This window comes from Solenopsis invicta, chromosome 5 (assembly GCF_016802725.1).
Source record: "Solenopsis invicta isolate M01_SB chromosome 5, UNIL_Sinv_3.0, whole genome shotgun sequence".
In the NCBI taxonomy this organism is placed as follows: Eukaryota; Metazoa; Arthropoda; class Insecta; order Hymenoptera; family Formicidae; genus Solenopsis; species Solenopsis invicta.
The window spans coordinates 27,000,057-27,144,235 of record NC_052668.1 but is presented as its reverse complement, the minus strand read 5'-3'; the positions used below and the strand labels follow the sequence as shown (position 1 = coordinate 27,144,235).

Below are 144,179 nucleotides of genomic sequence, written 5' to 3'. Positions count from 1 at the left end.
GGTCATTAGTATTCGTTGCCTTTATAAAAGCTGAATTTCAGTTTTGCAGGTAGCAGAAGTTTTTACAGATGTGTACTATCTACGTGAGAATTATGCTACTAAGTGTTAAACTTCAGTCTAACTTCAAGGCCTTGAATGTGAATTTCATACAATGTTATTGAATTTAATGTGTGTATAAATTCAGCAAATAAAGTTATGTTATATGTGAGCTGTAGTTAATTGTGGAATATGATCTTCTGCCATGTGCTCTCTAGCGACTTTACAATCTTATTGTAAAGTTTGTAGACGTTGTATAATGTCTATTGGAAGTCAGAAAGTTATTTCAAAAAGTTTTAAGTTATATTTAAAAAATTGTTTAAACAAAAAAGTTATTAAAAATATTTTTTTTAAATAACAGATATTTTATAAAATGTGAAATGTTCATAAAACCTTATTTTGCACTTATTTGTATGTAAAGTCTATGAGATAGCATTAATTTATGTTTGTTTTTTTTTTTTATAAATGAAAGTGCCTTTTACTAGTTGTTCCACGATCCCCTTGCTGCTTTACAAACGCATTCCTTTTTTTTCTCTTCAGTAAATTGTAAACTACGTTTGTTTTATGTATCCAATAAACTTCTACCTATGCGGTGATTGATAGAACTTTATGGCTAATAAACTGGCGTTCGTTAGAATTGCGTTAATATTTTCGCAATTATTGTTAAAAAACAAAATAGTATTCCACAACTCCCTCCTTTCGCTACAGATGTAATTATATTTGATTAGATGCACGTAAATTATAAAGCCTGGTTCATGCAGGCTGTAACTGTAAGAAATTGACAAATAGTCGATTTATAAGAGAATAATTGATTATAATTGGCTAATTTCTTACAGTTGCGGTCTGCATAAACTAGTTTTTAATATGACATAATATAAATATGACATTTATACTTCTAACCTTGGACTCCTTTTTATACAGATGCTTGCAACATCCATAAAGAAAGCCGGAAGAATGTGACCAAAAAATATGCAAATTTTATATAGTATTGTATGTCGTACTAAAATTATAAAAGGCAAGTATATAGAATTATTTAAGGGGTACATCTTATTGGCGCTGAGAATTATGGTACTATATTCACTCCACGTAGGGCCGTCGATTGGTGACACAAAATTATAAATTAACGTGTCTCTGCCTCTCCTAAAACAATAAATCTATTTAAATATATTTAAAGTATATATTATATTTTTCTATATTAAAATTGCTTATATTAATATTCATAGCATTGCGCATAATTAAAGAGTGAAAAAAAAGGTGGTATTGTGGTATAAATAGCCAATCTAAAGGGGATGTTAAACTCGAGTTTTGTCTATTGAACAACGATTTGCACACATTTGATTTACAATTGTACACATCTACGGCATACAAAATAACAGCACATCATTACATACTACTACATCAATATTGCATGTATGTACACCCAGCGTTTTTGATTCTGTCCCTGGAGAAACTTTGTAAACTGAGAAGTCACCACTTTCTACATACTCGCAGTTTATGATTAATGTAACGACTAGAGCTTATTGGTCGTCACATATATAGATAAATCAAATATACAGAATGTTTTGTCTGAAATACTTTTTCCTGAAATGCGTAGTTTTCGAAATATTTCGCCGTGCCGGAACTTTTTGAACACCCTGTGCGCGCGCGCGCACACACACACATATATATATATATATATATATATATATGGGAGACCGGGGCAATTTGAGAAACGTGGCAATTCGAAAAATTAAAACAACTTTTTATGGCTACATATTAAAAATTTACTTTAAATATTGTAAATGCGTTTTAATATAATGATGCTGCTAACAAAGTTTTGTTGGTAACGGCGTCATATTGAAGTCGTAGTAGTGAAAAATGTGTTTTGCGATAATCAAAGTAATTTCTGAGAGTCAGCATTTCTTCGAAATTCAAGTAAGATAAATAAGACTTTTTTTGAAAACTTTGAATGTGTCGTGTCTAGTTGAATGTATTTGAAACATTTCGTATTTACTTTTGCTGTGTAATGTCTATTTTTTATCGATCATACGCAATAATGCGCACAGTTGATGTCTGGGCATTCGAAACACCAAACGTTGAAGCGTTGTTCGGACGACTTTTTTCTTTTATATTTACGTTCTATGTACCAAATATACAATTTAATACTTAATAGATGTAATTACACGAAATACGAATAGTTCTTGACATGTTTCAAAAACGCTAAAGCAATAAAATTCTTTATTGTGTGTTTGTTTTCTTTTTTGTTCGTAACATTTTCTCATAATACTATATATTTTTTTCTGAATAAAGCAAAGTCTTAACAATAACTTTTTAACATTTTTTTCATCTTAAAACATAAATTTTGGAATATTTTCGGACTAGCTTCGAATTACCCCGAGCTCAGTGTTATTCAAAATATTTGGCATTGGTCGACATTTTTACATATACTTCAAAGTAAGTACATTTCCGTGTTCTATCTATAATGGTATTGTGAAGGAAAAGGTTCAACTTTTCAAATCGTTCAACTTTTTTTTTTAAATGAATATAAGGCGACTTAGGAGACGCAAAAGAAGAAAATGTCTTTCAAATTTCTCCGGTCTCCCATATGTTTGCGTGTGTGCGTGTGTGCGTGTGTGCGTGTGTGTGTGTGTACAAGGTGTCTGTGTACAAGGTGTCTGTCAATAAATGTCCGAGCAGATATCTCGTAACTGGTTGAAGTTACAAAAACGTTTAATAAGAGAAATTTACATGGTTCTTAATCGGCTACAAAATGTATGTAAAAGAATTTTTTTTACCCGTGACTTTTTTGAATTATAAAGTTCAACGTAGGTTTTTTAAATGGTTATCTATAATTTTGCATATTTACATAGTAGAGGTAATTTGCAATCAAAATTATATTCAGAAAAAAATTGCTACTGTGCATCGTTTACGAGATAATCGGTTACGAAATAATCAGCATATAATTTTGGTAATAATAAATAATATAATTTTGATTGCAAATTATCTGTACTATGTAAATATGCGAAAAAGATAGATACCCATTTAAAAAACCTACGTTGACCTTTATAACTTGTAAAGGTCGCGACTAAAAAAAATTTTTTTACATGCATTTTGTAGCCGACTAAGAACCATGTAAATTTTACTTAATAAACTTTCTCGTACCTTCAACCAATTACGAGATATCTACTCGGACATTTATGGATAGACATCTTGTATAAACTTCTCATATTAAATAATATGTCTAAATCTAATCCTGAAAACTCCACATTGTTTCTTACAATTAGTGTAATGTATACATGTTTGGAAAATTCAATTTTGTAAGTACAGACTGCAAAGCTTTTATATCAAACAAATATTGTCACGATTTAATGCTATATTTCTTTAGAAAGTGATTGAAAATATCTGAGTTAATAAACATTTTTTTATCTTTTTTGTGTAAAGTCCATATTGTGGACATACATTAATGCATATACTTTAATTCTGAAATAGAATTTCTAAATCTATGAAAGTAATACGTATTAAAAGTTGTCACAAAATTATTGCGTTTAATCGGTAAAGCAAACAGATTTTAGAATCCTCTTAATATCACCGTTATTATGGAATCATTTATCTAGTAATCTACCATATAATAGCACTAATATGATAATTTACAGTAACCGACATTTGTTTCAAGAAATTTTTACTTTTCAGCAATACTTTTTCAAAACATATTTTAGCATTTACTTACATATATTTCTTTATTCGTTTTAAGTCAGGGCGTATCTTTTCGGAAAAAAGCTACAAGAATACGAAACAATTACTAATATACCATTAAAAAAAAAATGAAATAGTCACTTAAATATTTTTTAATCTAACATTATTTTTGATGTACACAAACACATTTGAGTTATGCAATGTTAAACAATAGCATAGAATTTTTCTTAAACGTGTCAACAGGTTTAATATGCTTCTTTTCAAAGTTTCCATTTAAGAAATTATTTAATAAATTTATTATTGTGTTACTACTACGTAATTAGTCTACACTACAAATATTTGAAATTTTGAATATTGCAGTTTACAGATAGAAGAATCTTATGTACATACATGCATTTGCGTACAATTTGTAATATTTTCCATTTATTTCAAATAAATATAATTTTATAACAAAAATGTGTTTTTCTTAAAAAAAAAATTAATTTTTTATCCACCTATATTTTTCTTCAATTTATTTGCAATGACATTTTCATAAATAATGATAAATATTTCATTAGTTAGTGGTTAAGATTTCAATTTAAAGTATTGATTCTTAACAAAAATATTGTACAAAACATAAATAGCCCTATTACCACCTCCTACTCTATTTAAACATACTTAACCCTTGTGTTGCCACCCAAAAAAACTCACAGTATCTGCCACCCGGGGTACCCGGGTACCCTGCCTATGAAATTCTTGGTAAAAAGGAATTCTTGACCATTGTAACTAAAAATGTCGATCAATATATTTAATTATTCATATTCTATAGGAAGGTATTTCTATCTGAATATAACAATTAAATTGTGTACATTGACCTTGCGAGTCCTAAAGCCGGTATAAAACGTGCGTAGCTGCGTCGTCTATCTGGGTACCCGGGTACCCGGGTGGCTCATACGTGTTTTTTTTTCCAAATGCAAACTTTTTTCAGTTAAAAAATTTTTTCAAATATATGGAATGAAAATTTTAATAAAGAATCGGTCAAATCATGGGGATCCAAGAGTATTTTGGCCAATCTTTTTTGCGAAAAAAATTATTCAACAAAATGTACGCCGATGGGTACCCGGGTACCCGGGTGGCAACACAAGGGTTAAACACATTTAAATACTCACATACTTTAGCATTTCTTTTGCATTTTTAAAATCTATTCGCTGTAAACCATATTAGAACAAAATAGTTTTTATTATTTATAATGAATAATTGTTATTACAAAAAAAAGTAATTGGTATGTCTTTTATTGTTGTGTATATGTAAATGAAAGAATATTGGAAGTTTTCAAATTAATAACAATTAATATAATAGCATTTTACTATCGATTCTACTTTCATTTCCTATTTCGATTACTCTACGTATTATTGTTATACATATGTTAGAATCATTGAAAGTTAAAAACATTGAGATAAATAATAATAACGTGAATAATAACTTACAAAAAATTAGATCAGAAAATACTAAAAAATTGTGAATGATACTATTAGCGTCTGTAACTGTTGATTATGATAATTAATATGACAAAAATAAAAATTTGCATGTAAATTAATTGCATCGATTGATGCATGAATTACAAGGGCATTGATTAGTACGTGATCATACCTGCGTTGGTTAAAAACATCCCATGCACTAGCAATTAGTGCATTTACGGTGAAATCGATTGGCACTATGTTTGCTTTGACATCGGGATTGCAATGATGAAATCTTGTGATACCAAGAAGCGAAGATATGAGAGTGCCTACTGGACCATACATATTGTCCATCCAGCCAACAAGTGGCTCATTGGCACAAGATAGAACTGAAAGAAATTTTAATTATTCTTTTTCATAAATTCATATATACATATATGAAGTGTTTTGCAACAGGTAGGAAAAAAATAAAAAGTAATAAAGTAAAACGTAAAAATAAGAATATCGAAATTGCGATTAAAACTGTTTTTAATTAATTGTTTAAATAATTAAGTGTTTTAAGCTTTTTTAAAAATAGTTGAATATTTAACTTTTGTATACATGTACTGTATATAATTCTCATAGATTTTGAACTTCCGCCTAAATATATTTTTGATACAACCTTACTTTGCAGAGATGAAATAAATGGTACATTAAAATAGGACATTTCATATTATATGTACATGTACTTACACATATGTATAAACACACACACACGTACACACTAATGCACACATACATGCAATTGATTATTATTATTACATTTAAAAATTTTAGAATTCTATAATAAAGAATAATGCAAAGCAGCTAAAGTTTACTATAGTATATAAATGTAATTTAATAAAATCTCAAAAAATCTGACAGTTATTAGAATTATTTATTTTATTACCTATCGCAGGTCGAAATATTCCAACTAGTAAATCTCCGTTTTCGACTCGGAAAAGCCCTTCCGCAATTGCTTTCGTGAATGTATATGTATTTGGCCATTGTGAAATAATTCTACCCAAACAATAATTTATACATTTATATATCTATTTATTAATTTTATTATATTGCAAATTACATACTTGGATATTTTCTTCTGGATCATCTCTTCGGGTAAACTGTTTGTGAGCGTAATAAGATTTTTGTGGTTAATAGGATATGAGTATAATCGTTCTTCGATATGATCCACATGACAATTTGCGTATACAGTTGATACGTGAATAAGTGCCTGCAAGATAAATGTTTAATTTACATTTTTTCTTAAAACAAAAGAAATAGAATGTTTGCCAATCAATTATTAATGTAACACATTTATGGACTAAAAAAATTACCTTTAAGTTTGTCATATGTTTTGCCAGTTTTAAAATGGTAGCGGTAACGTTAATGTTTATTAACGTAGAAACTTTGATTTCTTCGTCAAAACGTACATTCGCTGCCATATGAAAAATTATGGATACCTGTAATAATTTTATATGTACATTACACTGTAACATTTTCAGTTGAAAGATTAGAAAAGATGAAAGTAGTTTATATACTTTCAGAAAAAAAATAGTTGCAATTAGCATAATTTTACCGTAATTTATGTAGTTATTTTTGATGCTAATTATATTTTTATAATTATTTTAACCATATGCAAATTATAACAGCTGATTATTACTACAAAGGTACTACACTAAACAAATATTTAAAAAATAGTTGTATTTATTGTGGGATATTGTTTTTATCATTTATGTTCTATGTCTTTAGTCTTTTTTTGTTCCTAGGGATATAGATAGATTGCTATAGATGACTGAAGGATGTGTGACAGGAGGAAGAACTAAGAATTACGTTTTTATTTTTTCACCACTTGACAATGCAGAATGTTACTTGGTTGCCCCGCTCGCCTTCTGAAGATATTCACGTTTATAACTGATAATATAATCTGTATAAAATTACTCTCAAAATATATCTCTTTTAATGAATACACGTGATTTGTATTCGTGATTAGCCACATTTATTACAATGATTGCATTTATTATGGTTATTTTATTTTCATCACATGTATACATTATATTATATCGATTATTTTATAATATTATTTTTAATATTGATATAATATTGATATAATGTTGATAATATTAATATTTGATAGTGTCATGATTCTATTCAAAATTTTTTCACAATTGATAAAACTATAAACATGAAATTATTATTATTAAGTTTATAATGAAAATAAGTAATAACTGTAAATAAAACTTTTAACCCTCCTTAAATATTTTACGAGATACAATTATAGTCACAAATACTACATTTTTCTCACAATGATAATAATTAGATTTATATGAAATATGTATTTTTGTTTAGATATACAATAATTTTTGTTACTTTAGAATGTAATAGTATAGACGAAAGAATACTGAAAATTTGAATTAATTACCTTATTTTGTAGTATTTTCTTGTTCCTTTCTGACAATCCCAAGTCTTTAACATTTATATCACCTGGAATCGGCACGATTTTTTGACGGAAATTGGGTACTTCCTTTCTTACTCGATCAAAAATCTATACAGTTTTGTACTTATAAATATGTATTGCAATATATATAATATTTTATTATGTTAACTGGATATTGTTTTCTAAATACTCACAGTTTTTTCAAACATTTCGTCTAGTCGACTTTCGGGGCATTTATCTTTTTTCGAACGTATTAACACATATATCGTAGAAATGTCGGAGCAACTTCGTAATAGTTTCTCAATCAAGATTTTTCCAAAAAATCCGGTACCTCCTACAAAATAAATATTATAAATTAAATAATATATTATATTACATGTACATACATATACTATACATATATGTACAGGTAATTAGACCCTGCGACTTGTCTTTCGCAAGTGTGAACATTTTTGTTGACTGAAGGAGTTAAAGGGAAAATACGAGTATATCAGGATTGGAAATGTAATTTTAAAAAAATAACGCGTTACCATTACTTTTTTGTAAAAAAATAACTCGTTACCGTTACTCGTTACTGATTTTACAAAGTAACACGTTACCGTTACCTCAAAAATAACGTTCCGTTACTTTTTTATAATGCTAAAGTATTAAGTTATTAGATCTTAAAATTATGTTATTTAATAATTAATATTATAAATAATAATAAATATGAAAACATTAAATTCTTTAAACTATAATTGTATAAAACATAGCTTTTCTTATATTCATTAAACTTGTCTAATGATTTTTCTAATTTTTTATATTAATACCTTATTTACTTTTTGTTATTTTTATACAAAACAGTTTTTATAGAAATTTAGATTAAACATTGTACTTTTAGATTTTAAATCTTGTCACATTTTAAATCTCAAAATAAAATCAAAATTTTTTCAACAATATATATATATATATATTTTTTTCTTTTATGTATAACGAAAGAAATTTTAAGTTATTGTACAATAGTAAGTACAAAATTTTGAAAGAATTCTGTACGATTTATGTAAAAAAATGTTATCAATTAATTGAGTTTTTGTCAAAAAACTGTAACATATTAAAAATAAAAAAAATTACCTATGTTTTTTTTATTCAAATCGTGTGGAGTCCTTCAATATGGAATAATAAAAAAACACCTATTTATTGCGTGATAAAAGAACATTCCATGTACACTTAAGAACATGATTCTTTTACTGAATCTTATTACAAATGCGATTCATAATCATAATAATAAAAAACTAAAGTAACGATAAAAGTATCGATTGAATTCGTTACCGTTATTGTAAATATGTAACGATGTCACCGTTACCGTTACCGACATAAAAGTGTAACGCCCTTTACGGTAGAAAAGTAACGAAAACGGTAACGGCGTTGTAAGTAACGAGTTACTTCCTAACTCTGAATTTTATATATATGATTTATACATATGATCACTTTAATATTAATTTATTGCAATTAATTATAAACCCTGCAAAAAGTTTATAATATATACATAATTCTTTTAATGAGAACATAAAGTGAATAAAAAAATATATTTAATTATCACTCAACCTATAACGCTGCAGACTAATGAGAAAATAATCATTTTCCTCGTAAAAAATTTTTCATATATAATCAAATGTAATTTATATAAAAAAGTTATATATTATATATAAATATGTACAGTTAGTTATTTAATTATATATAATTTTATATATAATAAAGCAAATATTAATAATAAAATAAATAATTAAAAGAAAATAGTGAATAGTAAATAATACTAACAATAATAGTAGACAAATACTGAAAACAGCTATAATTAAATGTGACGCATGTAAAACCATTTTGCAATTATTTTTTATCTAATTGTTAAGTATTTTATTGTCTAGACAATATATAATTTTGTATGTAAAAGCACTAAAAAAAAATAAAGCACTCCTTGCAATGATGACAGCGAAAGCGGTCTAGTGGTTTTTTATTATTCATTGCAATGTTATCACTTATGCGGCGAAACTGTGCTTATTTTTTTCAAATTTTGAAAAAGGGGGACTAATTTCACGGAGGTATTTCTCTTTTTATGCAAAGTATGCTTTGCTATTTGGGTAGTTCAAAATAATTAAAAAAGCATTTTTTGTAATTTAGTTTTACTTAAAAACTAATATTTTATTTTATTAATTATAATCTAATTATTTAATTAATTTTATACTAATATTTCATTTTATTAATTTTATTATATCTTATATAGCAATACCTGTAATAAAGATTGATTGTCCAGCATAAAAATTTTGTATCGGCGTTCTTTGGCTTACACTTTCCATGTTTTGTTCACTAATCACAATGAAAAGTTAACACAGAGAATGGTCTTTTTGTCTTCACTTCTTCATGGTTGGAATCGAACTGAACGTTGAATCCTCGACCGCTACCTGAAGCCAGTGTCAGCCGCGGTAGGCGGTGCGGTGAAGCGGGTAGAATGTCTGTGAATATGAATGTGCTATACATACATGTCGGTTAAAAGCTTGATACACTAGCATAGCTGGAATGGTGTTTGTATCTTTGCTGTAACGAGATTCTTAACATTTAAAGACAGCTAGGGATGTTATTGCGCAGCTTTTCTAGTTTTACGTTAATATATCTATTTTTGATTGTTTTGAATTAATATCCAATGTAATTGCATATGCAAATGCATTTATTTATATTTTATTTATGCTTCATAAAACTAATGATTTAAATTTAAATAAACTTCCTTGTTAAATAAGGTAGTCAGAGACTGTAATCTTTCTTATACTCAATAGTTAAGAAATAAATTTTTTATAAAATTTTTTTCTAAAAATTTATAAAATTATAAAATTCTTGTTAAGTTTATAAATTATAAATTTATATATGTTCTATATATTTACATTTTGTAAAACTGTTTACGTTTTGTATAATTTAATTAAATTCTACTTTTTTTCAGATATACACATATACTAAAATAATTTTAAATCTACTTTTCTTATATTTTCTAAATTTCTTAAATCTTTTTTAATATAAAATTTATGAAAAAAAGTCATCCTTCACAATTGCATGTAAAAATCCTATGCATGGCACTAAATTTGAGGCCATACATGAAATTTAATATTTTGTTATAAAACATTAACCAATACAGCACACATTTATAAAAGATTTACAAAATATTTATATACGTCAGGCAAACTAAAGAATAGCGAGTTGTTTTTTTTCAGACTATTTTTTCTCCAACTCGACCGCCGACTTTGGGTATATAAATATAGAGGAGGAATGATGACACCGAAAATATGCTTAGGTAGGTTAGAGCAGTGCTCGGAATTAGTGGCACATTTCGGAGTGAAGGGCTCGAGGGGAGACAGTAGGCGTCGCCTCGGAAATCGGCTCGAAATGTGCCACTAATTCCGAGCACTGGGTTAGAGAGAAAGCTATATAAGCGATATTAGTCCTCGGCGCATATCGTTGCTTGTACATTTATTCGATACTCAAATAGAAATCCGATTTTTTACAGTTGCCGCACAAAAGACAATGCATATTTTTCCTGTTTGTAAAGCATTTATATTATCATTTGGTATTTTAATACTTCGCTATCTTTACATAGTGTAGTTTGAATGCTTCAAAACTGAGGCAAGTAATAATAGGGTGACCAACTCCACAATTGAAAAGAAAAGGAATTTTTCGTCAAAAGGGCACAAAAGGGAGAAAAATGGAAAAACATCAATTTTATTAGGTGATAACCGAAGAAAGACATAAAAACATTTTTTACACGTTTTTTTTTTAATTATATCTAACAATTTGACTGAAAATAATATTTACTCACATATTTAATGTACTTTTCCGTTGGCCTTCAAACAAAAAAATTAACTAAAAAAAATAAAACATTATTTCTAAAATATCTTTTAAAATAAAAAAAGTCTTTTCAATATTCGTTTTCTTTGTTGTTTTTATATTTAGCTTTTGTTTTGCAAAAGTCTAACAATTTTTTATTATTTACAACGTTGTTATAAAAGTCGTGATATGTTGCACATCCTTAAAATTGTATTGCACCATCAACGCAGCTTTTACAGTATCAAGAAATTTTAATATTTTTTTTGTTTTAATTAGTCACTCAAAGTAATTCTACCCAATTTTTTGAAATTGAATTCGGGTAGATTTACTTGATCCTTTGCTTTTAACGCCATAATCTTAAATTCATATCATGAATGATAAATTTTCTTTCACAAGCTTTTTGTGCATTACATGTTCCATAATAAATGCAAATTTATCTGAATTTGTTCCAGCTTTTTCTATACTTGTTTTCCACCTGTATAGGTAGTTGCTGCAAAAATTTAATTTTGCAAAATTGCAAATTTGTGTTGTAGTCTAGTTAAAGTTATACACGTTTTCTTTTTTCCGCTTTTCCAATACTCCACAGCATTTCTCTTATAATTATAGTCGACCTAGTCACTTTCATCAACAATCCATTGCAGGTTAAAAATTGCCTTCATCTTCTTCTTTTTCTGCAGGCGTAATGTTTTCTACAATTTTTGTTGAATGTGGCTCTAATGGATCATCAAAATCAAACACATGATCACATAGCCTATTAATATCACCAAACGTTTGTTTTGAACATTTTGTAAAATAGACCGAATTTCAATTTCAAACGATATTACAGGTGTCTGTGTTATACTCGCAATTTAAAATGTAGTCGTTAAACATATTTATTACGTTTGTAACATTAAACGATGTCATTTTGAAAAAACTTTTATCAAACAATTTCTTGACTAACTATTCAACAGTATAGTGATTGTTTGATGTTGCAAATGAAATTAAAAATAATATCCTTTCTAGGATATATTTATACAACTCAAACGGATATATTTATACGACTCGGATATACTTATACGACGCATTAAATATCTATATGTATAATATATTGCATATAGATAGAAATAGATTTGGTGCAAATATCTTAAACGTTAGAAAATAGAGTTCCAGAAAAAATCTTATTTATCATTTGGTATGCAAAATAATCTAGACATCTAGGTGATTTTACGTTATTAAACGTGAGTAAACAGAGTCCCAGGAAAGATCTTATTTATTGTGCATAATAATGTAATAAAATAGCATAATAGTGTAATAAAATAAAATAGTATTGAAGTAATGAACGTTGTTGTAATTGTTATGCTTTATATACGTCAATTATTTATTTTTCGTAAATTTATATAAAAATTTAAATACCACTTTTTATACTTTTCATAATCCTCTTTTCTGATATCTTTTATAAATAAAAAAAAAATCAAATTTATCGAATATTTAAAGTCTGTTTATCAGGTTCATTATTTAAATGGTTTCAAACAGAGATATTTAATTATTATTAATATACATTTCACATAGCTTTCAATTATTTAAGAACGACAATATTATATGTATACTGACGATAATATAAAAGATGTCGTTTCGATGTCGAATATAAGTCGAAAATTACTCATAATTGAAGTAAAAAATTTATCGAAATTAATGAAAATTTCAAAAATTTTTGACCTGCATTTTCGATATTGAAATGACATCGTTTTAAGAAACTATTTCTAACTGGCATGTATTCTATTTTATAACTTTGTTTGTCACCATATGCCGATGTTTTAAAATAATCCCAATCAGAACAGAGACTCATCATGACGTCAAAATGATGTCAAAGTGACTGCAAAATGATCATTAAAAGTCACTTTTCGATCAATCACGATTCACTTTGATGTCATTTTGACATCATTTTATTCATTATATAATCCTATGATTTTGCGTACAAAATATAGTTTAAGATCACTTCTTTGTACGATTTTTATTCACTGCATTATTCAACATTAAAGCAAAAGAGGCCATTTTTGCCTCAGTGTTACCTAACTCAGTGAAAAAAAATCGTACAAAGTTCAACAAAAACGCAAATTAAAGCTAAAAAACCACCCTTTCGAATGCTGTAAACCGCATTTGCATGCAGTTTTTATTTCGAGTCGTAAAACTTTGCAAAATTTGTAAAAAATTTTAAGATTTGACGCATCCTCATTTAAATCCACGTAACTTTGTGAACTATCTGTAAATAGTTTAATGACTTATCAATCTCAAAACTTTGAGATATTCCAAGCTTTAAAATGCTTTTTTTTAAATTTTTTTACGATCATTTTTGACAAAGTTACACTCTCTTAAATTATGCCTATTTTTTGGAGTCAGAATAGGTGATCCCTTAATTTAGCTGTCGAGTGTGTGTGTGTATATACATATACATACACACACGTATATACATATACAGGGTGTCCGTCCATAAATGTCCGAGCAAATATCTCGTAACTGGTTGAAGTTAGAAGAAAGTTTAATAAGGAAAATTTACATGGTTTTTAGTCGGCTACAAAATGCACGTAAAGAAATTTTTTTTACTCGTCACCTTTTTGAGTTATGAAGGTCAATGTAGGTTTTTTAAATGGGTACCTATAATTTTTTTTGCATATTTACATAGTAGAGGTAATTTTCAATCAAAATTATATTAGAAAAAAAATTGCTACGACGCATCGTTTACGAGATAATCGGCATGCAAAGTATTAAAGTAATAATTTGGATCGAGTATTGTTGAACAAATTTGGAATATCAAATAGGTTGAGAAAGTAAACATTGTTTTTTCATGAAATATTTATTAACAAATTAATTAAGAAATGGTTCGAAATTGTTACCATCATGATCGATACAGCATTCAACGCGTTTTATAATGTTTCTTATTGTTAACTGCAGCATTTCTGTTGTAATACTTTCAACAGCTCTAGTGATTTTATGTCGTAAATCTTCTTCATTTTCAGGAATAGTTGCATAAACAATATCCTTAATATACCCCCAACTTCTGTTGTAATACCACATCTCGAGCATATCACACTTTTCCGTAATTGTAAACATTGTTCTCACGCGCTCGTATGAAGTCTGTTATATCGAACAGGATCGCTGACCTTCAACTTTTCAAAATACACGACTGTTTGATTTGTAAATAAAGTATTTGTATAGCACGTAATATGAATTACAGGGTAGTATGAGTCTGTTAGTCAATCTACATACGAGCGCGTGAGAACAATGTTTACAATTACGGAAAAGTGTGATATGCTCGAGATCTGGTATTTAAGTATGCGTAATGAAAATGAAGCACGATTACTTTATCAACAAAAATATCCAGAACGAAGAATACCAAATAATCGTACATTTCGACGAATTGAAGATCAATTGCGTCAAACAGGATCGCTAACAAGACAACGACGTACAATCCAAACAGATGAAGAAAAAGAGACAAGTGTGCTATTAAGTTTTATTGAAAACAGACGTACATCCATAAGAACAGTAGCACGTAATTTAGAATTATCGAAAAGTTACGTACACGCTGTACTAAAAAGATTCAAATTCAAACCGTTTCGTGATAATTTAGTACAAGCTTTACATGAAGGAGATGCAGATCGCCGATTAATGTTCTGCCACTGGCTTCGAGTTAATTATCGCACTGACTTTGATTTTCTTAATAAAATATTATGGTCTGATGAATCTTGTTTTTCCAATTGTGGTATGGAAAATCGACATAACGTGCATACTTGGTCCGATGTGAATCCACATGCGAAAAGAGATAAAGGTTTCCAACGCAGATTTTCGGTGAACGTATGGTGCGGAATCATCGGAACAAAAATTATTGGACCTTTCTTTTTCCATGGTCATCTTAATGGTGACAAATACTTGGAATTCTTGCAAACAACTTTCTCAGATTATTTACGCGATCTTCCATTATCAGTTTTTCGATATATTATTTTTCAACAAGATGGTGCTCCAGCACACAATACACGTGCTGTAATTAACTTTTTAAATAATAGATTTCCTAATTGTTGGATGGGTACTAATGGTCCTGTACGATGGCCACCGAGATCTCCGGACTTGACACCTTGCGATTTTTTCCTTTGGGGGTATATTAAGGATATTGTTTATGCAACTATTCCTGAAAATGAAGAAGATTTACGACATAAAATCACTAGAGCTGTTGAAAGTATTACAACAGAAATGCTGCAGTTAACAATAAGAAACATTATAAAACGCGTTAAATGCTGTATCGATCATGATGGTAACAATTTCGAACCATTTCTTAATTAATTTGTTAATAAATATTTCATGAAAAAACAATGTTTACTTTCTCAACCTATTTGATATTCCAAATTTGTTCAACAATACTCGATCCAAATTATTACTTTAATACTTTGCATGCCGATTATCTCGTAAACGATGCGTCGTAGCAATTTTTTTCTTAATATAATTTTGATTGAAAATTACCTCTACTATGTAAATATGCAAAAAAAATTATAGGTACCCATTTAAAAAAACTTACATTGACCTTCATAACTCAAAAAGGTGACGAGTAAAAAAAATTTCTTTACGTGCATTTTGTAGCCGACTAAAAACCATGTAAATTTTCCTTATTAAACTTTCTTCTAACTTCAACCAGTTACGAGATATTTGCTCGGACATTTATGGACGGACACCCTGTATAAATGTTTATACTTAATTACGTTTTGCTCATTATTATTATTTGCAGACCTCTAAGAAAATTCCTTCAATATTAAATGATAATACAATTATTATAAAATCTGCAGACTGCATAGACATAGAATCTATTGTTGACATATTTAAAATACCTATTCTTGACGTATCTGAAATACCTAATAAGGAATTCATTCTGGTAAGATGATCTATAAAATTAAATAAAACAACACAAAAAATTTTTATATTAAAGACACTTTTTTCACTTTTTTTAGAGCCAATTTATTGAGCACGCAGGTGTGAATATAGACGCTTTCTGTTTCTAACTCTGATTCAATCAAAAAAAAAGAAGCGATTTAAAAGAAACAGAAGAGAGCACATCAATTTTTGGATTCAACAGAGTCTATTAAATGTAGCCGGCACATTCTTTTTTTTTGTAAATTATCAGAAAAATTAAAACCTTTAGTTTATAATTCTCATTTTGATTTACTTTTTACGACCGACTGCTGCCAACCTTCGGTTGGCAAAAAGCGAGGGAGTATGCGTTTCACCGAAGGCGTACCTTTGTTACCTTAGTTCCCAGTAAGCACCGACGAGAGACTATTAAAGACCGCTGATCTTACGGGAGTTGGTGTGACTCGAAAAATTCGCTGCGCGCTAACGCCCTCTCAGTAATATTGCGGCTGCAGTAGGAAACATTGCAATGTAAAGAATTGATACAATGGTAATATATCGGCGAGATTATTTTTTCGGGAGATATTAAAGACGTCTGTGTAGAGCCATGGATTAATTTCATCTTATAAAATTTTATTTATTTAAATAATGTATGTACTTATAATAAAAATTGTAAAAATTAAAAAAATAAAATTGGTATAGTATAAAATAAAATGAATTTAATAAGCAATAATATACATATTAATTATACTAAGTACTAATGTACTATAATAATAATATTAAAATAATATAATTATAGTATATTTTTTATAATTATATATAAAAATAAAAAAGTAATGAAGTATATAAATACAAATTAATTCTAAACTAAATTTTTTATAATTAATTTTTTAATTTCATTATTTTCATTTATTAAATATATTTTAGAAATATTCAATAATTGTTTTTATTATTTAACATACAGATAAAAATTAATTTAATTATACATGTAATTATGTATATATAAACTCGATAGCAAAATTAATGATTACCTATTTTGACTTCCAAAATTAGGCGAAATTCAAGAGAGTGTAATTTTGTCAAAAATAATCGTAAAAAAATGTTCAAAAAAGTATTTTAAAACTGAAAATATCTAGTTTTGAGATGATAAATCATTAAATGATTTAGAGATTGTTTACGAAGTTACGCGGATTCAAATGAAGATGCGTCAAATCTCTAAATTTTTGACAAACTTTGCAAAGCTTCAGGGCATGAAATAAAAATTACATGCAAATGTGGTTTACAGCATTTCTATGAGATTTTTATTTTACGCCATGGAACTTTACAAATTTTGTAAAAAAATTCCATTAAATGTCAAAATTAAAACAAATTTTGCCATGTTACACAATGTGAAATAAAAATCGCACACAAATTCAGTTTACAGCATTCGAAAGCGTGAATCTACTTTTAATTTGAGTATTTGTTGAACTTTGTAAAATTTTTTTTTGAATGACTTATACAACACTGAAGCAGTAATGATTTCTTTTGCTTCAATGCAAAATAATTTGGTGAATAAAAATCTTACAACGCTCAACAAGTACGCAAATTAAAGGTCAAGATTCACGCTTTCGAACACTGTAAATTACGTTTAGGTGCAATTTTTAATTTACGTTAAATAAACTGACAAAGTTTGCAACATGTTTTGCCGCATTTTTATTTGTATCCATATATCTCCGTATATTTTTTAAAAGATCCGTACATGTTTTTAAAATTAATATAAAAGGTATGTAAAAACTTTAAACTGCGTAAAATTCTTTTTGAAAAATTTTATCATTATTTATCATTTTTGTCGATGTTACATTCTCTTTTGGAGAATAACTGTGGCTGATTCTTTAATTTTGCTGTTAAACGCTCACTCAATTTTTGCAGAAGTTGTTCAAAAGAACTTCATAGAAAAAGATTGTAAAACGATCTTTTTGGGCTCATGTTAAAGAGTGAAATTTTTCGATTATCCGAGTTGACTTTTCTCAGACATTCTTTTACATCAGAAAAAAAAGTAGAAAATTCAAAAAAGATTTTAAGGAATAAAAAATTTTGCAAATTAAAACAAAAAATTAAAGCAAATCTAGAAAGTTACAAATTTTTGGCTATTTAAATTAACATACAGTTGAAAATTAAAGTAATTTTTTAAAATAATTTATTAAGTAAAAAATAATAACAATATTTTTAGTGTTTTATTGCATCATGAAAAAAAATTTTTTCCTTATAATCTTTTTTTTAATTTCCTACTTTTTATTTTCAAGTGTAAAAAAATTTCCGAAAAAATCAACTCGGATAATCGAGAGGTTTCGCCCTTTACATTCAGCTCAGAAAGATTGTTTTATAATTTTTTTTCACAAAGTTCTTTAGAACAACTTCTGCAAAAATTGAATGAGCGTTTAACAGCAAAATTAAAAAATCACCTACAGTTATTCTTCAAAAGAAAGTATAACATAATAAAGTATAATAAAATTTCTCAAAAAACATTTTACAGCTTAAAGTTTTTACATACTTTTATATCAGTTTTAAAAACATATACGAATCTTTTACGGAACTATACGGATACAAATAAAGATGCGGCAAAACATGTTGCGAACTTTGTCAGTTTATTTAACGTGAATTAAAAATCGCACATAAATGTAGTTTACATTGTTCGAAAGCGTGAATCTTTACCTTTCATTTGCGTATTTGTTGAGCATTGTATGATTTTTTTATTCACCAAATTATTCAGCATTAAAGCCAAAAAAATCATTGCTGCTTCATTGTTGAACAATTCAGTGAAAAAATTCGTACAACGCTCATCAAGTATGCAAATTAAAAGTGAAGATTCACGCTTTCGAATGCTGTAAACCGCATTTGCGTGCAATTTTTATTTTACGCCGTGAAGCTTTGCAAAGTTTATAAAACATTTAGAGATTTGACGCATCCCCATTTGAATCAGTGTAACTTTGTAAACAATCTGTAATTCGTTTAATGAATTATCAATCTCAAAACAAAAGATTTCAAGCTTTAAGGTGTTTTTCTGAACATTTTTTTACTATTATTGTTGACAAAGCTGACACTCTTGAATTTCGCTTATTTCTGGTCAGAATAGAAGATTCTTTAATTTTGCTGCCGAGTGTATATTGCTAAACGTTTATATTTAAAATATATGACACTTGGTATTTATGTATCTGATAAATATTGATTGATGCATGTACAAATTAAATTATAAATACAAAATTTAAGTTACTATTAGTAAGAAGTAATATAGCCAAAGGAAAATTTTGCTTTCGTTACGTCTATCGCCTCTGTTTTGCGTCCGGTAACAACGCAGCGTGCGTCCGCAATGCTGAGAGGTTTTCCACGAGACAAAAAAAATGTTTTCAGCGAAAATGAAGCTAAATACTCTTTCAAAAATTTTTCCTAATTTGTAGGAAAATTAAAAGTAATTAAAAACAATTTTTTGACATTTGTCGATTCTATCTCCGATTGTTTAAAAATTTATTAAAAAGTTCATTATTAAATAAATACTCAAAAACTGAACTTTTTTGCAAAATTTATATTTTACTTGTAAATTAGAATATTTTTAGCAGGAATAAAAAAAATTTAGCTAGCATTATTAGCAATAGATTTGTGAATTTTTAAACAAAATAATCGCCAAATTTTTAATGTTTATAGAATTTTATTTTATAGAAATAGTATGTAAAATCTTTTTAGAAAGAGTAAATCAAATAATAACACCGTATGTCGCACTGCCAACTCGAGATAAAAACAGCGATGGGATTTTGAGCCAACGATAATAGTTCGAAATCTTTAGCAGCTAGCGCGCAGTCAGTCTGTAGTGGAGTGGGGATGGCTGCATGCTGGCTGCAAAAAACATTGCTGTTTCGAGCCCGAATACTGCAGAAACGTCGTCGGCGCTCTGTTGTCGCATACACACACGAAACCGCGCATGTCACGCACCGGCATAAATGGTGTCTCTCCGCGCTGACGCTCGGCTGCCGACACACGCGAGCTACGCGAGGCGCGCACGTACGTGTTTCGTGGCAGTGCGGCGGAGGTCGGGGTGCCGGCAGAAAGTAGTGAGGGGCGTTTCGATACCGCATCTTCCTCGCTCGACGCTGGATCGAGAGAAAAGACACGGAATCGCGGCGCTCGAGAAGCTGACAGAAATGGTATCCCTTGCGCCTATACGGCTGATATACGGGATACCGCGGTTTGCCGCGCGCTGTTGTAATTTTTAATTGCATAAAGAAATTTACTCGGATACGAGTATTTTTTTGAAAAATAATGTAAATAGAATTACGATTTTTAATAATAAATTAAAATTATGTCATCGTGGCAATATATTTTAACTTCAATTTGTGGGACTATTACTTTACATAGGGACATAATTTTAATTAATTAATGAATAAATGTAAATTTCTTTAATTACTTATTAAAATAATCTGAAGTAGAAAATAATTTTAATTTGATTAATTTATAGATATGTTTACATTATTGGGCAAGCCAGTTTACTTTGTAATTGGCGTAAAACAATACTCTGAGAAAGAACCCGAATGAACGTCTGAATTTTCTTCGTATATAGACGCAAGGGATACCATTTCTGTCAGTTTCTCGAGCGCCTCGATCCCGTGTCTTCTCTCTCGATCCAGCGTCGAGCGAGGAAGATGCGCTATTGAAATGTCCCCCACTATTTTTTGCCCGCACCCCGACTTACGCCGCGCTACCGCGAAACACGTACGTGCGCGGCTTCGCGTGTGTGTGGCAGCCAAGTGGAGAAACATCATTCTGCCGGTGCATGTACATACGTGTCTCGCGGAAGCGCGGAAGAGATCAGGAAGCAGACAGAAACTTGAAGAGTGAGAATCAAAGTTTTGCCTCCGATTATAGAAGTTAAGCAATGTAAAATGTTTGAACAAAATATATATAAGGCATTATAAAAATAGTGATTATCACCTTTTGAATATATATAATATACATACAATACACACATACACACGCACGCACACACACACGCACACGCGCGCGCGTATGTGTGTGTGTGTGTGTGTGTGTGCGTGTATGTATATGTATGTATGTATGTATTGTATGTAACGCCTTATGCAATAATGAAGTTATTCAATACTAAATTAGTAATTCTAATCAAAGAAATAAAGAGTCATGCGCAAGATCTTAATGCAAATTATCCATAATGTCTTCTTTTAAATTACAGTGTAATAAACGTTTCGATCGATTCCTGTATTGAATCATCAAAACATACTAAAAAAGGATCCAGTGCATTTAGTTGATTAAGATTTTTCATATAAATATAATTTTTTTATGTTTGAAATTATGACAAATCAATATCTTATATGGTTGAATTTGTTTTTTGTTTTTCATGAACTATATTATTATGTTAGTACAAATATGCCAACCCATTAAAAAAAATGGCAATTTTAAATATATTTAAAAATATTATGCATATACTGCAGTACCATTACGCAATAAATTATGTTATACGGCGAATCTAATAAAAAGTTCAGTTTATCTAAAAAATCATTAAAGATAGAAAAACATTTGTTATGAAAATTATAAAATAATTAAGAGAACATATTTTAATGATTTTGAGTAATCTTAAATGTCCTTGGTTTTCGTACTATCAGTAAAAAATTTTTGTAATGGAAATTAGTATCTTTAAGTATATAAACCAAAAGAAGTCATCTAATAGTTTGCAACAATTGGTTTATTATGCCAAGAAATGTTAAAAGTCAACCAATTCTTTTATTTTTTTAAAGGTATAATAATAGTTTAACATATTAAATAGAGTGATCTTGAAAAGGATAAAAGCACAATTAAGACTACTTCTACCAATCCATTTATTTTCAACAGTTTATCACTTCGGAAAACATAATATAAAAAATAAAACATTTTTTGCGAAATACATTTCAAGAATTAGAAGAAATAAGCAGAAAAATTTTAAATAATAAATTAATCTTTTGATTTAATAGACAATCATATGAAACTATATTCTATAATATAATAATTAATATTTCATATAATTGTCAATTAAATCAAGAGATAATTCATACATTAATTCCTGTTTTATCTTTTACATTCTTTTCATTGAAGGTTTTGAACATTTCTAATGATAAAACAGTGATTGCATGAGATAAAAATTTTCATTAACTTATCGTCCGAACAGTCAAAACAGTCGATAATATCACTACTCTTCAATTACCGCCGGGCCCCCGGGGCCCCCGAGATGGTCACGAAAATTTGCCTAGGGTTGACGGTCTTTAATAGTCTCTCGTCGGTGCAGTAAGTACAACATGATATAATAGGCTTGTTTTCTGTTCCTGCACTAGACTGCACTGGAACGTTCCTTCTTGCTTTCGCTAACTTTGAAACATCTATTTATTTCATTTTAAGTGTACACTTATTTAGAGAGTTCAGGAACAGAAAACAAACGGAATATCAACTTTCGCACATGAACTTCTTAGTAACCAAGCATGGTTTAAAGCGTATAATTATCATTAATTGTTCTATTAAAATAATAGACAATAAATGATATTATTCGTCTATATGTTCTATCATTGGTTAGCAATAAAGTTAAGTATAGCAAATTGATTAACCAATGATGTGCGTTGAAAGCATCCGCGTGGGGAATTTCAGTGATTTACAAAAATAGGACAGGATCGAAAATAGTCACATGATCCCCCTAGGCAATTCTCCTGAATCCTCAAGTAAGAACCAACTACGTTCGCCTTGCTAAGGCTGCGGTCTACTTGACGCTACAAATGCTTCAAAGCGTTTGATTAACCAATCGGAACAATGAATTTTACAAATTGATCAATCAAAAAATACTTAGAAGCATTTGTAGCGTCAAGTGGACCATAGCCTTAATGAGCACGTCTACATTCCAAAAACTATCGAAAAAATGTCGCCTCTATGGCCTAGTTTACATCGAACACTTGATACGCGTACTAATTAGTAATTTTCTATTAAATTATCTTAATTTTGGCAAAGAATTTAAAGAATAATATATTAAGCTGGTACAATATAAATTGAGATAATTTAATATATCTATCATGTATACACGCATCGTCAAAAGTAAGAGCGTTTTTCATAATTGTCCGTTCTAATTGGACGATTCCGGCAAATGGCGACAAACCTGGGTTAAAACCATGGTGGAAGGGATAGCATACTTCCACCATGGTTAAAACTTACTGCAGTCGAAAACGCTATAAGATAATTTAATATAAAATTTTTAGTTAGTACGCGTATCAAGTGCTTGATGTTAACTAGGCCTATAATGAACACGACTGGACAAGCATGGTGTTTAGTATGTACACATGGGCCGGTATTCATATTCAATTCTTATATTTAAAATCGTCTTATCATCTTAAGATGTCATCAATCAATCAGAGAGCCGTATTAGCACCTTAAGACGTTACTTAAGACATTCTTGAAATAAGAATTGACTATGAATATCAGCCATGTTGAGCTTTCTACAATAAGCTATTAGTTGATGGCGTAAGTTATAGGCCATAAGAATTGATTAATTACAGTCGAACGTGAAGAGAATATTCGACTGTGATTGATCAATTCTCTCGGTTTACGACTTATGACACCGACTAATCACTTATTGTAGAAAGTTCATATAGTTTAGTTTGATCATTATACGTAACTATATATTTTTATTGGTCAATTCTTACCAATAAAACAATTCCTTAAAATAGCGTCAATTCTCCGACTCCTCAAAAACGGGGAATCGCTCAGTCTAGGATATCTTAGGGCTATAATCATTAGTAACTACTATATGGTTTCTAACCTTTATAGTTATAGTTACTATCCCAGATAACCAAGTTAGATTCAGCACATCGGGCACATCTAATGCATTGCATGTATTGTTGTGAATTTGCAGGCAATTTGCTGGCTACAAAATTTAACGTAAAACTGAGTCAGCAACAGGAGAGCAAAAACACAACATCAGTTAATGAAATGTTAAGACCAAACGTTTATTAATAATAACATATCACGTTGACAGCAAACTGTCGGCTCGTCATGAGCTTGCATTCGTCATATATCATAAGCAATATGTCATCAAAATGATGGCACGTATGATATCAAAAATTTAATACAAGAAGTAGAATATTTGGTGAATATTGTTAAAGATTCTAAATTGCAGCTTATTATCGACAATTTGGTGACATGACAATATTCGGTCCCGCCATGTGTAAGGCGAACAGGTGAGTGCTGGCGCTACCGCTAGGCGGCCACGCCGCGGGGGATTTCTCGTGAGTGAAGTGCGGCCACAAGCGTTATATCTAGGCGCCACCACGATCGACTTCTTAATTCATACCATGGTTCGTACTTCAGTGAGCCTTTAGGAGCTACATGTTGTAACATCGAGACAAATAATTCGTTCTCATTCTTTTAAAACATGACGTGTGTATGAGTATAGAACGCTGTTCTACATAAAATTTTATATCTATGGTGTAGAAATCCCAATCAATTTGAATTACTTTTTTTTTTAATCGATTTAATCGCACATTTTCGGCAGGGAAGTATCTTGAGACTATATTAATATTCTGGTGAAAGAATTTTGCAAATATTGCAGCAGATATATACAAATTTCTTGCAAGAATTCAACTGCAGAATCTTTCAGAAGAATTGAGTATGAGAAAGCAGATCATAATGTTCTGTTCGCATAATCTTTCAAGAATCTGCTGCAAGATTTACTGCAGTCTTGCAGAAAATTACTACTAGAATAGTAATCAAATTGCTGACAACAAAGCTTCACGTGTAGATATCATGTATGATGATGACTTGCTGACATTTTGATATCAAACACATCAGTTGAATGTAGTGTACGCATGATAACAATTTGCTGGCAATTTGCTGAATTTAAATGAAGATTTTAATGACGTCAGAACAACAGACAGTTTGTAGAAACTTTGGTTCTAGTTTGATGTAATTGAATGCGGAATAAGTGACAGCAAAATGTCATCTGATTACAGTCATTTGGCTATCAGGGTACACATGGTTTCTAACCTGTGTAAATTACAGTTAAAAACAAAGACTGTAAATGTGCTGATTTTCTTTTTATTAAGTAACAAGCACTAAGTCCTGTTTTTAATTAGTATAGTACAATTATCGTACGTTTTCTATACTTAAAAAATATTAATCAGATATATGTTTCAAATTTAACAAAAGTGAGAAATAGGTAATAGTATATTTCAGTGTCGTTATAAAAACAAATCTATTTTTCGATAATCATTTTCATAAAAAACGAATAATATAAAAGAGTTCCAACAATAATATTTATGTTTAATAACACATATATACGTATACATACGTATACATATATACATATGACATATATGTTTTTATGCTATTTATACACAATATTACAAGATTATTCATCAGCTTTAAAAAGTTTGAAATAAATATTTTTTAATAAAAAAAAAACTCCCGACTGCTGCCAAAAGTTGGTTTAATAACAAGAATTAAAAAGTTTAAGATTAAAAATTAATTAATAACAAAAAAAATTTTTTAATTTAAAAAACAATTTAAAAAATTATAAAGTTAATTAAAATTAAATAAAAATTAAAAAATTAAAAAGTTAATTACAAAATTAATAAAAAACCAACAAATTAATAAAAATTAACTAAATTAAAAAATTTAGTAAAAAATTGGAAATAAAAAACAAATTAATATAAAAACTGAAAATCAACAAAACTAAAAAAATAATAATAATAGAATTGTTTAAAAAGTTTGAAATAAAAATCAATTAAACAATTAAAATAACAACAAAAAATAAAACTACGGATACTAAAAAATAGTTTTAAAAGTTTGAAATAAAAATTAATTAAAGCAAATACTAATACTTGACATTTCAAATGTTAATTATATTTTTAGCACATTATTGTACTAATTAAAGATTAAAATTAAAATTTACACTTTGTTTAATAAAATACTTTTTTTCAATAATAAATTATACTTAACCAGCAGTCGGGAGACGCCACGCTAAATGTTATAACTATTCAGGATATAATGTAATGTTATATTTATTATTCAGCTTGGCGTCTCCCGACTGCTGGTTAAGTATAATTTATTATTGAAAAAAAAGTATTTTATAAAACAAAGTGTAAATTTTAATTTTAATCTTTAATTAGTACAATAATGTGCTAAAAATATGATTAACATTTGAAATGTCAAGTATTAGTATTTGCTTTAATTAATTTTTATTTCAAACTTTTATATCATTGATATCTTAATAACGAGTTAGTAAATCGATATAAACTTTTTTTCGAAATATTGCTCAATATTTTATTTACTCGTAAACAAAGTTTCAATATATCGGCAATGTTGCTTCTTTATAATTTCGTTGACATAAATGGAAATGTATTGCTACACCAAGAATACATGCAAAATTTCAAGTTGAGTAACTCGTAAACGAGTTCGAGGATCGGATTCAGATTTTAAACATGTGTTCAGATAATAAATAGAAAGGATTTATAAAATTTTTCAAGGCATTGCCAACGTTAGAACGTTAACCACCAGTACATTCTTAATAGATGTTAAGAAATTATTAAAAATGTAACGAGTGTACTTCTATGCGCGTACCCCCCTTCACGCCGATGCCCGACGTAGATCGGGAGCAGGTATATGCAACATTGATCACTGTGAGTGGCGCGTCCGCGGTAGTGCCGCATCAATTTGTAATATACCAAGCAGAAACGAATATGAGCAGATTTCGGTTAAACAGCTCTCTCGTTCGCGCACGGCGCCGCACGAATTCATTATGAGATGCGTTAAATATAAAAGTATGCTAATGTCAATCGAAAGTTATATGTCTAATGGTTTCGACACGTCAATTACGACAGTCTTTTGTGACGAGCCGACTGTCCGGTTTTTTCTTACGGTTTAAATGTCAAACGATCGTCGATAAAAAAAAATGGAAAATTGACAGAAATAAGATGCTTTTTGTCAACACAATAATTATATCTTTGTTTAATTTTTAATTATATCTATTATATTTTGAATGTCTTCAATTTTTAATACGTATTCTTTACAAATTGTGTTATTTCGCCTTTGAATAAAATGTAAAAGATCGAGGCTTATTGCCACAAGAGGCAAGTTGGCATTGCATTCTGGTTTTATATTTATGGCGAAAAAAACAATAGAAAAATTATCAAAAAATGTCTTTTTTAAAAGTATCTACTATATCCAAAGTTATATTTAAATTAAAATGTTACAGTAAAAAAGAAAGAAATCTGGTTTAGGAGGAAACAAGTAAATTTCTAAATGTTTTAAAATTTCATATTATTGTCCTTCCGGTTGAGAAAATAAATCCAAGTTATTGAAATAAAAATGACATATTATTCTGACATCAAACAATTGAGAATAAGGCTAATGAGAGTCAATGCGGGTATAGGTGCGCAAATCGAAATTATTAATGTTCTTATAACTGTTTATTCATCTTAAGCAAAATAACAAAATCAATCGAACAAACGTTTCAACTCGCCTTAGAATCATCTTCAGCGTATCAATATAAAAAAAAGTTCCAGCCGTCATTAGTCACCATTCTCAAATGTTTGTTGTTTTAATTTTTGAGAATTCTGAGTTACATAGGTATTATTATTTTATATTGTTTTGAATATTGGTAATTTATTATAATTAATAAAGATATAGTTCATAAATTATAATTGTTATTTATACGAATGACAGAAAAATTATTTCAAATGCTATTCCGCATTTGTGAAAATCAGTAAAAAACTATAAATCAGTAAAAAACTTTAATTATACGTGTTTCATTTTTTCGACATATCTTCACCTAATCTATCAATTATACAGACAGTTATACAGCGTGATACATAAAAGCACTAAGATCCAGATACACTTACGATGACAAAGATTTTTATTATATCGAACTACCGAACGCAGGGTCCTGTATCTGAAACTTGAAAAAACCCGGAATTGAGTATTCCAATTTTAAACATTCTTCATCTCTGAGATCGATCATATATCCTTTTCGTCTCGTCATTTATATTGAACGTAGAATAAAATAAAGTTTTAACCGAAAAATTTTCCGAAATTTTGACCGTCCCAGAAATGCTCCAGTTCTTTTTTCTTTTTAAACCAGCCGCACATACTTAAGGAGGCGTACTCGAAAGAAGATAAATACGATTTATAAGATTGCAAGTAGAAATGGGTTTTTAAGGTCCTTGTACTTGTATCTTTTCGGGGATCTCTCGGTCGTTTGTTATGTATAGGCATAGTGTAGATTCCCGAGGGAAAAACTGGCACACGAGAAACTTGCTGCCGTGTGTCGGTAACCTGATTCTTTTAAATCCCTAGAAATCATTCAAAAATGGAGGGAGACCATCCCCCCACTTTGTCGGGTTTCTATCAGCTGTGCTAAAGAATGTGAGTTAATCTTTTCGCAAGAAAGAGGCACGGTGAAAGCTAGTTTCGTCGCACTAACAGATATATCGTTCCGGTCATTGCCCTTTTACCTAGAAAAAAATTGTCAGACGATTGGAGTCTGATCAGACCGGATAAGCCCACTGTTCTCCATGGCCGCATTCCATTCAGCAGTAGCAAGACATTAATTCCGATTATTGCCGCGCCAGATTCTCGTAGTCCTACGTTGTTACGTACCGTAGCTCTTTTTACAGTTTATCTGTTGCGTTTATTTTTTAGCACTTCCACATACGTTAATTAATCTAATAATAAAATTATACAGTAGTCACATCAACTAAATACTTTGACAATAAAAATAGACAATTGGACTTTTTAACGGGCAGTTATTATTCCGCATAATAATACAATTTGAAGAACTTTGTAGAATTATTATTGATTGTGAAAACAATACATTCAAAATTACTATCAATTATAAAAACGGAATAAAATTAGCGGATACATTCAAATGCGTTTCGGCTAGACTGAGCCTTCTTCAGTAGTATTCAAAAGATTTCCAATTGTGTAAATGTATAGAATAAAATATGCCTATAACTTAATTACTATAGTAACCTAAGTATATAAAATGTTTTAAAAAACACGGATTGAATACGTCTTTGAGTGATTGAAAGATGTGAATCGCGTTAACTTAATGACAGTTATTGCTACAATTTTTTAATAATTAGAATGATCAATGCTGATAAAAGATGATTTTATTATTAATTTTCTTTGTTTTTTTATATAAGCCATTCTCAGAAAATTTATTCTAGTGATTAAGTTTCGATCGGCTTCTTGAATTAAAGTTGAAAAAAAAGTAGGGTAGAATTGAATCTAATTACTCTGCAAAGTTCCTTTGTTTGATCGTCGGAGTTAACCCGCGATAGGTCTTCATACATAACGCACATACTTGCCATCTGTTCGAAATTGTTGATTAATCTCTTATGACAATTCGCACGAGGAATAAGATGCAGGCAGGTGAAATATTTAGTAATATTAAGAAAATTTGGTGTCACCGCTTCGTTGAGAAAGAACAGCGCGGTATAAACATCAATGTGAGAGAAGTGAACCGAGAAGGAACGTTGAGATCTGTGATATGTTAATTTTTAAACTAGGTCATGGTTTTCTATTTCAGGCGAGCCACGCTCACCTGAAAAATTTCGTTAATCTATTATAGATCTTTCGACGCGAGTAAGCGCGAAGATGCGCGTCACAGCCGATGCCTTCGAATTCCTGCGGAAGTGCGTTACGATGTATGTACGATCGCACGAGCGTGGTGCAACTTGGTTGCGTACCCGTGACGCTAGTTACCTAAAAAATCCTTATACGAAATCAGTTCTCTTAAACACGCGAAATTAAGTACGAAAGTTAGGGGCCAGGCACGAGTGAGCGTGCTACTCTCACACCAATATCACCGAAATTTCTAATTGTAAGTTAATGAAAACGGAAACGAACTTTGACTCGAAAAGCTAATAATAGGCGGACACGCCGCTCGCACAGGGCACACTCATTTTGCGTGAAAGGTACATACGCACTCGACAGAGAACACGCAATCGAGAATAGCGATCGCTAGACAAAGACAACGCGAGACGTGACTATAAAAAGTAACGCAAGAATAAGGAGAATTATAACGCGAGACTTAACTGTGAAGTCGGCTGTGCTTTACGGAACGAAAAGTAATTAATACGCGAATTAAATAAATTGGGATCACTTGCAATACGCGTTTCTGCTATTCTACGCACTCTCCAACAATTTTTTCGTGGCGGTACGTCGTCATTCTTGCAATCTTCTCGCCGGGTGAAACATCCTTGATACAACTTTCACAAAGTTAGCCGCCGATCTCAAAGTTTGTGCGAATCGTCGCTAAAATTGAACGGACAAGCCCACAAAAAACAAAAACAACATGAAATGAATACAACATGAAAAAGATATTAAATACAGAATGTAAGATAAATTACACAATATCGTGTAATAATATACACATGATAAATTATGATAATTATATAGTTTATCTTACATTCTGTAATTAATAATATTATTTAACATGTAAATGTAAAGTCTTTTTAGTCAACATAATTCTATAGCTTATCCTAATTTTCATAATTGAGTAGAGTTTATTTTAGAAACATTTGATTATTTTTTAATTGAGAGAATTGCTTCCTAAAATTAATTACAGTATATAGAGAGATTGCAGCATTCTTACTTTGTTTTAAATAAATTACACTTTTATTGCGCAATGTGAAAGAATAATTAAATTTAAGCGGGCATTTAAACGATTTATCAAAATACTTCACAAAATTGTTTCACATAAAGGTAAAAGAAATGGAAGGTATACGAAATATACATGTAGCATACTAACGTTTCATCGCTTTTGATACATTATACCCTTCGTCTTCCCATTGGTGCCACATGAAACAATTAAACGACCGGTCCTGATGAGAACAGGTACGTGGAAGCCACATTCTTTTCACGTGGATCATCCAAGTGGAATCTACGTAACCAATCGAGTGATGGTCCAATACGTATACATATTCATACAAATTATATTTAAAATTTGAAAAGTAAATCAAGATAGGAAAAATTTTATATAAATTATTAAAAACAAATTTATTAAAATAAAAAATAAAATTTACGCAATTTCCTTTTCTAAATTGCACAATTTAAACAATAATATATATATACTATTAATACCTAATATTAAATTGTTTTTTATAATTGTAAAGTTTTCAAATAATTTGAATAAAAAACAATATCTTTCGATATTTTAATCAAATTCCGATATTTTTCGATTATTACAAGTGTAAAAAAAAATTGATTCACTAATAAATAATACCAAATTACATTCTTTATTCTTTGACTTCAGCTTTCACTATATTATTCTTTCCGACAATGTAGCCATTGTAAATTATTAGGTTTCTTTTGCCACTGCTGAAAATTTAAGTATAACAAATTTGTTTCGTTGTACATCATGTGTATTGAATTAAAATAGTATTCTTATTTTATATACATGTTTGTCTTTAATCATTCATCTTAGATGGTTTAGAGAATTTAGAGAATATCTCCATCATTTTTTTTGCAATATCAAGATTAATTACTTATAGATATTTTTAGATTTATACATTTGGGAATATATTAAGCATATGTAAAACACAAATCATCAATTAACGCTGTATCTGTATTTAGATTGATGCTGTTCTTCCGTTCTTCTATATGTATCGTCTTGGAGTATTTTTTGATGACGAGTATTTTTTAATAATAATGGTCTACAAAATTAGGAGGAAAAGGTATTGTGTTTTGAACTTTGAACGACGTTTCTATAAGATTTTGATGCGCTAAAAATCGACTACGTTTTCGATTTTTTAAATTGCATTTTAAAACGTTAATAAATTTAAAACGTTAATAATTCTTAAAAACGTTTTCCTTTGCAAAGATTTTGTTTAATTCTGTAACTTAAGATAAGACTTTTGAAATTGAGAAGGATTAAAAATTATATAAAAATTATAACCTTCAAAAACGTTTAATATAGTATGTACATCTTGTTGCATACTGCACTTTGAAAATGGTTCAAATAAAAAAAAAAAATTGAGATGTAATTACACGATTTTGTTTGACTGAAGAATGTAGAATAAATATATTTTGTTATATTTTAGACTTTTGATTGTCGAGATGTAACATGCATAGGTCGGTGTCGTAGAAAAACGGTTGGTATAGAAAATATAAAACTAGACGTTAAATCCAGGTAATAGTCTTTTTATTTTATTGTACTAATTTGTTCGTGTCTGCACACCACTATGATCCGAAGTCGACTTTCTCTAAAGTCTTTTCTGCTCCCGGAAGTCATCTCGGTTTTACCGTTACAATGTGTCTACATCACCAAATTTTTCATTAATCTCTTTAAAAAGTAGATAATTAAATTCTTAATTTATACATCGTCTGATTAATTTTTATTTGTACAAAAGTTGAAAAAATGGTAAAAATGTGTCTTCATAAAAATGATGGAAAGTTTTTATTAAAAAAATTTATGGATCAGTTTTTAATGACTCTTGTAAAAACTATTAATGACTCTTGTATTATTAATAAATTGTTATTTACTTTTAACAAGTTTAAAAAACCATAATAACAATTAAAGCAGTTTAGAATCTCATTCAATTTATTTTATCGAAACTATAATAAAAATATGTATCAGAATTAGATTATATTTGCTCTAAGACTGTCGATAAAAGCATTAGTGAAAGACAAGTTTCCTAAATTAATTCAACATAAATATCAATAAATGTTTATGGTAAATATATTTGAATTATTTTTTGCTGACAATGAAATTCTATGGAATTATTAATTTAATAATTTCTGAAAAAGTTTCAGTATCTTCAAAGTTTATGTTTATTTTTTTAGAAGTTTTAATACGTTTCTATTCATAAAATATTATTTAGTATGTTTGTTAGTGCTATGGCATGATTGTTTTGAAATTGTTTCTAATTTTTTGTAAATCAGAATAACAAGTCTAATAGTACCATATTGCTTGGAACCTATCATATGGCCGAAATCGGGCCATAATATTTTCGTGAAATACAGGCAAGCGGTAGAAGCCTAAAACAAATTTAGTTAACTATTTTTAGACGCAGGCCTGCTTTGATAAATTACGAAAAAAAGAATCCCACACACATTACATAAAAAATAAAACGGTTTCAAATTGGCTAAATTTTTTATATAAAGCTGTTTTTATAATGCACCTTAAGAATTACAATGACACCACTGCTTCAAAATGGCTCAATTGTTTAGTCATAAAGCCCTAAAGTGTTCAAAATTGTATTTACAGAAATCGCGTTTTTCTTCGAAACGTCATACGCTCTAAGCTTCTTTCTATCTTTATCGCTCATTATATTTGGAAGGAAGATAGAATGAAGCTTATAGCGCGTGAGCGTCCGAATAAAATACAGCTTTTGTGTAATACGTCGCTCGTTGCAAACTCGGCTCCGCGATACGAAAATCTGAAATTTAATTAATTTTAATGGTGCTCGTCTCCTTGGTGAGATTCAGACACGTTATGATCATTAAAATCTGAAATCCTTCCTTGATTGGCTTCTGGATTTCGGTCTTCGCACAAAGACGCAAGTACCATATATTTAAACTGGGAAATCTGAAATCATATAGCTGAAAACTATGTTGTAAGCTGTGTCTGTAACAAAAAAGGAAGAGAATATTCGAGACAGAAGAGGATAGATCGAGAAGGAGAGAGACCGCTTGAGAAAGAAAGAGACAGAAGAGCTCCCTAATCGTAGTCGCCGCCTTGGCTGCTCGACGTATGCCGATGAGTGGGGAGAGAGACTGCCACCCGGTGCAAGTGGGTCTGTTGTCTGTTCACAGAACATATATGTCTGTTCCTTCCATAGACATATAACTATAACACATAGACTGCGCATTCCCTATTCTGTTCATGTTAAGAAAATGTCTTCAAGTTAAAAAGAGACGACTGATGTTGAAAGAGAGAGACAGAGAGAAAGAGAAAAAACAACAGAGAGAGAGAGAGAGAGAGAGAGAGAGAGAGAGAATTACTGTTCAAAACATGTTGTCTCTTTCTAAAGTGAAGACTACTTTTCAGCCAACCGCGCAGTCTATTTTTGTACGTCTATGTTTCTTTCTGACTGTTGCTGGTGTGTGTGATGGCCAAGTTTGGGGACTCGAGCGTGTGCGGACGTGTTTGTCCGTTACCAAAATATTTTTAAATCCGCCGATTACGTCACAATCGGCAACTATCTGTGCAAGCATATCCTGTATTCCCATTTACTTTTTTTCGTATTCCACATACTTATTTTGTTTAATGGCCAAATCGTCCCTGCCCTACTAGTTCACTGGGGACGGATGCCAAATCAATCGGAAGAAGAAGAAGAAGGTGTATGTGATGATGATTCGCTGGTCGGCCGCGTACCAGTAAGCGTGTAATAGAGTGAAAAAACGCGGTTAGGATGCTGATGCAATCCTCGAGTTCTACACCGAGTTTTACCTTGAGTTTATTTCTTGGCATTCACATTTACGATTTTGTGTTTCATTTACGGTTCCAATATACTTCAGTTTGACTTGTAACGAAGAAGTCAATACAAGACCAATCTCCGTATTAAATTTTTATTGTGATTAGTGAACAAAACATGAAAATTGAAACACAAAGAACGCCAATACAAAATTTTTATGCTGGACAGTCAATCTTCATTACAGGTATTGCTATATAAGATATAATGAAATTAATAAAATGAAATATTAGTATAAAATTAATTAAATAATTAGGTTAAAATTAATAAAATAAAATATTAGTTTGTAAGTAACACTAAATTACAAAAAATGTTTTTTTAATTATTTTAAACTACCCAAATAGCAATGCATTCTTTGCATAAAAAAAGAAATATCTCTGTGAAGTTAGACCTCTTTTTTCAAAATTTGAAAAAAGAGCACAGTTCCATCGTGATAACATTGCAAAGCATAATCAAAAAACCACCAGTCCGCTTCCACTGTCATCATTGCAAGGAGTACTTCCTTCTTTTTTAGTGCTTTTGTATACATAATTACATATTGTCTAGGTAATAAGATACTTAACAACTAGGTAAAAAATATTTGCAAGATGGTTTAACATGCGTCACATTTGATTATAGCTGTTTTCAGTAATTGTCTAATATTATTGTTACTATTATTTACTATTTATTATTTCTTTTTAATTATTCATTTTATTATCAATATTTTATTAATAATATTGCTTATTATATATAAAAATATATTTAATTAAATAACTAACTGTATATATTTATACATAATATATAATTTTTATTATATAAATTACATTTTTGGTTATATATAAAAATTTTTTTATGAGAAAAATGATTATTTTATTAGTCTGCAACAATATAGATTAAGTAATAATTAAATATTTTTTTTTAAATTCGCTTTATGTTCCCATTAAACGTATTATGTGTATATAATTATGTGTATATTATAATTTTGTGCCGGACTTAAAATTTATCGTAATTTATTATTATTAAAATGATTATATGTATAAATCATATATATATACACATATGTACATTTAATTTATATATATGATCACTTTAATATTAATCAATTACAATTATAAATTAAAAATCCGTTAAGAAATTTTTGACAATAAGTGTACATAAATTATATATCAAATATGTCCACATGTATTAAAATTTATATGTATAATTGTACACATTTTATACATAATTATACGTAATTATGCAGTTTTTATACATAATTATACATATATATAACAAAATATTTTCCCGGGAATCATAATACAAAAAGATGATTTATTTTATGAAACATTAACTTACTCTATGATTATCTTTTTTTATAAAATTATTAAATCAACTTTGTCAAAGTTAACAAAAAAATTAAAATTATTAAATAAATATAAAAGAAGACAATTAATATAAAACACGTGGCGTTCGTGTAGAAAGTTGACAAGTGTCAACCCATGATTTCTACGCTTAGGATTATCATAAAGAATCCACTTTTCTTCGCCTGTAATAATTTTGTGCAGAAAATCTTTTGAAAGCAAAGTGGAGTACAGTGTTATTTCGTCGATTTTTGTTGTCTTAAATTCGAACAGTATATTCGGAACCTATTTGACTTTCTTCTGAACCTTTCCCATTGTATGTAAACGGAAATGACCTAGTTTACACCGGGTGTTTGATACGCGTACTAAGTACTATATTCGTACTAAATTAATTTAATTCGATGTAAACGGTGACGTATAGTCTGGTACGATACGAATCAAACAGACGTATCGTATCAAAATAGTACGCACTTTCAGCACACATGTAACGGTGTAAACATTTCCGTATTAAGTAATAGGCGATTTAGGTTTTTCTCAAGTTTTCTCAAGTTTTATTCAGTTAATAGTTAATAATGTCTTCGTCTTGTGAGAATAAATCTGCGATAATTAACATAATGTGTAAAAAAGGACTAAATTGGGGAGAAGAGGAGACGCGTGTTTTTTTAGAATTATGCACGGAAAAACAAATATTATCAATAATGGATGGAAAAAGACATAAACATGTTGAAATTTTCCGGCTACTTGTTCCAGAAATGGAACAAAGAGGTTACAATAAAACTGCAGAGCAGATGAAGCTAAAATTAAAAAATTTAAAACTTGCATACTTTAAATGCAAAAGAGATAATAATGTTAGTGGAGCTGCAACTACACGTTGTTCATTCTATGATGAAATGGAAATATTATATGGCTGCAGACCAAATGCAGCAGCAAGCTCATGTAATTCAGGAATCGATACTGCTATTTCCAACATTAATGATAATAGTAAGTAATAATGGTAATAGTAAATAATATATAGATATTTATTAAAATCTAATTATTATAAATTTAATTAAGAAATGGTACAGAGAGATAGGTCAATAAATAAATTAATAATTGAAAGGATTTAACAATATGTTATATACATAGTTGCCACACATGTATGTTCTTAATTTAAAATCTAAAAAAAGATTTGATTTTAATTTTAAGGATCACAACATTATCAAATTGTTTCAAGGTATGACATCATTAAATAAAACATTTCACTAATATTGCAATTATACTATATATATATATATATATATATATATATATATATATATATATATATATATATATATAAGAACTCGATTTTCAATATTTTGATATTTATATTATATTCAAGGTTATATTTTATAAATTATTCTTATGAGGCTGAAAGTAACTTAGTAAAGACAACTTTTTATTATAATTCTATATTGTGTGATGAAATTATGATATATTGTTCATCCTTTTAATTGTTAGTTTATTGACCTATCTCTTTATATTATTGTTTAGAACGTACAATTATTAATGAAGACAATCATAATTAAAATTAAGTCATAATTAAAAAAATTTTTTAACCTTAGTTAGCAACGTAATTGAAAATGAACATGATAATATTGATAATGATAATGGTGGTGCTGATAATAATGGAAGTTCTGATGGTAATGATAAGGCTCACAGTAGTAATAGTACTGACAATATTTTGCCAGTTGAAGTTAATCTTGAAGAAAATGAAGAACCAGCAAAAAAAAGAAGAAAAACAAAACAAAAATCTGGTGAACATATATTTTTTATTTGAATTTTTAATAATAGATTATATGTGTAACAAATAATATTTATTTTGCTTTTTAGGAAGAGAAAGTTACAAGACTGCTTTACAAAACTGTACAGAGAAATGGTTCACATTGCAAAATACTACCTTGAATTCAATGTTAGAGCATCAAGATAAAAGGCAAAAAGAATTAATTCAACAAGAAATGGATAAGCAAAGAGAATGGGAGCAACATGAAATGGAGAAGGAACGTAACTTTCAACGGGAACAAACTAATTTTATTATGCAAACTTTTTTACAAAGTATACAAATGTTAAAGCCTCAGATGCCTCTATTACCTCAAAATAATTATCCATCTGTAAAATTAATTCCTGTAAGTTCTGAAATAAAATGTTTTTACTAAATAATGTTTTATTAGCAAAAATATAAGACATATTTTTTTCAGATAAATAATGTTGGTTTTTCACCTTTTAAAATAAACCAAAAAGTAAAAGAAAATACAAAGATGCAAACAGAAGCTACTTCAAAAGAAGATTTATTTACATATCCAAAAAGTTTTAGTTTAAACTATGTTTTAAATTATATAACGTATTGCCAAAAAGTCAGTTTTATGTTACTATATACTTCTAATACTTTTATCTCAATGTTTAATGTGTTATGTCTAATGTTTTAGTTTTAAATGTAATCTTTACATTATACTGTAGTTTATTTACAGTTTTGCAATTCCATATTCTGTTATAAAAAAGCAATGTTTTGTAAGGCAGTGAAACAGTTTATTTTTTATATTAATTATAAGTCTAAGATTTTTATTTTCTATTTTGTGATTATATTTTATTTAATATTTCTATGCTCAATATGATTAAAGATATAAGTGTAAGACAAATATTTGCAATGTCTAATGGTTTAGTTTTAAATGTGATCTTTACATTATGCTGTAGTATATTTATAGTTTCGCAATTTTATATTTTGTTATAAAAAGCAATGTTTTGTAAGGCAGTGAAACAGTTTATTATTTATATTAATTATGAGTCTACAATTTTTATTTTTTATTTTGCGATTATATTTTATTTCATATTTCTATGCTCAATGTGATTAAAGATTTAAATGTAAGACAAATATTTGCAATGCGAGACTGATATATATATATATATATATATATATATATATATATATATATATATATATATAAGACTGTTATATATCATATTAATAAAATTAAACTAATAAAGTAATAAATTGAATGTAGAACCACTACCATTCTGTAACTTATCCGTTCTATAATATACTGGAATTATTGGTTGTAGATTACATACGAAAGTAAAGTAAGTTATATACATTCATTTATTGATTATATAATCTTGCTGTATTTATCAATATTATATATATTATACATATAAAAGATATAATATTATTTCAGTTCAATTTTCTAAATCAATAACTTTATTTTAATTACTATTATTACTACAAACTGCAATTATTTTAACGCAAAATACTTTTATGGTCGTATCAAGGCTTTTCTTAATGGAAAATTGTCGGATAAATATTGTTTTAGATGATTCCGAATATTTGTACCATCTATAGAATCTGTACTAGTAATCGTTGCAGTTCTTGGTTGTGGTATTACAAGTTCTAATTGTTCAATTTCTTGTAACCATTGTATGTAAAACCTATCCTTGTTTTTTTCAACAAAATTGTGCAATACACAACAAGCTGCAATAATTTCTGGTGCAAAACTGTAATCGCAATTAATTTTATGTAAAATTCTCCATCTAGCTTTCAGTCTACCAAATGCCATTTCTATCGATACTCGAGCAGAATTTAAATAGACATTGAAAGATTCTTCTTCCGATGATAATGAACCAGAAAATCCTTTTATGAGCCATGGTAACAGTGGGTAAGCAGGATCTCCCACAATTATAAACGGTATTTCCATTCCATTTATGTTACGAGTTTTCTGAACATTTATAAAATAAGTTTAGAAAATAAATTTCAGATCACATGTATATTTATCATGTATATTTATTTCATCAGTACAATTAGGTGTTCACTATGATCGTGTTTCAATATTCATTACCAGTACTAAAAAGTTATAGTTGACATTACGTACACTATAGATTTTTAGTACTAATAGTGAATATTAGAACACAGTCCATATAATGTCTATAAGTTTAAGAACTTGCGCCAATAGAGGAACATTATAGAAATATTAGCAAAATTTTAGGAATATTATATTGTATTTATAAAATATTCCCAAAATTTTTTTATCAAATTATCACAACTGTTTATCAAATAGTTATCAAATTATGTCAACTAAATAGATACGTATGCATATTTTTATATAAAAATAAATATAATTAATAGTTTATGCAATATTTTAAATTTGAAATAAGAAATCTAGATACCTTAGGTATTAGAGTATCAGCATCTTTATATAACATACTTTCTTTTAACACAGCTGCATCGTGACAACTCCCTGGATGTTTTATTACAATATTTCTAAATCTGTAATTTAAATTTATAAATAATATAAAATTTGATTTTTACATATTGTTTGAAATATAAAAAATTATCTTCCGTTATGATCAACAATTGCAAGTACATTATATGAAGGCCAACCTTTTCTATTTATAAAATCTCTGTATCCTTCTTTTGGTGGAATAATTTCTATGTGCGTACCATCGATACTACCAATAATTTGTGGAATAAAACATTTGTTTTCAAAATTTGAAGCTATTAAATTGGCTTTATTTTCATTTGGCATATTTATATAATTTTGAAGCATTACTTTATTGATAGCCTTTATTACTCTGTATAAACATTTTTTTACAGACGATTTATGTATTCCCATTGCATTGCCAATAACTCTATATTCTGCAGTAGATGCTAATTTATATAAGGCCACAGCTACTTGTTTTTCTACAGATATAGGTTCCCTTGGCATTAAAAATTGTGGTTCTGGTTCTAATTCATCTCTGAGCATATCACATAATTCTATAAAACTCTCCTTAGACATACGAAAACTTTCAATCCATTCTTTTTCAGTATAATGACAATTCACAATCCTTTTCCAAAAATCTGAACTTCTCTCAAGTTGCCAAATCCTTCGATATCGTATACCTTCTGCAATTAATTCTATTTGTTTTAGACTATTAATTTGTTTCCACCTTAATAACAACTCTGTTCTTTCTTGAAACATAACCTTTTAAGCGTTGCCTTCAATGCACGTCGTCTACGGGAAAACAATCGTCGTAATTGTTTTTTCCGACAATCTTGTTGAAGTCTATTTATTGCAAATAATGCAATAAATAAGGATGTAACCTCTTGTATATTATTCATTGTTTACAATTGAACCTTTATATAAAATTATTCTCTCTATTGGAACTAAAACAATTGTTAGCAGAAAGATACCATATTATTTGATGCGTATTTTATTGGATTCTTAATGGTTCGTACTATTCACTTGATATTGTTCGGTGTAAACACATGCAGATTTCATACTTGATGCGTATTAATTTGATTCGCGTATTAAAATTGCGTACGGTGTAAACAAGGTCAATGACTTACGTCAAGCTGTACTGCTAGCTTCTTTTCAGTTTGCGCAGAGTTTATATCCAACAATGCTTGTAAATCGTCCATTTGAATCTTTTGAGGGCGTCCAGGGGGTCGATCATGTAACTTTTTCTCCAGGACAAAAAGGTGAAAAGTGAAATCTTTAACCATTAAAGTTAATGGCAAAATTTTTTACTTTTTACTTTTCCGCCCTAGGAAAAAAGTTGCATGATTGATACCCAGCACGCGGTTCATCTTCAAATCTCCTTTTTGGCGAAATTTTTGATACTATGTTCCGCATGAATAAATTTTCAAAATAGAAACATTTTAAGAAAAATATGGAGTCATCATGATGTCAAAATGATGTCAAAGTAACTGCAAAGTGATCATTAAAAATCACTTTTCGATTAATCATGATTCACTTTGATGTCACTTTGACATTATTGTGATTCATTGTTCTGCTCAGAATAGAACGGCGCTCGAAGGGCTTCTGTTACCGCCGACTAATAACATTGCCACATGAGGCAATGTTTAAATGGCGATCGACACTGGGAGGAATACTTTAGCTCGTCCGGATAGAAATTAACGCGAATTTTTCTGAGAAAAGAACGCTTATACGATAACCGCGCGTTTTTTAAATAGACTACCACGGAGTCGCACAATACATCTCGACCGCTTCGAATTCGCGCTTGATATCTTTATACTGAATATGCTGAAAATAATAGTGGGTCACATAAAATACTAGAAGTGATAGTGAGAGTTTAATGTCATTTCTATTTTTACTTATAAAACTACGTAACTCTTTTATTATGGGTTTGTTTAATACTGTGACCCATTATTTCATCTTTCTTGTTTATAAATATTAAACAAGCACAAACGATGTTGGTAATTGTGTAGTTGTGTAGGGGAACCAGCTCCAGTCATATTGATCTTGACATATAGAGGCAAGGATACTAAACAACTTTTACTTATAAATTAATTGGCTAAAAATCTATAAAGGGGAGCAGCTTCTAACGACTTTGATCTTGATATATGATATCAAGGAAAAGGTCTTAGATACATTTTTTTGTAAAATAAATATTTTCTAAAATAATTAAGAAAAACTGTTTTTTCTTTCACCAAGTATATCTGAAAAACTGTACGAGAACACCGATTAATTTATAAGGAAAAGATGTCCAGAACCCTCTCCTTAATAACATATTTCAAAGTCAAGATTGTCAGAGGTTGCTCCCCTTTTATAGACTTTTACCATTAATTGGCACTCTCCTACAGATTTCGAGATATATTTAGAAAAAGAAAAAGCGGTTTTTCTTAATTATTTCAGAAAATATTCATTTTAGAAAAAAATGTGTCAAATAAAAAACTGAAGCTTATAAAAACTCTAGAAATAAGATTCTATACATATTTTACCTAACTCCAATACTTCAATCGTTATAATCAAAAAATTATTTTAAAATGAGTTTCTTTTTTATTAATAATTCATTTTCAGTAATAACTACACACATATTCACACACACACACGCGCGAGAGGGAGGGGGGTGTAAGAGGGTGGGCCGTAGGCCCACTTTGCAGTAACTTTGACGTCATGCTAATTCCTTGTTCTGCTTGGGTACTGCAAGTGCTATGAGAGCACGTCGCGTCGATGCGAAAGCGCAATAATTTGTTGTTTAGCTTGGCAAGTAATTATTATGTTAATGTGAAGAAGGCGGAATTTATTAACACACTTGTCGAGCTAATGCGACAAAAATTATTGCGCAAGAATCAAATTTCGTCTTCTTCACATTCACATTTACTTTCGTAACTACGTGCTCTCACTTGCAGTAAACATCATTTGTCCTTATTTAATATTTATAAACAAGAAAAATGAAACGATGCTTATAAATTATGCTTACAGCGCATAAGCGTCGCAATAGTAAACGAATCCATAAGAGAGTTCTGACATAAACAAATTTTCTAATAACAAATTAGACAAACTAGTATGCATTGGTGCACATTAAAACTGCCGTACGCACAAAGTTGACATAAAAATATGTTAATATAAATATGTAGGGGAAGGTGTGTCAAGAAAGGGTATAAAGGTAAAACGGGATATCGCCTGTATCGCGCGATTCGAATACAGAAATTACAATTGAGCATACGTGTTAGATGCGACTCCTTGGCCATTAAAAGTTACCTACGAGTCAGCGAAATAGATAGCTGCGTTATTGAGATAGACTATAACTTTTACTTTTCTGCGATTATCTTATGACTACTAGAAGACATAACAGCGAAGAAACAGGCAGAAGCAAAAAAAGAAAAGACGAGAGCAAGAAAAGTATAAAATAAAATTATATAAGAGCCAAAGAAACGTATAAGAAAAAAATTAAGCTAAAAACGCATAAATATTCTACCTTGCCCGCGGGAATACCCATCTTACCCTGTCGAGTAAGATGGAAAGAAAAGCCTCTTTTTGTTTTTATTAAATAAAGTTTATAATACTTTAAAATTTATTTAAATGATAAATATATTAAAAGACAAATGTCCAAAGAGTATTATAAAAATAAAGATGACTCGTTAATTATAAAAACCTAGCTATTATTCATTCTCAAAACTTAACTACTTTGTCTTACACCACCTTTCCCTATATAAACAGATTAAATTCTGGAATCTCCTTATTCAATATTTTATTATACAATTTAAAGTATATCTTTTATAATTCAAGATATTTATATTTTATTTTTAAATGAGATTAAATCACTAAATCAATATACATAATGGCTATAATGTGCACAAGTGCGCACTGCTTGTGCAATCTACCGAATTCATTATAAAATGTGATACCAAAAATTTATAAAATGTTCTAATATTCTGTATATGTAACATTACGTACAGATTTTCAGTACTAGCAATATTTAAACACTGGTCTCATTAAAATATTGTACATATTAATTACCATGATTCTATGGATGACTAATAATAGAGATGCAAAAAACTGCATGATATAAAGTAGTCAAATTTTAAAAGCGTTTTTCTTGTAATTATGTTTTTCAAAACGGTATATACAATTTTTCAGACTACATTTGACGAATTAATTTATATAATTTGAAACACATATTCAGGAAACAAGTAGTTTCCGTTTGATTATCAATTTTTTTGATAACACTTTTAATTTGCAAAATGCAATAACATTTTCAATGTCAAAAAATATGTCTAAAAGTGAAATATACTTAGATTTTTCTCAATTTTCGACAAAATCGAAAAACCGCTAGTCAGTCGAAAGATTGTCCTGTGTGCAATATTGTTGTTTATGCAACGTGCTGTGTGCAAACAAAATCTATCCGATTTAATAAAGCATTTTTTCTTATTTATGTTTTTGCACAACATTTCTACAAATATGTGACACAGTATAGAAAAAAATTGTAAAATGCTTTCAGAATTTTATTACGGTGCTTTTAGATTTTATTACAAGTAATTTCACAACCCTGACGGAACATGATGTCATAAAAATATTCTGTTTTTATGCGGGCTAAACAAATAATATTTATAATAAACTCAGAATACTTTTATAACATCTCTATAGCGAAAACATTAGCAATAAATTAAATAAATTAGTAAATTAATTTATAAGCAGAAATCAATGGAAATCCTTTATCTCTGCAATTATTAAGGTTACGGATAATTAAACTAACAAAAATTTCAAATTTCATAATTTCACTGACCACTTTCCCTTTAACTCCTTCAGTCGACAAAAATGTTCATACTTACGAAAGAGAAGTTGCAGAGTCTAATTACCTATACATATATGTAGAGTACATATATAATATATTATTTAATCTTTAATATTTATTTTGTAGGAGGTATCGGATTTTTTAGAAAAATCTTGATTGAAAAACTATTACAAATTTGCTCCGACATTTCTGCGATATATGTGTTAATACGTTCGAAAAGAGATAAATGCCCCAAAAGTCGACTAGACGAAATGTTTGAAAAACCTGTAAGTATTTAAAAAACAATATCCAATTAACATAATAAAATATTATATATATTGCAATATATATTTATGAACACAAACCTGTATAGATTTACGATCGAGTAAGAAATGAAGTAGCCAATTTCCGTGCCGATTCCAGGTGATATAAATGTCAAAGGCTCGGGACTGTCAGAAAATGACAAGAATTATTACGTATATACAAAAGTTAAATATTTAAATATTTTTAAAAAAGCTTAAAACACTTAATTATTTAAACAATTAATTAAAACAGTTTTAATCGCAATTTCAATATTCTTATTTTTTCGTCTTATTTTATTACTCTTTATTTTTTTCCTACCTGTTGCGAAACACCTTATGTATATGAATTTATAAAAAAAAATAAAATTTTTTAAAATTTCTTTCAGTGTTACCTTGTGCCAGTGAGCCACTCGTTGGGTAGATCGACAATATGTATGTTCCAGTAGGCACTCTTGTGTCTTCGCTGCTTGGCATCACAAGATTTCATCATTATAATCCCGATGTCAAAGCAAACATAGTGCCAATTGATTTCACCGTAAATGCATTAATTACTAGTGGGGGAAATAGGACGTCTTTAACCAACGTAGGTATGATCACGTACTAATCAATGCCTTTGTAATTCACGCATCAGTCGATGCAAATTTTTATTTTTGTCATATTAATTATCATAATCGACAGTTACAGACGCTAATGGTATCATTCACAATTCTTTAGTATTTTCTGATCTGATTTTTTGTAAGTTATTATTCACGTTATTATTATTCATCTCAATGTTTTTAACTTTCAATGCTTCTAACATATGTATAACAATAATACGTAGAGTAATCGACTGCTATAGCCAATGAAAGTAGAATCGATAGTAAAATGCTATTATATTAATTGCTATTAATTTGAAAACTTCCAGTATTTTTCCATTTACATTTTACAATAAAAGGCATACCAAATACTTTTTTTTGTAATATCGATTATTCATTATAAGTAATACAAACTATTCCGTTCTAATGTGGCCTACGGCGGATAGAGAGAGATTTTAAAAGTGCGAAAAACACTAAAGTATGTGAATATAGTATGTAAATATGTTTAAATATGTTTAAACAGAGGAGGAGGTGGTAATAGGGCTATTTATGTTTTGTAATATAACTTTGTTAAGAATCAATACTTTAAATCGAAAATCTTAACCACTACCTAATGAAATATTTATAATTATTTATGAAAATGTCACGACACTTCAAATAAATTGAAGAAAAATACAGGTGGATAAAAAATTAATATTTTTTTTTAAGAAAAACACTTTTTTGTTATAAAATTATATTTATTTGAAATAAATGGAAAATATTATAAAAGGTATGCAAATGCATGTACATAAGATTCTTCTATGTGTATACTGCAATATTCAAAATTTCAAATATTGTGTAAACTATTTACGTAGTAGTAGCACAATAATAAATTTATTAAATAATTTCTTAGATGAAAACTTCAGAAAAAGTATATTAAACCTGTTGGCACGTTTAGCCAAAATTCCATGCTATTGTTTAATATTGCATAACTCAATTGTGTTCGTGTACAGCGAAAATAATGTTAGATTAAAAAATATTTAAGTGACTATTTCATTTTTTTTAATAGTATATCAGTAATTTTTTCGTATTCTTGTAACTTTCTTCCAAACAGATACGCCCTGACTTAAAATGAATAAGAAAATATATGTAAGTAAAAATACTAAAATATATTTTGAAAAAGTTAAAAATGCTCAAAAGTAAAAATTCCTTGAAATGTCGGTTACTGTAAATCATCATATTAGTGCCACTATATGATAAATTACTAGATAAACGATTCCATAATAACGATGATATTAAGGGAATCCTGAAATTTGTTTTGCTTTATTAAACGCAATAATTTGGTGACAACTTTTGTACGTATTACTTTTATAGATTTGGAAATTCTATTCCAGAATTATGGTATATGCATTAATTATGTCGTGACAATATTCGCTTGATATAAAAGCTTTGCAGACTGTACTTACGAAATTGTAGATTCCACATACAGGGTGCGAGAAAAGTTCCGGGACGGCGAAATATCTCGAAAACTAAGCATTTTAGGAAAAAGTGTTTCAGACAAAAGTTGTAGGGTTTAAAAAGATCTATTTACTGATCTTATCAGTTTGACCTTGGATGGCGTCGCCAAGGTCAGATCGAAATTACATTAACTTTTTTAAATGGAACACCTAACTTTTTATTGCATATTCTTGTAGCTTATCTCGAGACCTTTCCAAAACATTACAAGAAAGTTTATTTTCGTTGAGTACTTTCCGAGTTGTGAGGCTTGAAAGCTACAGTGTACTGTAGTGTGGGTCCAGCCAGTTAAGGCAAGAGTGGCGTGTGGGTCCGGCCAGTTAAGGCAAGTGTGGCGTGTGTCCGGCCAGTTAAGGCAAGTGTGGCGTGTGTCCGGCCAGTTAAGGCAAGAGTGGCTGGACCCACACTACAGTACACTGTAGCTTTCAAGCCTCACAACTCGGAAAGTACTCAACGAAAATAAACTTTCTTGTAATGTTATATATCAATGTACAAATTTCTCTGATTAAAATAAATATTTTGTGTTGACTCAAAGAAACTTTCCTCTGAGTGTACAACTAAAGCCTGGTTTATGCAGTCCGCAACCGTAAGAAAATGGGCAATCAATTATTCTCTTATAAATCGACTATGATTGATCAATTTCTTACAGTTACAGCCTGCATGAACCAGGCTTTACAATTTACATGGATCTAATCAAATATAATTACATCTGTAGCGAAAGGAGGGAGTTGTGGAATACTATTTTGTTTTTTAACAATAATTGCGAAAATATTAATGCAATTCTAACGAACGCCAGTTTATTAGCCATAAAGTTCTATCAATCACTGCATAAGTAGAAGTTTATTGGATATATAAAACAAACGTAGTTTACAATTTACTGAAGAGAAAAAAAAAGGAGTGCGTTTGTAAAGCAGCAAGGGGATCGTGGAACAACTAGTAAAAGGCACTTTCATTTATAAAAAAAAAAAAAACAAACATAAATTAATGCTATCTCATAGACTTTACATACAAATAAGTGCAAAACAAAGTTTTATGAACATTTCACATTTTATAAAATATCTGTTATTCAAACAATTTATTTTTAATAACTTTTTTAAATAACTTAAACAATTTTTTAAATATAACTTAAAATTTTTTGAAATAACTTTTTGGCTTTCAATAAACATTATACAACAGCTACAAATTTTACAATCTTATTGTAAAGTCGCTAGAGAGCACATGGCAGAAGATTATATTCCACAATTAACTACAACTCACATATAACATGATTTTATTTGCTGAATTTATACACACATTAAATTCAATAACATTATTTGAAATTCACATTCAAGGCCTTGAAGTTAGACTAAAGTTTCACATTTAATACGTAGCGTAATTCTCACGTAGATGGTATACATCTGTAAAAATTTCGGCTACCTGCAAAACAGAAATTCAGCTTTTATAAAGGCAACGAATACTAATGACCTGTAACCATTTTGCAATGTCTAAATAAACTTAATATAATAATTTTTACAGTTGCTCTTAAAATCTAACGTGAATTTTGTGAGACATTATGATATTCCACCATCTCAAATGTATTCCACGACTGCTGTTCTTCTTCTAATATATGAAAAATTATATTAATTTTGCATGTATTTCAGAATGTGGAAATTGTATTTGAAGATTCATAAAGCTATCAAAGCTATCAAACCATTCTGTACTAACGAATGGAGCTATTCCACCGACAATGTTCAAGCTATGTGGGACCATCTCAATAAGAAGGACCAACAATTATTTAACTTCAACATGATAGAATTTGATTGGACAAAATATCTTATTGATCACTATATGGGTATTCGGTTGTTTCTACTCGACGAGAACGACAATACCTTAGAAATAAGTCGAATCAAATACAAGAGGTAACAAATTATTTTTTTATATTTTTAATTCGTTTTCTTAGTTTAAATTTCGGTTATGGATGAAATTCTAATTTCAGATTTCATTGGACCCATAAAATAATGAAAGCTGTATTTATCTTCATTGCCTTATGGATTTTTCACGTTATATTTAAGAAAATATTTGCATAATTTTTACATTTGTATGTAATATAAAATAAATGTACTCTATTTATTCCTTACGACTTTTTGCTATTTTTTTGCTGAGTTTAAAATTAAAAACTAATAGCCTAATTTAAAATAGGAAATATTTCTAAATATTATATTTAATTTAAACATATTGAACAATTAAAAATATTTATGTAGATGCAGTGAAGGTTTTTAGAAAAAGTGTTATTTTAGATCATATTGAATACATATATATTCAATATGACTTAATTACGTTTTCCTCTTTCTCACAGAGTATTAAAAAAGTAGATAATAATGTGATTTAATATTTCATTTATAAGTTTCTTAGCATATAAGAGTACACAAAGAACTATTTTCGTCAACAATCCATTAAATAAACAATTAACTTATCTTAATTTGTGGTTAATTACGAATGCAAATCACGTCCCACACATCACATGGACGTCCCCGGACGTCCAATACATCTCCAGAAAAGTCCTTGTAATGTCCTAGTATCTCGTACGTCCATAGGACGTTCCAAAGACGTCCGAAGGACATCCTGGTTTATCATAGCTGCAGTATGACATTTGTAGGACATATTTGGGATGATTCGTAATATTTAACATATTATGTATATTAAACATGTTTCCAACATACATAATAAATATACATTCGAAAATGGCGTTGTTTTTTATATTAAATAAGACATTTTGAAGATGTTCTAAGGACGTCCTTTAAATGTCTAGCAGATATTGGTGGTACGTTCCGAAAAGGTCCGCTATATACATATATGTCAACGACGTTGAGTATTTTTATTATTATCATCATTATCATTATTATTATAACGCAAGAATTTTATAATTTATAAAATTATAAAAATAATTTTTCGTGTTAAAAAATATTTAACAAAAGATATATTTAACTATATATAAACATAAACTACAAATTTTGATAATATGAGAAGTTTTAATATACAGTATATAGCTTTTTAATAAAATATATTATTCGTTAATATTTAATATTTCATTATATACAGGGTGAGTCATTTTAATCTATAGACCCGAATATCTTCCAAATAACGGTATCTACAAAAAAATGGTTTAGATAAAAGTTGACCAGGACAGAGGGGGTCATTCAATTGTACCATTGGTTTTGACCTTGAGGTCAATTTTGAAGGTTATTTCAAGGTCACGATGGTTTTTTTAAATGGGACACCCTATTTTTGACTGCGGATTTCGAAAAAGCGGAAAATTTTACATCAAACTTGTCTTATGAAAAAATTGTTTTTGCGACCTTGGAAAGGTCAAAAATGAAGGTGAAATGCCTGAAAAACGATCTGGTGTACTTTTTCTGAAATGACGTGGTTTTCTGGGTAACACAAATGTGCATAATGCTTAAACAAAGTCAATGAATTGTAAAAGTGTTAATCACTTTGACTAGCTTGACCTTGAGGTCAATTTTCAAGGTTGTTTGAGGCTCATAACGCATTTTTCGATTACCTAAACCCTATTTTTGACCGCAGAACCTGTTTCTTGACAATGGGCTCTTAAACAATGGCACTTTTTACATGAGCATAGGGATTTTTTAGTTTTTCGACCTGACCTTTTGAAGGTCATATCAAGGTCATATCGAGGTCAAAAGCACTTTCATCTTACTTTTAGCGTTACTCGGAAACAACGATGTGGACGTAGTAAGTTCTGTTTCTTTTAGGGTGCTTGATTATCGTGAGTCCCCTTGCCTCTCACGTCGGGGTGCTTGATTATCGTGAGTCCCCTCGTCTCTCACTGACACTGTAATTTAAATAAATTACCAACGGAGTAATTGTTCAAAATTACCTCCGTTGGCTTCGAGGCATAACTGCAATCTGTTTTGAAAATTATCCACAGTTCTAAGCAGGGTAGCTCTAGGAATGGCTGCACAAGCTCTACGAATGCGGTCCATAAAATCATCTCTTGTGGTTGGTCGTTCAGCAAAAACAACATTTTTCAAGTATCCCCATAAAAAGAAATCAGGCGACGTCAAATCTGGTGAGCAAGGAGGCCATTCAATTGGACCCCTTCGTCCAATCCATCTGTCATTGTAACTGGCAATTAAAAAGGCACGTACAATGAATGCATAATGCGGTGCAGCACCATCTTGTTGAAGCCACATTCTTGCTCTTGTTGCTAAGTCAACATCTTCTAATAAGCCTGGTAAGTGATCTCTTAGCAACGATAAGTAACTGTGTCTATCAACGTTCTCTTCAAAAAAATAAGGTCTAATCAAATAACCATTTACAATGCAGCACGACACCATAATACTCCATCGATTTTGATGATCTATTGGCCTATATCAGTGGGGATTAATATCTGACCAATAATGGCAGTTGTGTCTATTAAGTTGTTCGTCACTATAAAATTTAGCCTCATCTGAGAAAAGCACATACCTAAAAAAATTAGGATCATTGTGTAACATTTGTAAAGCCCACTGGCAAAAAGCAATACGCATCAGATGATGATTAGGCTGTAAAGCCTGCGTAAGAATGATGTGGAAAGGGTGATAATTTAGAGCTCTTAAAATTCTAACAACAGTTTTTTGTGGTATACCTATTTCCCTTTCCATCTGGCGAGTACTAACATGAGGATTAAGGTGAAGTATTGCTAAAATAGTTACAGCTCGCGCATCATTTTCCTCATATTCATGATGTTGACGTTGACGAACAAGATGTCCGTTACGAGCTCTTTGGACTAAACTACGTATTGTCATATCAGTTGAATGTCGCCTTTCAGGAAAACGTTGAGCATAAAGCCTTGATGCTGCATTGTAATTGCTATGACACTCCCCTAAAACTAATATAATATCAACAACCTCATTACTATAATCAGCCATTCTGGAAAGGTAACTTGTGAATGTAATTACCTACATACCCTGTATGTATGTGTGGAATTTTTAAATTTAAGCGACTTTAAATAGTAAATTTTTCAATTATGCAGAAGTGAGTAAGAAAGAAAAGGAATAAAACTCTATTATAACAATAATTATAAATCTTAAATCAAACGTAATTGTTTAGTTTTTTTCAATCGTTGATTATTAGCATTAGGTATCGCAGTGCTGTCAGCTACTTGCAACTTTCGGCCGGATTCTTCGACGCATGCCTATTGCTCCCCTCCCACCGTTCGCGCCTTAGCAACGGCGCCGCCGGACGGCGTAACTAAGGAGTGCGATACATCGTCTCAGGACCGTGCGTTACGCCGTCCGGCGGCGCCGTTGCTAAGGCGCGAGCGGTGGGAGGGGAGCAATAGGCGTGCGTCGAAGAATCCGGCCGAAAGTTGCAAGTAGTAATGTTTAAGCATTATGCACATTTGTGTTACCCAGAAAACCACGTCATTTCAGAAAAAGTACACCAGATCGTTTTTCAGGCATTTCACCTTCATTTTTTACCTTTCCAAGGTCGCAAAAACAATTTTTTCATAAGACAAGTTTGATGTAAAATTTTCCGCTCTTTCGAAATCCGCAGTCAAAAATAGGGTGTCCCATTTAAAAAAACCATCGTGACCTTGAAATAACCTTCAAAATTGACCTCAGGGTCAAAACCAATGGTACAATTGAATGACCCCCTCTGTCCTGGTCAACTTTTATCTAAACCATTTTTTTGTAGATACCGTTATTTGGAAGATATTCGGGTCCATAGATTAAAATAACTTACCCTGTATAATATTTAAATTATGTAATATTTAATACATATGTATAATACTATAACGATTAATTTAATACGCTATTTAATGGTTATTTTATTTGTGAGGAAAATCTTACTCAAAATATAAATAAATAATAACGTATATTATATCAAGTAAAATTTTTTTTGGAAAAAAAATGTTTTGGAACGTAAACTTAAAATATAAAGAAAGTAATTATACATCTAGCAGCAAGGTATATATATTTGATTTACAGAATCATATCTGTTTACATGATTCTGTGAATCAAATACATGTATACATTAAAATTCGATTTAATTATAATTTATGAAATCCTGTAATTTTGGATTGAAGTGAATTTAACAAGTGAGTGCTCGCACCACCGCTAGGCGGCCACGCCGCGAGAGATCTTCTCGTGAGTTGAATGCGGCCACGGGCGTTATATCCAGGCGCCACCGCGGCCGACTCCCCAGCTCATAACTTCAGTAAGACTTTTAGGAGCTGTTTGTTGTAACCTCGAAACGAGTACTCGCTCTCAATCTTTTCAAGTTTGACGTGTGTGTGGAACGCTGTTCCACATAAATTTTTATAATTTTTACATGTAAATAACAATTTGTATTGTTATTTAATCTTGTACAAAAATTAAATATTTAATTCAAATTTAATCTTTTTTTAGTCCTTTTTAACGAAAAGGATACAAGAAATATTTTTTTGTAAATTAAACATTTATAACGTTTTATATTAATGTATTCTGTTTTAATAAATCTATCTGGGTTCCGATTTTATAATATTTTCAATCTGTCTTAACACCATATTTTTGGTGCAGAAATCTCGATCGTTCGGACTACTTTTTTTTTTAAATCGGTTTTAATCGCACATTTTCGGCAGAGTTAATACTACTTTTACTAATAAATATCATTTTTTACTAAATAAAGTCCTAATCGCGCAATATAAAATAATGTCCAAACAACGTCCATAAAAGTCCTTTTTATGTCCTGCTGAGACGTCCTAATGACGTTCATTTGACGTCAGAAGGTGGTACATTGTACGTCCGAAGGACGTTTCCTAGACGTCTGCAAGACACAATTGGTATGTCATCTGGACGTCAAGACATGTCCGACCGCGACGTCCATTGGACGTCTAAAGGACGGCCTTGTGTTGCGTGGGGTGTATTCATTATAAGAGATATATTTGAGAGTAATTTTATACAGATTATATATTAACAGTCTTGAACGTGCACATCTCAGGAAGGCGAGCGGGGTAACCAAGTGACATTCTGCGTTGTCAAGTGGGGAAAAATAAAAAACGTAATTCTTAGTGTTGCCTCCTGTCACACATCCTTCAGTCATCTATAGTAGCAATCTATCAATATCCCTAGGAACAAAAAAGACTAAAGACATACAACATAAATGATAAAAAACAATATCCCACAATCCAAACCCTTGATTTTATCAATCCATCGTATTTATGATCTTCTTTATATGTTTTGATAGAGTCGGAGCCTCTTGGCGGCTTTGTTAAACAATCTGCTGTCATATTCTCGCTGGATATGTGCTTGACTATAATATTTTCCTTTCTAACAGCCTCTTGGATGTAGTAGCATCTTCGATTCATCAATTTTGATTTAGTTTTAAAACTTCCTCCGTTTGCCAATCTAACAGCGTTCAAATTGTCACAATTTAATTCTTTTTTTACTTCTTCTGTATATCCTATCTCATATAGTAATCTGGAGGTCCATATTATTTCCTTTAATCCCTCCAGCATAGCTTCTAGTTCGCTTTCCGTCGATGACAATGCAACGATTGATTGTTTCTTACTTCTCCAATGTATCAAGTTTCCGTTCCTGTATAGTAGTAATCCAGTACAAGATTTTGCATCTTCTATTCTGTCCCACGATGCATCAGATTCACATCTTATCTTCATTGTTGAGTTCTCCCTTTTAAACTCCAAACAGTAATTAATAGTACCTTTCAGGTATCAAAGAATTCTCTTTAATGTTGCCATGTGCATTACTCTTTGTTGTTGAATTGTGATAAACAGCTCAATGCAACTGATATATCTGGTCTTGTATGAACACTCAAGTACATTAGTCTTCCCATCAGCTCCTGATACGCTTCAACATCAGTTTTCTCACTTCCTTCACAATCTTCCATTTTCGTGTTCATGTCTATTGGCGTCTTCACAACATTACACTCTTCCATTCCATAGAATTCAAGTAATTTTTCAATGTATTTCTTTTGATGTACAGATACTTTTCCTTCTTCTTGATCTACTTGATTCCTGGTACAACTTTTGCTTTTTATGGGTCTTTAATGTCTATAAATTTTTTAATCTTGTCAATATAGCTCTTCTCAAAATTATTATCATTTGACACTGCCGACATATCGTCTACATGTATTCCGCAGTAAAAGAATTTATTTCTCTCTTTGGCAAAAAATAAACAAGGGTCTTCCTTAGATTGGCTTATTCCGCATTTAATTAGAGCATTGGTGAGAAATTCATTCCAGTATCTGCCAGCTTGTTTGAGCCCATATATACGAGGTGTGTTCAAAAAGTATCGCGAATTTTGAATTTTCGCGGGTTACGTATATTCGAATTTCGATCTTTTTGTGGCGTTATGTTGGTACTCATGTCTCTCACTTATGCCGACAAGCTCGGCCATTTTGAATGTTCACTTAATTGTTGACAGCTGCTTTGCTTGCACGTGTTTTGGATCGTCTTCGATTTTTACCTATTCAAAAAAATGGATCAAAGAACCTGTATCAAATTTTGTGTGAAAAACGAAATTAAGTGCGCGGATGCATTCCGAATGTTGACTGTGGCATACGGAGAAGCTACCTTGGACCGAAGCAACGTTTATCGGTGGTACAAAATGTTCTCAGAAGGCCGAGAAGATGTGAACGACGAAGAGCGTGCCGGACGCCCGAGCACTTCAACAACAGACGAAAAAATTAATGAAGTGGAGAAAATGGTATTGGCCAATCGTCGAATCACCGTTAGAGAAGTTGCTGAGGACCTAAACATATCGATTGGCTCGTGCCATTCGATTTTTATCAATGATTTGGGCATGAGACGGGTCGCCGCGAAATTCGTACCAAAATTGCTCAATTGCGACCAAAAACAGCATCGCATGAACATTGCTAATGAGATGTTGGACTCTGTCCGCGACGACCCAAATTTGCTCCAGAGGGTCATAACTGGTGACGAATCGTGGGTTTATGGTTATGACGTGGAAACCAAAGCTCAATCATCTCAATGGAAGCTGCCGCACGAACTAAGACCGAAAAAAGCGCGCCAAGTTCGGTCGAATGTGAAAGTTTTGCTGACAGTTTTCTTCGATTGCAGGGGCGTGGTGCATCATGAGTTCTTGCCACAGGGTAGAACGGTCAATAAGGAATATTATTCTTATTCTTATCATTACCTGCAAGTTATGCGCAATTTGCGCGAAGCAATCCGCCAGAAACGCCCGGATTTGTGGAAGAACAAAAATTGGCTTTTGCACCACGATAACGCCCCTGCTCACACATCGTTGCTTGTGCGCGACTTTTTGGCCAAAAACAACACACTAATGATGCCGCAGCCACCGTATTCCCCAGATCTGGCCCCCTGTGACTTTTTCTTGTTCCCTAAACTGAAGAGGCCCATGAAAGGACGACGTTACGCTACGCTTGACGAGATAAAGACGGCATCGAAGGAGGAGCTGAACAAGATAAAAAAAAATGATTTTTTGAAGTGCTTCGAAGATTGGAAAAACCGTTGGCACAAGTGTATAATATCTCATGGGGATTACTTTGAAGGGGACAAAATAGATATTCATGAATAAATAAATAATTTTTGAAAAAACACAAAATTCGCGATACTTTTTGAACACACCTCGTACTTCTTTTTAATCTGCACACTTGTTCCTTATTTACTTGCAGTCCATCTGGTAACTCTATAAGTATTTCCTCTTCTAATCTTCCATGTAGAAATGCTGTCTTCACGTCGTAGATTTTTATCTTCCTTTCTTTTTGTGCACTTATACTAAATAACAGTTTTATGGTCTCAATTCTTAGTACTGGGGCAAACGTTTCACTATAATCTACTCCTGGTCGTTGTCCACATCCTTGTGCAACTAATCGTGCTTTATACTGACATTGTCCTGTATTTAGATCTTCTTTTATATTGAATACCCACTTGCATTTAATAACTCTCTTATTCTTCGGTTGTGGTATAATGTCCCATACTCCATGTTTCTTCATTGATGTCAATTCTTCGTTAATAGCTTGTTTCCAATATTTCCAATCTATTGACTTTTCTGCCTCTTGAACGTTTCTTGGAATATCTTTATCTATAATTATCATTGCAGACTGCTGTTCTTTAATTCTTGTAGATCTTCTAACATTTTCCTGTTCCTTTCTTCTTTCCTCTTCTTCTCGTCTTGAATTTTTTTGCATTTTCATCATAATTTTCGTTGTTCCTTTTGGTCTTCCTTTGGTCTTCATTGCTGTTGGCTGCATTTGGATTTCCACACTTTTATTTTCTCCTATGCGTTCTTCAATTCTCTCGTCTGTAGAATCTTCATTTTCTTCTTCTATTTCGTCTCTATCATCGAGTTTTCCCATATCTGCATCTTCATATTCACTGCTTTCTGATTCTACTCTTCCTTCTCCTCCATATTCTTGAATTTCTTTTTGATTTTCTCCCATATTATTATCATCTTCCAGTTCTACAATAGTCAACTTATTATCTATTATATGTTTTTCGTCTTTCTCTCTTTTCAACAATTCAGATCTATTTCTACTTTCATCGAATTTGACATCACAATCTGTTTTTATTCTCCCTGTTTTTGGAATGTAGACTCTATAAGTATTATTTGCTGCATATCCTACAAATATTCCTTTAATAATCTTTGAATCAAATTTTCTTCTTCTTTGTTCTTTATTCATAATGTATGTCATGCAGCTGAATCTTCTCATATACTTGACATTTGGCTTTCTTTTATTCCACATCTCATATGGAATCTTTCTATGTACGGTCGATTTGCTCCTGTTCTTGATAAGTACCGCCGCACACGTTGCTTCAGCCCAAAAATCCATTGGCATTTTCGAATCCGCATTATTGTTCTGGTCATTTCTATTATGGATTTGTTTACTCTTTCCACCACTCCATTACATTGTGGAGTCCTAGCAGGACTAAATTCATGCTTTATTCCCTTCTCATTCAACCATTCTTCCAACTTTTTTCCTGTAAATTCTCCTCCATTATCCGATCTAATTGCTTTCAATTTTAATCCAGACTAGTTCTCCTTCAGAATGATTAATCTTTTTAATTTTTCAGCTGCTTCTCTTTTTTCTTCTAATAATTCAACAAATATTACTCTTGAATAATCATCTATAATTGTAAAAATATAATGTTTTCCTCCGCGTGATGAAGGATTAATCGGACCAACTAAATCAATATGCCATAAGTCCATAATTTTACTCGTTTTTCTACTTATTAATCTAGGATGTACCTTGCGACACATTTTACCTTCTACGCATGGTTCACATTGCCTCTGCTCTTTGTTCTCGTTTATTCCAATTACAAGATGTTCCCTTTTTATTTCTTCAATGAGCCTTTTGTTTGTGTGTCCAAACCTCTTATGCCAAATATCGATATCTTCCACTGTTGCTGCTGTCTCATTTTCTCTTACCGATGATTTCACATAGTATGCATTCTCTTCTCGTACAGTTCTCATCGTTATTTCATCTTCATTTCTGTAGACAACAGCACCATATTTATCAAATTTTACATTATATCCGTTATTTTTGCTACAGATAAAAGATTCATGTTAATATCTGGTACACACAATACATTTTTGAGTCGTATTCTATTATTTAAATGTTGCGTCATTACTATTTCTCCTCGGCTATTAGAAATTAATTTCTTTCCGTTCTTATCTGCTAACGAAATATCTCTTCTATTATTTACTATATTTTCAAACATAACTTCGCTATTTGCCATATGACTCGAGTCGCACCAGAGTCTAATAACCATATATAATTTTTATAATTATTATGCGTTACCTCATTTTTTTTCTCGTCATACGCTGTACTCACATATGCTTTGTTTCTTACTGATAACACCGCTTTGTCTGCAGTTTTTAATGTTACTTCTGTTTGTCCATAACCTCGTCCTGTTCCTTTTTCTCTTGATGTACCTCTATAACCTCTTCCTCGTGATGTGATCCTCTTCGGTTCCTTGCAATCAGCCGCAATGTGATTGAATCCTTGACAATTAAAACATTTCTGCTTGTTACGGCATTCACTTGAAGTATGGCCCTTTATTCCACAGTTGTAGCACACGATGTTACTTCTCGGTTTCTCTCTCACTTTTCTTACATGTTCATCTCTCGATGTTTTTTCCTCTTTGCGATTGTTTTTTCTTAATTCCTCCTGTTTTAGTGCGTAACGTATATTATTAATCGTTATCTCCTTTTGAGTTTCCAATACTTGCACATTTTGATCGAACTCGGGCCTTAATCCTCTAATGACATACATCCTCAGCTCATAATCTTCTATCATTCTTCCTAGTTGTACGCACTGATTGCGTAATGCTTCGGTTCTATTCACATACGCGTCTATGCTTTCATCTCTTTTCATTCTTAGAGTCGACAATTTAGATAACGACCTCGCCTTTAATTGTTCTGTTTCAGCTGCCATATTATTCTTAATCAAGCTCCACAGCTTATCGGCGCTTTTTTCATGACTGTATTTTAGCAACTGCACTTTACTCATCGTATTAATAATTACCGTACGTGCTGCATAATTATCGTCGTCCCATTCGTTCCATAGTTTGAATTTCGCATCATAGTTATCCACGCCTTCTTTGGGCTTCTCTGGCAGCTTCACATTTATTACCTTCTTCCATAGTTTCTTTGTTCTTAAGATCCCCTCGATCTTTTCACTCCAAAGGAAATAGTTTGTGTCGTCAAGATGTTCCACGTTTGTGAGATTCCAATTCTCTGCCATCTTGAAAAATCTCTTTTCTCACGTTCCTCTTTGTCTCTCGTTTATCTCTCAACACTCGACAGCCTCGAAAAAAATGCTACATTTTTCTAACCACGCTCTGCTACCAATTTGTGGCTAATCACTGATGCAAATCACGTGTTTTCATTATAAGAGATATATTTGAGAGTAATTTTATAAAGATTATATATTAACAGTCTTGAACGTGCACATCTCAGGAAGACAAGCGGGGCAACCAAGTAACATTCTGCGTTGTCAAGTGGGGAAAAAATAAAAACGTAATTCTTAGTGCTGCCTCCTGTCACACATCCTTCAGTCATCTATAGTAGCAATCTATCAATATCCCTAGGAACAAAAAAGACTAAAGACATACAACATAAATGATAAAAACAATATCCCACAAGTTCCATGTCTTCCGTCCACGATTAGTTCCTCCGCTTTTCTGAGCTCGTTAGCAAATTTTCTTAATTCTTCATCTAAGTCTAGTAATGCCTCATCTATCCAAATATTTATTTCGTTAATTAAAGTCGAGTTCCTAAGGTGATTGAAACAATAATTTATACGACTTATCGATTATGATGTAACGTCAATAATTTTTTCGTTACTATCCAGAGATTTAAGTATTATTCTTGTTTGATTCTTCACATATTGTATAATATTTTTCTGATCCTTATATAAACTATCTAATTCTTTGTTATAATAACTTGCATCTGCATCGAATAAAATTCCGAATAACGTTTTACTTGTTTCTTTTACAAAGTCAAATAATCCGCGCTTAACTCTTAACGTCGTTCGAAGTCCTGCGAGATAAAATACATTCTCTAAATCATTCGCGATCGCTTTCAAATAATCTAATCTTTTATTAATACGACTTTTGGAGGAGCAAGTCCAACTCTGTTTAAAGAGACATTTGTTAGACAATTCTATGCATGTATTTTTAAGCATTTGGTAATTTTTTTATAATTCGAATAAATTGTATCCTATTACAATTTTCCACTATTCATGGTATAATTTTACTTTGCCTAGTGTTTCGAGATATATAACATCGTCATTGTTTGATTGAATAATTTTCTACGCTGCTAACAGGATGACCCTGGAGAGTCAGGAGGAGAAAGATCGGAATGTTTCGTATCAGATCCATTTTGATCGCCTGAAATAAAGGGTGTAATATCACTTCTATGATATTGTTTAATTTCTTCTTTCTCTTTAATATGATAAATTATGAAATTGTCGTGTCGAACAACAGGAAACCTTTTCATTGTGGGTCGAACAATTTAGCATTGAAGTTTTTTACAAGCACCAAATCATTGCTTTCGATTGGTGCGTACGTTTTTGTAGGAAGATTATCGTTTTGATATTCGCGTATGCTCCTACGCGCTTCCCTTAATTTATTTTCGTGTTGCGTACAAAGATTTTCAATTTGTTGTTGGAGAGTTAACCTTTCATCTTTTTCGGTGAAAATGTGATTAGGTTCTCTACTAAATTATAATTCGTAGGGCGTATAGCCCATATTTTTATGAATCGTGCAATTATACGTGAGCATCTCTTGGGGTAGTATCATATCCCATTGCTTCGTTAATGTAATGTCTTATACATTCTGTTCGTATTAAGTGTGATCTCTCATTTTTCCCGTTCAATTGTGGGTAGTAAACCGACGTGAGTACGTGTTTAATGTGCAATTTATCGCATAGAGTGTTAAATTTGTTTGAGGTAAATTCTTGAGCGTTGTCGGAGAGAAGTTCTTTTGGTTTACCAAAATATCGGAGCCATGAATACCATAATGCCCTGATAATCGCGGCTGTCAATTTATCTATCAAAGGTTCTACTAGGATGTATTGGGTTAGATAATCTTGGGTGACAAGGATGTATCGGTTTTCTCTGCTCGTCATTTCAAATAGACCCATCAATGGATATTTTCTCATTGGGAGCTTGAGGAATATCCGGTGTGAAATAAATGTAAGGTTTTTGGGTAGCTGGTTTGTTAAATTGACATGTCTTGCATTTGCTAACAAATTCTTTGACGTCTACAGTTATATTGGGCCAATTATATTTTTGTCTAGTTTTTGTAGTGTTTTTTTTTTACTGAATAATGGCCACCTAATATACCTGAATGAGCGTCTGATATTATTTCATCCTTTGTAATTTTTGGCAAATATTTAGAAATATATATATGTATAATTTATCTCTAAGATAGTATTCATCGATAACAGAAATTAATTTATTAATTTCTTTTTGATCATGTATTATATTGATATGATGATCATTTTCATTTTCATTTTTAAATTATGTAATTTAATACTCAATTGTCTATGTGTGCCGTGAGGTGAAATGTAAATTTTGTTCTCTCTAGTAATCTCAGGAGGATTTTCAATGAAAAGTATTGTTTTTTTATTTTGTCTTCCAACTTGATTCTTTGTTATTATTTGTTTCTTAATGTTTGATTTAGAAGATGGTTTAGGAACATTTTTTTTAGACTCTTCAGATGATCGTCCCTCTATTATAACTTTCGTTTTAAATTGCAAATTATACGTCTTGATTAAAGCGTCGATTGTACTTTAAATTTTTGTATTGATCGGTCCGACAAAATGTAAAGTCCAATTATCAGGATCGGGTGGATCTTGTAGGATTGGTTGGATTAAGTCTAGGAGCTTTTCTGTGGAGATGGTTTTCGGATCAATGTTTGATCATTCCGGGATTAGATCTTTGTTAAAAGTAATTTTAATTTCACGTTTCTTTATTATTTCTGAAGGTACTTGTTCGGTTTCTTCATTTGTCATAAAAGAGTCGATTGCGTTTACGGGAATTCGGGATAGAGCATCGGCGTTAGTGTTTGTTTTTTCTTGATTTATAAATTATTTCATAGTCAAATTCTTATAATTTTAATCTCTATCTCATTAGTCTTGATTTGGATCTTTTACATTTATTAAAAAGGTTTATGATTCGTTATAATTGTGAATTTTTTTTCATACAAATATTGTCTAAAATGTTTAGTTGTCTATACGATCGCAAGCAGCTCTTTTTCTGTTGTACTGTATCGTGTTTTGACTTTATTCAAATACGAGTGGCAAAAGCCAACGACTTATCTTTGCCTATTGTTCCCTGTGAGAGAATTGCTCCTATCGCTTCGTTTGACGCGTCGGTGGTCAAGATAAGAGATTTATTCCAATCAGGATAGATAAGTACCGGTTGTGACAGTAATTTAGATTTGAGAGCTTCGAAAGAGTGTTGCTGTTCGTTTGTCCAATGAAAATTAGTAAATTTTTGGAGTAAATATGTTATGAGCTTGGCTATTTTTGAGAATTCTTTAATGAATTTGCAATAATAACCAACCAGTCCAAGAAACTGCTTAATTTCTTGCGGATTTCTCGACACTGGCTAATTCTTAACTTTTTCTATTCTGTTGGGGTTAGGCTGTATTCCTCGTTCTGACGTCTCATAACATGTCCTAAATATTCTAATTCCGGTCTGAGATATTCACATTTGTCCCCTTGCAGTTTCAGTCCGACCTGTCCAAGTCTCTCGAATAATATTTTTAAGTTTTTATTGTGTTCTTCGATAGTTTTACCATAATATACTATAATATATCGTCAATATAAACAAAGCAATTATTTATAATTAGTCTTTTTAAACCTTTGTTCATCCGCTGAAAAGTTGGAAGTGCGTTTTTTAAATCAAAGGGCATGCGAGTATACTCATAGTGCCCGTCCGGAGTGCAGAATGCAATTTTTTGAATACTCTTTTGACTCATGCCGATTTGATGAAAACTCGATGCTAAGTTAAAAGCGGAAAAGTAACGGGCATTGCCTAGTTGATCAAAGATTTCATTAGTATTTGGAAGAGGATAGGCATCTTGGATGGTTTTTTCATTTAATTTTCTGTAGTCGATTACTAGTCTCCATTTGAGTTTGCTTGAAGCATCCTGCTTTTTAGGCACTATCCAAAGAGGAGAGTTATAAGATGAATCTGATTCTCGTATGATTCCTTTTGCAAGCATGTCTTTAATTTGTTTCTTAATCTCCTCTTGATGTATCGGAGGATAACGGTATTGTTTTACGTTTATAGGGTTTTCGTCCGTCGTTTTAATTTCGTGTTGGATTAGATTGGTGAGAGGAAGAGGATCTCCTGGTAGAGTAAAAATATCGTGGAATTCTAATATAATATCCCACACGCAGAAAATTTTTCTCGAATAATGTACAATGCTCATAATAAAATTTACTAGATTTGCATCGCACCGGTAGGATATACGCGTATTCAACCGGAAATTAATATATGACAATAGAAAAGTAATAGTTTGGTTAGATACATCTTGTAACCTAAAGGTAAATAAATTTGCCATACTAACAAGGAAATATGAAGAAAGTAAAAAAGTCCCATACTAATATGTGTATATTCGACGTTGTAGCTTGAATTGCGCGTTGTTTCTTAAGACAGTATAAGAAAAAAAAATAATCTAGAGTGGTACCTACTGTGAGCTGTATAGAAATATTCGTTGTGTATCTGGCAATAATCTATGTTCTTCATAGAAATGCGATAGTAACCGCGGACACGCGGACTGCGCACGATCGTTAATCTCGTGTATGTGAAGTGTGAAGTGAGGAGCGCAATGTATAACGATACCAGCGATAAGTACGAGGTAAGAAAAGTCTCATCCAATATTTGTTGCGTTCGGCATTGCAAATCTTAGATGCGAGCTAGCAGAGAGAGCTTGAATCACGTAATCCTCAACCAATCAAAGAACCGAGATGTGAATTGCCGAACGATTTTCGAGGTTAAAAGCACTTTCGACGCCTCGGATTTGCATTGCCGAACGCTGTATAATTAAAATTATTTTTAAGAAGATTATATGTTACAAGAATTCACATAGCACTAACTTCCAAACGCTCTTGGAATGTCCTTATGACGTAAACGTTCTTTGGAGGTTAGTGCTGTGTAAGAATATCGCGTTGCACTTACACTTGGCGCGAGCGACTACCGTGTATCTTAATATACTACTGTGTCCAAAAAGTAAGGTGACATTGCATTTATTTCGAAAATTCTTTATTTATTCTTGCAAATCAATTTCGTCCCCTTCAAAGTAATCCCCCCCTGATATAATACACTTATTCCAACGGATTTTCCAATCTTCAAAACAGTTGTAATAATCGATTTCAGGAATGGCCTTTAGCTCCTTCTTCGCAGCGGCTTGAATCTCTTCTATCGACTCGAAACGGTGATTCGTGATTTTTTAACCAAAAACTCGACTAATATCGTTCCACAACCACCGTATTCACCTGATTTGGCTCCATGCGACTTCTGGCTATTCAGCAAACTCAAGCAAGTCGATAGAAGAGATTCAAGCCGCTGCGAAGAAGGAGCTAAAGGCCATTCCTGAAATCGATTATTACAACTGTTTCGAAGATTGGAAAATCCGTTGGAATAAGTGTATTATATCAGGGGGGGATTACTTTGAAGGGGACGAAATTGATTTGCAAGAATAAATAAAGAATTTTCGAAATAAATGCAATGTCACCTTACTTTTTGGACACAGTAGTATATTTTTTCTACTATTTATGTATAGTTTTTTGTTATTTTGAAATAAGTAAAATACATATAATTTTTATTTATAGCTACCAGAAGTAGTCAATTTAGATACTGCATCTTGTAGTAATGCACAAGGCTTTATTTTTCCATCGAAGCTTTCATCTTCATACCTTTGCAATGATAGTCAACTCCAACGACACCAACCCACATCATGCATACTATTAGAGGATGCAAGTATCTCCAGTAGTGATAGTAGTGAGTTGACCGAAAAAAATGTACAAGTTAGTAATGAGAACAGTGAATCGGTACGTATATTTACACACACACACACACACGCACGCACGCACGCACGCACGCGCGCACGCACGCACACACACACACATTAATATATATGTACACACAGAAAAATATCCATCGTGCAGCAAAGAAAAACAAAGAACATGATTCATATATTTGTTTTAAGTAATAGTCTTGTTCAACGAAGAATATTTTCTTAATTTCAACATACATTCAAATATATATAACATTAGCTATACATGTTTAGAACAATACCTTGATATACGTAGTAGACTTTATTTTAAATAAATGTGATACTTACGATGACCATATTATATACTTGCGAATTTTTTCGTATATCACAAAAGCTGTTGTTATATTCAAATTAATAAACAATTCTAAAACTATTGCTTAAAACAAATAAACAAACCAAGTAATTTGTTTTTCTTGGCTATACAATGGATATTTTTCTGTATATACAGAATTACTATATAATTACTACACAATTACTATATAATGTTATATTGTAATAATATTAATTTATATTAATTACAGAATTTGAAAAGGTACTTGCAAGAAACCAGCGAAGGTAAAATTATATTATCTGCATACTATAATAACAATAAAACCCTTAATTCTGTACTGCGTTCTCGATTAGTACGACTCATTATCAAAGGAGAGAAAGACAGAATATTATCAAAAATCTCAGTAGCAGACAAATTAACTAATTTTGTGTTAGTATCTTATATTAATACTTCTTATACAATAATATTATATGATATATATATATATACATAACACATCGTTCAATAAGTCCCGAGACTAACCCAGAGATAACGCTAGTAGTACCAAGCTGGCCACGTTTCCCTAGAATGCGAACCTTCACATGAAACGTGTACAAATTTCACGTCGATCGGACCACAAACAGCTGAGTTATTGAGGTTAGAGCAAAGTCACTTTGTAATTTGTAAACGGCTTCCAATGGCCTACCCGAACGTTCCGCATCGTTTGTGTCCGTACGACCACGTTTAAACTCAGCATACCAACGACAAATCGTTGATTTAGATGGAATTTACCCATTAAAAAACAATGCTTTATCAACACGCGAAACTAAATTTTTTTCCATTTTTCAAACAAATTACAAAGTGACTTTGCTCTAACCTCAATAACTCAGCTGTTTGTGGTCCGATCGACGTGAAATTTGTACACGTTTCATGTGAAGGTTCGCATTCTAGGGAAACGTGGCCAGCTTGGTACTACTAGCGTTATCTCTGGGTTAGTCTCGGGACTTATTGAACGATGTGTTATATATATATATATATATATATATATATGTATGTATGTATATATGTGTTAAATATATTTTATTTCTTCAAAACAAAGTTTCCCTGAGCTATTTCACAATTATTTTTTTACTTGCAGTATAACAACTTCTCGGTTTCAAAAATTAGCAGGAGACATTGTTAAAATATTTAAAGGAGAGTCTTGTTACACATATTATACGCCGTTTACATGTAAGAATGGTGTTCGTATACAGGCAAGTGGTAAGCTCTGGGAACATTATAATTATATAAAAGGAGATTTAAGAAAACAAGGAATACTCCTTCAGCGATCAATTTCCAAATCCATACAAGAGACATATGCACAGACTGAAATAGATGGTACTATCCTAATATTAATATGACATTGACCATTTTACACGTGACTGTATATAATTTTTATACTACAGAAGACAAACTGCAATGGTTATTCCACCACACAGAACCGTGGGAGCAAGTGTGTGAATATTGGAATAATACATATAGGGCTAGGAACAAGTTATTAATGCAAGACAAACTAAATGTACTTGAATATTTTAATAAGTTTCCTTGTCTTCAATTAAGCAAAGGACAACATCTGGTAAGAGTTAAAACAGGGTTATGGCCGAGTTGCCCATTTTCGTCCAGTTTTGCGACGGTTATAACCACTTCTTTAATTTTTCCTCATTTTGTAGCATCTAGACTTCTCTCGGAGACATACGCGTGATATGAGGGATGTTAAAGTTACAAATTGCATGCCAATGTCGCCACGCATACTGTTCAGTGTTAGAAATGTATTATTGTCATCATTATTATAAATATTATTAATAATAAAACATTTCTAACAGTGAGCAGCACACGTGGCGACATGCGCCAAATTGACATGCAATTTGTGACTTTAACATCCCTCATATCACGCGTATGTCTCCGAGAGGAGTCTAGATGCTACAAAATGAGGAGAAATGAAAGGAATGGGGATGGTCGTCGCTGAAATGGACAAAAATGAGCAACTCGGCCATAGGCCTACGTTAAAGTATCGATATAGAGCAAAACGTTATCTATAAAACTATTTTTGTTATATAATTCTGTAAAATTATTATTTTGCGATTATATTATTATAATTAACTTCATTTTGAGACTCGTATATTTGTTACTTGACTCTCTTTCTTTCTATCTGTTACATTTGCACGCACGCGCGCACGCACACGCACGCACGCACGCACATACATACGCGCTAATAACCTTATTACAAAATTTCTAGCTCGTAGAAGACTTTAACAGACAGTATCCCGAAAAAGAATCGATATTTCCTAAAAGGTGGAATATTATTAAAAAAGTTATTATTGACCAACTACAGCAATTGAATAAACGCCTCAGTGTTTCAGATACAGCTCTTATATCTATTTTACCAGCAATATCTTCTGGTATAGACATTTTACCATTGCATTAAAATTGTATTATTAAAATGTTCGTGTTTAATTAGTGGATTAGTTATAAATTTTTCTTTTTTTAATAGATAAACAAGATGCGGTAATTTTTTATTTACTTCCGATTCTTATCGAATCTCGTAGAGCAGGAGGTTATAAAAGGAAAAGAAATACGAACTGTGAGCAGGATAGTGAAAACAGCATCAGAAAGTTAACGTTACAAGAATGTAGAGATGCGTTTATGTTACATGTGCAGGTATTTAAATAAAAAAATAAAATATATATAAATATTAAATCTTTTATGAGTATGAATAGTATTTTAGTTCGAATTACTACTTTATATAGACTGTTGCTGATTTGGATCGTGCTTTATATGATTTGAAGAGAAGACTGCAAAGAAACAAAGATACTTTTCAACCGACACCTCTTATAGTTGGATCTTTAGTAAACATCGAATCATCATACGTGATTGTAAACGACCAAAAGTTTAAGGTGGATTCATGTTTGCAAGCTATTGAATTAACTTTCAAGATATTCTTTGCTGTTGATTGCAAGTATCCAACATATGCAGAAACGTTTTGGATATTTTTACAAAAATCTGGTTTCGATATTCACTTACAAGAGAAATGTAACAACTCATTAAACGTTTTGTTAGGTCGCGTTAACGCAGAAATGGAGCGTTTAGTTGCGACATAATTTTTCCGAACATAAATATCATTTCATGTGCAATCGTTAATAAGATGTTTTGGTGCTATATTTGTAGTACATTTTTATGTTTCGATAATAAGTCGTTTCTAAATCATTACAAAGAATTCCATCCTTTATTAAAAATATATAGATGTAACGATAATAATTGCAGCAGATCTTTTGCTATATTTGATTCTTTTAAGAAACATAGATATAACAAACATTTATCAGAGACTAATATTACATATAATAACCAAACTATAAAACAATATGATCAAAACGCGGATTTTATAGATGCAATAGATAAAGTCTTAACAGTGGGAACAAATCAACGTATACAACATTATGAAGATAAAAAATGTGAAAATGTGGAGTATATAACAGATCCCATACAAATTAAGTCTTATTCTGATATTGAAACTGATTTAGAAGACGATTTATTTTTCGACATTCCACAAAACGATGGCCACACTAGTGAAGCGACAAACGTAAAATTTGAGGAACATAAAGAAATTATTAATTTCACAAGTAAATTATACACTTATTTAGACGTACCTCATGTTAGGGTAAATGATATTGTGAGAAGTACAGGAAATCTCATCGACAATTATTTACTTTTACTAGAAAAACATTTATTAAATCGACTTGAAACTTTTAATTTAAGTTTAGATTCAATATCTGCTATTAAAGAAGTATTCGCAGATTTTAGTGATCCTTTCACGGATTGTAAAAGCGAATGGCGTTTTTTTAAATTGTTAAAATGCTATGATACATTTAGACTTCCTGAACAATATTTAATCGGAGAAAGAGAAGAATTCCGAGAAAAGAATGGCGTAAATATTATTCAAAGTATTTCAGTGTATGCACAGTTTATTCCTCTTCGCAAAGTTTTTCAAAAAATATTTGAAATCCCAAATCTTTTTGACGAAACATTAAGATATTACCAATCGCTGAGATCAAATAACAATATTATAGAAAATTTTGTTCAGGGATCTCTTTGGGAAGAGATAAGTTCGCATTTCATAGGAAAGATTGTTTATCCTATTTTTTTATTTTTTGATGATTATGAGAATAATAATGTGTTAGGCTCTCATAAAGGCTTATCTAAGTGGCGCAGTTTATGTAACTATACCATGTTTACCTCCTTACATGCAATCAAAGTTAGAGAATATCTTTCTGTTCCTTTTATTTAACTCACTTGATCGACAAATGTTTGGCAATAGAAGTGTTTTTCAAAAAGCAATTGACGAGTTGCATTACCTACAAACAGAAGGTATAACAATTAAACATAAAGATGGAAACAAGCAAGTATATTTTGTTTTGTCTTTAGTCGTGGGAGACAATTTGGGTGTTCATTCTATTTTTGGTTTCGTGGAAAGTTTCAATGCTACATTTTTTTATCGATTCTGTCTAATTAATAGAAAATGTATTTGTGATTTCTTAGATGAACGTATGTGCATTCTCCGTAATGTAGATAATTATACTTCACTTTTGGCATTAAAGAATGTGAGTAAATCTGATATAGTTAGTCAGTGTGTGTTCAATGATTTAGATTATTTTCACGTTACAAAAAATTTAGGTGTAGATGTTATGCATGACATTTTAGAAGGTGTATGCAGATACGATTGGGCGTTATTTCTAAATTATTTTATTGCTAAGAAATACTTAACTTTAATAGATGTTAATACTAGAATAAGATCATTTCGATACAGTCACAAACATAATATTAATAAACCTGTGGAAATCACAGAACAAAACTTAAAAAATAAAGCAATCATAATGAGTTCTGCCGAAATGTTGTTATTAGTAAGGCATTTTTGTTTAATTATCGGCTCTTTTATTCCACAGGAAGACGAATGTTGGCAGCTTGTTATTCTTTTAAAGCAAATAATCGACATTACAACTAGTTCAAGAGTTTATTGTGAAACGTATCATTTATTAGACACTATTATTAATGAATATTTAACTTTATTAAATAACCAATTCCCAGGCAAGATAAAACCGAAACATCACTTTTTAATTCATTATGCTCGAATAATGAAGCTTGTCGGTGTATTATGGAAAACTAATTGTATGCGATACGAAGGTAAACATAAAGAAGGAAAAAAAACATCCCAAGCTACAAATAGTCGAGCAAATATTTCAAGAACAATAGCTATAAAACACCAACTGCTTTTAAACTACAGGTTGCAATATAATATTTCATCCTGCCATTTGTTAACTCTTGGACCAGTTGCCCAAAAGAATGTACGCGAAATACCTTTTGTTAATAATTGTATTACACCTTTTCAAGTAGAATTTAACATATTAATTGCTAAGTGGATATGTTACAACAATAATATTATTAACAAAAGAGCCATTATCGTTACATTCAACGAAGAAGGAGTAGATTTTTATTTTGTGCACACTATTATTATTAATAAAGAACAAAATGACTTTGTTATTTTAACTAAAAGAATGTTACAGTGCTATCTAGATGAACATGTACAATCCTACAAAATTTATGATAATACTTGTTTTGAGTGGGTTTATTTAACTAAGAAGAATTTATTTAATTCTGTTGTAACACATTGCGTTAGGCTTAGTGAAAGCGAAATTTATATTGTTAAAAAATGGTTTTAAAGAAATACCAAATAAATGAAATTATCATTGAAAAGTGTGTATTTATATTTATATATATATAAGTATTTATATATATATAATTTAATTATCCTCAGTATTTTTATTGCCATTAAGGCAATTATACATATTGCAACATAGTATGGAGAGAAGACATATTTAGTATGGTAATTTTTCTTTTACGTGCATTCTACGTATGGTAAAACGCGCTCTCGAAAAAGTCCCATACTTGATAGAAATATATATTTCTGCGTATAGTTTTATTCTTTGCTCTCTAAATTTCCTATACTTTCTTGAAATCTTTTGCATATTATGACTATATCCTAGCCGTGCAAGATTAGTATGGTATTTACTTTCTTCGTGTATGCTTGTATTTTCGAGAAAAATTTTCTGCGTGCAGATATCGTCAGAATGTTCCGAGATATGCGAAAAGCGAGTGTTTTCTGTCAATAATTCTAAACGCGCATTATCTAATGTCATTTTTAAGATCAAATAGATCAATGTTTCGTGAAAATCTCCAATGCTTTTTATTTCAGAATATAAATACTTCGGTAATATTGGTTTATTAGAATTGTTTATTTTTGTGACTGCTCCAGTATCATCCTTAAATATAACTAATACATCTTTTTTTATATTTACGTTGTTAGGGTGAGGTTTATCGCATCGCTTAAATTCTTTTCCGTTTAAAATTAAATGCTCGTTCGAAAAAACGAAATTATTTTTCGTAAGAAAATTGATCCCTAATATTCCCTGATGTTGTACCGGTGAATGATCATCTAACACATGAAATGTTTGTTTCTTTCCGAACATTTCTATTACAACCCCGTATTTAGTCTTTATTGAATGCGTTGTTACGCCAGATACAGTTATCAGATCTATTCTTGGTAACTTAAGATTTTCAATAAACATTTTATGAATTAGTGATATATCTGAACCCGTATCTACTAAAAATATAGTATTTTTAAAACCTGGTATCTTCAGTTTAATTCTGGGAGCTCTGACGTACGTTCCTCCGGGTCCTCCGTGTATCTCTCGTTGTCGTACTGGTCCGGCTCGTGATCGGTTGCACATAAATGATGCGATGCTAGGTCTGGCGGTGGTTTGCCGATGGGCTGACGTTCTTGAAAATTTTGTTGTCCTCGTTGTTGATAGAAGGCTTTTGTTCTGTACTTCTTTTCCTTGTGTCCGTGTTTCTTACAGTAGTTGCACTCCTTCGGTTGAAACCGCGAGTTTTGTTGAAGCGGTCTCTTAGATTCGTAGCGTTGCTTCCTCAATTTTCTTAAATAAAGCTCTGCTTTGAAGGTTCTTGCTTTGGAGAATGCCTTGTTGAGCAGATTAAATTCGAACGAATAAAGATGATCGCCAATTTCAGGTTTTATATTTCGGCGAAATACTTCCACTCCCTTTTGTTGATACAGCTGTTCTTGCACACAAATAGTTGCAATGCCAGTACCTTGCAAATTTACCGCATGGATGATCTTGTCGTGGATGCGAAGAAGCGGTTTATAAATTCATCGATAGACTCGTTCTGCTGTTGGATGCAGGTGTCTCTCTGGACTTTTAGAGCCAAAATACTGGGCTTTTCCGTAAAGATATCTTAATTTCTCGTAAAATTGCGGGAACTTTGGTGTGGTATCCGTTCTTATTGAATTTTTTGCTCTCCTTGTAAGTTTCTGCGCCACTATTCCACAAAGAAGTGACTCCTGTTGATCCACGGCTAATCGTTTCAGTGTCGTTTGGATATGATTAATAAACGTTTCAACGTTAGAGCCATTGAATTCCAGGATTAGCTGCATTACTTTATTACAGTTTTTTATAGGCGTTCCGAGGTCTTCGATTTCAGAAATTGCTTCATCTATTGGTTGAAAATGGACTTGATTTGCTTGTCCGTTTATTTTTAATTCTGTCATTTGGTTCCTCATATCTTTTATCGCGTCAGACAATTGAATAATTTTACCTGCCAATAAGTTTAAAGTGAGCGCCTGCTCGCGACTGGGACTTTGTGCACGCGACATCGGAGCAGTGACAAAAATTCTCGACTCTGAAATGTTACTATCCGTAACATCTCGGTAGATGTTTCGGAGATAATAATGTCTCTTACCCCTCTATAAATTGTCCACGCCAGTCTGCTTCTGTTGAGTTCGGTAGAGCTGGATAATCTTCGAGCCCTTCTGGAAGGTAATTAGCACAACTAGTATATCGTCTTCGAAGTAAAAGTGCTTTTATACTTCACTGTTTCGCACTAATTATCTCGCACTGCTGCCATCATTTGTAAAATTTGCCAAATTTATTATTTAAAAAAAAAGAATTTATTTCTTTTTTCTTTTACAATAATGTCTTAATTGTAGTTTACAATTAAAGATACAGAGTTTTTATTTCGACGAATAATGAAGAACTGCCACTGCGGTTCCTGATGCCTCTATTTATATAGCAATGCCAATACACATTTCCCTCTTTTGTTGCATTCCTTTGAATGATATCTTTTTTTATCAAAAGCACAACTTTGAAAATGGAAGGTTCGATTATCTAAATGGAAGTTTTCTTAATAACGGAAAATCAGATCATTAGTCATATAATGAAGAATACTTTTAATACCTATTTAATCGGAAAAGAAAAGTGGTATCTAATCATTAGTAATATACATTCCAAAAGGGATACGTGGTCGCTGCCCACAGAAGAAATCGCAGTGAATAAAAAATTACATTTTGCGAGAAAATACTAAATTCTTTAAAATATATTCCTTTTATTTTTGCGAGAAAATACTAAATTCTTTAAAATATATTCCTTTTATTTTTGCCATTTTTGGTCTTCACAAGTCGTCAATTAAAAAAAAAACCAGATAACGAAATTTATTACTTTTTTGCTTTCCGCGGGAACCTGCACAAACCCTCTAATTATAAGTCTCCAAGAGAGCTCTTTATGTGCAACGTTGTTATCTCATTACGTTTTGGTCAATGTCTTCGTTATCTTTCTATTACTCATGTCAAGATAGCGCTGATGAGATGCCGTCAATAAATCGCGAAAGGGCGGGTGATAAGTCGACGTCAAAAACAAAAACTCAGTGGTTCTTGTCGAACGTACGAGTATATCAAGTCCCGGTATCTCGCGGCGCAGGAAAGAATTTATGGCGAGTATCTAACGGTATTTTTTATCTTCCCGGAGAACTCTCGACCGTTTTACTATGTGTATACACGGCATTACAGCGTGCATGTGTAGATCCCTGAGAGAGAAACCGGCAGATGAAACGAGAGTGAAACTTGCACCGTCATTACCAGCCTACCTGAGCTTTTTAAATCCGCATGAGTTATTTGAAAACGGAGTTGGCCAGTCCTCCACTTTGTCGTCCGGGTCTCTGTCAGCTGTGCACAGGAATATCAGCTGATTATCGTGGAAAAAGGGCGCGGCGAAAAGTAACTTTGTCCCAACGACAGATATATCGTTCCGATCATTACGCTTTTATCTGGAAAAAAATTGTCTCGACGATTAGAGTCTGATTAATTAATCTTGTCACGTCTACTAAATTAATCTTGATTAATTACTATCGCTATACTATACTTCATAGGTAGTTTACATAATGCTGTAATTAAGCATTTAATTACGTTATCTTTTGTCTTAATTGTTGCAACACGAACTTCAATATCAATGTAAGAATGCAATTCGATTATCCTACCAATTTTCCATTGCTGAGGCGGAGCATTTTCATTGTCAATTAAAACTATAGCGTTAACAATCAAATTTTGTTGTTTCTTCGTCCATTTGCACTTACTCTACAATATTGTCAAATACTCTACGCTCTATTGTTTCCAAAATTATTGCGCTATTCATTGAGTCAATTGCCATATCTAACAGGAGTATCTGCGACATCGATATCGGGCAAAATTGTAAGTGGTTCGTCTATTAAAAAATGTACAGGCGTCAGAGCTTGTAAATCATTAGGATCAGAATGACATAATGGTCTCAAATTTAAACATGCTTTGATCTGTGCCAATACAGTGCTAAAAACTCTTCGACCTCAAGTCGCGTTTCGCCGACAATTTTCTTTAAACGATATTTACATGACCTTATCCCGTCGACATATGTAGAACAAATTGTTGACGGCAATGATGAGGATAGAACGACAGGTAGATTGGAAGTGGAGCAATCATCAGGCTTAGTAGACAGAAAACGAACGTTCTTCCAATCTACATGTCTTTCTATGCTGTTGATGGATACCACCCATGTGAGAGAGATGAGAGATGTTACGTCTGGTGCTCAAAATTTTTCTTTAATTTTACGCACCATCCGCATGCATTTATTAATATAATTTTTAATGCGGTTAAACTTTCTAAAATACTACAGAAACAAATTTTGACATATAAATATAATATAACATAAACAATCACTTCAAATCAGAATTTATAATAACTACGCATAACCATTCAATTTTTGTAATACTTTTCAGTAAAAATAATAATAAAATGATAGACCTGTGATCGCGTGATAATTGCGTGTACCGGGTGCTATCGCGCCGTACATGCAAAACTGAGATCATTATTTAAAATGTAAATTGTATTAAATCAAAAATAATACGCGGAATGCGACTCACAACGCTCGCGCGCGGTTTCTCCGTGCCTCGCGGCTCCCGCCTGCGTCAACAAGCTCGCGCGGCGCGATCTTAACTATTTTTTCAAACGCAAAGGAAAATAGTTTTGCCCAAAAGCGATTACAAATTTGTAATTTTCAACCTAGTAAAATGTTGTGTGTACATTCAGCTACCATATTGCGCTTATCGCATTTAAATATCTTAAAAACTCTAACGGGTAAAAATTAAAGAAGATCAACGCGTCTCGCAGCGCTCGCTCGCGCAACTGCCTTGCACCTCTCAACCTCCGCGAGTGTCGCTAAACGCCCGCGCGCATCGAGTCTTAAAGTTTATTTAGACACGAAGAAAAATAGTTTTCTCATAGTAGAAATAATAAAATTATAAACTTCAACATGCAATTTTGTAGAGCGCCTACTCCACTATTTTACTGTGCACGCGGAAATAAAAACAAGAAAACTGAGAGCGCTGTAGACGTTCAAAGTATAAAAATCAGTTTCACCCAGAAGCAATATTAAAATTCAAACTTTTTGGAAAAATCGACACTACCATTCTATCAAATCAGGATTAAGATAACTCAAGAAATATAGCCTATATAAATATTTAAAGATCTCGGAATAAACTTTGCCGCGACACCCGTGCTCGTGCGTGCGCTTCTCGCGACTCTCGTATGATAATTCCGTCTATCTTCACGGGACAATTAAAAATAGTAGCACTAATAAACTCATGGGTTTCAACCTAAAAATTTATTGCACTCGCTTTCAGCTTGCGCTCTGTGCTCACCATATTAAAATCCCCCAAAAATTAGAGCCGCTAATGTCTTCTAAAGATTTAGGGCCAATAAAAAAATAGTTTGCATTGAAAATTTCTAATTTTTTGCTATGTAATAATTCGGAAAAATTAGCACTACAGTTCTGCACACTCAAATTAGAAATCCTTTGAAAATTATATTTTATATTGAATTTTAAAGTATCGAAATTAATTCTTGATCTCATACGCGATTCGCCCTTAACTCGCGAGCCGCGCGGCACGCGGAAGGCGCGTGATCGTTAAAGGACCTTAAGGAGATGCTAAAGTCGTCCTTTTTTACCGACCAAACGTTAATTTTTGGACATGCCGTTCTTCTAATTGCATTTACAAATTAAAAAATCCTTTTTCACAATTAAAGTATAGACAGTAATGTATAATGGACGCTATGTAAGGATAATGAAAACGAAAAAAATTGGAAAATTATTCTCAATTTTTTTTGTTTTCCTTGCCTCCGTTCCTTTCTTGAGCGCACCGCACAAATTTGTCTAATAAGTTAATAGATTTAAATCTTCATTTTCAAGGTAAAGTTGAGATTCAAAATGATATAGCTTTCGAAAAACATAATGGCATAAGTTTTGATAAAAATATAGATGAAAACAGAAATAAAAATGAAAATATATATGATGACAGTATAGATAAAAATGACAATACATATGATAATGATAATACAGTTAAAAGTGAACATATAAGTGAAAATGAAAATAGTGATGAAAGTGAAAATGAAAATATTAATATTGTTTTCAAGAATAATAAGCAAAAGGAAAATTATGTGCTATCAGTTTATGTACATGGGCTTTATCAGATGTTATTTACATGTCTAAAAACTCTAAAATAAATAAATTGTTTGCAAAGCTGCGACCTGTATTTAATAATCTACCTAAAAGTTATAAAAGTTTACTGAAAACTCTAATAATATACACATTATTTAATTCGAAAATGAAGGACAATTTTGCTATTAAAAAATCTACAATTATTTGGATGGACTTAAGTTAGAAGAATATTTGCAAGCGAAAGGAAAAATTGTAATAGACATTAATACTGGCAGACTCTCTTTTTTTCGGAGTTCAAATAAATTTTTGGCCTATTTTAGAACATCTCATGGGAACTAAAAATTAACCATTCATTGTTACTATTTATTTTGGAAATTTTGATCCCAATAATATACAAGAGTTTTTAGCAGATTACACTGTTAAATTTGTAGTGTCAACTTTGACTCAAATTGAACTATTTTTAACCGTATCAAAAGTCGCCACTGTTCCTACTAAATATGTAGTTAATTTAACTAAAACCATAGAGTTAAATAATTTAACTAAAAATGTGTGTTGAATTTGACTAAAATTAAGTTTATTTTGACTTGTTGCACTGGGTTGAAATAACCATAGATGTGGTTGTTTTTTTAAACACATGTTTTGTGTATGTTACACTGAGAGAAGAGAATGCAAATTATAGCTGCCTGAATTATAATATTCTATCTTTTATGTATAGTACCATCTACTATGTTTATATCGTTTCAATTAAAAATTTAAAAAGGTTAGTTTAATCATAGTAAATTGTCAAAATACATCTTCCACTTAATTTTACCTTCAAAGGAATTATTACATGTAAATAAAGTAAAAAATCTGATAACTAATAGTTATGTACAAAACGAAAGCACTTATTACTTTGCTATCAGACATTACATGGATGCTTCAACCAGACATTACATGGATGCTTCAACCAGAGAATTGATAAAATGTTGCATTGCTCCTAATGGATATGCTTCTTGTGAAAAATGTGCAGTTTGGGCAGAACGATTAGATCATATGCAGACGTATGTTAAACTAGATGCTCCTTTAAGAACGAATGCAAAAATGATTCCTTTTTTCAATGTTAAATAAATCGGTGAATAAAAATCGTACAATGCTCAGCAAGTACGCAAATTAAAGACAAAGATTCAGGCTTTCGAATGCTGTAAACCGCAATTGTGTGCGATTTTTAATTCACGTCAAATAAACTCGCAAAATACATAATAAATTTTGCCGTATCTTTATTTTCATCCGTATAGCTCCGTAAAAAATCAATATACGTTTTCAAAGTCGATATTAAAAGTGTATATAGAACCATTAAGCTGTAAAATGCGTGTTGAAACATTTGATTTATTATTTTTGTTAATTTATCATGTTACACTCTTTTTTGGAGAGTAACTGTAGGTGATCCTTTAATTTTGCTGTTGAAATTTAATGCTGCTTATTTAATCTTTACTGAAGTCGATATTTGAACTTCGTAAAAAAATAATTGTAAAATAATCTTTCAAGGCTCATTTTAAAGGTAAAATCTTTCGATTATTTAAATTGGTTTTACTTAAAGATTCTTTTACAGTAAAAAATAAAGGAAAAAATTCAAGAAAGATTTTTAAAAATCAAAAATTTGCAAAATAAAAAATTTTGCATACTGCAATCAAAAATATTGTGGATTATTTTTTGAATAATAAATTTTTTTAAAAGGTTTTTTAATTTTTGACATTATGTTAATTTAAATGGCAAACAATTTGCAACTTCCTAAATTTGTTAAAATTTGGAAAATTTTTGATTTTTTAAATTTTTCTGAATTTTTTCCTTCATTTTTTACTGTAAAAGAATCTTCAAGTAACTTCATTTAAAACTAACTTAAATAATCGGAAAGTTTCGCCTTCTAAAATGAGACCTGGAAAATTATTTTACACCTATTTTTTACGATAGCGAGTTCAAATAGCGACTTCAGTAAAGATTAAGTGAGCGTTCAACAACAAAATTAAAGGATCACCTACAGTTACTCTCTAAAAGAAAGTGTAACATGATAAATCAACAAAAATGATAACTCAAATGTTTCAACACGCATTTCACAGCTTAATGTTTCTGCATACACTTTTAATATCGATTTTAAAAACATATATTAATTTTTTACGGAGCTATACGGATAAAAATAAAAATGCGGCAAAATTTATTACGAATTTTGTAAGTTTATTTGACGTGAATTAAAAATTGCATACAAATGCAGTTTACAGCATTCGAAAGCGTGAATCTTTATTTTTAATTTGCGTACTTGTTGAGCGTTGTATGATGTTTATTCACCGATTTATTCAACATTGAAGAAAGGAATCATTTTTGCTTCAATGCTGAATAACTCAGTGAAAAAAAATCTTACAAAGCTCAACAAGTACGCAAATTAAAGGTAAAGATTCACGCTTTCAAATACTATAAACTGCAATACTTTGTGTGCAATTTTTATTTTACATTGTACATCTTGGCAAAATTTTTGTAAGATTTTGATATTTGTTGGATTTTTTTTAGCAAATTTTGTAAAGCTTTACGGCGTAAAATAAAAATTCCACTAAAATTCGGTTTACAGCATTTGAAAGTGTAAATCTTTATTTTTAATTTGCGTTTTTGTTGAGCGTTGTACAATTTTTATTCACTGAATTATTCAACATTGAAGCAATAAAGACCAGTTTTGCTTCAGTGTTGCTTAACTCAGTGAAAAAAAATTGTACAATGCTCAATAAAAACGCAAATTAAAGGTAAAGATTCACGCTTTCGAATGCTGTAAACCGCATTTGCGTGCAATTTTTATTTCACGTCATGGAGCTTTGCAAAAAAGTTTGTAAAATATTTTACGCATCTCCTTTTAAATCCGCGTAACTTCGTAAACAATCTGTAAATCGTTCAATAACTTATCAATATCAAAACTAGAGTTTTCAAGTTTTAAAATGCTTTTTAAAATTTTTTTAGGCTTATTTTTGACAAAGTTACATTCTCTTGAATTACGCCTATTTTTTGGAGTCATAATAGATGATTCCTTAATTTTGCTCCCGAGTGTAGTTACTTTATATATTTCACTTATTTGTTAATATAGGCTGCACTCGGAAACATCACCCGAGTGCCATCGTGCATGTATCATTTTATTATGTTTGTTTAACATTTGGTGAAGAAGCATAAAATGATATATGAGGTTATTCGAGTTTCCAAATGTAGCTTTAATGTGATTAGTTAATTCTGAAGGTAAGAATGAATCATAATCATTCTATTTAACCGCTTACTGTTAGTAAATAAGTGCAGTTGAACATATGTTTAGCATCGGTAGTTCTGTAATAACACAACGTACAGAGAAAGAAATCATCTTCATGATGATATAATTGAATATCAATTTAAAAAAAAAATAAAATAAAAATTTTTAGTAAAATTTTAAAATTGTATTCCTTTTCTGTAGCATTACAGAACCATGTATGTATATATTATATTGTCCTTTCTTTTTGCTTTGTATTTGTTTTACTTCATATATTGCCCATCATTGCGTGCTGTACCTTTTTCTATTTTTTTCATATAAAATTGTATAATATATAAATACTAATTGTTTTTTTTACTAATTTTTCTGATCATTAAAAGAAAATATTAGTTTATGTTTCGATCGATATTACTCTATCAAAATGCCTCTGGATTTAAGTTCTATATAAATTTGAATGTAGAATGCGGTTTTCACATACCTTTTATGTGTACGTACATATAAGTAATTAATAAAGATATCACATACATCTTGCACAATTAATAATATAATACGTGAGATGTTTTCCAACAAATAATACAAATCAACACAGAAGTAATTTTTATCTTTGTTTTTCACTGAATTTCAAGCAATAGCGTCTCTAAATTTGACACCATGTTCCAATATAAATAAAATAATTGAGTAATGTTAGAAATGTAAAAGTCTAGTATTTAAATTATCAATACTTTAAAGTATTACAAGAATAGTAATTAAAAAGTTACTTCTCGTTACTTTTTGAATAACTATAATTATATCTAGTCGATAATAATAACGAGTTATTTTTTAAAGTTAGTAACTTGTAACTGTAACTAGTTATTTTTACAAAGTAACTTTTCCAACCATAATATATGAAATAATTAAACTTTATAATAAAGACTGGGGTTTGAGTAAAAAATAAAACAAATTTATTCGTCGACCCTTTATACTTCGATTCCTTCCTTACACCGAAAATATGTAGCTTTACAAAATTTTATTTCTTACGCTAAGCTTATAGATCTTGCCTTAGATGTAAGTAACATTTTAGCATACTGCATAAAATTTACATTATAATCTTCAATAAAAGCTTTATGAAAGTCATTATTCCATGTTATGTGTTATACTCATTTTTACATACAATACGTCTGTTTTATATAAGCGTTTTACTTAATGCTTACCCATGCGTGTGTGTGTGTGTGTATGTGTGTGTCAGAAGTGAGGAAGCAACTACTGCAATCGTTCAATATCAGTATCGCTAGAGCTTGCAGTGCATTCATATCTGTTGTGATCAAAACAAAAGTAATTACAATCTTGTATCTTGATACTCTAATATTGTATCTTTTATTGCATATTTTTGTAGCTTATTTCGAGACTTTTCCAAAAAAGTTACAGTACACCGTAGTTTTCAAGCCTCATAACTCAAAGTACTAAAAAAATAAACTTTCTTGTAATGTTTTGGAAAAGTCTCAAAATAAGCTACAAAAATAAGTAATAAAAAATAGGCAGTCTCATTTAAAAAATTGAAGGTGTCTTTCACATGACCTTCAAGCAACTATTCAAGGTCAAATTGATAACACCACCTTATGTGTTATTAATCCCCCTCAAAACCATATAACTTTTGTCTGAAACATATTTACTGAAAATGCTTCATTAAAGAATTATCGAGGTGCGTTTTTTAAAATAAGACACCCTGTGTTCATTAATGAACACTCTGTGTACACAGGGTATTCATTAATGGTTACCCCCATGTTTTACCGTAAGAATTGATCGACTTGCACTTGTAGTTCACTAAACGCTTCATAGATGTCAGATGCTCGATTACAGGAGCTCAGTTACACATACATGCCTCTGGTATTGGAAAATTTGACTCAGATTTATTTTGTATCATTTTTTAGAACATCTGTATAATTTTGCATGAAACATTATAAAATTTAAAAAGTTAAAGAAGTATTTTTTAAAAATTGTGAAATAAGAAATCTCAGAATATTTCAGAATTCAAATGTATAAAAAGTTCTAAGAGAAGATAAAGAATTTTTAAGTATTTTTAATTGTAAGTATTTTCAAAAAATGTTCTAATTCGTATAAAAATTTTATGAGAAAAACTTTAACCAGGGAGATTTCGAGAAAAATATAATAAAATATAAAAAATTTCTCATAATTATGAAATCGTTCTGAGAAGTTATAATTTTTTTATTTTTCGTTGAAAAAAATGTAAGAAAACATTAAACAATCTGAAGAATTTCACATAATTTCAATGCAAGCATTTTGAAAAATTATGAAATTTCTAAAATAAAGTCGAAGCGTACAAATCAAATCAAATCTAGAAAACGTTACAGTTCCCAATCACGTAATAATAATGTTTCTTAAATGTTTTTTAAAAATTTAAAAAAGTTATAATAAAGTATAAATATTTAAAAAACATTTAAAGAACATTGTCTACTGATTGGGTTAATAAATTTAATTGTTTTTGTGCAACGCTAATCGCGCCGGACTCTCATTTGCCTTTATTTATTATTTGTTACCATATCTTGACTATGCCAAGATGCATATATCTTCCAACAATATACGTACACAAGAATACACAAAGTGCAAGGCTGGAAACTTTACGCATAAACATCAGATTGAAAGAAGAAAAAATTTAAAAAACAATTTAAAAAATTATAAAGTTAATTAAAATTAAATAAAAATTAAAGAATTAAAAAGTTAATTACAAAAATTACAAAAGTAAGAAAAAACTAACAAGTTAATAAAAATTAACTAAATTAACAAATTTAGTAAAAAATTGGAAATAAAAAACAAATTAACATAAAAACAGAAAATCAACTAAACTAAAAAATAATAAAAAGATTGCTTTAAAAAGTTTGAAATAAAAATCAATTAAATAATTAAAATAACAACAAAAAATAAAACTACGGATACTAAAAAATAGTTTTAAAAGTTTGAAATAAAAATTAATTAAAGCAAATACTAATACTTGACATTTTAAATGTTAATTATATTTTTAGCACATTATTGTACCAATGATGAAACGCATACTCCCTCGCTTTTTGCCAACCGAAGGTTGGCAGCAGTCGGTCGTAAAAATCATATTTTGAATGTATCCCATAATGATTTATATAAGGATGTAGCACAGAATCAAAAATGTAAACTTATGATTTTTAACTTTAATACATTGCAAATTTAATTCAGATTTGATTTTATAAACTCATTGACCTTCACGATTAAGAAGTCGCTGATTTCTTAATCTTTAAGGTCAATGAGATTAATACTGAAGCTAAATCTGAAATGAAATTTTGGGTTTGAGTTCTATTTGCAACACAAATTCATCTTTTTATAAAGAAGAATGAGGTAAAGCGGATTGTGATCCAAATTGGACCATTTAATTTAAATGAATACGTTTAAGCAAATTTGCGTGCCATTTATAATGTAAAGTCCTTAGATACCAAACATGTGACAGTAGTTTGACAGTTTTCTGTCATATCATTCACAAAATAGATGCAAATATTTTCAGCCATTGTGCAAAAATTAAAAAAAAAATCCTTGTAAATGGTTATTTAAAAGAGATTAAAAATTTGACAGATAATTGATTTAAGATAATTAAAAAGTGTAGAATTAAAAAATATCAATTATTTCGTGAACTTTTTTGCGATTTATTATAAAAATTGTTTCAAAGTTTGAAAGGACTCGTGTCCAAATCGAATTTTTACGACGGAATTGCAATCTGATCGTAGCATTAGTAATCGACCGACCAATTCTTCCTAGAAATGTTAAATTAGTAAAATATTATGAGTCATCAGGCTCAAAATAATTGAATTTTATTAATTTCAACTTTAATTATATAATAACAATATTATAACATGACCGGGAAACATCTAACTATATACACTGTTATTAATTTATTTTTTAAAATAAAATGTTTACTTTTTATTGTCAATTTGCTCGTTTTTATTCAATACTAAAAAAATATATTATTATCTTTTGAAATTTTATTTAAAAGTTGATAAAAATTGGAGTGTCTGATTTGGACTACTGGTTCCAAATCGGACCGGAAAAAGAGTTTTCACATTTTCCGTTATAGTTCAACAAAAGATACGTCAAAATGGTCTGAAGCAAAAATGAAGGAAATTAAATTACCTTTCCATTGGCACCTTCAGTTTACGATCGGAACTTTATTTGCACCTTATAGAGAGCAAAAACTGCAACTAAGTCCGATTTACCCCACTCTCTCCTACTATATCTTTTTTTAATGTCTTAATTTAATTCGTCAATTTTATTACGTTGTTCGGAAAGTTTGTTTCAAATTTTCTATGTATCGCGTTCTAAACTCACATAGAAAATTTGTAGCGAACTTTCTAAACAACCTAATAAAAATAAGATAAGGATTTGCATAATAAAGTATTAATATACTGAACGTATTAATAAAAAAAGCTGTTTGTTTTATTTGATAAATACCTAAATAAATTTGCCGTAAATATAACTTTCGACTGGTCATCATGTGAAGTAAACGTGACTGTTATTTTTAGGTGTTAAAACATCCATTATGTCGTATCAGCGACTTATGTTTGTTTTGTATCTTTGCCATTCCGTCGTATTCTGTGTATCGTATTCTACACAATTTCACGGATCTAACGAGAATAACGATATTCATTTACTACCTGCCTATGCCGTCGCCTCGAGAGCCAATCTTCTCAATTCGACAATATGTAGAATACAATTACAAAATTTTCGAGACGCTGTCGATCAACGGATATTGTGGGGCTTAAAGAGTAAGTAAAATTTCTTTTAAACACGATTATATCAATAAACTGAATGCAAAGTCAAGAAAACTAATCAAAATTTCTCACTTCTATTTTATGTTAAGTTGTTTCATTGCGCGAATTGTTGAAGGTGAGAATTTAATTGTCAAAACTGACTTGAATCTTGTTCTTCTATCTTTGTTTATGAAAAATAAAGCAGATAATACGACTCTCTTACATATTTATACAACTAGAAGAATTATTATTCTTTTTATCTTTCTCAATATTTTAAATACTTATATTACCTATATACAAAATTATATTTTTCAAGTCATTGATTTCATCCTCAGATATTTTACAATTAAAATTTAATTTTTAATGGTACAACCGCTTGCACGAAAGATCCAAGTTCGAACTTTGGTTGAGGTGTTATTTTTTGCAATAAAATGCTTTACAGCTTTTTTCCGAGGAAGAGAGGTATTATATATGTATTAGGAATATAAATAAGTTTCCGCCGTTTCACAAAAAATGGCGCCACTAGTATGTTATGGTTGAAATTGTCTGTTGTAAAACGTTATATCGTAAGGTTGGACATCTGGCAACAACATAACCTTAAAATATTAGCGATTTTGTATCAGCATCATATATCTTTTTTTGTGCGAAAATGTCGAGTTTTGAGCCGAATAAGCGTCATTTGCGGGAGTTTTTGATTTACTTCTTTAATTTGAAGACATCTGCAGCCGAGGCGCATCGATTGCTTGTAGAAGCATATGGTGAGGCTGCCTTAAGTGAGAGAAGTTGCCGTGAGTGGTTTCACAAGTTTAAGAACGGTGAATTTGACGTCGAAGACAAAGAACGTAGCGGAAGGCCGAAAGTGTACGAAGACGCGGAATTGGAAACATTATTAGATGAAGATTTGTGCTAAACGTAAGAAGCACTTGCACTTACATTAGGAGTGACTCAACCAGCAATTTCACATCGCTTAAAATCATTGGGAATGATTCAAAAACAAGGAAATTGGGTTCCATATGAACTGAAGCCGAGAAACGTTGAACGCCGATTTTTCACATGTGAAATGCTGCTTCCCAGCCATAAACGAAAGGGTTTTTTGCATCGTATAGTCACTGGTGATGAAAAATGGATCCACTACGATAACCCAAAGAAGAAGAAATCATGGGGACCACCTGGCCATGCTTCAACATCGACAGCCAAGCCGAACATTCATGGAAAAAAGTTCATGTTGTGTATTTGGTGGGATCAGCTTAGTGTCGTGTATTATGAGTTGCTCAAACCGAATGAAACCTTTACTGAGGCTCTCTACCGAACACAATTGATGAGATTGAGTCGAGTACTCAAGGAAAAACGTGCTCACTACTACTCCAGACACGACAAAGTTATTCTTCTGCATGATAATGCTCGTCCACATGTTGCGGCGCCAGTTAAAACCCACCTGGAAACACTCAATTGGGAAGTTTTACCCGACATTGCTCTTTCCGATTACTACCTGTTTCGATCGATGGCGCATGGCCTGTCTGAGCAACACTTCACATCATATGAAGATACAAAAAATTGGGTCGATCTGTGGATAGCTTCAAAAGATGAAGCATTCTTCCGACGCGGTATCCGTATGCTGCCAGAAAGATGGGAAAAAGTAATGGCTAGCGATGGACAATACTTCGAATAAAACATTAGGTACCGTTCTTTCACAATAAATGCCCAATTTTTGATAAAAAACGGCGGAAACTTATTTATACTCCTAATATATGCTCCTAAAAGCACCGGTTTCATGACTGTGTTTCAAGTCTGACAAATATGCGGTGCTGGAGTTCAAGCTGGAGATTGTAAAAATTAAAAGTTATAAGCATTAAGGATTGCGGTGACGAATATAGGCATTCTAATATTTTGTTTTAATTTTGTCACTCTAATATAACTTGTTATTTTTTAAAATTTTATTTTTAATTATTTTATATTTTGTAAATTTTACATGGTGTGTAATTAATAAGCACAAAGTGATTCAGTACAAGTTTCAAACAATAAATTTAATTAATTTAGTTAAAAAAATTGATTCACTAAAAGGGTGAACTTATCTGAAGTTCAAAATATTATTTATTTGAAGAGAGTCAATATAAAAAACTGTTTTATATAAAATTTTTGGGTTATTATAAATTTTTAAGCTTTCTCAATATATGACGCAATAAATTGTTTATTATTAAAACGGTAAATTGTTCATTATTATGAGTTTAAAAAATGAAACTCATTACCTATTTGATTAGGTAAATTTTGAAACATATTTTTTTAGAGAACGATAAAGCTAAGAGTATATTATACCCTCTCTTAGGTACACAACGTATACTAAGTTCCACCGATGCCTTAACACATGAACTTGTACGCGTGTCAAGGCATATCGATATAGTAAATTCGGCGTGTTCCGACTCAAGATATTTTTTACATTTTATGCCTATCATCTGACAATTATACTCAATTAAATTATTAACAACAAGTTACCTCTTTTTGGTTTTAATTAAATTTTTCTTACATTAAAGTATATAATCAATTTTTAAGTCGAAATTAAATGTAATTGGTTTACTTTAAGAAAATTAATAAATATTGATAATAATATAAATGTTATATTAAATTTTAAAATATATATGTATTTTATATGATTTTTAAATGCAATTTAAATGTTATTTAATTTACCTAATACTCTGTAGATGCTTGAATTTTTCAATCGATAGATTTTTCTATAAATTCAAGATAAAAACATTAAACTATTTTTTAATTTTTATGATTCCATGACATAAGGTTTTCAATTCATAAATATGAAATTAAATTTGGACCTTAATAATATTACTCTTAGACATTAATAAAAATATTTTTTACATTTATTTTTGATGCAAATTTCGATTATAAAGAATGAAAATAACATTTAAACATTTTTTTTCCCTGATTTCGTTGATGGACTACCTTAACAAAATTACATGTGAAACTCTGTTCCCAACTCCTACAAAAAATATTTTTTTAGATTTTTTTCAAAAAGTAGGCCACAATGAAATAAATTAAAATAATAACATGTTAATTTTTATCGTAAAATGAGCGGGTAAATTATTTCTATCAGCTCTTTAACGTTTTATTTGTCTACAAAATTCATATTCAAATATTTTTCTGATCACAAGTTGAAAGTTAGTGATAGCTAAATTTTTTTTCAATTTTTATAATTCCATAACATAAGGTTTTTATTTCATAAATATGAAATAAATGCTTATGTTGTGGAATTATAAAAATTAAAAATTTATTTAGTTATCGATAACTTTCAACTTGTGATCAGTAAAACATTACAATATGGAATATAGACAAATAAAACGTTGAAGAGCTGGTAGAAACGATTTATCTACTCATTTCTTGAAGAAAATTAATAAGAAAAATGTTATTTTAATTTTTTGCGTTGTAGCGCACCTTTTGAAAAAATCTGATAAAAATATATTTTGTAGAAGTTGGGAACAAAGACAACACATGTAGTTTTTTCAAGGTAGTAAATCAACGAAATCACGGTAGAAAAAACGTTTAAAAGTTATTTTAATTTTTTAAAAATCGAAATTTGCATTGAAAGCAAATGTAAAAAATATTTTTATTAATGTCTAAGAGTAATATTATTAAGGTCCAAGTCTAATTTCATATTTATGAATTGAAAACCTTATGTTATGGAATTATAAAAATTGAAAAATAGTTTAATGTTTTTATCTTAAATTTATAGAAAAATTTATCGATTAAAAAATTCAAACATCTACAGAGTATTAGGTAAATTAAATAACATTTAAATTGCATTTAAAAACCATATAAAATACATATATATTTTAAAATTTAATATAACATTTATATTATTATCAATATTTAATAATTTTCTTAAAGTAAACCAATTACATTTAATTTCGACTTAAAAATTGATTATATACTTTAATGTAAGAAAAATTTAATTAAAACCAAAAAGAGGTAACTTGTTGTTAATAATTTAATTGAGTATAAATGTCAGATGACAGGCATGGAATGTAAAAATATCTTGAGTCGGAACACGCCGAATTTACTATATCGATATGCCTTGACAGGCGTACAAGTTCATGTGTTAAGGCATCGGTGGAACCTAGTGTACGTGTCCAATAGAAATTCCCGCATTTACATTTCAAGCTCCAAACATTGTTTAACATTATCATAGCATGATAGGAACGAACGGAGTGTAAGTTAGTTCAAATAAATAATGAAATATCAATAAAAACGTTGTCTTTTACGATTAGTATTATTTTGATTCAATCGGTGACAATATTTTGTATTAGTATACAGGATGGGGGAAAAGTACCAGAACAGCAAAATATCTTGAAAACTAAGCATTTTAGAAAAAAGTATTTCAAATAAAAGTTGTAGGGTTTCAAAGATCTATTTACTAATATTATCAGTTTAACCTTGGCGTCGCCAAGATCAGATCAAAATCACATTAACTTTTTTAAATGGAACACCCTATTTTTGATTCCAGAATCTAATAGTTAGTGTCAAGACCTTTTCAAAACCCTACAAGAAAGTTTATTTTTGTTGAGTACTTTCCGAATTGTGAGGCTTGAAAGCTACAGTGTAATGTAACTTTCAAGAGTTATAAGTCGAAAAGTACTTAATGAAAAGTAAGTTTTGATTGAAATTTATAAGGTTACAATGGTATCACATAATCTACACATAACATTAAAAACGCCCATTTTGCCATTTCTGGGGGGGGGGGGAAGGGAGGAGGCAAAAAAATCTTAAATGCAATGTGGGATCGTATGAAATCAATTTCACAATGTGGGGGCATTAAAATAAATTTCAACCATATTCGTGATCTAAACTTCAAGCAAGAATCTGGAAACGAAGAACTGAGCGCACGCGCGCTATCGATAAACGGCAGTGCTAAAAGAATAATTCATGCTTTGATTTATCGGTAGTCGGATTAAGCGAGCATGGATCATCAGAGTGGATGCCGCTCTTTGAATTACGCGAACCACAACTACTCTCGGTATGCATTGCAAATACGAGACAGTTTGATTTCAATCCTATTGTTAGATCGTACCCAAGTTCTATTCCATTTTTGCTTCTCAAATTAATTTATTGAACATTTGTTACGGTTTACTGTACTACGTGATTTTTTTTTGCTGTCTTTTCAATAACTTTTAACACTTGAGTATCCAAATATTAGTTTATATGACCCATTTTTACCCTTTCAGTCAATGATGTTACGTCTTTTTGAAGGAACGAGAACACATATCTCTTTTGATGATTAGAGAAAATGTGAGACACATTTGCACACACGTACACACACAGACACGCACGCACGCACGCATGCACGCACGCACGCACGCACGCACGCACGCACGCACGCACACACAGCAGAGAAGGTTCGGAGTCGTTAACTACATATAAGCACGCACATCGCACATGGCTTCCTACAAGCACTTTTATCGACGTGGCCGCAAAGGAAAGTCCGAAGAGTCTTTCTTACGTCTTCGTAGTAGACCCTACGCTACTGCAAAATCTTGATGTTTAAATAATTATAACTACAAAAAAAATTGTATAGATTTTGGCGACATCGCGTTGTTTTCGTCTTGAAAAACTTTTTCAAATGAACCCTCACACAATCCCACATTGCATTTAAGATTTTATTGCCCCACCTTCCACATTTCCCTCGCCTCCCAAGGATAGCAAAATGGGTGTTTTTAGTGTTATGTGTAGATTGTGTGATACCATTGTACCATTGTAAATCAGAAGTTATTTTTCATTAAGTACTTTCCGAGTTATAACGCTTGAAAGTTACAGTACACTGTAGCTTTCAAGCTTCACAATTTGGAAAGTACTCAACGAAAATAAACTTTTTTGTAGGGTTTTGGAAAGGTCTTGACACCAGCTGTTAGATTCTGGGATCAAAAATAGGGTGTTTCTTTTAAAAAAGTGATTGCAATCTGACCTTGGCGATGCCATCTAAGGTTAAACTGATAATATTACTAAATAGATCTTTTAAAACCCTACAACTTTTATCTGAAACACTTTTTTCTAAAATGCTCAATTTTTGAGATATTTTGCTGTTCCGCCCACTTTTCCCCTCACCCTGTATATATTCTATTATTGTTTTTTTTTTACTTTTTAAAGTGTTTATAATATCGTACAAATTAATATCGGGATTGTAAACTTAATTTCGTTATTATGTCTTGTAATAATCATTGAAATTAATGACACAAATTGCAACAAAGTAACTTAATAAAATTGATAAAAAATATTGAGAAATCTGAATAACGTGAGATATCTAAAAGTTGTTTTTCACAATAGTGATCTTGGCTTTAACAATTGATGAAAGTTTTTTAATTAATTGGCAATCAAAAAATATAATTCAATATTCAATATTTTTGCGTAAACATTACATATTTTTGTTTTCAAGTATTAGATTCTAGCGGCAGTCCTAAACCAGGTTTCTTGTATGGAAACAATTTTTGGCTGGGGAGTCGTAGCCAGTGCCTTGATATAACAAACCGGATTCCTTTTTCCATCGCAGAAAAGCAAATATTAAATAACACACGTTATCGCAATCCACAGAATGAGTTTCCGCCTTTCGAAGTGAATTATATCGTTGCTCATATAAGGCATAATAGTACTCTTCAGTACCATATAAGTACCATGAACTTGAGTTTTGTAGAATCCGAAGTAAGTTTAGTTTTGTAAGATCATACTAGAGCATATCTCTCGTATTTTGAATTAACGTTTTACTGCAAATCTCTTAATATCCGTTTTATCATCAAATTGTAGCAATATATTTTTAGTAGCATTTTATATTTCTTTCTATATTATTACGATCTAGATAAATCTTAGTTTATCTCAGCAAGAAATGACTCATTGTCGAATTGACATCAAGTACTTGTTGAAAACTAATCAAAATATTCGATTTTGATTTATTTGTGTTACACTTTTCGATGAATTATCGACATAGAATGATTTGATTTCGACTTAAATCGAATACTATTTCCTTACTGCAGCTATATTGAATTGGATTACTAAAGCCTTATTCTTAAGCACATATGAACAACTATCACATCAAAAATGATAGTTTTTTGAATTGATTTATATGAATTTAAAAATTGATTCCCTAGAAAAAAAAACTATTGTCTTGTATTATATATTAAGAACAATTAATTTATTCACTATTTATGTGTTTAGTAATATTAGTAAAATATATCCAAAATTACTTTTTTTGTGGTCATAATATCTACAGAGCCCAATTTTTCCTTCACACTTTACTAAACTATTTTACTAAACAAAAGGAATTTAGAAATATTTATTTTTTGATGTTGCGTCCAAACGTGAGTCGGACGTGATGGGTTTTGATATTTTTATTATTTTTATTTTAGGTTTTTATAATATATTTTGATTTTATAATAAAATTTTTAATGGAGTTGTTGTCATCAGTCCTGCATTTTGTCCAACAAATTATTTATTTTGTTAGGTTAAAATAATTGATTATTTTTAATTGAGTTTAATAATTATTTAATATTATTTATATTATATATATATATGTAGATATATACAATAGTATTATTATTATTTAGGAAACGTGACTAGGAAACGGTGGCGTAAAATTGGGTTAAAATAGTATAAAATGGTATTAAATGGTATATTTAATTAAGCTTTTTTTACACTATAACCGGACATGATCTTTCGCATAACAAAATTTATTTGAATATTTGATATAATGCGTAAGATTTTGTGTATTATAAAGCTGGCCTTTTTGTGTAAACCGACGGAGGTGCTGGTCGGGTCGGTATCCTCTCTAGTACATATTCTGGAGTAGGTTTGGTTGCCCTGCTCCTAAATGCCAATATTTCCTTTTTTATGTCGTGAGGAGGAAGAGATTTATAATTGGATATACTTTCTATTGGAGACGGAGGTTCCACAGAAGGAGAGGAAGTGGTTCCAGTCAGAAAATTGAGAGATCGAAATTCTTAACTGCATTTAACTCGCATAAAGCTCGCAAAAATTGTCTGCGGTTCCCGGCTTTGCCACGATAGGTCTTCTTCTCCATGTTGCTTTGTGAAAGATTGCCATTTTGCCGAGATTAAGAAAAATTCTAATTAATAAAGAAATAAAAATAAATTCTTATCAATTTTCGTGCGAATAAATTAATTAGAGAGAGAGGATTAGTTAAATGGAAGCGTATGAGCAGGAATGCGGCGTGAGGAACAGCGGAGTAGAGTTGAAAATTATTAAATTACTAGAATAAAAGACTTATTAAAAATGAAATAATTATAATAGTAAATTTTAAATTTTAACAATTGAATTTAACTATGACATAAAATTAAATATTTCAATTTAATTTTAAGTTTAATGACTGGAGCGTTGAAGAATACTTCAGGATGCCGGTGGGGGTTGAGGAAGGAAATGAGGTTAGAAAACATGTCAAGAAAAGAAAAAAGCGAGGGAAAACGCGCAACACAAGTGTAAGCTTGATGCGCGCAACCCGAGAAACCTTAGCCTCTTATATACGGCCTTGAAAAGATACTCTAAAATGTAAAGGAACATATCTAATAAGCATGGGAAGCTAGATTTCAAACAATCCTCTTAATGTAAAAAAAATTTTTTCTTTTATCAAATAACGTGCAATAAAAATAATTTTTTTTTTAGTTTTTTAACAATTTTATTATTTTTATAGCTTAATTCTATATTGACTATTTCGCATATAAGATTCCTCTATTTCACTAATGACGATTACGCATTATTTTACAATTTTTAAAAACACATCGGCGCCGGCGGAATTCGAACCTACAATTTCGGAATAGCAACCTAATACGCTAACACTGAGCTAATCGTACATTTGTAATATCTTGAATAAAAAGCTGGTAAGGCTAATTTGAATAGGAAAAAAACTTGCGTCGTGAGTACTGCTCAAACACTAATCTTTCGTTTATTACGAGTATATTATCTGTAATTCTTTTTATGCTCTAATAATATTCGCAACATGTGATGAAATTAGGTTATGTTTTGTAAGAAATATCTTGCAAAAAGATATATCATTTTTAAGAGAACTTAATGAGATCTTTAAAAAGTTCTCTTAAAGAGCTCTTTCCTCTGAGACTCTAGAGACATCTGTACCCACATAGCAATGAATCTTCTTAGGATATGCTATTTTAATCGGATTGATCTTATTCTGATCCAAAATATAAAATCATCCATAGAACATTTGTAATTGCCATTAAAGTCCTTAGTATATCTTATTCTGATCTGAAAAAAAAATTTTTTTATTACTAATAATATACAAACCCTAACAGCACAAAACGTCCTCAGGACGATCCTGAATCTGTTCTGAATGTCCAGGGACGTGAATGGGATAGGTTTAGAGCGTTACAACATCTCATGGACGTTCTTAGGACATCCCTAGCAGGTTTGCTGTCTGGATTATAAACACGTCAAACGCGTATGATTTTGTTAACCTCCTATGATTTTTTCATCTGCGGGATTATTCCATTTATCTATATGTAAATACTTAAGTTTCTGAATAGCATATATTTAAAACTTGTGCTTTTGCTTTTTTGATTTTAAAATTCTCAATTTCTATTTTAAACACAGTACTATTGAGAAACATAAATATTATCGATAGACAAAATGAGTCCATGGATGAAAAAATCTTGATTTACATTCCAATAAGCAAATAATATTTCTAAATGTTTTTTAAATGTTTTTTTAATAACAATTTTTTCATATTTAATTTAATTATTGTATTATATTGGCATATATTTCTAGTTGCATTTTTTATTTAAACAGAAGTTTTCAGATACTATTTCGCATTTGTAAAAATCACTAAAGAACTATAATTTTATATATATTTATATAAATAATATGCTTTAATTATACGGTTTATCTTTTTAATAATATATATTTATCTAATCTATCAGTTATATAAACGTATTAGCATAAAGTGTTCACAGATTATCACGAAGAATCCAGTTTACAGTAGTCATAAATGTCAAGCATCGTTTACTGCGGTCACAACTTGAATGAATGACTGCTTGGGAATTTCTGAAAAAAAATTCCCGAGATTTTTTTTTGGCAAAAAATGTTTTTTAAATGTTACAAAAATATTGTTTTGTTTATTGAAATTATGTTGTGCAATAATATTTATGTAAATATTTTGGAAAAATTCATAAAATTAGTAAGTCCTAAAAGTTATTTTAAGACATCCATTGGATATCCTCAGGATCAAATTTGATTTTTCAAAGACATCTTGAGGATATTTAAATTACGATATCCTAAGGCTCTGCATAGCGGACATTCAGACATCCACAGAATATCCTTAGGACCTTTTAAGTTTATCTAAGCACATCCTCAAAATATTAGAAATCTTTTGACATACATCCGCAAGATATCCCTGGGATTAATTTTTGTTATGTGAGTAAATAGACATCATAAAAAGCTCTTTTGAAAGACATTTTGGAAAAAGGTAATTTATTGGTCATTTTGAAGAGAAATTAATGAGGTCTTGAAAAAGTTTTCTTAAAGAGGTCTTTTGAAAGACATCATGTAAAAAGAGGGAGGGTCTCAGATGCGCACAAACCCGATCGGACACCACCAATCACGTAATCTGATTTAACCCAACCAACGCATATACTCTACGCATCAGTTATAATTGCTGATGTCCTCCTTACAAAGATAACTTACTGATATAATTTTCAAGAAAAATTAATGAAGTCTTTAAAAAGAACTCTTAAAGAACTCTTCTTCTCAATAATGCTCACTGAGAGTATAATATTGACTCTAGTTAATGCCAAAAATTTATATTTTTAGCTGCACGTATTTATTATTTATATAGGCCCATTCAATGCGTTTTTGCACCACATGAACGAATTTGGCAGAAAAAAGTGTCATCTGCTCCGAGAACCGAGATATTGACGATTTAGATTATAGAGAAAACCTGTCATCGCGGCAATCATGATCGCGGTCACGTGGTACATCACATGGTCGCATGCTGGCTGATAGTGTAGTAGCGAACGCCACCGGCCACTTTATGTCAAAAAGATGTACTCGACAAGATTCGCTTGGTGAAGATGTCTTTTAAAGAAAAATTTCACGATTTGAACTTTGTGTCGCAATATCTCCGCAAGTAAGGCACAGAAAAAAAAATAAGAACACTTTTATATATGCAATTTTCCCCAAGCTATTGATTGAGACGACTTTGAACTTGATCGGTTCAACCGTTGCTGAGATCTGATAATTTCGTTATGCTTGAACTCATTGATTTGCATAAAAGAGGCTTGGTCTCTCTCGCTTCGTTTATTCAGAGAAAAAAATATAGGCACGAGTCGCGACCGCGCCTCTTGATAAGAACAACCATCGTACATAAAAATACTAATTTATATAATTTAGGTTTTTTTTTCTTATTTAAATACATTCATACACATATGTACATTTTAAATGTGCCGCATGTTAGAGCCATAATGGTGAAATGATTACTTTATAAATCTAGTGACTTTACGGCGAGAATAGCGAGAGAGTTTTCCCGCACTTGCAGTTTAGTTGATTGTAAGCTCGGCTTGTTGTATGACCAAGAAAGTCGTGTGGTCATTGTAATTCTTTTGTTCTTTTACGCTCATGTCTTGTTATAGTCTTATATATTAAAATACACCATTTGCAAGACTCGTAGTGGATTTCCACCGATTCCAACACATATAATATAAATAATAAAAGTGATTATATAAAAAGCTAATCAAAATATCTTTGAATCGCGTGGTTGGGTAAGTTAATAAATTTTTTTTAACTAAATTAAGTTATAAAAGTTGATGGCATAGAAAATTAATTTAGTCACTTTAAAAGTTATATGAATAAAAAATTAACTTACAAGGAAAGTCATGGAAGTGTCCGCCTCAGATTTAAACCTGCTTTTAATATGTTGTAGTACAGATAAAAATAAGGGACACGTATTTTTTTGTACGTGCCCTTTTGCATTTTTAGGGGGTAAAACACCCCTTTGAAGAAAATCAGTTTTTTTCTTTTGAAGCGTGTATCGTCGAAACTATACGAGATAGAAATAAATGTTCAGAATAAAAATTAAATGGCTACAAGCGTACTTTATAATAGTGATACAAAATTTTTTTTAATTTGTTTTATTACTTTCTCCCACCACCTACCAATTTTTTTTTAACATTTTTATTTTTTTTATAAAATAAAGCCTATTTTATTACGAATTTAATGGTATACGACAAAATTATGATGCGACCTTTCCATTTTCCAAAAATAATTAAAACTCTATAACGCATGGTATACCTATCCATCCGTGGGTTCAATATTATTTCACAATAAAACAGATTTGTCTTATATGGCGTTGACTAAGCGAAAGAGCATTGAAGACAAATTAATACAATAAATGTTAAAATAACAATTTTATAATAATAATAATAATAATAATGATAGTAATAATAAAATAATAGTAACTTTATTAAACTGCTAAAATTTTTTTAATAATATGTCACAGTATGTACAGAAAACAAATTCTGAATAAAGAAATTATTATTTACTCGTAACTCGTTTTTAATTGCGAATATTTCTCTTGGTTATTTTAAAATAAAATGACACCACACTGAAGAATAGCAACAATTAAGGTGTTGTAAGACATTAATTTTTGGGGTACAAAATAATATGTATTTAATACAAGTTAAACATTTATTTATTGGTCTACATAATTCGACTAGAATATTTGTTCTTTTCAGCATTTTACAATTAAGGAGACTTAGATTACAAAAAAAAATATTTCTCACACATTCCATACCTTTACTGTCTAACGCTAGCTCATTAATTAACAACACGAGAACTAACATAAAACTAATTTAAAAATTGGTTAGAAATTTTAGGTTTTATACTGCATTTATACAATTCAATTTATGTATTTATTAGATTATATAAAATTAATCTAGAATTATGCATAACGACGCCACTTGGCGCATGCATTTTGGATTATTCCTTATCTTGAAATTTAATTTTTACGTCTCGATAGAATTAATCTCAATATAAATAGATTCAAGAGTTACGTAAATGTTTTCTCAATGTGTGAGATTTTATGATGTTTACACAGACTGTCTTCGAAATGTTTTTGTCATCTCCCATTAAGGAAAAATGAGAAAAAACCATGATGCGTAAAGTATTGAGTACACAAACCATATGCTTATGGAGAGGTTTCTAATTATTTTTGGGAAATAGAAATGTCACAACATAACTTTATCATATACTATTGAAATCATAATAAAATAAACATTATTTTGCTTATAAAAAAATAAAAATTTTGAAAAAAATAAATAGATGGTGGGGAAAAGTAAAAAAAAATTTTTTGTTGTTATAAAGTACTTTTCCATTCATTCAACTTTTAATCAGAACATTTTTCTCTATCTCTTATAGTTTCAACGATACACGCTTCGAAAAAAAACCCGATTTGCATTAAAAAAGTGTTTAATTCCCTAAAAGTGCAAAGAAGCACGTATAAAAAAATACGTGTCCCTTATTTTTTTTATCTGTACTACAACATATTAAAAGCTCGTTTAAATCTGAGGCGGACACTTCCATGACTTCCCTTGTCAGTTAAAGTTACGGTAAGATTAAATTAACTTAAGTTAAAATAAAAGTTAATTTCAAAAATCATAATTTATATAAAATTAGAATATCGTAATTTTTAAAAATTGCATTATTCTAAATAATAAAACAATTATAGTATTATAAATTATAAATTATTAAATACATTTTTTGTTATATTTATAAATTAAGTTTATAAGAAATAAAAAAGAAATATTGTTTTTTATATCGACAATTATTCCTTTTTTTGCATTTTATAAATAAATAATTAAAAATATAATTTTAGGTATATAATGTAAAATATAACCTTTTATATATACAATGTATACATAATATATCGATAAAATATAATCTTATTTAAAAAATTTATCATTATTAAAGTAATTATTAAATTTTAATATGAGCATTATTTCAAAGTGATCAGTTAATTTTTCTCGTAAGTCATGAACGTTCGTACTAATAGTAAACTAACTGCATTAAACATTCGTTCTTCGTGTGCTGAGGATGGTACCGTTGTATTATACTATCATTTATACAGATGAAAAAAATTAACCGTTGCTGAGATCTGATAATTAACTTAAAAAAAGTTAATAATTAATGTTTAAAAATAACTTGTTAAAGTTAAAAATTAACGCATTTAAAATTAATTAAATTAAGTTAAAAATAATTAATTTTAAAAATTTTTGTTTAACATTTAACTTTTTAACTAGATACTACCCAAGCCTGTCAAATCGTCATGGAAATGTTGAAATATCAATGTTCTAATAAAATATATATATAACTTTTCCGTTTAAGAATCTGTTGAATACGTGTTATAAATAATCTTTCTTTAAAAATATCATATATAAAACACAGTCTTCGAAATGAGCTTAAAATTTCAAATAATTTCGATATTTTCGATGTGATATTGATGATTCCGACGTCAATTTTCGTCCATTTCTCGCTGGGTTTAAATTTAATGTGTGAAAATCAAAGTAATTTGTTGCTAACACAAACAATACTAAATATAAGTTACTTCATTAAGTCATTAATCTAATGTTATAAATAATAAAAAAAGAAAGTTACACTAAAATTGACATATATATTATCGCTCGTTCATATACCTATATATAAACTTTTGACAAAATTTCTGTAATAGATGTTTAAATTTTTTGTAATTTAAAATTACAAAAACTATTAAAAAAGATCAAAAAAATAGTAACAATGCATCTTGTTAGTATTGCATCCGATATTACTGTATGTTATATAGAAGGTTTTGTTTTAGAATATAATTACGCTCGGCCTTTGTTTGCCCGCGTCTTGTTCCAAGAATGATATAAGCTTCATTCTGAACAGAATATTTCGTGACAGAACTCTTTTAATTAATGATCTGTATTCCATGGATCTCAGCCTAATCCAGGTAAAAATTTTAAAGGACGATCTTTACTGGCTATTAAGTGGTGCGATACCCGTTATATGGTATGTCGAAAAATGTCTGAAATATGACAAAACTAACATTACATTTAAAATAATAACATATATATATATATATATTAAATTAAATATTTTCCGAAAATCTGAGGAAGTAATGGAAAAGATACTTGCATATTAATTTTATCTTTTCAGTATTGTTTTAGTACTTATTTTGATGATAAGCAGCACAATATACGATATATTCATATACCAAAAATATTTACTAAAGAATAAAACTCCTATTAGTAAGTATATGTATAAAACTTCTTTTCTGGCACTAGACTACCTAATATTGATCTTATACCGTATTTCTCGTATTCTTAAAATATCTTTTTATAGAATTTCATTAAAATGATATTGATTCCACAAATTGCTCAAGTAATAGCAACTTACGTAGAGCATAAGCGTGATTTTCTTTAAGAATACGAGGGAGATTTGGCTTTCGTGATTTTTATATCAATATAGATACCAAAGATTTGTAATTATGATTTAGGTGTGGTTGAGGAGATAGAAATGATAAATTCACAAAATGCGGTTGAGGAGATAAGAATGACAAATTTATCAACACCACGTAAGGAAAGTAGAATTAGAGAAGTATTAATCTGTTTTTCCATTTATACTAATACGAAAAGTATATTTAACACGAAAATAAATCCCAATGGGGTACTTGTTATCCACGGCTTAAAATTTCTGACCATGTTCTGGATAATCTTGGGCCACACCTTACTTTTTAGGATGGATTATATCGGTAAGTATATTAAAACAAAAATTATAGAATTGGTTATTTATGTCTTGTAACGTATCATTTTCTAATTGTGCATAACAAACATCATTTCATACACGTGTGTAGATAATAAAGTATGGGCTTTGAGATTATCCGAGAGTTTCTTCACTCAAGTGCTAACTAACGCGTTCCTGTCGGTCGACACCTTCTTTTGTTTAAGCGGATTTTTACTGACATATACGTATTTAAAATATAAAACGGAGAAAGAATGGAATAAGTCATTTAATTATGGGGAGAAGCTGAAGGAGTTCTTTGTCAACGTAATAAGAAGATTTATCCGGTACGTTTTTTCCATTTTAATTTGCGTAGACAATGAACAAAGACAATGCTATAAGAATAGCATTAATGGTACAGTAATGAGCAAAGTAAAAGAATACGATTTAATAATTTAATTTAACACGTCTAGATAATAATAAATGCTTCTTTCGTGTTTTTTCAAACTATATCTAAAAATTTGTTTTTAGATTGACACCGCCTTACATGGTGATGCTAGGAATAGTGCAATTAAACTCGGCTTGGTACGACAAGACTTCGCAATTCTACGCTCAAGAGAAATCGCACGAAACTTGCGCAAAATATTGGTGGAGAAATCTCTTGTACATCAATAATCTGTTCGATTTCAATACAATGGTATAAACCACTGGTTAACTCAAATATTATTATATATCTGTTTAAGATCATGTTCGGAAGCATGTAAAAAATTAATTTAAATTGTTGATGGAATTTTTTTATTTTTTCACAGTGCATGTCCTGGAGTTGGTATCTAGCTTGTGATATGCAATTCTTTATAATCGGTCTGGCGCTCTTGATTTTGTCGTCTATGTAAGTTAAACAGTTGTTGCACTAAAAATAAAGTAAATTTACAATATTAAAATATTTTATTTCTGCCTTTGTTTTTCAAACACTTAAAAGTGTTTATGTATTTAAAGAGTATTTAGATTTAAAATATTAAAATGTTTAAAGTTGTTAAAGATTTCGATTTTATTGTTTTATATTTAAACGAAGTATTCAAAACTAATATATTTTTAAATATTTAAAAAACAAAAACAGAAATAAAACATTTTAATATCTTAAAATTGAATGTTTCTTCTTTTGAGTGTGACCAAGAAATGTTACACACATGTTTACTGTTCATAAATCCGAATAAATATAAATTGCTTTCAGATATTTTTACACAGCTGTTGCCATACTAAGTATGCTTCTAATGGGCTCAATACTACTAAGCGGTTATATTTCGTATAGTAATGAATATGTTCCGACGTAAGTTGCGAAGTCATCTTATTAATCGTGAGATTAATTAAATAAATGAGTGCATTTTTGTTATTGCAGCCTTGATGAATCTACTAGACTTATAGAGAGCTTATACGTTCCACCGTGGGTTCGAATTGGTCCATATATTATTGGAATGATTACAGGATATATTATAGTGAGATTAAACAAAAAGTTAATTTTAAAACGGGTAGAGTATTACTTATTTACTTTTAAATATGTATAAAGAAACTTATTATAAATATATATGTATTTTAGACAGAAAGTTTGAAAACATAAATAATAGTTGGAACAGTATAACTGTATAACTTTATAAAAGTATGTAAATTACTGATTAATCTTTAAAAAAAACATGTAAAGAATATATCGAATGTATTGATAGACAAAGTCTCATAGCGCGTGCGTAACGTGCGCTTGTTTCGTTCTAGTACTTATTTTAGATGTAACAATTAGAGATCGTTATTTATAATGAAGCAGGAAATGGATTTGCTTATTTAACTCTGGATTTAAATTATAACATTTTAAATATAATGTGTAAAATTTCAGAACACTGCAATTTTATTTTGGACTTTTGGCGCTGCTTGCAATATTTCCGTTTTATTCGGCCTGTACAACCGAAAGATTTCTATTTTGTCTACGTCTATTTACGTTGCTTTGAGCAGAACAGTGTGGGCTATAGGTATAGCATGGATTGTAATTGTCTGCTTTACTAAGCACGGAAGTTAGTATAAGAGTTTAATAATTTATAGATAAATTTTACATTATAATCAGCATAATTTTATTCTTATTTATCAAACACTTGACTTTATTACAGGCATCGTTAAGGAACTGTTGTCATTGAAAATCTGGATTCCTGTTAGCAGATTAACATACTGTGCTTATCTTCTAAATCCTTTTATCATAAATTCAATTAATCTGCACAGTGAAACATCTGCTCATGTAGAGCTTGTGCCTATGGTAAATGCATGAACAATGAAAATTTCGACGTCGACAAAGAAACCGCTTATTGTCACAATTTTCAATTTTAGTTTGCCACATCTATAGGATACTTTGGAATTATCTATTTCTGTGCATACGGATTATCGTTAATGGCAGAGTTACCGTTTATCAGACTAATACAAACATTCATCCAATTTCAAAGGAAAAATGTAAAAATCTCAAGATTATCATTTTGCAAACGTGAATGCGAAATACAATAATATATGTATATACATTCCCAGATAGCACATGGACATTCATCGAACGTCCGTCTGTGGACATTGGGACGTTCAATGGATATCCAATTAGGGTCCGATGGAGGTCTAATAGACGTCCATTCAGGGTACGTTTGCAAATCCGCTGGACGTCCGTAGAACGTTCATGCTGCACGTTCATTGGACATCCAAGAGGACCTAAAGTGGACATAATTTTTAGTACTATTCCGAAAAATAAATTTATTTATAAAAATTTATTTTAATATTGTAACGAACCGTTTTCTTAATGTTAAATAAAATAACAATGTTATTTAAAGTAGAAAAAATCGGGAATTTTTCTCAAAAATTTTTTTTCGGAAATTTTCAAGTGGCCACTCATCCAAGTCATAACCTCGCCGAACGTTGCTTGACCTGTAAGACTGCTGCGAACTGATGGCTGATGATGACTTGTGAAAACTTTGTGTTAACACATGCATATCAAATCAATATGTGTTATTGAAAAGATAAAACATATTATACATATTAAAACATATTATTTATATAAGTATATAAAATTATATTTTTTTACGATTACGACTTGGATGGGTGACTGCTTGGAAATTTCTGCAAAAAATTCTTGAGAAAGATTCTCGATCTTTTTTACTTTAAAAAACATTGTTATTTTATTTGATGTTAAAAAAAACGTTTTTTACAATATTAAAATAAATATTTATCAATAAATATTTTTTTCGTAAAAAAATTGTTAAATCTGCAGCGAAAGTAACATGTCGTGAGTAGACTTAAAAATTTTTTAAATAAACTGGACATTTTAAAAATGTCTATATGTAAACATACTTTGTATTTGTGACAAAAGACGCATGAAACATTATACCTGCGCAGTAATAGCACGTTTCCCGAGTGACATTCAAATACGAACATCTTATGGACGTCCAAAAATTGGCCATTAAGGCTCCTAAGTACTCGTCGCGGCCATATTGAAGTCGTGACGTCAAAAGCGAGAAATTGCGTAAAATAACACGTAATTTTATTCGTCGTGCTATTTGTAAATAAAGCTAATTTGGATAAAACAGACTAATTAGATAACTTTAAAACACTTCTAAATATTGGTCACGTCTATTCTTATTCTGCCTAACAATCAGTAAATAGTCGTAAAAAGCTTGTAAAGTAAAGCTTTTGAAACAGGAAAACACACGATCATATAATTTTGTCAAACATACCATTTGTAAATAAAGCCAATTTGGATAAAACAGACTAAGCAGATGGCTTTAAAACACTCCTAAATATTGGTCACAACTATCCTTTTTTCGTAAAGTGACGCTTATTCAGACAGGAAAACACACGGATAGCTATTGAAAAGAGTGAAAAATGTGCTTTTATGTATAAAATTTAAAGAAACTTTACTCGTGGTCCATTTTTGGTAAATACGAGACAAGTCATATTTTCACAATAAAACACATAATAACAAAATGATATACACAACAACATCTTATCATCAATCTGTCACGTTTCATGTATTAGTTCTAATTTTGTCCGCGACGGAATGTCACTACTATCAACGCGGAGTTCTCGACTGAGGAGTCAAGAGCCTTAATAGACGCCCAAAATCGGACATACGATGGATGTCCATTTCATGTCCATGGACGTGTGGACCTAAAAAAGATGTTCTTAGAATGTCCTGTGCTATCTGGGATTGTTACGTTTGGCGCATAAAAATTTCTTTCTTTTTTTGAACCATCCGTATACATAAAATATTAACTCTTAAACCGTATAACAATTGTTTGTACAATGCTATTTGCAGCCAAAGGCTGTAGTAGCACTGCGGAAGTGCATCTCAAAACAAGGAGAGCGTCTCCCTGCTGATAAACTAAGAGGGACAGCAGGCTTGAATGACACGGACGATGAACCGATGCAAGCGGAAGCAAGCATCGACAGGGAGAGGACTCCCGAAGATGACAATGACGGGAATCAGCCACAGTGCAGCAACAACTCAACCATACTGTTGTGAGAAAGAATTCGAATACCGCGCGTTCCGGTTTCTAACCAGGCAGAAACGCGAGATCGGATAAACGTCTATTAGATGTCTATTCGACCGTCTAAGGTAAGTCTATAGACGGATCTAAATAGACGTAAAAGTGTTATCTTTTAGACCTCTAATATACAGGTTTAATAGACGTCTACAAGATGTTTAATAGACAGGCCTAATAAACATGTCTAATACCCAGGTAGAACACGGAATCATGATAATGTACGATTAAAACCAATTTAAAACAAAGTAATTCGAATCGATCGGGATTTCCACCAAAAATACAATATTAAGATCGATTGAAAAAATAAGATCGCAATCCAGACAGATTTATTAAAACAGAATACATTAACGTAAACGTAATAAATGTTTAGTTTATACAAAATATTTCTTATATCCTTTTCGTTAAAAAGGATTGAAAGAGATTAAATTTGAATTAAACATTTAATTTATGTACAAGACTAAATAACAATACAAATTGTTAGTTGCATGTAAAAATATAAAATTTTATGTAGAACAGCGTTCCACACACACATTATGTTTGAAAATAAAGAGAGCAAGTATTCGTCTCGAGGTTGTAACGTGCAGCTCCTATAAAGCCTCACTGAAGTACAAATTGAGGAGTTAACCACGGTAGAGTCTACATATAACGCCTGTCGCCGCATTCGACTCACGAGAAGATCCCTGCGGCGTGGTCGCCTAGCGGCGCCGGCGGCTCCAGCACTCACTTGTTAAATCCATTTCAATCTCTCAATATGGCCAATATCTTATCTATCAATCACAATAAAGTTACATATTTTAATTTTTATTTATAATTATATTTTCTATTGTTTACATTATTTTAACGATATATTAAAACAATATAAGTATTTTGGAAACTATAAAGAATGATTTTGTCTATAACATAGTACTATATATGATTTCTTTTTCATTTTTAAATCATTTTTGAGTCATTTCTTATTAGTGACTTTTAAATCATTATGACTTTTGTGTTTTATCTGAATAGATGTGTGTAATAGATAAAAAAAAGAACGTATATATTTCATGTATGTCTCATACGTATTTAATTAATTGAGTGCATTCAGTACTACCGCTCAATAAAGTAGTTAAGTAGCAATTGAATGTAATTGGTTCTTACCTTTAGATCCAACCAATCACATTAAACTACTACTTAGCCGTCCAATGAGAGATCGTATTGAATGCACACAATTAATTAAATATATATGAGAAATACTGTAATAATGTAACAATAATGAAAAAGGTATTTTCAAACTTTTTTTAGTGTTGTATAAAATATATGTATTTTAATATATATATATATATAATAATAAAATTGACACATTGAATATGAAATATATAACGCAAACAAAATTTCCTTAAATTTATCTCTTCGAAACTTTTATCGAAAATCTCGGTTCGCAATTTCACCGCGTCACATGTCCTTCCGGCACGTCCTTCTCTTCTAATAATCTTACAAACGCTTAAATCCACTTTGAGATGGCACGAAAATACATACTCGTATCGTCTAGCGCTATCAATTGTCAACCATTTTCTCGACACACAACCGACAACTACAATATTACCATCCTGTAAAAAAACGATACTTTGTGCTTGCTCCTAAAAAATAATGAATTTTTATACTAATTTTTTATTTGTTATTTTTTTGTATTAAAATTTATAAATTTAACACAAAAAATATAAAAAATTAATTAAAAACAAATACAATTTCAAGGCTTTTATGAATAATATTTCAAATAAAACAAGACGAGCTAAGGAGCCGTGCTGGATGTTGTGCGCCAAAAACAAACAAATGCCAAATAAATATAAACGTTTCGACCTTTAATCATCGGTCTTCTTCAGTACAAGAACTTAGATGTCATATATGAAAATGTGACATTCGCTTACAAAAATCGTAATATGTTGGGAACATCGTAGTCTAAATGATAATCTTGAGGACCGTGAATAGATATCGTTTTCGGAATATGATCTAAGAGTTCCGAAAACTATATCTTGTAAGAGGTTGATAAGAATGTCACAACACGAGTCAAACGAGTTTGGCATTTGTTTGTTTTTGGCGCACAACATCCAGCACGGCTCCTTAGCTCGTCTTGTTTTATTTGAAACAAAAAATATTGTTAAATTATGTACCATCATTGTTTTAATTAAATTAATGACACATTGAGTATAAGTAACGGCGTCTTACAGGAATGATTAAAGCTAAATCAAATTGGGATATAATTTGACACTATTTATAACAATGTACTTTGTTCATTTTTGCGCTTTAGTAAATTAATTAAAATTTAGGTATTAAAATTTGTCTTAAAATATATTTGCTTTTTTTGTAAGATAACAGAAACATTTTGCTACTAGAAAGATAAACACTATATATCCCGATGTCTTTACACCACAGTATGACTTACTGTTCCACATCTACAACAATCTGTCATGTCCCGCTGTAACGAATTGAGGCAAAGTCGAATGAGCTGCAAGTCTCTAAACTTTCTCGTCGTGACCAAGAGATATACAAATTTTAAGTCAAAAAGCTACAAAAATCAATAAAATTTACCAAACAAGTACATTTTCTTTGTAAATTTACATCGATTTTTATCAGTAGTGATTCTCGAAACGCAACTATAATTGACCTACTGTTCTATATTGTGTGAATATCAATTCTTTTATGTCTAGTAACACTATATGATCAGGGTGACGAATTGTTGTCACGCTGTGGTTTCGTATGTGAGATCCTTATTGCGATGCTTTTTTGCAATCTACGATAACTCCTTGGAGCCGTAACCCTGAGTCGTACAAATTGCCATACACAAAATTTTGTTGATATTCTTATACGCTGAGTCGAGTTATTGCACAATTAATAATTCGTATTGGTATGTACGGAATGATGATAATTCGCATTGCTATGTACGGAATGATGATCTTATCTCCAACGTGAGAAATCGATTGATTGCTGGATTGTTCAAGCAGCCGAATATATACTCCTCCGTGGTTCACGTCTTCCCACTACTTGGTTATCTACGAATAGCGAGCGGCGGGTCCCTCTGCGAGTCCCAGTGGCGGGATGGTAGGGCATCAATGCGCGCGCGTGTGTGTGTGTGAACGGAAGAGTGCATGTGCCTGTGCGTAAGCTGAACTTGTTTGATCATGTACGAACTCGTGCCGTGCACAGCCTTACGCATATAGAACTTATGCGACGAACCAAACACAATAATACAAAATCTTATGCTGTCTAAATTTTATATTCCTAGAGGTTATTTTAACGTTATTTTAGTCTAAATTTAATATTTCTAGATATTGTTTTAGACGTAGATGTCTCCGAGGTCTAATAGACGTCTATTCGATCTTGCGTTTCTGCCTGGGCTGGGTGTACATACATGCGATATTGATGTAGTAGTATGTAATGATGTCCTGTTATTTTGTAAACCGTAGATGTGTACAATTGTAAATCAAATGTGTGTAAATCGTTGGTTAATAGACAAAACTTGAGTATAGCATTCCCTTTAGATTGGCTATTTATACCATAATACCATCTTCTCTTTCACTCTTTAATTATGCGCAATGCTATGAATATTAATATGTGCAATTCTATTATAGAACAATATAATATATAATTTAAATATATTTAAATAGATTTATTTTATTAGGAGAAGCAGAGACATGTTAATTTATAATTTCATGTCACCAATCGACGGCCCTACGTGGAGTGAATATACGAGGTATGATCAAAAAGTAAAGTGACTTTTCATTTTTATAAAAAAATATTCATTTATTCATCCAAAATTATGTTATCCCCTTCAAAATAATCCTCCTCTGATACAATGCATTTGTGCCAGCGCTTTTTCCAGTCGTCAAAACATTTCTGAAATGCACTTTTGGGTATTGCCTTGAGCTCCTCCAGCGATGCAGCCTTAATCTCCTCAATCGTCGCAAATCTTCGTCCTTTCATAGGCCTTTTCAATTTTGGGAAGAGGAAAAAGTCGCAAGGGGCCAAGTCTGGTGAATACGGTGGCTGAGGCGTGATAGTATTGTTTTTGGTCAAAAAAGTACTCACTAGTAACGACAAATTTCGCTGACACACGTGTCATACCCAAAACATCCGTTAAAATTGATTGGCATGAGCCAAACGATATGTTAAGATCATCAGCTATTTCTCTAATCGTGATTCAACGATTTTTCAACACAATTTCTTTCACTTCCTGAACATTTTCGTCGGTTTTTGACGTGCTGGGGCGTCCAGAGCGAGGTTTATCGTTAACATTTTCTCGGCTCTCTTGGAATAACTTATACCATTTATAAACATTTTTTTTGCTCAAAGTTGACTCACCGTACGCCACTGTCAACATTTCAAGAGTTTTTGAACACTTAATACCATTTTTTACACAAAAATTAATACAAACTCTCTGCTCCATTATTTTCAACAGCAAAAAATCGCCGAGCACTCAAACACGAGTCTAATCTTTATGCCTCTCACATAAAAACAACATGCTATACAGTCAAAACTGTGAACATATGATCGTGACGAGTGTACCAACACAAAAAAAAAAAAAATTTGAAATTAGAGTGTACAGAGCGCGCGAAATTCAAAAAGTCACCTTACTTTTTGATCACACCTCGTATGGACGGTTGTACTGTTAGGGAATGTAGAAATTCAGCGGAAAATTTAGTAACGTCGCCCGACCTTAGTTTGCTAAATGCGGATGAATAATTATGGATAAATTAAATTAATATATTATTATACGCGAATATTCTGCTTTGGCTCTTTATTGCCACTACTTTATTAAAAAATTATAATATTGCAATGTTTCCGGAATATTGCTGGCATATGCAATGCGATGTTGCAGGCATATTGTTAATTTATGTTTCTGCAATGTCTCCGTAATATTGCATTGCAATCTGCAACATTGCAACATTGCTGCAATATTGTTGGAATTTTCTGTGCTGTATGAGTCCTGAGTTCTATATTCATTAAAAAAAAGAAAACATAGGACGATTTGAAAGGTTGAATCTTTCCCTTCACAATGCCGGTATAGATAGAATATGAAAGTATACTTGCTTTGAAGTACATATAAAAATGTCGACCAATGTCAAGAATTACGAATAGCCTCAAGCCCGGGGTAATTCATAACTAGTGCGGGAATATCCCGAAATTTGTGTTTTAAGTTGAAAGACTATAAAAAAACGGTTGTTAAGATTTTTTTTATTTAATAAAGAATATAGGTATAAAAAAAACAAATGCAAACATACACGTTTGCATGTCTTTTTATGCCATCGATGTGACAGATTTCCTAACCTCACAAGTGTCAATCTTTATTGCTTTATAACATTTTACCTGCTTAAAAGCGACGATTTTATATTCATATTCATGTTCTATCTACTAAAACACACAATATTATCAAGTTTGAATTAAATCAATGAAGAACTTCAGTTTACCTCAATGATTAATTCTGCGTAGCGTAGACGTTTGTAAGGCAGTTAACATAAGGTTAGGGTTACCCATAGGCACTGTAATCAGTATTAACGAATCGCCCCGGTGCTTGATATTACGAATAGCCCCAACGTCAACTGTGCGCATTATTGCGTATGATCGATAAAAATAGACATTACACAGCAAAAAGTAAACATGAAATGTTTCAAATACATTCAACTGGACACGATACATTCAAAGTTTTCAAAAATTATTATTATCTTATTATCTTACTTAAATTTCAAAGAAATGCTGACAATTAGAAATTACTTCGACTGTCGCAAAACACATTTTTCACTACTACGACTTCACTATAACGCTGTTGCCAACAAAACTTTGTTAACAACATCGTTACATTAGGACATATTTACAGTGTTTAAAGTAAATTTTTAATATGTACCCATAAAAAGATATTTCCAATTATCGAATTACCCCGTCTAACGATTTGCCCCGATCTCCCCTATATGGTTATGTAACGCTACAGAAAAGGAATAAAATTTTAAAATTTTACTAAAAATATTTATTCTTCTTTAATATTCAATTATATTATTATGAAGATGATTTCTTAACTTCTTTATACATGTCAATATTACAGAACTACCAATGCTAAACAATTGTTCAATTACACTTAATTACTAACAATAAGCGGTTAAGTAACAGGATTACGACTTATTCCTAATTTCAAATCTAATCAATTACATTAAAGCTACGTTTGGAAACATAGCTTGAGTAACTTCATATATCATTTTATGCTTGTTTATCGAATGTTAAACAAAGATATAATAAAACACGATGACACTCGAGTGATGTTTTTGAGTGTAGCCTATATTAAATAAGTGAAATATATAAAACAACCACAGCAATAACTATTAATTTATTTATTAGTTACACAAAAATATAACTAAGTTAAGTTAATAGTTACAGATAAAAAAAGTAACAAAGTTAAGTTACAGTTATAAAAAAAAGGAACTCTAACTGTAACTTTGTTACAAGTAACGAGTTACTTTCCATCTCTGTAAAAATTATGAAAACATTTTTGTAAATATAATGAAGATAGTCCAAAAGACAATAAAGATAAATACAGCTTTGATAATTTGATGTGTCCAATAAAATCTGAAATTAGAGATTTTGTTTGTAAATTAAATTGGAAATGAGTAAAAAATTTTAAAAATGATTTGTTACCTTTTATATTTGATGCGACTCATTTCTAAAGTACTGTCATTATCATTGAGTAAATAGAGACGTATACCCTTATACTGATTGATCAAATAATTTGACCAGTCAAATTCCATCATGTTGAATTTAAATATGCGTTGATCCTTTTCAGTGAGATGATCCCACATTTTTTGAACATTGTCAGTGGCATAGGTCCATTCTTTAGTGCAAAAAGGTGATATTGCATTGGAAAATTTATGAATCTTTAAATACAATTTCCACATTCTAAAATAAATGTAAAGTTATTATAATTTTTTATATTATAGATGTAATTTTGTTTGGCTAGATGGACTATTAAATCTACATGTTAATTGCTATGAGAAAAAACATTTGGTAAAAAACCAAAATATTTAGTCCGATATGATCAATTAAATATTGGGTTGATTTAATAGTTATTTAGCTGTACAAGAAAAGGTACAGTTCATCCATGTCAACCATTCAAATTTTTTTACCGCATAGAGTGCTTTTCAGCTGTGACGAAAATCGACACAATCGTACACAGATAAAATGCTATGTAGCTAATTTTGTGTTGCTCATAGATTTTTACATTTTTCATGTCACTAGAGCAAATGTCGTTTTTCCTAGTAAACATTCTTAACCTCAGTTTTTGGGCGATTTTGAAAACAATATCAAATAATCGATATTTATTCATTGGAGGTCAAATACGTCTAGCTTCGACAGAAACAGTGTTCCAACTACAAGTTGACATTGTGTAATACTATGCAACACATGACTGTGTTTCATTACTGGAAAGTGCCCTTAATTAAATCTACTCAATATTTAGTTGCACGCATATGTATTACTAAATATACACCCAATATAATGGATAACTAAATATTTTAGTTCTTCAACAATTTTTTTTCTTAATATATTAATCATTAATCCATTAGATACTTATGACATTTTTATTGTTGATACCTTGGCTTATGATTTAAAAGGATGTTTGCAAAATCCACAAACAAAGCCGGAAGAAAGTGACCAAGCCATAAGCAAATTTTATAAAGTGTTTTGTGCCGTAGGAAAATTATTATTGGTAGATATATAGCATTATTCAAGGGATACGTTTTATTGAAGTTAATAAATATATTACGATATTCAGCCCAAGTAGGTCCATCAATTTGTGACACGAAATTATAAATTAACATGTCTTTGCCCCTCCTAAAAAAATAAATTTATTTAAAAAGATTTAAATTATGCATTTTATTTCTTTATACATTAAAGTCGCAAATAATCATACGTTAATATTCATAGTTCCTAACGAAAATAAAATATGCTCAAAACAAACGTGATGTGTTATAGCCTATACAGCACACAATATTATGAACCTTTCTCAAACATATTACAAGAAATATTTTAAAATATTTTAAAAAAGTTTTAACAATAATTTGAAAAGGTTTTAAGAAATGAAAATAGTAACATAAAAATAGGAAATGTTGAGCTCAAGACCCACGCAGGATGTCAAACGCCAATAAATAAATCCAGCATAAATACTAACGTCAATAATATTTAAAATAAAGCAATCATTTTTACTGTTAATGACGGTTATCTTTAATAAAGATTTAACAGTCTATAAAACAAACATAACATTTGCCTGATTACAAAATAAACTTATCGAAATAACCAAATAAAAGTCCAAATTACATCAAGTTACCGAATAAATATAAATAATAAGATACAACGGTATTTCGATAAGTTCATATTGTAATCAGGTGAATGTTATGTTTGTTTTATAGACTGTTAAATCTGTACTTTAAAAGACCATCATTAAAGGTCAAAACGTTAGCTTTTGATTTATGGTAGATTTATTTATTGGCGTTTGACATCCTGCGTAGCTCTTGCGGAGCTCATCATTTCCTATTTTTATTTACTTATATAAGCTTTAATTATTATTTATATCGAAAATGATGACGTTTTTAAAAATATTTTAAAAATTTATTACAAATATTTTTAAAAATATCTTTTTATATCAGCCAAAAATTATTATGAGAAATATGTTAAAAAGATTTTAATAATATTTTGAAAAGATTTCTGCCAATTATTTCTACAATATTTTTGAAAATATATTTTTGACAGAATCTAGTAGACATAGAAATATTTTAAAAATATTTTGTGTTATAAATGGAACATGATTATACCTGCGTTGGTTAAATACGTCCCATGCACTAGCAATTAATGCATTTACGGTGAAATCAACTGGCACTATATTTGCTGTGACATTGGGATCACAATGATGAAATCTTGTAAAGCCAAGTAGCGTAGACACGACAATGCCTATCGGACCATACATATTGTCGATCCATCCAACAAGTGGCTCGTTGGCACAGGATACAACTGAAAGAAATCGTAATTATTCCTCTTTACGGATTCATATTACACATATAATTTCTTTACAGTTTTTTCAAGGGGAAAAGAGTTAATATTTAATAATAAGTAATATTAATTAATCTTGTTCAATTTAGAATTGTGTTATGACTGAAAATTAATTCGGCGCGCAGTTCATAGAACTTGAGAAAAATATATAAAATCACACAGACAATACAAGCACGAAAACCTAGCTGCGACTGTAGAAGGCATTCTTGTTCAATTTGTGTTGATACAGCAACGATCAAAATATCTCTCTCTATTAATAAAAATTTTGCTTGAAAAACCATATAAACAAAATTCCATGTTATTGTTTTAACTTTATATAACTCAAAATGTACAGCCAAATAAAAAATTAAATGACAAAAAAATATTCAAATATACGTTCATTTGTGTGATAATATACTCAAGTTTAAGAATTATAAGGAAGTATGTGTAATTAAAGGTTAAATGTATACCTTGAAAAGTTTAAAAGTGCTCAAAAGTAAAAATGCCTTATAACAATTGCCACTTATTATGTATTGGTATGTTAGCATCACTAAAAAATAGCGGGCTATTAAATAAATAACTCTATAAACAATTGTTAGAATACGTCAATTAATAACGAAGATAATAAGGGTAGCCATATTATCGACAATAGCTATAATACTTTTTTCTTCTCTACCATTATGCGTAATGAGATAAGAAAATCAATTAGCATAAAAAAACACAGGCACGCACACACGTACGGGCATATATAATTGTTTATTATTATTGTATTTTAGAGTTATAAAATTCTATAATGTAAACATTTATGTAAAATAAAAATAATTATATTGTAGTTACAGTTAAACGTGTTTATATGAATGCGATTAGTAAACTTTTTCATTAAGAAATTCAATAGTTTTTATAATTAATTATTTTATTACCTATCGCAGGTCGAAATATTCCAACTGGTAAATCTCTGTTTTCGTCTCGGAGAAGCCCTTCCGCAATTGCTTTCGTGAATGTATATGTATTTGGCCATTGTGAAATAATTCTACCCAAACAATAATTTATACATTTATATATCTATTAATTTTATTATATTGCAAATTACATACCTGGATATTTTCTTCTTGATCATCTCTTCGGGTAAACTGTTTGTGAGCGTAATAAGATTTTTGTGGTTAATAGGATATGAGTATAATCGTTCTTCGATATGATCCACATGACAATTTGCGTATACAGTTGATACGTGAATAAGTGCCTGCAAGATAAATATTTAATTTATATAAATTTTTTAAACAAATAACAATACAATTTTTACCAACAATTATTAATGGAACATCTATCAGATAAAAGAATTACCTTCAAATTTGTCATATGTTTTGCCAGTTTCAAGATGGTAGAGGTAGCGTTAATGTTTATTAATGTAGAAACTTTGATTTCTTCGTCAAAACGTACATTTGCTGCCATATGAAAAATTATGGATACCTGTAATGCATATTATATATGTACATTACATTTAGCCAAAAAATTAAGAAAATAAAAGGAAGTTTATATGTATACGACTATATATCTTAATGTCAGATAAAAATATGGTTGCTATTACCATTAATATAACTATCTTATAATCAGTTTTATTGTTAACTATAAAGGATATTCGATAATGGTTATATCCACGTTTTACCAAAAGAGCGCATCTTAACCATGACTGTACTCCATGTAATTTATAAAGAGTAAAGAAGTTAATCATCTCTTATGGTAAAACGTGGATACAATCATCATCGAACACTCTATATATTTATGGTTGTTTAAATCATGCAAGTTATAATATTTATTATTACGTAAATATTAAGCAAATATATATATAAATGATTATATTTATCATAATTGTAATTGCACTTAAATAAAAAGATTAATTTTATTTTTACACATTTTGATATTTTACTATATTTAATATGTGAAATTGTAATTATTATAATTTATAGTAAAATTAGTTATAGGTGGCAGCATTACAAACAAGGTTATTATTACTAACATTATAGTAGTACTAACTGTAAAAATAAAGCTCATAATTATTTTACTACATAATTACAGTCAGAAATAGCACGCACGCACGCACGCACGCACGCACGCACGCACGCACGCACGCACGCACGCACGCACGCACGCACACACACACACACACACACACACACACACACACACACACACACACACACACACACACACACACACACACACACTTTTTTCTTATTGCATTATTTCTAAACTGTGTTAAGGGGTTACATATCTTCCTAAACGCCTAAAAATACAGAGTAATTTTGGGAATTTTTATAGCAAAATAATAAAATAAATAGAAATTTGGTTTGAAGATCTGTAATGTACGTATCTTAATCTACACAAAACATTTTTTAAAATTGTTTTTTTCGTCAAGATGGCGACCGTGGAGGTTTGCGAGTAAGACTGCTTTTTTTAATTGACTTGTAGCATAACTTTAACAAATTTTATCCGATTCAGTTAAAATTTTTACAGTAGAAATTTTCTAGAGAAGTACACAGGATTTTTACGATTGGTTAACAACTTTTTCTGTTATAAATACTTTTTCACTGAATTTTTTAGTAAAAATAAAACAGTATTTTTAAATGTTCAACATTTCTACAAACATCAATATTTTTAATATATTTTTGTGTACTTCTCTAGCAAATTTAATGTAGATTATAAAAATACTTTGTTTTCTGCCCTCAGTGAAAGTGTATGGCATTTCCGCTGCAAGCCGCAGAGGCCCATCTAAAAAAAGCAGTTTTACTCACAAACCTCCACTGCCGCCATCTTGATGAAAAAGAAATTTTTTCCAATGTTTTGTGTAGGTTAAGATACGTACGTTACAGACCTTCAAACCAAATTTTCATGTTTTATTATTTTGCTATAAAAAATTCTCAAAATTACTCTGTATTTTCAGGCGTTCAGGGTGATATAACCCTTTAATAATTATTAATTATAATTAGATTTATATAAAATATGTACTTGTGTTTAGATATATATTATAATTTTTGTTAGAATACAATAGTATAGGTGAGAGAATAATAAGGATTAAAAATTAATCACCTTATTTATTAGTATGTTCTTATCATTTTCCGACAATCCGAAGCCTTCAACATTTATATCGCCTAGAATCGGCACGATTTTTTGACGGAAATTGGGTACTTCTTTTTTTACTTGACTGTAAATCTATACAGATTTAAGTAGTAAATTTACAAATATATGTTGCAATATACGAGGGTTATTCGGAAAATAAGATCCAAAAACAAATGTGGAAACTATGTAGAAAAATAAAGAAACATGTAGAGAAACAAATAAGAAATTAAATAAAAAAATTTCTTCTTAAAAATTAGTGATGGTTTACTTTTTATAACCTTAGAATTGGACCTTACTTTCCAAATAACCTTCGTATATATTAGATTAATTTAATATTGTTTTCTAAATACTCACAGGTTTTTCAAATATGTCGTCTAGTCGATTTTTGGGGCATTTGCCTTTTTTCGAACGTATTAATAGATATATCGTAGAAATATCGGAGCAACTTCGTAATAGTTTCTCAATCAAGACTTTTCCAAGAAATCCTGTACCTCCTACAAAATAAATTAAAAAAGTAAATATATTATAGATGTATAGTACACATACATACACATACATACAACACGCACGCACGCACGCACGCACGCGCGCGCTTGCGCGCAAATATATATAACAGATAATTAGGTCCTACGATTTTAATCTCGGATTTCTGTTACTTACTGAGAATGACTCAAACCAAGGGTCAAACGTATAAAGTTTGTTGATTTTTAATAAAGAACTGTTTGTAATATGAACTATTAGCTCTTATCGGCTTTTTATCTTATTAATTTCTTTACATCAATAAATAATCAATTTAGTACTTGACAATAAAATCGAACTGATTGTTTCTTCAAAAAATATTATTTGTCTTTACTTAAAAATACTATAATTTTAGATGCTCAAATATTACAATTTTTCTATATTTGGTTTCTGCAATATTTTTTTGCAAAGCATAATATTTATATAAAAACATCCTAAAATGTTTTTTTATATACATATATAACAATATATATATATATATATATATATATATATATATATATATATATATATATATATAAGGTACCCAAGCCGAGTAAAACCCACCTAACATATTTTTTGTAAATTCTATTTACAAAGATATTGAAATAAACTAAATGAGAATAAAATGTTTATTTCAACCACTCGCCAAAATAAAATTATCTTCTATATAAAATATTTTTAAGTAAATGAAAAAGAAATGTTTTTAAACTCTGACATTGGGCCTTATTAAATTTTTGTGCTTTTAATAAGGCCCGAATTAAAAATAAATTAAAAATAATAAAGAAATTAAATATTATTTTCCAACTCACTGTTAAAATAATTATTAATTACAAATACGAAATCCTTTAAGATCTATTATATTAGTAAAACATCACAATTATTTTTAATTTTGTCTATAATTAATATTTTAACTACAAGAAGTTCTGGCTATTTTAGTGCAATTTTAGCTTATGGAAAGTTAGTATCATTAAAAATTGTTATTCTCTGTTGCAAACCACATACATAATAAACAAATGTCAATAACTATAACAATTAATGTACAAGTGGGCCTTATTTATCAATACATTATTTATAAAAGAGTATATTTATTTCAAAAAATTGATATACATATTTGTTTTTTCCTATAGTTAAAAAGTTGAATCATATTATAATATGTTGTAATAAACCATAAAATAATGTATACTTATTAAATTTACAACACATTTTTATAAAAACAACTGATTTATCCACTTTGTTACAAGCTTTTGTTGCACCGATTAAACGTGTTGCTAGCGGTATTAATTTCCTATTCAGTCTTTATCTACTTCCTATGACATATCTTTTAAGCATATATTTCAAACATAAAGTGGGTTTTTAAATGGTAAATTTAAAAGTGGGCCTTATTTTGTACTGGGCCTTATTCGGCTCAAGTACCTTATAACAATACATATACATATATATATAAAGTTACAATTTTTTAAATTAAAAATTAATTATTTCTTTCCAATGTATGCAAAAAATAATTTTTATAACTTTTTTAAACTTTTTTAAAGTCTACATAGCAGAGTAATTTAGTTGAGACCTTGAAAAACGTGTGGATTTTAACAGAATGTTTTGAGCACTTTAGGAGCTTCATAATTGGGTCAAACGTCAATGACTTACGTGTGTCACTTTTGTTACGGTAAATGTAGGTGACACACTGCAACGTTAAAATTTGTACTTCTTTGAAGATTTATGTATAAACTGTTAACATTAAACAATCTATCAAATTTTGCTTGTCACATTTGTAAAATTTATGGAGATTTGTACTATTTTCTAAAAAATTGTAGATTTTCACAAAATACTACTTTCAACTTCTTAATCTGAGAACATTGTAATTTATGATACTATTGCGTAATACTTTTTTTTTAAGAATAAATACATAAAAATTATTAAGTAAGATCAATAAGACGAGCAAAGATTTGAAATGGTAATATAAAACATATTACTTTAATTAAATAATTATTTATTCATCTCGAAGTAATAAAATCAATCAAACGAACATTTTGACTCGCTTTGAAGTTATCTTTAACGTATATAAAGAATAAAAAATTCTAGCCGTCAAATCAGTCACCATGGGAATCAGTCAAATCATCAACAATTATCGTATAGTTTGTTTTCTTATAAAAAAAATTAAAACTATAACGGGAATAGATGTTGAAAGTATTGAATCATTATTTTCTCGAGAATGTCCAAAATCCGTAACGAACTTTATAATAGTAAAGATGTGAGTACATATCCCCCCCTCTAAGTTGAGTTAAAATTGGTGACCCGCAACTCGCGTATTCGCTTTGTAAGTAACATTGACGACAAATTGTATAGATAATCGCTTTTAAGAAAAAAAATTGGAATACGTGTAAGTTGTAGTTTAAAATAGTTTTTTTTTTTTTTTTTTTTTGAAATGTTAACTGTACTTTGATGTTGATTAAAAAATTTGTAGAAAGAAACATAATAAAAAATTGAAAAATTTAACAAAAGTGTTCCAATTCTATCATTTTTATTTTTATTTTTGTAGAAATTTTTGAATTTTATAGATTGTGATAATTATGTTTTGTAATATTTCGTAATATTGCTTTTATTTTTTAGAATTTTACAGAAGTTCTTCCGTCGGGGTGTGTAAACGAAATGTAAAATCTTTTTAAATACATTCTGCATTCGTCGCTGTTGTATACTTTGATGTAAAAGCTTTGAAAAAGTGGTCATGCTTATTGAAACGTCAGCACATTTAAGAAGTTACATTAGCAAAATCTTATGCGATTGTTTAGTTTTACGTAACTTAAAGTGTGTTGAATAAAGTGTCAAGTAATAAAAAAAATGTTAAATAATGAACAATGATAAAATTGAAGTATACATAGAGTAACTGTCTGATTTAATTACTGCAGCTTAAATACGTCGTAGCAGTTGACATGCTTATTTTGTAGTATTTTATAGTATATAATAAAGGTACGTTAATCCTTAACACATAGATGCAGTAACTCTATTACGTTTCCATGTATTTTCAAAACATGTATTCTGCTTTTTTTCTCGTTAGAAAATGATAGCATTCTTAAGTGCATTCTTAACTCCTTTAAATATTTTATAAATGTAAATCTTATCGAATATTTTATATTGTTGTGCGTATGATAATCTCGGTATAACATTAAAACATTTTTAATAAATAACATCTGTATAATTTTTATTTTAATACTGCAATTGAAAAAAACGGCAATAATTGGGACAGTTACTTTATATTCATTTAATAATACAATTAAGATTAAAAAAAAAGAAAGTATATGTGATTAAATGTTAAAATATACTTTGAAAGGTTTGTAATTGTTAAATGTAAAAATATTTTATAATAAATGTCGGCCGTTATAATATTTGCATATTAGGGCCACTACATAACAGCAGGCTACACAAGTGATTCAATAAGTAATTAACAGAATTTGTCATTCATTGGAGATAATACTAGTGGCCACAATACATACACGGCCTATATATAATACCACTTTCTTTTTTAATAATTGAAATTATTATAATTTGTAGTAAAATTTTATTTTTATAGTATAATTATAATCATATATGTAACTACAATCAAATACTAAGGATTGCAATTATATAATCATATATTATTACTCAATCAGAAAACATTTGTTTTTTAAATATAATGAAAAATAAATATTTAAAAAACATTGTCTGTTGATTGAGTATTAACATTACAGCAGTAATTAATATAAAAATGGAGCTCTTAACCTTGATTACTTTACTACGCAATTATAATTATAAATAGCAAACGTTTTTTCAGTACGCATTTGATTTTTACAGTAAATTGTTCTACATGTTTTTGTTAATATATTTAGCGGAATGTATTACGGCAAATTGCACACACCAAGCCTACACGAGCGTGAGGGCGCGCGTAAAGAAAATTAATAGTTTTATATTGATAAACTACAAATTATATGATTTAATCGTTATAGGCAAAAAATTTTGTTATTTTAATAAATCTTTATATAAAAATCTTTCACAAAATAGTTCAAAAATAAGAGAAGAAGTAAAAAAATTTATTTTGTAGGGAATTTACAATGCGTTTGTAACTTTTGATTTGAATTTCAAGATAAATTTAATAAAAATTATTTTTTGAATTTTTATACAAATTATTCCAAAATTCGTATAAAAATTCAAAGAAACATTTTAACTAGAAAGTGTTTCTCTTTTTACAAAAAATTTCAAATATTTCAAAAAGTCATTTTTTGCATATTGACATCTATTTTACTATCTATAATGTAGATTAATTTTAATCTTGGTGTAAATTCCTTTTTATCTTTTTCCAACTTTTAAAAGCATAAACTAAAAGAAACTAAAAGAAAATAGAGAAAAAGTTAAATCGAGATGAAGGTTAATCTACATTGGTGGAAATAAATATAAACTTTGATTACTTCATAAATTTGATGTTCTGTTAAAAATGGACTAGAAACATTATTATCAGCATCCAAAGATCAATAAAAAATACTTTGTTTAATTCAAAATAATTAAAAAAGGTATTTTTTGTAAATTAGCGTGTTATAAGTAAAATTAATAACGATAATTTTAATAAATTACTTGCACAGTAAATACCTGTAATGAAGATCGACTCTCCGGCATAAAAGTTTTGTATCGGCGTTCTGTGTATTTCAGTTTCCATAATTTGTTCACTAACTACAGTAAATACTTCTAACACTAAAATTGCAAATCTACTTTGGAAGACTTCTTTGATGGTCAAAGCTACACTGAAGATATGTAGGAATTCTCAACTTGTATATATAGTGTCCCGTTACTTGCTATATACACTGTCTGCCAAAAGTTTGAGGCCTATATAATATTTAACAATATATTTTGATGAAACCCTGTCCATACAGCGTACAATATTGATAAAAAGTTTACGAAATATTTATTATAACAATTATTTGGCATGTCTATAATAATTATTTGAATATTTTATAAATATTTATAAAAATATTTCATAAATAGTTTTATACAACTTATTCCAAAATTCGTATAAAAATTCTAAGATTTATATGATCTTAGATCGAACAAATCATAAAGATTTTATATCATAAAAATATTTATGTATAAAAATGTATCAAATATAATTATAAATATTTAATGTTGTACTTACTAATTTTTTACTTATTTATGTTTTAATAGCACGTTGAATAAAGTTTATATATATATATATATATTGAAAATATCATGAATAAAGATTTTGATTTGTTTTTTTATGCACATAAAATATTAATAAATATTAATATTTTAATAATAATAAAATATTAATAATAAAACGTTAAATATTTATATAGAAAAAAATGGGCATGCAGATATATAACTATAATATACGTATAATTGATTTTAATTTATTCGAATTCACGCTTTAGTGTTCCGGATATAAATTGAAATGAATTAATATCTAAGAGTATAAATTAGTTTCTATTCATGAACCTGAACAGAAAATTTTTGTAAATAGTCTTTTTATTTATTAAAATTTTTATTTTTTTTATTTTAATAAATTTTACAATTCTTTCCTTATCAAGAAAAAGAGAGGATAGATTTTATAACTGATTTTTATTATAATCGAAACAGGAATATTCATATTTATTATTATATTTGTACATCCAAGGAGAACAAAGTTATAAAAAGTTTTTACAACTCTATGAAATGTTTATACATTTCACATACTGGATAATATGACTGAAAGATTAATGTCGATTATATAACTATTTGCAGTTTTTATAACGTCTATACTGTTCGTAAAAATTAGTCGTTATGTGATATTTGTTTAAAAATTTTGTACCGACTGTACAACTCGTTATGTCAGTTGTTTTGCTTGACGGGGTAACCATTTCATGTAATCGTGGGACAGTGTCCCCGAAATCATTATGAAATTTTTACGAAATCCTCATGTAATCATTTTGTAATCACATGTAGTCAGATGAAATCAGAAATCATAATAAAATTATATGAAATCACCAGAAATCATATAAAATCATATGAAATCACTAGAAATCATAATGAAATCATATGTAATCAGCAAAAATCAATTTGGATTTCTGTGTAATCATTGGAAATCATGTGCAATCATCATGAAATCTATAACAAAATCATGTATGATCATCATGAAATCTAATAAAATCAGTGCAAATAATTCTAATTATAAAATAGGTTAAGCATAAACGTATATATGCCGTCATTACCTATTGAGTCGCACTTGTTCCTGCAATATCTGCCGCGCTACTTGGCGTACTGCTCACATCCTGTACTACGCAGCACATATGTATACGGTCGCGCTTGTGTGTGTTACCCTTCGCGTGCTATTGGGGACAAATATTCTGATATCACTGACTTGCATAAACGATTGTACGTCAAAAGTGTACACGAATCAACACTGTTGGATCCTGAGTTATCAATAGATTTTTTTCTATTCAAATAATGGAAAATAACAAAATAACCTATAAAAATAAAACAACTTATGTTAATGTTGAAACTCAAACCGAAATTCAAACCGAAACTCAAGAAGGTCAAATTGCCATGGCTGCAGTTACAATGTGGAATAAAATAGAGACGGGAATGGGGCTAAAAATTCCTGTATATTTAAAAAATATCATGCCTCTTGAAGGTTATGACACAAGTATTGCAATACAGAAGATGACGACAGATGACATTGAAACTCTAGAATTCTTTGGTAAAAATGAAATGCTTAAGTTCATAAAAAAGGACGAGAAACTCAGCGACTATTTCGACAAATATTGTGTTTGTCCCAATGAGTTCCGCATTTCAACCAGACATAAGGTACTACTTAATGAAATACAAAAAAAATTTGTTGCTAACGCACTCTCTTCGGATGAAATGTATTTCACGCCTGAGTTAAAACTTGAAAAATCCAACTGTCAACTCCAAAGATTAACAAAAAGCATGAATTCCACTGTAAATTCAAAACAAAAAAGCTATGCAAGTCAAGTAATAAATAAATCTCAAAATGAAAATTTCTCGCTGAGCTCCTCGCAACATTCCAGTAATGGATCAAATCAAAACACTCCTGATATCAATTTGAATGCTGAGCATGACTGTTTTTATGTCTTAGTAATGACATGGTTGAAAAACCAAAATAAAGTAAGTATAATTTAATTCAAATATGTAGAGGAGAAAATAGTAGTATAGGATCTACTTACATTTTTTTTTAAGAACTTTAATAATAAATATTTCATATTGAGACTTTAACAATTATATTTATTAAATAGTTCTTTAAAAGATTCTAGACTCAAAATTATGAAATATTTATTACTTAAGAGGCAATTTATAAAAATGTGACACTGCTTAATAAATGAAAGAGAAAACAGAGTTACTATCTAAAAGATAAATTAAAAAAATTTTTTTAATATTTAATTAATTATTAAAATTACACAAATAAATAAATGTAAATAAATGAACAACTATTTAAAATTCAACTAATATAGATAATTACGAAAATAATTATCGAGATAATTATTAATATCAAAAAGGAAATTTTGTTCTAATGATTAATGTGTTTCACTTTCTTAGTTACATTAAAATTTCTGTTTTAATATTAACAAAGCAATGATAATATAAATTAAAATAATGTTAAATTACAATTTTCTACAATTATTTTTTAGATAAATAAGCAAATCGACAAGCAAGTTGTAGAGAAATTTTTGCTTACTTCTGTGGAAATAGCCATCATTGAAGAAGAAATAAATGATCCAGAGAACTTCAACTATGCTACTAAGGTTGAGGCTAATATTATTTGTCCCATATGTACAAAAAAAAAAACAAAGGCCTATAAACTCGAATACGGAAAACAAGGAAAAATGAGATGGGTAAAATCAAATTTTGAGAGGCACATCAAATCTCATTTTCCCATTGCGGACAGTTCAAAGCAAGTTGAAAGCAAGCTTCTTGAGAACTTTGTTTTGCGTTCTGTCAAGAAAAATCATCTTGAAGACGATAAATTGACGAATTCTGTTATGGATTCTGCGAGTTTGGGGGAGTAGTCGAGGCGCATATTGCTCCAGAAAAACTTCATCATGCGCCAGTAGCTTTAAAAACAAAACTTTAAACAAAATTATAAAACGTAAGGACAAAAGATCTCGATTATACAAAAGACAGAGGTTACGCTATAAGTCTATTATAAAAAATCAAACCCGATTACCGCAATTTTTTAAAATTTTAAACGAAATTGACCTAATTTTCCAAAAAAATACAGAGTTAAAGGAATGTTTAGAGAATGCTTTATTAATTAGAGAAGAAAACTCGGGAAAAAATGTTAGACAAAATTATGACAAGAAAAACACTTTTTTATTACAAACATTAATTAATTCTGCTGAGAAAAATGTAAACACGTCAAACTCTAGTTCTAGATACAATGAGATTTTCAAATTATTTTCAATATATATATTTATGCTTGGAGGAAGATTATTATACGAAACACTATATAAGAATCTTCCATTACCTTCTCCTACGTCTATAGGTTGATATTTGCAAGAGAATGGGGAAAAAATTGTTGAAGGAAAATTACGTTGCGATCAACTGAAATCTTACCTACATGAAAAAAACTTGCCTCTTACTGTACGGATCTTGGAAGATGCTACAAGAATAACTGGTAAAATTTAATATGATCCTTCTACAAATCAATTAATAGGACTAGTTTTATCATTTAATAAGCATGGAATGCCTATATCGTATTCATTTTTGGCCAGATCAGCCAAGGAAATTGAACATCACTTTAATGAAGGAAAAACTGCCTCATTAGTTTATGTTATTATGGCACAACCCATCGTAGAACATACTACTCCATTTTGTCTTTCATTATTTGGTACTGATAATAAGTTTACCGTACAAGATGTTATCACACGTTGGAAATTTATTTGTAAAGAACTAGCTAAACTTGAAATAAATGTACTAGGATTTTTGCGTTAGATAAAGGTCCTCGTTTATTAAAAGCAATGCGCACGGAAATACATTTAAGACTTTCACAGGTGTGTAGTATCTCGAACTCGAGTTTGACGTCAGATTGGACGTGGTTTAATGCTATATATACTGACAATAGTTTTGTACAAGATACCATACACATAGCTACAAAACTTAGAAACAGATTATTGAAACCTTTTAGTCTGTTACCATTAGGGAACAAACTTATTTCTGTAAGTCATTTAAAAATACAGATAAATATTATGTCCAAGAACTTATTATCTTTATCTGATATTGAACCTAAGGACAAAATGAATTTTGAATCTGTTAAGAAAATATCACAAGAATATGTTCAAAAATTACTACTTAATCATATCCCTGATTCTGAGGGTACCGTGCTATATTTAAAATTATTAAATTATATAATACTGTCATATACTGATCCCTATTTAACACCGTTGGAAAGGCTTTCTAAATTATGGTATTGTGTATTTATAATTCGAATATGGCTCAATTGGATAAAAAATAACCGGAAATATACTTTAGCAGACAATTTTTCAAGTTTAAATTGTTATACCTGTATTGAAATCAATGCACATAGTATGATAAATATAATAAAAAACTTAAGAGATAGCAATATGCCAGATCTGTTTATGCCAGATCTGTATATTATTATTATTTAGTAGTCAATCTTGTGAGTCATTTTTTCGCCAGATTAGATCTATGTCCACTACTTATTCAACTATTGTAAATTGTAGTTTACTTGATATCATACATAGAATTAAGAAAATACAATTACAAAGTGATATCTCAGCTAGCAAATTAACTAAAAATATTAGTTTTCCGAGAATAGAACATAAAGTCAAAACAATACAGATTCAGACCAATTTACTAACTAATGACGATATTTATGAAGCTATCGAAGAAGCTAAGAAAAAGGCAATCACTGATGCTTACAAATTTAATTTAGAGCCGGAGAAACTAAATTGCAATTTACTTTTTGAAGTTAATGAGAATGTTAATGATTCTGAAGACAATGAAAATTGAGATAAAAATGGTAACTTGCATGACTCTGTAGATGACGTTAGAGAAAATAGTACGGTTACATCAACTTCTACTCTTAGAAATATGGAACAAGAAGAGTTTCTAGAAGAAAATATCTTTGAAGATATATCCACTTTATCATGCGTGTCTGACGGTTACCTTAATATGAAAAATTATAGTGAAACGACCTTTACATTAAATAAAGAAAGTCCATTTACTATTGTTACAGATGCGCATGGTAAAGAAATGGTAGTTAGAAAATCATCTATCTGTTGGCTTCTTAATAAAAATTGTGGTCGCCTCAGTAGTGATCGTTTATAGCGTGTAATGGAAAAAGAATTTTCTTCTAAACCAAAATCTAATTTACGATCGAATCTTTCAATACCATCTTGTAAAATTTGTGATGATGTAACTGTCGGTGAGTGGTGTTTATTTCGACAAACCGAAAACAATGTAATACTCTTAGGTTTGATTTTAAGTTTTACCTTCAAGGTAAAAGTGGAAAATCTAGAGAATTTTCTAAACAATGTGCAATTATCAATTATGAATCAAATGAAGTAGGAGTATTGTGTTTGTGGTATAGTTACGATACTGAAGAAAATGTTAAACCTGTATTAGTAGAGAGCCATGGATATATAAGTTTGAAAAATTATGTATGTACCATTACTAGTGAATTTATAGAAAACAAATCAAAACTGGAATTAAAACTCCATGAGACTGTTGTAAAATACATCAATTCTTTTGTTGAGACTGAGCCAATAGCTAATCCAAATGAATATGTACTAGTTCCGTTTGAAAAAACTAAAAAATCTTTTATTTACTATATAGGAGTTGTAATTTTCTCAAAAGAGAATGAATATAAAATTAAATTTATGAAAAAGAAAAAAAATTATTTATTTTATTTTCCAAAGCGAGACGATATTTGTATAATTAAATCTGTTTGTATAATTAAATATTGTACGTAAGTTATCTTCTCCTAATGTCGACGTCAAAGGATTTTATTCGTTCTCTCAACAGGAATTAACAACTTACAAATTAGGATAAGTTTTATAAATGATATTATTTATTTTTCTGTTATTGGGAAGTTATATAATATATAATTGTTTCGTTTTTTTTTTTATAATAGTTATGTTTACGAATTCTATTCCGAATTTTGTCGCTAATTATAGATCGTCTAAAGTCTATTTCTATATTTTATAACACAATTATATTCTATATGTAATAAACATTTGAATTTTTTTTAACTTATTTTGTATTTTCCTGAAAAATTTGCTTCTTTTGGTGAACATGTAAATATTTATCATAGTTGTATCGTGTAAGCACGTATTATTTATTTTATAACAAGATTGCAGTAATTACTGTTAGACCAAAAGTGTGCAAAAGCACAAGTTTTTTACCTTCAGATGAAGTTCAACACAAATTTACAAAAACTGATCTAATGATTACTTTATTTAATTTTATTTAAAACAAATTAGTAATCAATAATGTTTCTAATTAAAGAAAATCATTTTTAATCACGAGAAATCTGATGATTACATATGCAATCATAAGAAATTATTGTGTTATCAATAAAATTTATTTTATCAAATAATTTTATATGCAATGAATAAAAATCATTTAGAATCAAATGAAATCATGTGTAATCAGATGAAATCGTATAAAATCATTTGTAATCAGATGAAATCGTATGAAATCAAATGAAATTGTGTAATCGGTGGGACAACATTTTACCCCCTCGGTTTTGCCATATAAATTATATTGTTTGTGTTTTGAAACATATTTATGCGATTTCGTATACTGTAACCTTTGTTGATAATATCCGCGTAATATGTTTACCTGCAGATTCTCGTTCTGCTTTGTAATTCATAGATGCGCTAAGTGATGATGCACAGGGACGGAGATTTCCTTATGGAGGGTGTGGAGTTTTCCACACCCAAAGTTCCCGTGGGTATTTAAAAAACAAAAAAAATATTTTAATTTTTGATAAATTTTAAAAATTTGTGGTTTGACAAAAAATCTGAATATGGTGCCTACATAGAAAAGAATATATACAGAAAATATATTTGGTATATATAACAAAAGCGATAATTATTGAAACTACTTACACTCCCCCCCCCCCCCGTTTTGATGAGATATTCTACACCCAGAAAAATCAAAAGTTTCCGTCCCTGATGATGCATAATCTTTTATTTGTTTCTCGAAGGTGCTTAATTTTGAGTGCTTTATTTATGACCGCTGTCAGAACCGTTTATAATTCTGATCAATAGGTATACATGCGATTGGTGTATATGAAAACGTGCGGACAAAGCAAAATATATGTGGAATATTAGTTTTTAAGTAAAATCGATAAATTATCTAATAGAAGATATTAATTAGTAATAATAAATTCTTTTATTATTCTAATAATTAATTTCTTTCAATAAAGTTGCATAAGAATATGGACAATTTGTGCATATATTTATTTATTTATTTAATCTTTAATTTGCACTTTTTATAATACAAAGGTTGTATTAATGTAATCTATACGTGTTATTAAGATGGTTATTGTAACGTTATTTTATGACTATTGACAATTGATTGTAAAATAGTTGTATTACAAAAAAATTGTTAATGTAACGTTAGAAATTAATCATATAGATTCACTACTTGATAAACATTTCAATGACGTTATTACCTGTACTTCTTAATTGTAGTTATGGTTTTAAGAAAGCTATAAAGTCATATTAATAAAAGATCAATTTTTTATTTAATCCAAACGAATGCAAAAATATGTAGTTATAAATAGAGTGTGCCAATACAAAATCATGAATACACTTTTTATTTCGATAAAAAAGGTGTTATGACTGAAGCATGTAAGCCTTAAATGAATACCCACTTTATTTATGATTACATATTTTTGCATTTATTTGGATTAAATAAGAAACTGATCTATTTATAATTTTAAAATGTAATTTATTCGCGGCTTATAAATTTATGACGAGATTCTTTTTTAATTCAAATGAATGGAAACGAAACTATTTATATGTGTTGTTTTGAACTATAATGTATTCGTGAGTCATTATTTATGCCGTAAATACAATATTTTTAGACTTAAATAAATTAAAATACGAAATTCTCTTTCAGACAATCAGAAATTCTCTTTGGACACATCTTTATAAATATTCATAATTATTGAATGTCTGTGACATTTAGATAACAAGCTGCCACAAAGAAAAGCTGCACAAAAGAAAAAGTATTTACAGTTGATGATGATGATTTGTAATTATTTATTAATATTTTGTTTATATTATACAAATGTTTTATACATATTTTATACACATGAAGGAAAAAAAGTATAAACAATCTTTATTCAACACAAAAATATTCATAAAATATTCTATAACTATTTATTTCTTATTTAGTACAAATATTGTGTTATTATAAATATTTAGTTTATATTTTAATAAAATATATGTTAAATAAAGATTTTTGTACATTATTAAAAAACTTTTCTTTTATGTACATAAAATATGTATAGTAAAATATTTATGGCAACTAAAGTATTTTTGCGGTAATATTTTATAAATATTTTTATAAATGTTTATCTTTCATTTAATGGAAATATTTTATATAAATTTACTTTATATTTTAATACTATGTTAAATAATAATAGCACTTTTTAAGCAGTAAAAACTCAAAAAACACTTAAAATACATTGATTAAAATACATTGAAAATTTTAATCTATTTAAATTTTTTCGAATGCGTATTTTAAATCCATAGAAATAGATTAAAATGGTTTAAACTTTGTGGAAATAAATGTATCTCTATTTGACTATTTCTAATACAAATAGCACTGTCAGTGTTTCTAAAGATATTAAAATAGATTTAAACATTCTCAAAAATTGATACACATTTTTATATAAAAACATTTTTAGCATTTAGTTGTTTACTTTTTTTTGGATTGAAACAATACATTTTGTATTCACAATTTTAAATTAAGTTGCATTCACGTTTTCTTTTCAAATGAAAACTTTTTTAAATTCAGAGGGATTAATCGTTTTGAATTCGGATGGATTCATGTTCCCATTATATTACTTTTGAATTAAAATGAATTGAAACAAAAACTGATTAGCTATTTGTTGTGTTAAATTCAAATTTATATTTATATTATATTATTTTTAAATTTAAATAGATATGAAAAACCTGAAATGTGAATTCAAAATAAATTTATTGCTATCTATTTCAATTTATTTGTTTGTTTACTTGGACAGGCAACGCCCTTATATACTATTCTCTCGAAAACAACATCAATGATACTAATTCAATCGAGGATGACATCGAGGCTGTAAGTTTTAGCATATTTTAAATAACAAGACGAGGAATAACAAAATTCTCACATTGTTCTTTTATCTTTAATATCAGAATCAGACTCGTGGTAATATACAGATTGATAGTCTATACGAGCATATATTTATATCTGCAGATATGGGTTTTTACTGCTCAAAAAGTGCCATTATTATTTAAAGTATTATTAAAATGTAGAGTAAATCTTTATACAATATTTGCAGTAAATAAAATATAATACAATCTGTGAAACCAGCAAAGCCATTCTCTTTCAATAAACTTGATATTTTAAATATCGTACAACTTTTTTAAAAATAGACTTGTTTACGATGCACTTTTAATGCTTTGTTTTTCCTCTCTTGAAATATTTATTTCGTTTTATAAGTATAATCCTTTTTCAGAGATTTCAAGCAAATAGTCTTATAATAAGCATGTTAACTACTGTGTTTTTCTGAGTTAACTGTTTTTATCAAGCTTTATGTATTTCTTGTGCAAGACTCTAATTTATTTGTGTTACATTAATTAATATTAAGAACAGTATTAGTATTAGTATTAATTAATTAGATTCAGTAATCAAATAAAAATATTTTAAAAATTGTTGTATATTTTTAGTTTTATTCTCTCATTTCTAATTCCAAAAATATTTCGTATAAATTTACTAAAAAAAGTAAAATATTTTTCAAAATCTTTATTATAATGGTTAATAATACAGTTTCAGAAGCTAGAAGAGGAATCAATTTTCTTAAATTTTTCTACAGATTTCTTTGGTTTTTTTCTCAAGGAAAAATTCAATGAATTTTTAAAGAAAATAGTTATGTATATTTAACTGAAGTTAAATAAAGCTAATATGTTATATTTTAGGCGGCGCAAATGTCTGAAAGATGTTGTTAAAACGCCCAAAAGACGGGAATATCTTTATGAATTTTGAACTTTTGTGCTATCACAGATATTAAGCAATAACATCATGTTGAAAGAATTACAATGAAAACATTATGGATAAGTAATACAAAAATATATAAAATATACAGTTAAAAAAATTATATTAAATTTAACATAAATCACTTGTCCCAAACGGTCTACTCAAAATTTTGTCTTAATTTAACGTAATCTGGATGTGTTAAATAATAACATTAATACTGTGTTAATATTTCAACAAAAATAAAATGTAATTTTGATCGTGATTTAATGTTACTTGTGTGTACAATTAACATAATTTTTATGATAAAATTAACAGAAGAATAGTAAAAAAGTATGGCATAGTTATCCCCACCCTTGTTACAGTGTAACATCAACACTCTTTTTCTGTAAATTTTAACAGATACAAAATGTAAATTTATAAAAATGATTTAAAAAATATGGTAAAATAATACAATTTTCACGTATTTATTAAATACTTACAAATTGTAATGTATATTTTAACATATTTTTTAAATCACTTTTACAATTCTACATTTTATATTATTAAGTTTAATTAATATAGTGAACTATTAATCACGGTTTGTTTGTGGCAATAAAAATAAGTATGCAAATTAAATTGAATTGTTATATTGTAACATTTTTTAAGACACTTGGTTTTACATAATTTTAATCCCAGCTCTTTACATTTATTTCCATAACATGTTATATTCCGGTTATAGTCCATGTTTCGAGTTCAAATCATTATGCGATGGTTCAAGTCCCTGTCCCAAATACTCATGTATAGTCGAGTCAAGTTACTTATAAATTACCGTACTTTGTTTTCTCTGTCTTATTCATGTAAATGTATTTGATTAATCAAGGTCAAAATTATGAGAATTGTTTTCATCATTGTCTTCAAAGCATCATATTATTATATTCTTAAGAACATCCGTTCTACGCGCTGTATTTCGTCGAGAATCTTCTGTCTCGTTGGTTATGCGAAAGTCAGAATACGAGAAACTTCGACGATAGAGATAATAATATTTTGTGTGCGAAGCAAATAAGTTTTTGTCGTGGTCGTCCGTACACGCAAGGAAAGGTCGGCCCAAGCAAGTAGCGAGTTTACTGGTCCAGTCCGGTGGCCGTTTTAAATCGTCGATGACGATACAGTAAGCGTCCCTTGTAAAAGAAATAGTCTAGGCCCTAGGCTATTTCTTTTACAAGGGACGCTCTACGCTCCTGAGCCACAACATTTGACGCGCGGCCGGCAGCTCGGCTGTAGGCCCGCGAGCGGAGTGAAGGGCTCGAGGGGAGACAGTAGGCGTCGCCTCGGAAATCGGCTCGAAATGTGCCACTAATTCCGAGCACTGTTATAAGTCAATAAATGTTACCGTTGTGTTTTTATTATGACGTCATTGAGTAATAAATGAGCAACTTTTGATATTATTATGACTTTTGTGTTCTGAAATACGGTCTCTTTTTCAAAGTTTATATTAAAATAATTATTCAATAAGTTGCAGTTTTACTGCCAATATATAAGTTTACATTACATGTATTACAGACTTTTAATATGGTACCAAATAATATTTAATATAATAAATATATGTCATCAGTTTCTAGAATCTATTAAAGAACAATTTAATAAATATAATCATTAAGTTTTTAATTTGGACACATTAATTTTATTAAAAAGTTATTATATAAAATATAATTGGGCCGTCAAATATCACCTTCTGCTCTAATATTTTTAATCTTTTACAAGACAAGTGGATAATCAAAATTTCAGTCACGTCGAATCCACGAGACCTTAAAATAAAAATCCTCCAGATTCAATATAAATGAAATATATATTATTTTTTCTCATTTTATAATTTACGGAGACACAGCGCTGCGTTTTTTAAAAAGATGTTGCAATTTTTTATTACATTTGGAGTTCAGTAGGAAACTACACGTGACTTGCAAATAATTAAATAAAAAATAGTAAATAAATATTTAGGAACAATTATCGTAAAATATTATATGTTATCTGGATACTTAAAAGTTCGTAAACCAGTTTTTGTTTTTTTTTTAAATTGTCTTTTGTAATATTTCTTATAACCAGTTTTTTGTAAAACTAAGTATTATATAATAAGCATATCAATAACATTAAACTTGACCCATCTAGACATTTCATGGTGATCAACCACAGAATAGTTCTTAATCATTTGTCTGATTGGGAAAAAATAAAAATTCTTGACTTTGAATTCAAATTATCATAAAGGATTACTTTTAGAAATAATAGTGCATAAAACAGCAGACAAATTGAATAAACTCGCACAAAGACGCAAATTTCTGAATGATTTATATTTTTATTTACCCGACTATGTCAAAAACATTAACATTTAAAGACATCATATTGTGCAAACATATGTGCAGACCTAAGTTCCTAATAAAAATTTCCTAAATGAATTTAAACATTTACAAATTTCTTCCAACTGTGTATCGCATGTTTGTAAGACTTAAAACGTATGTTATAAATAGAACCAGAGAAGTAATATTGTAACATTTAATTACTAATTAATTTACAAGTTTTCCCACAAACATATAACGCATAGTTTGGAAAAACTTATAAATGTATATAAATTGACCTAGGAAATTATTATTCCCTATACAAAGATTTACTTTTAACCGGTATGACCATTCTCTTAATTTATATTTAATTTTATCATTTCCCGGTCATATCAATTAGGATATTGTTCATATTAAAAATCTTTTCACATTTCTTTTTTTTTGTAAAAGTAAATAAAGAACCGGTGATACGAGAGAAGAGATGACATAGTGATAAAATCTCGAAAGTTATTTATAAAGGAAATAAGGAAAGAGTAATTAAATAGAATATAAATTTATAATTAACACGGACGAGAAACTTTCTCGGGCGATGGTGGAGAACCAGAAGTCGATCTTTTTTTTTTTATTATTCAGTCGTCCGGACAGGATAATAGAGCAACTATCAACTTCATGATTAATTTTATATCCACGATTATTTCTTTTTCTATTAACGGTCATTGCTTGACTAAATTCTGCGTATTTCCAAAAAGAATTTATTACTTTTTTTTACTACATGTGCTTCTGAATGCTGTTATGTAAATTTTTACCTTACAAATGTTTACATTAAGCTGTTACCAATACACGCTGTTGTACCGTTTTTGTACTACTTTCTGATTATGGCACGCAAAGTACATATATGGAATGTGCCTCTTAATTGTATATATTAATTAATTAATAATAATTAATTTCTTATTAATTATTAAGAAACTTTCAAAATCATAAAGAACATTTCTATTCAGTTTAATCTGATCTGCCCACGGAAGATTGCAAAGCTATTATCAGGAATCCTGTATCGTTCCTGCTCAAATTTGGCGTTTAATCATAGTTATTTATGCTAAAACATTTAATTTTATCACGTGTCATATGTTATCGAAAATATTCTAAAACTTTTAAGATTATCTGGTCTGAAGAAATACTGAGGCAAAACTTATCTTCTGAACAAATATTTGAGAAATAAAAAATTGAGAAATAAAAGATTTCTACATGTTAATATTTAATTTCGAATTTTGAGGAAATAATTAATTTTAAAACGCAGCAATTCTAATAAAAAAGTTGACTCAAAGACTTTTATTATTTAGTACATTTGTTATTTAAATTATTTATTATTTTTTAAATACTTTTTTTGTATAATTTATATTATTATATATTATTACTTAATACTAATTATTATACTTTATTATTTTATATTATATATTATTATTTGATATCAGCTTACACAACTTGAAAAAATTACAATCAAATAACTAATTAATAATGTATTAATAATAATAATAAATAAATGTTTATAATAATATTATAAATGTTGTCCATAAATAAGTAAAATAAGTAAAAAAGTAACAGATTTTTAAAACTTAAATGTGTTACAAAAACGTATTAAAACTTTAAAATCAAAAGACTAATTCAGCATTTCATTAGCTTGCTGCAATTCAAATGTATTACGACATCTTAAAAGTTTAAAAATAATGAAAGACAAAGTCAGCATTTTTGCAAACATACGTGCGATGCAAACAAGGCTAATCAATTTTAATAATTTTTTATGCTTATGTGCATTTTTGCTTTCCCCAGCCTTATCTCAAAAAACTGTAAAACTGTAAAAACTGTAAAAAAATTATTGCGAAAAATGTTGATCTGTGTTTAAACCTGGATTCTTCATTTATTCGGGAAGAATGTCTTAGCCAATTTAGTGTACCCAATGAATGCGTAAAATGCGTAAATCAGGCTATAAATTTATTTATTTACAGAAAACTTTTGCATATAAAATATTCATTCATATACTTATTCAAAATTTTAAGTTTTTAAAGGAATTCATTTAAGAATATTTTATTGATTATTTCAGAAATATTCATTTATTCGTAAATATTTCTTGATTATTTCATAAATATAAAATTTATGTATATTTTATAGATTTTATTAATTCATATAAAATGTTATCTAAAAAATCTGATAAGAAACGACGTTATTTAATATGTTGTTTTATTATTCTTTGACAATAACGTTTATTTTTTCTTTCGTATAATCATTTTTTACAAACTTTAACCAAGCTCGAAGGCAGAATATTTTACGTACTGTATCAGCAGTTAAACAATTACGCTTGCTTACAAGTAAGTCTGGACCATAAGAATGTATAGTCCGGGAGGTAATGACACAAATTTTCGACTAACATCGACAAAGCTGATTTTCATTTATACAGTTGTTTTTGTGTTACAAACGAATAAAATGACCGTCAGCCCACGATCCCGCGGGACGGGGGTCTTCCACAGTGTTTCAACAATGTAAAAAAAGAAGTGTTAATATTAACGAAAAGTTAATATCGACAAAGCTGAAAATTCTTGTACTTACTATTGACAACATGAAATGTCGAAAGGATACCGTCAGCCGCGACAACGTCGTGCGTCAGTCACTCATACTAATATGTGAAAAAAAAATAGGGTAATTATGCAGTATAGGGGACTCAGTTCCAATCATGTTGACCCTGACACATGTTATAGAGGCAAGGATACTAAACAACTTTTCCTTATAAATTAATTGGCGCTTTCGCACAGTTTTCGAGATATACTTAGAGAAAGAAAAACAGTTTTTTTTAATTATTTCCAAAAATATTTATTTTACAAAAAGAAGGGTCAAACAAACAATGAAGCTCGTGATAAGCTCTACAATAAAGATTATAGACATATTTTACCTAACTTCAATACTTTATTCGTTATAATAAAAAAAACTATTTAAAGTGGGAGCCTCCCGTCCCGCGGGATCGTGGGCTGATGGTCATTTTATTCATTTGTAACACGAAAACTACTGTACAAATAAAAATCAGCTTTGTCAATATTGGTCAAAAATTTGTGTCATTACTTCCCGGACTAGTATGTTTTATAGATTGTACGTACCAGAAGATGATAGTCTCTGGTGACTTTGCTAAGAATATGATAAGCATCTTTGTGATCTTGTATTTAAATTCAAATTTTAAGCAGAAAAGCAAAACTAATTTTAAAACAGATTTTAGTATGAAAGTATAGCGTAGTATAATAAATGACCCTCCACTATAAAAATGCATCGCACTAATTTGATTTTCGCGTGAGCTGCGTCCTGACAGTAGGCTGAGTCGAAGTGAATGCAAAATCAAAAATAATCGTAATTATTTTCGTAAATGTAATTATTTAAATCAAATAAAAAGATTTATTCATTTTTTATGAATACAAAAGAACTTGTATTTGTACTCGGATTTATACTCAATATTTATTTATTTATTCAGATATTAGACGTATTCATTGGGCATACTAGCTGATTCGATCTCTGAGGCGCTTAATAATATTTATCGCAATAATCGATGACGTTACGTGAGCGTCAATTCAACCGGAGCGTATATACAATAATGACATCTTAACATGTCGAATATTAGTCAAACGCTCGATAGAGGATTCAGATTCAAATCCTGGGAATCTTGTAAATGTTTGTAAATTTACATAATTAAATACAAAAATCTGGTCTAGATCGTGAACAGTTTTTTCGTTATCTAAATGTGTTTATATTGTATTATCTACGTTTTTTGGTCATGTTAGAATTTAGAATATCGTTATATTAAATTTAAGCATCATTTCTATAGTACTTTAAGTTTACTAGGAAATAAAGGTAAAGTAATTTAAAAATACTATTTTTTAATTTATTATATTCAGAAAATATGGTTAACAATATTTGAAAAAAGTTGTAACTATTTCAATAACTTTTTGATTATATTTCAAGACGGCTACAAACATTTTCAATAATCTTTTACCAATTTTCCTGCAAGGTTTCAAGTGCAAGAACAATGATGGTGATATTTTGCTATTATAGAAATGTTGCAGACATATATCACAACTTTTATAAAATGTTTTATTTTTTATTTTAAATATTTTGGATATACTCTGAAAAGTTTTGGTTAGTACTGTGTAGGATACTACTCAATCCATATGATTATTCCCAGAGTTCAATAGTACAAAATACATATAAGTGTATCAATCTATTTTTTCTGACATCATCACAAGCAATAACCAAGTAGAACATGTCACAGTAATATAAAAATAACGTGAAAAATAATATGAAAATAAATTATGATTGATCCAAAGGTTATTCTTAATAATTATTTTGGAATAACCATTTTGACGTTATTTTCATGTCGTAATGGCTTTTTCTGCTTCAAACTTATCGCATGTAATAAATTTTAAAAACCTGTTTATTTCAACATTCCATAAGACATTTTACAGAAATACATTTCATTCGATATAGAACGCTACAATTTAAAACTTTAATTATCTGTGTATTGTTATTTACATATGTACCCTCAAGTACTCGTGTCAGATGTAACGTGTAGAATAACTACATGTGTCACGTGTACTTGTGTACTTTAAACCACGTTATATACCTAAAGCTTTATTAATAAACATTTTTGATGACAACAGAGAGGAACCTGAGAGCAGCCCAATAAAACATTTTTGATATATAATTATATATAATTATGCGTGATTTTTATATATGTATTGTTACGCCCGGCGTTGACGGTCCGGCACGTGAATGGCTGGGAGTATCGATATGAGACGATCGGTGATCGTCTTCTATTGACGTGTGAATATGTTCATGTTTTGATTCTTCGCTTTAACGTCTTGCGCTTGATGAAAAAAACCGCTACGTTTTATTAAACAAATTGTTTAATTTTTCGTGCGTGAGTGCTTCAGGAAGTACACGTGTAAGCGTGAGTGTAGAAACGAGCCGACTTTTCCGGTCATAACAGTATATATGATTACTTAATTATATGTAAAATATGCTTATTAGGGATTCTGGGGCATAACGGGCATAGTAATTTTAAACTAGTTTTAAACATATTAAAAGTAAATAAGTCACATTGATTTTCTACTAAAATATTAAATAATTCTTTGGAATATCTATTTTAAGAAAAAAGAAGTTTTATTGCAAAAGAATAGATTAAAGGACACAATTATTGTTTTATTGAAAAAGTGCATTAATTCCATTATGCTTCGTTATGCGGGGTATGATGGGACACCTCATAAAACTTGCTTATTTTATAAAAGTGACAAAAAAGATCATTTAATAATATAAATGTACTTGCGGTAATAAAAAGGTAGAATTTTCAAATAATATAAATAATTTTAGTTAATTGCGTATTTATCTTTAAATTTGGATCAAAAGCTTCAGGATTCCTGTAATTTGCGATGATATTACTATTAATTTATTTAAATGTTTTTGTTTCACTGATGAAGACTTTGTGCAGCAAAAAACGCGTTTGATGATTGATTAACGTACTCGTAACTTAAAAAACTTTTTCTAACTTAAAAAATTCTTTATATAATTTATGTTATTGTAAAAGTTTATTTATTATATTGTAGATGCCATATCTCTAAGTGTATTTGGAATAAATTTTGCTCGTTAAAAGCCTAATTTGGTTTGTAGATAGAATTTTATTATATAAGCTTACTTTACGCAAATTTTTTCAGAAACTCTAACTCAGTTGCGGAGAGCACAGCAAATATAGTACATTAAATAATTTTTACTTTAAGCTAAAAATAATAAAAACTGAAAACAGCATATGGTAAAATACAGTGATTGGGAGTAACGAGTTACTTGTAACGCCGTTACCATTACAGTTACTCTTTTTTGGTAACGAATTGATAACGGCGTTACTTTTTATTTTTTGTAACTATAACGGTAACGTAATTACATTTTTCTAGTAACGGTAACAAAAATAGTTACTTTTATCGTTACTTTTTAATTTATAATATAATTTTCAATCTTTATTTTTCAATCAGTATTCATAGTTTGTTTTTATATTATATTTAAGATTGTTTTGAAGAATAGTTGTAAAATGAACCAATTATAGAATTGTATTAACATAAAAGTGAACTTTACGATGAACTTTAAGATGTCAATTTTTGTTAAAAGTAAATAATAAATTAATACCAATAAAAATATAATACTAAAGTAAAACATTTTCATGGTTTAACTTTTACATTACATGACAAAGTAAAACTTTCAGACAAAAATGAAACGTAATTATTTCCTATTAAAAATATTGATAAAAAATGTATGTAGTTTATATTTAATAAATTCTATATGAATCTTATCCAGAAAGTTCTATATAATTTTTGTAGTTTTATTTATTTTATTTTAGGTTTAGAATTATATGAAAATCTTTTAACATAATCTAATTTTATTTTAAAATTAACAAAATAATGAAAAAGTAACAAATAGTTATTTTCTATGTAACGAGTAACGGTAACTAGTTACTTTGTTGATTCGGTAACGAGTAACGGTAACGATCGAGTTACCTTTAAAAAGTAACTTTCCATTCCCTGATAAGATACATCTAATAGTGGTTATTGCATAACGTTTTATTACATTACACGTTTTGTACATTGTTTATTCATAAATATGTTTTGCATTTTATAATTAATTATTTTTTTATTAAATGCTATTCTATTTGATTTACTACTTTTTGCATCATTGGCTATAACGATACATGAATTAATAACTAATTAATGATAAAAAACGCAAAAATAACGTTAACTTCCGCGTACAAACAAAAATCGAGTTTTACCTTTACGGAACTTTTTCGTTCTTACATAAACTAAAACGCAAAATAGTGCGCCGTGCTATGCGCTGTTATACATATTTTATATATAATTATATACAATTATATTTATTTTATATATATAAATGTACGTAAATATATATATATATATATATATATATATATATATATATATATAAAATTTTTTCCTGGGTGCTATCCGGGCTTTTTTCGTGATACTATCAAAATCCTCGTACACTACTATCAATACATCTACTTTCAAAATGAATACTACACTATTTTAGAACACTGCCGATAAAAATGGTTCAAGTCTGTAAAAGAGTTATACCTCTATATTAATGATTTTATCATGGACTTAAACTATTTTTATCGACAGAGTGAAATACAGATGCTATGTAATATCAATTTTGGAAAGGGATATACTGTGGCGGTAGTGTACGGGGATTTTGACGGTCCTACGAAAAAAATTGAAATGGTTACTCTTGGGTTTCTCTCTGATGCCAATAAGTATTCTTTGAACAGTACAAAAGAATTTGTTGCGAAAAATATCCATTTTAGTCAGAGTTCAAACACTTATTTTTGCGACATGGGTATCTTCCTACAAATTCAATAACCAATGTGATGATATTTATTAAACTACACCATGAAAAA

The 144,179-nt window shown here is 29.7% G+C and overlaps 7 protein-coding genes across 15 annotated transcripts in view; 4 read left to right on the top strand and 3 right to left on the bottom strand.

Annotated features, from left to right (window-relative positions):
* Nucleotides 1-10,024, bottom strand: part of LOC105206793 (fatty acyl-CoA reductase wat) — an 11,941-nt gene extending 1,917 nt beyond the window's left edge. The window contains exons 1-8 of the mRNA XM_039449642.1: nt 9,863-10,024; nt 7,794-7,933; nt 7,585-7,707; nt 6,500-6,625; nt 6,251-6,396; nt 6,073-6,182; nt 5,338-5,533; nt 937-1,176 (exon numbers count right to left, since the gene is read on the bottom strand). Coding sequence (XP_039305576.1) covers nt 937-1,176; nt 5,338-5,533; nt 6,073-6,182; nt 6,251-6,396; nt 6,500-6,625; nt 7,585-7,707; nt 7,794-7,933; nt 9,863-9,929 — 1,148 coding nt within the window. The 5' untranslated portion in view covers nt 9,930-10,024. The remainder of the gene's footprint in view (nt 1-936; nt 1,177-5,337; nt 5,534-6,072; nt 6,183-6,250; nt 6,397-6,499; nt 6,626-7,584; nt 7,708-7,793; nt 7,934-9,862) is intronic.
* A 24,232-nt stretch (nt 10,025-34,256) lies between these two features.
* Nucleotides 34,257-38,753, top strand: LOC113004970 (myb-like protein I). 2 transcript variants are annotated; one of them, XM_039449378.1, is made up of 5 exons: nt 34,257-34,965; nt 36,848-37,078; nt 37,681-37,872; nt 37,949-38,241; nt 38,314-38,753. In XM_039449378.1, the coding sequence occupies exons 1-5, from the start codon at nt 34,899-34,901 to the stop codon at nt 38,539-38,541; spliced, it is 1,011 nt and encodes a 336-aa protein (XP_039305312.1). In that variant the 5' UTR covers nt 34,257-34,898; the 3' UTR covers nt 38,542-38,753. The 2 variants fall into 2 exon arrangements, with proteins under 2 accessions (XP_039305312.1, XP_039305311.1); XM_039449377.1 differs by lacking the exon at nt 34,257-34,965 and having other exon boundaries at nt 36,082-37,078.
* A 481-nt stretch (nt 38,754-39,234) lies between these two features.
* On the bottom strand, nt 39,235-41,272 carry LOC120357808 (protein ALP1-like). Its single transcript, XM_039449376.1, has 3 exons — nt 40,439-41,272; nt 40,271-40,370; nt 39,235-39,822 (listed from the first exon to the last, which is right to left on the bottom strand). Exons 1-3 carry the CDS (start codon nt 41,062-41,064, stop codon nt 39,364-39,366), a joined length of 1,185 nt encoding a protein of 394 aa, XP_039305310.1. The 5' UTR covers nt 41,065-41,272; the 3' UTR covers nt 39,235-39,363.
* Nucleotides 41,273-45,407: 4,135 nt separating this feature from the next.
* LOC105199858 (fatty acyl-CoA reductase wat-like) lies at nt 45,408-49,596 on the top strand. Its single transcript, XM_039449379.1, has 3 exons — nt 45,408-45,992; nt 49,115-49,372; nt 49,450-49,596. Exons 2-3 carry the CDS (start codon nt 49,116-49,118, stop codon nt 49,538-49,540), a joined length of 348 nt encoding a protein of 115 aa, XP_039305313.1. The 5' UTR covers nt 45,408-45,992; nt 49,115; the 3' UTR covers nt 49,541-49,596.
* Nucleotides 49,597-64,344: 14,748 nt separating this feature from the next.
* On the top strand, nt 64,345-72,043 carry LOC120357824. Of its 5 annotated transcripts, none has more exons than XM_039449479.1 (10): nt 64,345-64,812; nt 65,786-66,004; nt 66,531-66,564; nt 66,634-66,709; nt 67,398-67,636; nt 67,705-67,874; nt 68,535-68,697; nt 68,790-68,956; nt 69,046-69,192; nt 71,236-72,043. In XM_039449479.1, the coding sequence occupies exons 1-10, from the start codon at nt 64,783-64,785 to the stop codon at nt 72,007-72,009; spliced, it is 2,019 nt and encodes a 672-aa protein (XP_039305413.1). In that variant the 5' UTR covers nt 64,345-64,782; the 3' UTR covers nt 72,010-72,043. The 5 variants fall into 5 exon arrangements, with proteins under 5 accessions (XP_039305413.1, XP_039305411.1, XP_039305412.1 ...); XM_039449477.1 differs by having other exon boundaries at nt 64,347-64,498; nt 64,582-64,812; nt 66,531-66,709; XM_039449478.1 differs by having other exon boundaries at nt 64,347-64,812; nt 65,786-65,980; nt 66,531-66,709.
* Nucleotides 72,044-82,648: 10,605 nt separating this feature from the next.
* Nucleotides 82,649-110,007, top strand: LOC105199857 (nose resistant to fluoxetine protein 6). Of its 4 annotated transcripts, XR_005574856.1 has the most exons (16): nt 82,649-82,726; nt 85,951-86,193; nt 92,609-92,871; nt 101,036-101,229; nt 101,377-101,468; nt 101,717-101,971; nt 102,074-102,287; nt 102,472-102,637; nt 102,750-102,829; nt 103,172-103,267; nt 103,337-103,466; nt 103,823-103,997; nt 104,091-104,233; nt 104,305-104,424; nt 106,268-106,567; nt 107,008-110,007. XR_005574856.1 is itself a non-coding variant. In XM_039449589.1 (15 exons), the coding sequence occupies exons 2-15, from the start codon at nt 85,968-85,970 to the stop codon at nt 106,472-106,474; spliced, it is 2,361 nt and encodes a 786-aa protein (XP_039305523.1). In that variant the 5' UTR covers nt 82,649-82,726; nt 85,951-85,967; the 3' UTR covers nt 106,475-106,837. The 4 variants fall into 4 exon arrangements, 3 of the variants coding, with proteins under 3 accessions (XP_039305523.1, XP_039305525.1, XP_039305524.1); XM_039449589.1 differs by lacking the exon at nt 107,008-110,007 and having other exon boundaries at nt 106,268-106,837; XM_039449590.1 differs by lacking the exons at nt 82,649-82,726; nt 107,008-110,007 and adding an exon at nt 82,927-83,093 and having other exon boundaries at nt 106,268-106,837.
* Nucleotides 110,008-112,470: 2,463 nt separating this feature from the next.
* On the bottom strand, nt 112,471-123,910 carry LOC105199851 (fatty acyl-CoA reductase wat). The gene is made up of 10 exons (XM_039449945.1): nt 123,759-123,910; nt 119,001-119,140; nt 118,617-118,739; nt 116,874-116,999; nt 116,627-116,772; nt 116,453-116,562; nt 115,319-115,514; nt 114,102-114,341; nt 113,151-113,408; nt 112,471-113,081 (listed from the first exon to the last, which is right to left on the bottom strand). Exons 1-10 carry the CDS (start codon nt 123,823-123,825, stop codon nt 112,991-112,993), a joined length of 1,497 nt encoding a protein of 498 aa, XP_039305879.1. The 5' UTR covers nt 123,826-123,910; the 3' UTR covers nt 112,471-112,990.
* Nucleotides 123,911-144,179: the final 20,269 nt, after the last annotated feature.

Coding starts and splice junctions, on each gene's coding strand:
- LOC113004970 (XM_039449377.1), top strand. CDS start 36,670: ATGTCTTCGTCTTGTGAGAATAAATCTGCGATAATTAACATAATGTGT. Junction 37,079..37,680: donor TTCCAACATTAATGATAATA/GTAAGTAATAAT, acceptor TTTTAACCTTAG/TTAGCAACGTAATTGAAAAT. Junction 37,873..37,948: donor AAAAACAAAACAAAAATCTG/GTGAACATATAT, acceptor TTTGCTTTTTAG/GAAGAGAAAGTTACAAGACT.
- LOC120357808 (XM_039449376.1), bottom strand. CDS start 41,064: ATGTTTCAAGAAAGAACAGAGTTGTTATTAAGGTGGAAACAAATTAAT. Junction 40,371..40,438: donor ATTGTTGATCATAACGGAAG/ATAATTTTTTAT, acceptor TTTAAATTACAG/ATTTAGAAATATTGTAATAA. Junction 39,823..40,270: donor CTGATACTCTAATACCTAAG/GTATCTAGATTT, acceptor ATAAATGTTCAG/AAAACTCGTAACATAAATGG.
- LOC105199858 (XM_039449379.1), top strand. CDS start 49,116: ATGTGGAAATTGTATTTGAAGATTCATAAAGCTATCAAAGCTATCAAA. Junction 49,373..49,449: donor AGTCGAATCAAATACAAGAG/GTAACAAATTAT, acceptor TTCTAATTTCAG/ATTTCATTGGACCCATAAAA.
- LOC120357824 (XM_039449477.1), top strand. CDS start 64,783: ATGTATAACGATACCAGCGATAAGTACGAG. Junction 64,813..65,785: donor ATACCAGCGATAAGTACGAG/GTAAGAAAAGTC, acceptor TTTTATTTATAG/CTACCAGAAGTAGTCAATTT. Junction 67,637..67,704: donor TGCACAGACTGAAATAGATG/GTACTATCCTAA, acceptor TTTATACTACAG/AAGACAAACTGCAATGGTTA.
- LOC105199857 (XM_039449589.1), top strand. CDS start 85,968: ATGTCGTATCAGCGACTTATGTTTGTTTTGTATCTTTGCCATTCCGTC. Junction 86,194..92,608: donor GATATTGTGGGGCTTAAAGA/GTAAGTAAAATT, acceptor TTTGTTTTCAAG/TATTAGATTCTAGCGGCAGT. Junction 101,972..102,073: donor TTTTAGGATGGATTATATCG/GTAAGTATATTA, acceptor ACACGTGTGTAG/ATAATAAAGTATGGGCTTTG.
- LOC105199851 (XM_039449945.1), bottom strand. CDS start 123,825: ATGGAAACTGAAATACACAGAACGCCGATACAAAACTTTTATGCCGGA. Junction 119,141..123,758: donor AGAGTCGATCTTCATTACAG/GTATTTACTGTG, acceptor TTTATTTTGTAG/GAGGTACAGGATTTCTTGGA. Junction 117,000..118,616: donor AGAACATACTAATAAATAAG/GTGATTAATTTT, acceptor TATGCATTACAG/GTATCCATAATTTTTCATAT.